The following is a 137,530-nucleotide window of genomic DNA, read 5'->3' as shown; positions in this document are numbered from 1 at the left end:
GTACTTAGTATGGTGATGTCATGGTTCTCTAGTTCCCATATACTTAGTACTTAGTATGGTGATGTCATGGTTCTCTAGTTCCCATAGATACTTAGTACTTAGTATGGTGATGTCATGGTTCTCTAGTTCCCATAGATACTTTAGTACTTAGTATGGTGATGTCATGGTTCTCTAGTTCCCATAGATACTTAGTACTTAGTATGGTGATGTCATGGTTCTCTAGTTCCCATAGATACTTAGTACTTAGTATGGTGATGTCATGGTTCTTTAGTTCCCATAGATACTTAGTACTTAGTATGGTGATGTCATGGTTCTCTAGTTCCCATAGATACTTAGTACTTAGTCTGGTGATGTCATGGCGCTCTGAGTTCACACATGCTCAGTGTGCTGCAATGATGTAATTGTGATAGAATATATAAGGACCAACAAGGACTGGAAGAGAGACATTCCATCTCCAGCCATCCTGGGGACTCTCCTGCCTCCTGCTTCTTCCACTGAGACCAAGGCCGTCTGAAAGTCCCCCAGAAAGCTAGCCCAGCCCCAGGCGAACGAGACAGAGTGTGAAGGAGATAATAAAGACTTTGGACTTTATTCCTGACTATTCTCGTGGTGATTATTCTGCTGAAAGCAAGGCCTGTTGGGAGGACCTCCAGAGAGCTAGGCCGGACCTTACACTGGGTCCCATCAAATACCATTCCGCTCTTGCACGCATGGTTCACTTGTACGTACCTGGCCCAGCTTCCCTCATGGGGAGGATTTTCTCCAGATCACACCCAATCTGAGCTACCAAAGAGACTTGGTTAAAGTCGGTCGTATCAGGGTCAACAGGACCCAGCAGCTGCGTTCCAGCCCCACAGGGATAATTTAAATCCCTCACACACAGCACCCTAACTCCCATCTCCGTGGCTTTTCACAAACTGCCTTGCTTGATTAAAAAGCTGAGTTCTCCTCATATCTACTTAGAATACATAACTTTTTTTTACAGGCTCTAATATCACCTCCTTCAAGAGGCCTACTTGGATCATCTCCCCTTCCCAACCAATAATTGCTTTTTTAAAAAAATTTTTTGGGTTTGTCAAACATTTGTTTTTTTCCTCTCACTGAAAAGAAAGAAAAAGGAAAAAGACAAAAAGATGGGAAGAGGGAGAAAGATTTGTTTTCATTTTAATTTCTTAATTTAGAGCATACAAAAAATATAGGTATTTTTCTTGGGTTTGTTCTGCTGGAAACTGCCTATTAATATTCATAAACAAGTGGTTCTCAAACTTTTTGGTCTCAGGACCCCTTTATCCGCTTAAAAATGATTAAAGAGCCCCTCTTGTCAAGAGCTCTTGTTTATGCGAAATGTAGTTATAAGTATTTACCTTATTAGGAATGAAAATATCTCAGTGTTATTATAAAACTAATTTTTACTCTATTGGTTGCCTGAAAGGGTCTTAGAGTCTTTCCAGAGTCATTAGACCACATTTTGAGAACGCCTTCCTCTGACCATTTGTCAGTTAGGGAATGATTCTTGTTTTCATAGATTTGAATCAATTTCTAATATATTTTAGAAAAAAGATTTTTATCAGAGAAACTCGCTGCAAATATAATTTCCCCCTAATTAGCTGATTCTCTTCTAATCTTGGACTGTTTGGGATTTCCTTGTAGAAAAATTTTGATTTTATGTAATCAAAATTGTCCATTTTATTTTCTGTGATCTTTGTTCCTTATTTGGTCATGAGCTCTTAGCTTTCCATAGACCCAAAAGGTAATTTCTTCCTTGTTCCTCTGATTTGTTTATGAAGTGACCCTTTAAAAGTAGGTCATATATTCATTTGTAGCTTGGCTTGACACAAGCGATATAGGTCTAAACCTAATTTTGCCATATTGCTTCCCTATTTTCCTAAAGCCCCACCCTTTTCCCCTTTTTAATTGAATAATGAGCCCTTTCTCCAGGAGCTTCAGTTTTTGAATTTATATCCAACCCCATTGTGACCCCATTTGGCAAAATGTGACCCCATTCTTGGCAAAACGTCTGGATGGTTGGCCATTTCCTTCTTCAGCTCATTTTACAGCTGAGGAAACCAAAGTAAACACAGTTAAATGACTTGCCCAGGGTCATACAACTATTAATTGTCTCAGGTAAGATTTAAACACAGAATATATATAATATATATATAATCTTCCTGTCTCCAAGCCTGGTACTCTATCCACTTCACCATCTAGAACCAATTTATTGAATAGTAGGCATGTAGTTTCTTATGCTTCTGTATGTTGTTTTACTTAATCTGTTCCACTGATAAATCTCTCAAGTTTTAGCCAATGCTAAATTGTTCTAAGAATTAATGCTCTCTAGTATTGTTTGAAATATGACCTCATTCCTTTTCATTTTTAAAACTTCCCTTGAGATTCTTGTATTTTACTTTTCCCTAGCTCTAGAAAGTAATCCTTTGCTGGTTTGATTGGAATGGTACTGCTTCAGGAAAGCAATGGAGGTTTTATTGCCATTTTTCTGATATTGACTAGGCCTAATCAAGAGCAATTAAAATTCCTTTTTTTTTTTCCTTAGTAGTATTTTATATTTCCAAATATATATAAAGGTAATTTGCAATATTCATTTTTGTAAGAATTTGTGTAACAAATTTTTTTTCTTCCCTCCGTTACCTCCCCTCTCCCCAATAGCAAGCAAACTGTTATAAATTATACATGTACAATCCTTTTAGACATTTCCATATTTGTCATGTTACAAAAGAAAAATCAGACCAAAGGGGGGGGGGGGAAACATGAGAAAGAAAAAGCAAAAAAGAAAACAAAAAAGGTAAAAATATTATATCTCAATCTATATGGTCTCCATAATTCTCTGGATGTGATTGACATTTTTTCATCCCAAGTCTATTGAAATTGTTGAGAAGAGTCAAGTCCATCACAGTCTATTATCACATAATCTTGCTGTTATTGTGTACAATGATCTCTTGGTTCTGCTCATTTCACTCAGCATCAGTTCATATAAGTTTTCAGGGCTCTCTGAAATCATCCTGCTGATCGATTTTTTTTTTTTATAATAGCTTTTTATTTACAAGATATATGCATGGGTAATTTTTCAGCACTGACAATTGCAAACTGCTGATCCTTACTTAGAGAACAATAATATTCATATACCATAATCTATTCAGCCATTCTCCAACTGATAGGCATCCATTCAGTTTCTAGCTCCTTGTCACTACAAAAAAAGGGCTGCCACAAACATTTTTGCACATGTGGGTCCTTTTCCCTCTTTTATTATCTTTTTTGGATGTAGAACCAACAGTAATTGTTGGAATCTTTACAAAGTGTTAAGACATTGGAGTTGATAGAGACAATAGTTATCTGGTTTGGCATGGTTCAGTGTGATTGATTTGATCTTAGAAAGAGATATTTTGGGCCAGAATTTAAAACAAGGTATTAAGTGGAAGTGATAGAACAATGCTTGTGTTCACACCTTTAGAGAGCTCATAAGTATCTAAGTACTCAATGGAGTTCACACGTTTGGGAGAGTTCAGGGTTAGGGTTTTGCACTCTGGGAGATAACCCAGAATCCCTTTCCCTCCAGAAGGCAGAGTTAACCTTTGGGAGATCACATATATAGGGAGCTCTTGGAGCTTGAGTTAGTTTTTTTCTTGTGGGACTGACTTGAGTTAGTTACTTGGAGTTACTAGAAACTCTGGGAGCTCAAGAGAGATTTACTTGGAGTTGGAGAGAGCTCTTGGAACCCACAAGCCCTATCATCGAGGCAAGAGATTCATTGCATCTTCTACCTTGGTGCTGGCTGGAGACTGAAGAAAGCAGAGGCAGAAGCCAAGGACAAAGCTGCAAGAGCTCAAGCAGAGAGATAGGGCTTGTGGGTTTTCTTCCAGAGTGTCCTGTGGCCCCCAGAGCTTCTTGCTTATATGCTGTGCACTGAGTACACACCCATCATTATATCACTGGGAAACCATTATTTGTTGTAGGATTAAATCAGTGCTAAACTAGATTTAACCATTGTTTCTATCAGTTCCACTTAGTACCTTGTTTCACATTCTGGCCCAAAATATCTCTTTCTAAGATCAAATCAACTCCAGTGGCTTAACAGTTTGTAAAGATTCCAACAAGTAACATTGGTGGAACAAAAGGTATGCAATGTTATAGTCTTTTGGGTATAGTTCCAAATGAGCAATGATTATTTTTGCCGTCTGTCTTTATTTTCTGTCTTCATCTATAGTTTATTTTTATTTTGGTCAACAGTTTTATAGTTGTACTAATTTAGTTCATGTATCTATCTTGGTACAATTGAAAGGTTCTATAGTTATTTTGAATAGATTTCTCTCTTTTTGGATGGATAACATTGGTATTATATGGAAATGGTGATCATTTGTATGTTTATTTTATGTCCTGCATCTTTGGTGAAATTATTCATTGTTTAAATTAATTTTAGTTGATTTTCTAAGTACATTATCATGTCACCTTCATTTCCACTTATGCTTATTCTCTATTCCTTTTTGTATTATTGTCATAGCCACCGTTTCTAGTTGACTTTTGGTTTTAATATTTCTATGTTTTATGATAGGGGTGTATTTTTTTTAAGTAGCAGAAATGGGATATTTTATTGCATCAAAAACTTCTTTTGCATGTATTGACATAATGATTTTTTTGTTGTTATTAATATAGCCAAATATGGTTATTGCTTTCTTAATGTTATTTGAGATTATTTCCTAATATTTTTACCAACCAATCCTGAATTTCTGGTAGAAATCCAAACAAGTTCTAATATATGATATTTTTAATTTATTGCTGTAGTCTCTGTTCAAATTTCATTTAATAGTTTTGCATCAATGTTCATTTGGGATGTCGATCTATCATTTTTGTTTATTTAGTTGTGATTCTCCCTTATTGGGTAATGACCAATATAGCATCAAAGAAGGATTTGATAGAATCTTTTCTTCTGTTATTTTTTGCAAACAACTTGTGTCTTATTGGAATTGTTTTTGAGTGTTTGATCGAATTCACTTATAAATCCATCTGATCCTGCGTCGTTGGCTTTTTTCTTTCAGTATTTATTTATAGCTCGTTCAATTTCTTTTTCTGAGATTGAGTTGTTTAAATTCTTTCTTGTTCTGCTAATATTGGTATTTAGTAGTTTTGTAAACATTTATTTATTCATTTTGATGTGGTTGGTGGCAGTGCAGAGAGTTGTGAGAACCCCTCTTTGGTTGGAGCACATTCAATGTAAAAGAATTCACAAATCCGAAATATTAGACTGGCAAAAGGAAGTTTATTGGCCCTGAGAAGTCAGCTTTTGCTAGGAGACTGATGTCTTCAATGGCAAGGTCCTGACAGAGAGATAAACGTCCTGGCAGAGAAATCCTGGCAGAGAGATAAAGAGCAGTTAATGCTGAAAAGAGAATGTCTTCACAGGGGTCCTGGCAGGCAGCTATGCCAGAGAGGTCCCTTGGCCTGGCCTGGTCCTGCTTTTAGGCCTCTGCAAAGAAATGAGTCCCAAAATTGCCCTTTAAATAGGAAATCTGAGACTGAAGTTTCAATTGAATGAAATTACTTCACTGTTGTCACTGCCCCCTTGCCTAGATTCCCAGTTGAATGAGATCACTTAAGCTAGAGCTAAGTAGGGAGGAGTCCTGGGCCGATCTTAATGAAACCACTTAACTGCACCAAGGGTGGGTCCCTGTCAGACAGTTTCAGGATTCCCCCATCAATTTCACTTATTAGGATTATTATTATTAATAGTTGCACAAAATATTTTCTAATATCTTTTATTTTTTTCATTTCGTGTAAATTCTTTTTCTTTCTTGATAATAATTTGATTTTTTTTTCTTCTTTTTAATCAAATTTGTAGTTTGGCTATTTCTTTGGAGTCTTTCAGGATTTCTATTTTGGTGCTCAAATTTAATTTAATTTAATGATTGGTGCTTTATCAAATTTTTGGCCACCCATTTTTTTCTAAGAAATCTCAGAATATAGCTCATATCTATGTATTCATATGAATAAAAGGGTCTCCAGATACTGTATAAGTACACAGGTTAATAGCATATATTGGTAAGAATGACCTTAATACCATCTCTCTCTCTCACACACACACACACAACACACACACACACCAAAAAAAACTATAACTTCAAAACGTCAACTCATCATCCAACTCATCTTCACTACTGTCTAACTGGTGACCACCCTAGCTCCAATGATCAATGGCTTTCTTCTGTCTCTTTTCCCAACCATCCACCCCTCCTGTAACTTTGACACATGATCTAATAGGTGCCCAATAAATGTTTCATTCATTCATTCATTGTCTCTAGTGATTTTCATCTTCCCTGCAGGGAGCCGTCACAGTATCAGGTGGGGTTTGACCTCCTCGAGGAAGGGAAGCCGCATTAGGGCTGATGTTAATGGGGACAACCTCCTGATATTCCCGTGGTGCAGAAAACATTTTCTTTGGAAGAAAAATGAACTTGGAGTTGCTAGAGATGGCAGCTAGATTCCAACGCTGTTTCTTTTTCTAGAAAGGGAGTCCCCAAGGCAAGATCTAGGAGCTCTCCTCTTACCTGGAAGGGGCAGGAATCATAATAACAGTAATAATTAGGGAACATTTATTTATCTCTTTAAAATTTGTAGTTGAGTTATTTTTTCATCTCTTCCAGTAACCCAAGGGTTAGAGCAAAGGACGTGATGTCTGAAAATTGTTCAGCCATTTTCAACTCTCTCTGGACCTCACTGGGATTTCGTTAGCAAAAATATTGAAATGGTTTGCTATTTTCTCTAGCTCATTTTACAGATGAGGAAGTTTGAGTTTGAAGTTTGAGGGAAGCTCAGTTATTTGTTTCGCTCAGAAATGTCTAAGGCAGAATTTGAACACAGCCCTGATTGGACTTCTCACACTCTTTCCTCTGTATTTAGCACACGGTTCTAATGTGCAATTAGTGGTCAGTCAAGTTACAGGGAGTAAAAGCTTTCCTGATTTTCTTTAAAGCTAGAGCTTTACCTCTGAGATTAACTCCAATTAATCAGGTCTATTTTGTTTGTGTTTAGGTGTTTTCACACAGTCTCCCTGATTAGAACATAAGAGACTAGAGGGCAGGGAATGATTTTTTATTTTTAATAGCAAGCTTGTTGATGTGAGGTAAGTAGAGGGAGGAATGGCTCCAAGAACCACTCTTGCTTACCTCAGTCGCCCTCTGGTATATTATCCTAAAGAGGAGAAAGAAAGAAATAGAAGAAAAAAGACTCCAAGGGTGTGTAGACTCATCTTTACGTAACCAGTGCAGAGAAGGGCATTCTGACCCAACCATTTCATCCCAGATTAATTCCCAGTGGCCCAAACCAATTTTTTCATTCCCAATAAACAGGACCAAATCACTCATCCCCAGTGAGGTTAGGGAAACGCTTCTACATGTCTACACTCTCCTCTGGGAGATGTGATTGTTCCCAAAGTGGGGAAAAGGGGACTCTAAAGCTGCTTGGGCTTAACCCGGTACCTTATTCAACTACTTACAGGGTCAAGATTGGTGCTCTCTGGTGGGTAGCAGTCACAGGTGGCGGCAGCTGGTACAGAGTATGGTCAAAAAGGTAGAAAAGCTGGATCCAGTCAGATTTCTGCCAAGTGCCAGCTGCACAACCAGGAGCCAACAGGATTCAAGTAACTTCCTAAAATTTATCTACTGAGCCATAGGATTCTGATCTGTGGAGGTAGAGAGGGTCCCTGCACTGCTCCAAATCACAGATCCTTCCCCTATGGGTCAAGAGTTTAATGACAAAGAAGAGGAATACCCATTTAAATGATTTCTCCAGAGAGAGGGGCCTCTGGAGGCAGCAAGGTGACTCAGTAATTAGAGCAAGGGCCTGGAATCAGGAAAATCTGAATTCAAATGTGACCTCAGATTCTCACTAGCTGGGTGACCCTTCATTGTGTGACCTTTGCCAAACCATTCCAGTACCTTTGCCAAGAAAACCCCATGAACAGTGTGATAAAGGTGGCGAGTATCGAACTCATAGCCAGTCAGTGCCCTCCAAGGCAGCCCAAAGGAGCTCAAAATGCCATTGGGAAATGTTTCACAAAATAAAAATACAATAAAAAAAATAGATAACGTTACATCTTAAAACTAAATCAACTTAAAGCCTTCAGGGAGCCTTGATGATTTAAGTGGCCCCAAACCTAATCCAACCTAGTTGAGGGAAGTCAAGGGCAGGAACTCAATAACAATCCTGGGAAGGGCTTCTCTTACCTTAGGATGGCCTTCTGACAAAGAAGGAACTATTACATTTGAGGTGAACAATATTAGAATTAGTTTGGGGCAGCTAGTTAATGCAGTGGATAGAGCACCAGCCCTGAAGTCAGGAGGACCTGAGTTCAAATCTGGCCTCAGACACTTAACATTTCCTAGCTGTGTGGCCCTGGACAATTTTTGCCAATTGGCTCAGCAAAAAACCAACCAAACAAAAAATACCATAAAATTAGTTTTCCTGTCATTATTTACTAGTTCTGTGACTTTCAACGAGTTATTTTACTTCTCAAAATCTCAATCCTAAATTTACCATCATATTTTTTGATCCTCTCCATCACTCCCATTTCTCTAATTTCTATTTCTATCAAAATTTCTATAGAAAAACCATTTCTATAAGATGTAGGTTGAAGACCTGAGCTTAAAAAGGCCGAGGTCTCCCACTGCACCCAGGGCCATAGAGAGCCGGAACTCTGGAGAAGTCTGCTTAAAACAAGGTGTTAACTCGGTGGAATTGATAAGACGATGGATCTCTAGTTCCCATAGATACTTAGTACTCGGCATGGTGATGTCATGGTTCTCTAGTTCACACACATTCAGTATGATGTAATGATATAATTGTAATAGGGCATTTAAACTGGGGACAGAGTCAGGCTTGGGGGAGACTGCTTGAGGCTGTGAGACTGTCTGACTGCTGGAGGAGACTGAGTCAGACCGAGACCGGGTCAGACTATGACAGACACACAGACTGTGTAATAAAGACTGTGGACTCTATTCTTGCCCATTCTCCTGGTTTCCATCCTGCTGAGATCACGGCCCTTCCAGAGGCCCCCAGAAAGCCAGCCCGGACATTACTCAGGGCCATCTCCGCTCGTCCTGCTCTATATCTCTGGCCACTGGCTCCCGATGGCTCTGGCAGGGAAAGGGAAGTAGGTGACCTTGCCTCTCTCCCTTCAATCCAATAGGTATCATGGCGTCACCTCCTCTTCCAAAACGAAGGACAAACAACCACCATGAAAAATGGAGGCAGCAAACACTTCTCCAGCTTAGACCTTTTAGCTAAATTCTGAGTTAACCTTTTAAAACTTTCATTTGCAAAGTTTTGAGACCTAGGGAGGTTGCTCCATTTACCTATTTTTATAGGAAAAAAAATGTCTTTGACAGCTTGGCGAGGTCTTTCTTCACAAGATGTACTGCGTTCATGAGTCTAAACAAGCTACCCCCATTCCCCCAAACAAAGACTCTTTGAAAATGTGTCCTAGAATATTAAACTAAGGTTAAAACTCCTGGGGGAAAATGCAATTAAAGTTAAAAAAAAATGACCCAGGTAATCTCAGATGTAGCATAATACTGGAATTTTATGCTGAATTTGTTTCTTTAATAAAGAGAGCCCAGCACCGTAACAGCTAACAATTAATAATAATGGTAGGCTTTCCATATGTCAGTGAACGGGAGAAAACATGACTGGGAGCTAATTTAGCATTCCAGAAAAAAGCAGGTGAAGGTTGAGCTCCAAACAACATCTGTCCTGATAATCCCCAGGTAGGTTTGTTGTTCCCTTGGTTACCAAAGAGGGAGGGAGCAGCCCACCCTCAGACACCATTGTGGTCACCTTGGGCAGCCCAGTTTTCTCAGGAGATAATTCGTGGGGGCAGAGCCGTGTGCGGAGGCCAAAGAACATTTAACTCCAAGTCAGGAGGCCAGGTTCCAGGGCGAGGTCTCCCACTGAGTAGAAGTATGAACTGGAATACTTCGGCCTGTTTCTTCTTGGGGAAAATGAATGAAGGTGAGACTAGATGACCATCCCATTCCTTTCCAGTTTTAAAAAAAAAATGTGCTTCAGTGTTTCTATTTCTGATATAAATCTGTAGGAAGATAGGGTTGTGGCAGCTGAGCCTTGCCCAGATCACAAGATTATCCCTTTAGATCTGGAAGAGATCTAGGATCACCCAGTCCAATGGTAGGCCAGAGGAGCACACGGCCCTACTGCTGCTCATTCTGTTCATACATCTTTTTTTTTTTTAATCAATAGTATTTTATTTTTCCAATCACGTGAGTTTTGATTTTTTTCTCCCTCCCTTCTTTACCCCCATCGCTCCAAGAAAAGAAGCAATCTGACATAGATTATACACGTACAATCCTTTTAAACGTATTTTCATATTAGTCATGTTGTTAAAAAAAAAAATCTGAATAAAAGGGAAAAAAACCTTGAGAAAGAAAATGCAAACAAACAAATGAAAAAAGTGAAAAAGCTCTGCTTTGCTCCTCATTCAGGCTCCACAGTTCTCCCTAGATGTGAATAGCATTCTCCTTCCCACGTCTATTGGAATCGTCTGGGATCCCTGCGTTGCGAGGAGATCCAAGTTTGTCATAGCCGATCAGCGCGCAGTCTGGTCACTGGGCACACTGTGGTTCTGACGCAATGTGAAACCCTAGAACTCGATTTGGGAGCCTCCTCTGGCCAGTCTGAATGACCCTGAACACTCCTCTGTTCTGCGGACGATCCAGTCAGTGACAATCACATTTCGGGGACTGCCCTCCATCCCCCGGAGATCTCTCCCTGGCCCCCCGAGCCGCAGAAGGAGCAGATTAATGATGGAAGCTTCTGTTTCTGTACTGGGTTCCCTTAGCACTCAGCCTGCTTTGTAATGGAGTCACGGTTACTTTCTTTTTGTGCCGAGGCAGCTGGGGGTCAGTGACTTGCCAGGGTCAGCGTTAAAGTGTTTGAGGCCAGATTAGAACTTGGGTCCTCCGGACTTCAGGGCTGGCCTCTGTCCCCTGCGCCCCCAGCTGCCCATCATTACATTAAATGACACTTTGCCCCTTGACTAGGGATGGGTTCAAAGCCTGCAGATTCTTCCGAGATGCCTCCGACGCCGGCCTGGGGCCCAGACTTTTGGGGCCCCCCTTCCCCACCTCCGTAGTTCTGCTCAGTTCCCTCAGCACCAGTGCACACAAGTCTTTCCAGGCTTTTCTGCAGTCAGCCCCCGTCATTTCCCCCAGAGCCTGATTATTTTCCCAGTTCCTTGCCGGGAGTCACAGGCCTTTCTGAGGCTCCCTTTGGGCAGCTTCTTCCAGCCTATTGTGGTAATTCTTGTATATAACAGGTCACATGGGGCAATCCCCCTTTGGGTCACTCAGCTTCAGGATCAGTCAAGCCCCACATTTAGCAAAGGGAAAGGGAAGCAGCCCCCGCCCCCCAGGGTTATGGCCCAGCTGGGGGAGACACGTACAGAGGCACGTGGGGGCTAGGGAGGGACAGCTGGGACACCCAAAAGGTGAACGTGAGAAATGGAAAACTGTCCCTGCTCAGGCTCCTGTGGCCCACAAACCTCTGTCTGTACTGTGTACTTACCTACCTGCCCACGTGTGTGCATCTGTGACGCGGGATCTACATTTGGAATAGGAACGGAGTGTGTGGACCCTGGAAGAAAAGAGATAAGGGCAAGAGAGAGGGGATGCGCAAAATGGAGGCAAGTCAAATCCATCTGATCAAGCCCCATTTTAATGGGTGCAATAGTACAGATATATATAGCAGTAGAAAAGAAGGCAGGGTTGTGCAAACACAGTACAGGGTGGGGGTCCTAGAAAAAGGGTTGGTATCCTGCCCAAGGATGAGCTGCTCAGATGTTTCAGGTGGCAGGAAGCTCTATGATGCAATTAGGGGATGCCTAGATATCTGCCTATTCAAAGTTAGGATGTGATTAGGAGATTCCTATTCAGGAAGTCTTTGGTATAATGTGATTAGAGATTCCAACCTATTCAAGGTTGGCCTTATGTGGCTGTAGATTAGTGCCGCTCCTACAGGTCCCCTTTTTCATTTATATTAAAAAATCAAATGTAGAATTTTTCATTTCTCGACCTGTGCCTGGTTAGGTTGTTCCTTATGGGGAAAAGCTCTCACTATAGGAAGGATGTACAGAAACGTCTCTTCCTGGCTTAGGTCGGCTAGTCCTTGAGGAATCTTACCCGTCATTGGCTAACCAGGTCTCAATGTTTGTCGAAAATTTCTATTGCTCATACAAGCATCAAGGGGGTCATCGCCAGTCTCAAGGCGGTGATAGTGTACATGAATGGGTTTGGCCAGCGCACTATCTACTTGGGATTTTACAAAGGAAATGATTTTCCGGAAGGCCCAGGGTCCAAAAGACAAAAGTAAAAGGCCAATTAAAGGCCCTTTGAACTTCTGAAGTACTAATTAATTCTAAAGCTTAAAAACTGACTCCCCAAAACTGAGTCTGCCAGGGCAATTTTGACAAAATAAAGGATTTTAAAGCTAAAGCATCCAAAATGAATCTGAACTAGTGAGATAGGGGGTGGGGCAGAAGTGCCTAAGGCAAAGTGAATAGGGGTTCCCATTATTTCAGGTATTTTGAAAAAATCTACCAGTTTTCCAAATATTCTATCTCTTCCTCCTTTTTTTTTTTTTTTCTCACAGAAAGGAATTATCAAATGACTATTCCCCATATAAATCCCAAGAGTGAATTAAAATCCCTATACATAACAGACTAGTACAGTGGCATTTCCTAAAAATCCCTCAAACATAACAGCAATAATTACGCAGTTTTAAAAATCCCATCCCAAATCTTAAATACAGAGGATAGATGATCCAGGCAAGGTTCAATCAGTCATCAACTATTCCCAAAGTCCTCATATAGTCAAACAGTACAGTAGATGCAGGGTCCAGTTCATGGTCTCATTTTAAAATCTACTGCTTCAGGTTGTGAAGTGATAGGAGGCTCTCATTCTATGCAGACTGTAGTCATGCTGACAATCAAAGCTGATAAGGTTCCAAAGCAAGCCAATATCTGTAATTTGATTTGAGTAATTTAGATCAGTCTCAGATGGAAAGACTCAGTTCACCAGATAAAATATGAGGAGGCCAAAATAAATTGTTTCCTATGTGAAGAGGTGAGTTTGCTTTACAGGTCAGGCAAACGGCTGCTGTCTTATAGACCCCTGTTAATTGTCCTCTCATCATGTAGAAATCTTAAAGAAACAAAACACAAATATCCAGTAACAGAGAGATGACCAGGCAAAATACTTAGTTGCCAAGCATTTATTGATAAATGATTACATATAACCAGACTGAAAATAGTAAGGTATGAATATGGAATTAATAGTTTTATTGACCATTGCTCTGATCATAGAGATCAGTTACAGGAGGAAAAAGTATAACATAACATAAGCAGTTAAAACTCAACCTTCAGCACATATAGGATAAAATAGTCTTAACCCAGTTTTATTCCAGTCAATCGTCCCAATAACCGTCAGAAGGTGAAGCTTTAAAATTCCCAAATAGCATTAACTAATTAATTATAAGTCCGAGAAATTTTACTTCCAATAACAAATTTCATTAATCAAATTTCTGATAAATCTTATCATAACCTTATAGTAATAACAGGAAGAAATTTTGTCTAAGTTCACAACCTAAAAACAATTATCATATCTAGGTAGATGTTACATAAGTGAACACTATACATACAAATCATTTTGCTTTTAAAATGCCCAATACATAGAAAAATATCCCAAATTGCATATTGTCCATAATAGAAACATTTCCCAAAAGGACAAAGAAAAATTTTCAGAGGCCCTTTAAATAACCTCTAGGATGACCTTAATACATTCAATTTAAACTTATACAGACTACCCAATTCCATTATAAGAATTCAAGAAGTTTCTTAAAAATAGTAATTAACTTTTAGAAATATTCTTACCAAAGTATGGATCACATTTATGACCATATTCCTCAACCAAGAAAACTTATGTATCAAGAAACAAATATTCAATCAAGTAACCTAAAAGTAAGCATGTTCCTTTAAATCAGTTTGCTGCACTGTGGGGAGAGAGGACTCTTACCCCACTCCTGTCCCCTAGGAAAAAACTTCTCAGGTTCTCCGCTCAGTGTCCTACATAGGGATCCTTTTCAAGATTTAGCCCATCAATTTTATTTACTTTCTTCCCAAATCTACCCATTTCCAGTTTTCTCTTTCTCCCTAGCTATATACCTGAACACTCAGACGCTCCTTTGGGCCAGGCTCTGTTTCAAGGGAAAAAAACTTTCCTGTCTGTTTAAAATATCTAAATTCCATTTACTTACAAAATTAGTACATCAGGTTAAAAGTTTTAAAATCACAAGCAGATTTTCAAATAACCAATTCCCCAATTCCTTTATCATTGTTCTTAAAACATAACAAATCTTTTTCATCAGCAAACAAGACTTTGTGCTTTTCTCTGCCTTCACAGAGAAGGCCTAGATATTCCATTTAAACTTCTTTTCTTTAAATGTTAGCACACTGCTCTTCTAGATTTTTTTTTTTTTAACTTTCCAAACTTTCAAATCCCCCTTTTATTTTTATTTTATTTATTTATTTTATTTTATTTATTTATTTATTTATTTTCTTAATTTCTTCCCTTCTCTCCCTTTTTCTCAGGCTACTGCAGTCAGCCAGAGAAACACACACACACACACACACACACACACACACACACACACACGAGAGAGAGAGATTTTTCAAACTTCTTGATAATTTCTAAGCCTGCAACACAGAGGCTGAATTCTTATCTTTTACAAACTTGCTAACTTTTAACACAGACACACACAGACACACACGGAGCTCCATCTTACTAAGCACAGTTGCAATGGTGTACTTAAAAATTTTTCAAACAAAGCAGACAAAGCACACAGAACATAGAACACAGTTACAACATTAAACACATAACACATACCCAAAGGATATTTTCCAGCGTCCCAGAAAATACCCGTTTCAGAACTTTATCCAGAACAGAACCAGAATAACCAGAACCAGAACTAAATGAGTACGCCAAAAGGCACTCAGACAGACTTACTCTCCCAAATGCCCAATCAATATCATTGTCCACTGTAGGCCTGACTGAAGCTGAAGAACCGCTTCCTTCAAGTCAGCGGAGCTAAGGCTCTCACTTGGGGAAGCTGAAGAAAAGCCATTGAAGCTTTGGGAGGAGGGTCATACAGAATCTTTTCATTGTTTTGGGAGGGCAGACATCTAAAAACTAAAAAAAAATTTTACAAATTCATTTTTTCTTAACCTTTACTCTACGCGTCCTTAATAAATCCTTGAAATCCTCAACAAATCTGTCATATACACTAATTTCTTCTCTCTCTTGGTATCGAAACCTCTTACCACAACCAGGTCTCCTGTTCCTGGGGCAGGGACCGTATGACCTTTATTCTCTATATTCTCCAAATTCTCCGGATCAGTAGTCTTCTTATTGAGAGGTTCGATCTAGCAATGGCTACTCCTTTCTCCAAATCTTCCGGCCCCACTGTTTGCCATTTGCCTGGCTCATGCAGGCAGAGTGTGTGGACCTGGAAGAAAAGAGATAAGGGCAAGAGAGAGGGGATGCGCAAAATGGAGGCAAGTCAAATCCATCTGATCAAGCCCCATTTTAATGGGTGCAATAGTACAGATATATATAGCAGTAGGAAAGAAGGCAGGGTTGTGCAAACACAGTACAGGGTGGGGGTCCTAGACAAAGGGTTGGTATCCCGCCCAAGGATGAGCTGCTCAGATGTTTCTGGTGGCAGGAAGCTCTATGATGGGATTAGGGGATGCCTAGATATCTGCCTATTCAAAGTTAGGATGTGATTAGGAGATTCCTATTCAGGAAGTCTTTGGTATAATGTGATTAGGAGATTCAACCTATTCAAGGTTGGCCTTATGTGGCTGTAGATTAGTGCCGGCTCCCCACAGGACTTCAGGGCTGGCCTCTGTCCCCTGCGCCCCCAGCTGCCCCATCATTACATTAAATGACACTTTGCCCCTTGACTAGGGATGGGTTCAAAGCCTGCAGATTCTTCTGAGATGCCTCCGACGCCGGCCTGGGGCCCAGACTTTTGGGGCCCCCTTTCCTCACCTCCGTAGTTCTGCTCAGTTCCCTCAGCACCAGTGCACACAAGTCTTTCCAGGCTTTTCTGCAGTCAGCCCCCGTCATTTCCCCCAGAGCCTGATTATTTTCCCAGTTCCTCGCAGGGAGTCACAGGCCTTTCTGAGGCTCCCTTTGGGCAGCTTCTTCCAGCCTATTATGGTAATTCTTGTATATAACTGGTCACATGGGGCAATCCCCCTTTGGGTCACTCGGCTTCAGGATCAGTCAAGCCCCACATTTAGCAAAGGGAAAGGGAAGCAGCCCCCGCCCCCCAGGGTTATGGCCCAGCTGGGGGAGACAGGTACAGAGGCACGTGGGGGCTAGGGAGGGACAGCTGGGACACCCAAAAGGTGAACGTGAGAAATGGAAAACTGTCCCTGCTCAGGCTCCTGTGGCCCACAAACCTCTGTCTGTACTATGTACTTACCTACCTGCCCACGTGTGTGCATCTGTGACAAGGGATCTACGTTTGGAATAGGAACGGGATGACTCGGAAGTAGCGTCAGAGGGAGGGCCTTAGCTGGGGAGGCAGAGAACAGGACCGGCCTCTTCTAAAAGGTGGCCACTGAGGGTCTGCAAGGAAGCTTGTTGTGCCAAAGTTCTCTTAATGTCCTGACCAGTTTCCCTAATTGTTCTGTTCAGTTACTCTGCCTCAGGTTAACCTTTCCCTATAAATGTCTGATAGGATAAAGGGCTTATATCCTGGACCTCAGGCTGTACTTATTCCCTCTTAATGTTTGATGGGATAAAGGTTTATCCATTTTAGACAGCATTGGAATATCAGTAACCTCCCTCCATTGTGTCATCCCTAGGTGCCTCCCCCCACTAGACCATCCCCACCCAGGCACCTCCCCCATTGGGCCATTGTTCTTGTTACCCTATAAAAGAGTCTTGTAGCTGACATTCGTTGGGGGATTCTTGGAGACGATGGTCTCATTCGGCCCTGGGACCAAACCATGGAGCCATTTGGTCCCAGGAAATCTCTCCCATTTAATAAATTATTAAATACTCTCTAATTTCTGTCTTGCTCAGTTTCTCCGGCATTACAGCTAAGGGAAGGGGGCCTGGAGGAGGGAAAGAGCGGCTTGGGGATGACTGACAGCGTGGCAGCCGGTACCTGGGGTGTGCCGGGTGACATGGAGAAAAGGGCGGAGGCTCTGTTCTGCTTTGTGGAGAATAGACAGGGAGGCGGGGAGGTGGCCGGCCACTGCAGCGGCTCGGGTAAGAGCGTCTGCACTAGGGAGTTAGCTGTGGGAACGGAGCAAGAGGGACAAGAAATGGCCTCCAGATCATCACACACACACACACACTATACTATGATACCCCGATCTGTCTTGTTGAGATTAAAAATTCATTCTTCAGAATTCATAGTTTCAGAAATAGTTACACTTTCAAATGATATTTTTGTAAGATCACACACACACACACACTCATCTGAAATTATTAAAAGTGGTAAGACTTTAAGGCACCTACTTCCACTCATTAACCTTGATGAGGTCATCAATGTTAGGTTTGATTAGCAGAGGAACTGATAAACGTGGTCCCTGAGGCAAACAGGCAGAAGACTCAGATGGAGATGGCTTTACTCCATGGTCCCACCTCTGGGGAGGTGGTCTCCGTCTAAGGTCAAACTCCTGAGACCCACCTGCTACAGAAATCCAAGTCATGTCCCCAAGGCATAAAACAACTTAGGGCCCGTGGCTTTGACAGGGCTGTCCCCTAACTTATCAGGGCATCTCACCTATGGTCAGGAAGGTGCTGGGAGCCCAGAGACAGTGTTAGAGAGTCCCCCCGCTGAGGAAGGAAAACCTGGGGTTCCGGCACGTCTCCGCAGCTGATGGGCCTCCATTCTGCCCTCCCTGCTGACAAGGCCACAGCTCCAGGCTCCAGAAAAGAATAAGGACTGAGTTAATCCCCTCCTTCATCTTAAATATGGTGTTCTTTGGCTGGAGCTTTGGAGCACTTCTGAGCTGCCCGAGCACAATCATGGGAAAGATTTAAAAGCCTCACTATCCACACAGGAAAAACCAAGTGGATGAAGACTGCTGATTGTCCGGGTGGACATCCCAGGAAGCTCACCCTTTAGTGGATGGATCTTGCACATTCCTTGGATAATCCCCTAGGCTCAAAATTGAGCCTCGGGAGGAAGATAGGTCCTTTGGGAAATGGTTAGTAATGATCCTAAGCTTCTCCCTGAAACAGGACTCATCTTTAAAAAAAAAATCAATCAAGAAAATATAAAAGCAGAAATGTTATAATGATCCCACGCTCAGTTTTTCATTGATCTAGATTTTTCTGGAAAGATCCAACCCTTTCATATCAGACTAAATAATTCTTTTCCTTTCACATTGCCATGGCAACAGGCAGCAGGGCTGAATTCTGGCTTCTGCCTCAGAAATTTAAAAACTAAGAGGAACAGAGATTGTTGCTGGAGCTCTGGGCATGAGCAGAGCTTTTCACTGTGGGCCGAAAAGAATTTCTAATAATAAAATCAGGTAAGATCATCACGGGAGCGCTTCGTAAGGATGGTTTGGGTTCTCCTGGAAGGTTTAATCTGTTATCATATACATATTTCAGACTAGGCTACCTCTGAGTCCTGGTCAGCCTCATGCTCTGTTGATAAGATTGATTTTACTGCTTAAAATCATTTTACTTTAGCCAATTTTTTATGGAACTTTTTATGTAAATTTTTAAAAAAATAAAATCAACTAAAAGCAAGTAAGGAAAACTGGAGTCAGAAGTGATATTAAATGATTGAAATGATGGTGATGATGATGAAATCATCATGAGAGGTAAGAATGAGCTCGGCAAATTTCTTCTCTTCCCCCTCCCCTCCATCTTCTGACCAGGAAGGGGTTGGCAGTGCCTCCAGCCTGGGGATGACCTCAGTGTATCCAGCCTGGCACTGACCCCAGAGTCATAGGTCAGTCTTGTTTGTTTTGTCCAGTTCATCTCATTAGAAACCAAACCCTTTGAAGACTAATTAACTAGAGGCCTCTAGTGGGTAGAGTATCAGGCAGGAAATCAGGATGACCTGAGTTCAAATCTCACCTCAGATACTTAACATTTCCTATCTGTGTGACCCTGGGCAAGTCACTTAACCCCAATTGCCTCAGGAAAAAGAAACAAAAAGACTGACGAACTCTTAGCACCTGTACAGGTGCTATTGTACACTATTAGGCACACAGTAGGTACTTTACAAAAACTCTAGCATACTTGATTGTTCCAAGTTCAAAGGTTTTTGTCCAGTAATTCCTTAGGATCTAGCAACTGAACATTTGGAACAAGTTGAATTACTGTAAATATTAATATTAAAATAGTTTCCAAGGACATGGAACTGAATATGTTACAAGAACTAGGTGGGCTTTGTGGGTAGGGCACAGTGCTTTGAGTCAGAAAACCTGAGTTCAAAACCAGCCTTGGCCATTTGCTAGCTGTGTGAGCCCTGTAATTATTTCATGTCTGTCTGCCTTAATTTCTGAATTGTAAAATGGAGATCTATGAGCAACTGTCTCCCAGGGTTGTCGGGAGAATCAAATGGGATATTTTTGAAGTGTTTAGCACGATGCGCGCAGCATAAGTGCTTAACAAAATCATTCCCTTCTTCCTTCCAGTTATTAATCAACAGTGCTGTTTGCTTCTATTCAAGGAACACTATTAATGCCGGGCTGCATCGTAGACCATTGGAGGGGGGAAAGGGAGAAAGCATTTTCTGCTTGAGAGAGACATGTGTAATCCAGCAGAATCCCCCCGTAGCTTTGGACACGTCTCCCGCACAAGATGATTGGAATCATTCTAGGATTCTTGAACACAGAACAATAGCACAAGGACAGGACACAGCTCAGGGTTTGTACAGTATGATAAACACTCATTAAGTGCCTACTATGTGAAAGACATTGCTAAGCTAAGCGCTAGGATATAAATAAGGAAACGGTCCTTCCTGCCCAAGGACTCAAGGAGCCTCCTGTCTCCTGGAGATACAAATCACAAGAAAAAACTGAAAAAGGAAAAAAACTGAAAAAAAGATTATGTGGTACAGGGACATGCTGATGGTGATGGACACGCAGAGCAGTGTGGCGAATGAAGAGATGACTGGGATTTTCAGCCCTCAATAAAGAAGAGGCTGTGGGAGGAGTTTTCTGTTCTATCCTCTAGCCTGGGAATAGCTGGTGGTACAATGGAGAGAGCCAGGGAGATCTGAATTCAAATTCAGTCTCAGACACTTTCTAACTCTGTGACTCTGGGCAAGTCATTTCCCCTGGTTTGCCTTAGTTTCCCCATATATATAATGAGCTGGAAAAGGAAATGGCGAAGTACTCCAGGAGCTCTCCCAAGACAGCCCTAAAATGGAGTCACAGAGAATTGAACAGAACTGAACAACTCACCCTCCCCTTCAAGAAAGTGCCCAAACAGGGGGCTTGGGATCAGTGCTGAAAGGCACAGGACTGGAGGGAAGACAGGATCTTCATCCTAGAAGCATTTCTGGGTTCTAAATTTCATTACCTCCTTAATCCATTTTCCACAGGAGGAAGGGGAGAAGGGTCCTTGACCTCGAAACATTTAAAAGAAAAGCATTAGATTAAAGAGAAAAGAATTTTCTGCAGCCAAGAAGTTTGATTCTGAACTGATCAAATCCCCTCCCTTTAGGAAAGTTTGGAAAGGGCTTTACACTGAAGAAATATTTATTTCTTAATATTATAAGTTGAAATGAGATGATTGAGCACAGTTCCAATGGTCTTGTGATGGAGAGAGCCATGTACCCCCAGAGAGAGGAGCTTGGGAACTGAGTGTGGATCACAACATAGCATTCTCACTCTTTTTGTTGTTATTCGCTTGCATTTTCTTTTTTTCTTTTTTTCCTTTTTGATCTGATTTTTCTTGTGCGGTAAGATAATTGTATAAACATGGATAGAAGATTTGCACATGTTTAACATATATTGGATTGTTTGCCATCTAGGGGAGGGAGTGGAGGGAAAAAATTTGCAACACAAGGTTTTGAAGGAGTGAATGTTTAAAATGATCTATCCACATTTTAAAAATAAAAGCTTTAATTAAAAAAAATGAACATTTAAAAATATATATATATTGTCACTTGATTTGAGGCTTTTAAGGCGCTCCACGGCTCCATCTCCTTCCTCTCCAGACTGTGCTCAGGACTTGCTCTCCCAGAAGCTCTGGACCTTGAGCCCTGGGACTCCCAGAAAGGACCATTCTCCTCTTCCTCTAGTGGGTGCCTGCCTCTTGCTAGACTCTCCAAGAAAGTCAGGAAGGCATCAGAGAGCCTCTGATCTCCTTGTTCCCCTCCAGACTGTGCTGCAAACTTTCTCTGCCAAGTCCTCTCTGCCCACCTTTGACATCTTTTCTTCATCATTAGAATGTAAGTTCCTTGAGGGCAGAAATTTTTCTTTTTTGTTTATATTTGAATTCTCGGTTTATAATACTGGGCCCAGCACATGATAAGAGCTTAATAACTTTGTAGTAGGTGCTTAATAAATATTTATTGAATGATTGTTGATCGACAGACCTGGCACCTGGGAAAGAAACTGGCAAACTGTCCCTTCCCTCAAGGAATTGGACAATCCTTTAACAATCCAAAACAGAAACACTTCAAGTGGAAAGGGGCTGTTGCTTCTTGAAGAAAGCAGAAAGCAGACATGAGAAGGAAAGGCCCTCCACGCGTGGATGGGCCAGGACAAAGGCCCAGACATTGGAAATGGCATGTCAAAGAGGGAAGGTCACTTTGGATCAAAAAGTACAGGAAGGAGAATCCTATAAAAGGAGCTCAGAAAAAAAAGGTTCTGGCCAGGTGGTGGAATAGAAAGCAAAGTTTTTATATTTGATTCTAAAACCAGTAGAAAATTATTTCTGCTTTTTGAGGAAGAGAGCGACCAAGTTGATTTGCCCCAGACACAAAGCTTGCTACAAGTCTCTCTGCCAATCTGTGCCCATCTCACTGACCAGAGACTCATAAAACAAGGCTCAAAAGTCAACTGGACATTGCTCTCATCCCACCCTGCTAGACAATGCCCTGGAGGGCTTTTCTCACTTGGGATTTCCTCCTGTAATATTTTTCTGCTTCAGATTCCCCACAGAACATCAGAAGAATCTGCCAAACCCCTTAATTCCTGTCACATTTGTCTGGCAACATGAAGACTCAGCAGTCGGAGCTGGTATCGCCTTCGTCACTGCAAAGCTTTTGAGCTTTTCTTCCACTTAATTTCCTCAGTGGTGATCAGGATTTCAGTCATGATTTTTGAAATCTCCTCACCCTTAATAAATGCCAGCTGGTGGACTGATGAGCAGATCCAAGGAAGAGGAGGAGGATTCTGTAGACTGGGGAGTCCCCCTGGGGGCACATTAATCTAATTTATTAGTATATCTAAGGCCCCCTTTTGTGTGCAGACTCTAAGCACAGGATGCATCCATTTCTGTAAGCAGGATGGGGGCTGAGCCATGAACTCATGAATTGTCCACAAGAAACTATGAAGAACCTAAGGAGAGAGAAAAGTACCCCCAAAGGGATCAGAGCCCCAAATCCTGCCGTCCAGCTCTGCCAGTGAGCACAGTGCCCATTGATGTTGATTGGTGGATAAAACAGATAGGAAGAGCTCTAGATTGCCCGAGATCGAGATTACATAACCTAGGATTTGCTGCTGAATAGGATTAGATTCTGAACATGCTGTCTCCTGACATCACAAATGTAAAAATGTCAGCTCTTTAAGGGAAGGGAAATTCACAATTTTGCTTATTGCATCCCCAGGTAGGGATATAATGAAATGTTATACCTTAGTGGGGAATTATATTACAGGGCTTCTAAAATTTTTTTTTTTCTTCCTCTTTTTCCTCTCTTCATTTCTTCCCCAAGAAACTTTTGCACAACTCTGGGTGTATAAAATAGAGATACAAATCAAATATTCACTGATAAGAAATCAGAATTTTGCAACCCTCAAATTCAATTGTACAGCTCCATGTGGGTCACAACCTATAGTTTAAGAAGTCTGTCATATGTATATAATTATATAACATTATAGAATATTCCAGTAGGGTTTTTTGCACATAATATCAATTTTTAATCTTTTCAGTCTTCTCCAATTCTTTGTGACCCATTTGGGGCTTTCTTGGCAAAGATCCTGAAGTGATTTGCCATTTCCATTTCTAGCTCATTTTACGGATAACTCAGGCAAACAGGATTAAGGGACTTGTTCAGGGTCACACAGCTAGTAAGTATCTTGACTCAAGCTCTAGCATTCTGTGCACTATGGGACACCTAACTGCCCTCACACCTACCACAAGTGCTTAATAAGAGTGGGTAATATATTGAGTGCCTCCTAAAGGAAAGTTAATGGATGTAATTCTATGATCCTCTACATGACTGAGGCTGTGAACACTAGCCCACAAAATGAAGGGATAAACCTCCATTAAATGGTCTTTATCAATCTTGAAATTTCTTTGCTTATAGCCAAGAAGCAGTGAAATTGGGACCTTACCAAAAAATAAAAAATCTTGTTAAAATTCAGTGAGAATTTCAGTAGTCAGTGAGTTCTGCATCTCTTAGACATTTAGACTGTGAGCCTTGGGACTCCTACTCAGAATCATGGCTTCAAACACATAAACTAAAAGGAAACAAAGGAAACCCATTATACATAAATGCAATTATCAGAATATATATATTTTTTAAATGGGCAGGTTTGGGTTTGGTTACCATACTCCCTGGTAGTTTTGTGAACCGTTCCCTGCAACAAAAGAACAATGCTTACGGTCAGACTTGTTCATCAGAGCCAACAATGCTGAGATCAAAAAATTTCCAAAAGTCTTTTAGAGCCAAGGTTGACTTTTTGCAGCCCTTCCATCCCTTCCCCAAGCAGGGTTGTTCTATTTACAATGGAACCATCAATCACCTTATCTATTTCAAGTTATCTTAAGAGTGAAAAGCATAGATAGAGGCAGACCCAACTCCCACAGGGGTTGAATTTTTAAGAACTTTTTAATTGGCTGGTGGGTTAGGGGCACAGGACTCAGTTTCCCACAAAACATTCTTTGGTTCCAGGGCAAGAGTCTATTTAAAACATAATGCCTCAGCTTTTTCATTTTTGCATTAATCAATTATGCTGTTTGTCCCCTCTTCTTTTTTGTTATACTGGATGGCTCTTGGTGGGAGGGAGAAGAGAGGAGTGTGGGGCGGGATGGGGGGAGATATGGTCATATTAAATACCTCAATAAAATTTATTTTAAAAAGAATGGTATCCTAATAGGGAAATATTTAGCATGACTGTATATGTATAATCTATAAGAAATGCCTGCTTTCTCAATGAACAAGATGAGGTGAGATCTTTCAAGGCAGTTGGGAAAATCGAGTAAGGCTTCATCTGCTTCAGAGTTGGAGTAGCCCTGAAGGACTTTAAGCATTAAGTCAAGGGCATACTTAAGTCCCCTTCCTGCTATACTCTCATGACATCAGCATCTCCCTATTTCAGTCAAATATGGGCAACTATGTACTTATTGGTCAAGTTCAATTTCTTGGGTAGTTCCCACATTTAGAATGTAAGATCCTCAGCCAATAAGGATGAGGGTCAGTGGTGGGAGGGGGTGTTTGCGTTAGGGATTAAAAGTGTTGACCCTCATGTATACTTATTGTGTATCTAATTTATATTTTAATATATTTAACATCTACTGGTCATCCTGTCATCTGGGGGAGGGGGTGGGGGGAAGGAGGGGAAAAATTGGAACAAGAGGTTTGGCAATTGTCATTGCTGTAAAGTTACCCATACATATAACCTGTAAATAAAAGGCTATTAAATAAAATATAAAAAAAATTTTTAAAAAGTAATTTTACACCAGAAAAAAAAAAAAAGTGTTGACCCTGCCCCCTACAGTGCCTCCTCCCTTCGATTGTCTGCTCGATTGGTGGGACACCGATTTCTCTGGAGAATAAACTTTGCTTTGCTTTTAGAGATCTCTCCAGCCTTTTTTTATTAAATGCTGTCTGAACCACACATCAAGGACATGGGAAAGAAGAGAGGGAAAGAATATGGAACACAAAAATGATAAAATACAAATGTTAAAACTTGCTTTTACATGTAATTAAGAAAAAATAAAATTAAAATTAAAAAATTCTTTAAAAATACTAATTATTGAATATTAAGTTTGGAGCTGAAAAGGGGTCAACGACTTTCACTCTCCCCAGAGAAGGAAATTGAAACCTGAAAAAGTAATTATTTGTCCAAGACCACACAGAACAGCTGAAATTCAAAACCAGGTCCACTCATCTTCCATCTTGTGCTGCTCTTTACTGTATCTATGGTGTTTGGGAGGGGTTCAGAATCTGGAACCCATGAGTCTTTGGGGCCTAATTCCTGATGATCCTCAATCTCAGGATCCCTGTGAAGTGGGTTGTGGTCCCTTTAAGAAACTTATTTCCTATTGATCTGTGATTCCTTTCAGATTCCCAGCCCCTCCTGGCTGAGGAATATCCTCCTCAGACAAGTTGTCTTTCCTGGATGCCAGAGCCTTTGTTTCACAAATCCTGCTCAAAAAGCATCCCTTTGAATTCTAATAGGAGATCCGGGCTTGTCCCAGCCCCCACTCTGACTTGCTTGGGCTGCCCAGCCCCCACTGGTTCTGATCTGCTCCGGGCGTCCCAACCCCCACCAAGACACCCAATATAATGAGCTTCCATCAACTAAAGTCTTTGCAGATGGACCTCGGCAGCTCCCTTTACTACCAGGACCTTCTGTCCGCTGAGAACTGCATTCTCAGTGCAAAACCCCATTTCCCATAGATCTGCCACTGCAGAAGTCAGCCTCTGGGTAAACTGATTTCTATCCAACAGTAAACTTCTATTTTGCTACTAATATTTGGGAACGAGTGAATTCTTTCACTCCTAAACTTGCGGCCCATTTAAAGGGGATTCTCGATAACTTTCCCATAGCCACTAACCTCTGGACCAGGGGTCCTCAAACTACACCCGGGACAGGTGCGGCAGCTGAGGACCATTATCCCCCTCACCTAGGGCTAGGAAGTTTCTTTATTTAAAGGCCCACAACAAAGGTTTTGTTTTTACTATAGTCCGGCCCTCCAACAGTCTGAGGGACAGTGAACTGGCCCCTATTTAAAAAGTATGAGGACCCCTGCTGAGACCACCAGGGATCGAGACCACTCTAACCTCATCCCTGGACTCTAGCTTCTGAGCAGAGAACCCCGAGTCTTAGTGAATCCTGGGCCCTCAGGGTCACTGGGTCCCTCTGGATCCTTAGCCTTGTGTGTCCGAGCCCTTCAGATTCTCCCAGAGCCTGGGCTCCCTCTTAGGCAGAACCTTCCTCAGATTGGAGTAAGAGTATCTCAGAGCTGGAGGCACGGGAGACCAGCCAGGACTGCCTCCTACCCTGTCTCCATCCTTTGTCCTGGGTGACCTTTAATGGGGCAGGGAGCAGCTCTGGAGAACTTTCCAGGAGGGCCTAGAACACCCACGGAGGCCAGAAGAGAGAGAAGAGGCAGGGGCTGTTATCCTTCATTCTCAAGGAGGGCCCAAGGAGCTCACTATGTCCCAGGACAGTGAGTTCACCTGGGGCTGCAAGAGTTCTGGTACAAGGCGTCCGCGTGAACATTTGGAGGGTTCTCTGAGTGTGGACGGGTCTCTTCTGAGCTCCTTCACAGAGCTTTGATCCCAGAGCACATCGCCTTCTCCAGGAGGGCATGCCAGGCCGGGAGGCTTTGTGCCGGGGTCTCCAACGTTGCACAATCAATCCCAAGGAAAGCAGGCGCTAAGGTAGAAAGAGCATCAAAGCAAACAAAAAAAGAAAAGAACGGACATTGCATTTGGAGACCCATGTTCCACCTGTCTGCCATTGACTCTTTTGTTAGAGACCTTGGCTTAAAAAGGCCGCCCCCATTGTCCTGATCCATATCTCGCCACCGGCCCCAGATGGCTCCCGAGGGGCCGGCGAGACAGGTGGCCTTGCCCAGCCAGCACTCGCTTCAGTCCGATTCCCCTCCGTTTCATGACGTCACCTTCCTGATATTTTGATCCTCTTCTAAGAACAAACAACAGGAAACAAACAACCTTAAGATTTACTTTTCCCGGATCTCAGCTTCACACTCTGTAAAATGGCTGGCTGGGGATGGAGAGATCCAAGGGCTTCAAGGTCTCTCAGGTCCAGATCTACAGCCCTAAATGTTCCCTGTGTGTTGAGCTTAAATCTCAGGGTCACTTTCTGTAACTGACTCCCGGCCAGCGGTTAGTGAGAAGGGGCTAATTCTGGGGCTCTACTTAAAACAAAGCTCTTCAGGCCACCTGTCTCAGGCCTTTTGCCTCCGGCCCTTGTGGCTGCGCTCTCTCAGCATCCTCATCACCTTCCTATTTGGGGGCTGGGCTCCTCCCTGTCTCTCCCAGCATGGGCTGCTCAGACTGAGTGCAGCAGGAAGGCTCTAAACACCCGCCTCCTCCTTGAAGCCTCCTTTTAACATCATATGATGAAGAGGGGACCCGAACTCTGGTTTTTTTTTTTTTTAATAGCCTTTTATTTACAGGATATATGCATGGGTAACTTTACAGCATTAACAATCGCCAAACCTCTTGTTCCAATTTTCACCTCTTACCCCCCACCCCTCCCTAAATGGCAGGATGACCAGTAGATATTAAATATATTAAAATATAACTTAGATACACAATAAGTATACATAAAACATTATTTTGCTGTACAAAAAGAATCAGACTCTGAATTATTGTACAATTAGCTTGTAAGAAATCAAAAATGCAGGTGGGCATAAATATAGGGATTAGAATTTAATGTAATGGTTTTAGTCATCTCCCAGAGTTCTTTCTCTGGGCGTAGCTGGTTCAGTTCATTACTGCTCCATTAGAAATGATTTGGTTGATCTCGTTGCTGAGGATGGCCTGATCCATCAGAACTGGTCATCATCTAGTATTGTTGTTGAAGTATAGAATGATCTCCTGGTCCTGCTCATTTCACTCAGCATCAGTTCGTGTAAGTCTCTCCAGGCCTTTCTGAAATCATCCTGTTGGACCCGAACTCTGAAAGGAGGAAATCTCCTCCAACTCTTCCTCAGTGAGGGACCCGCCCCAAGGGCCCCAGTTCCATCCTCGTTATCTGGGTGGGGTCGGCTCAGTCCTGAAACTCATTGAATTCAATTCAAATTCTAGCTCAAGCTGAAACCCAGGGAGGAGCCAACTTGGGACCCCACTCACGGGCCCCCTTCAGCTAAATCTCTCATTATAAAAGGGCCAAACTGAAGCCTCTCTTGGCAGAGGTTCCAAACGTTCCAGCTCCATGCTTGGTACGCCAAGGGCCTCACCTATTTCCCTAACCAGACTCTAAACCTCTCTGTCAGGATTTCTAACCTTACTCCCAATTCCCATAATAAACCCTTTTATCAATCTAGGTTTTCGGGTCCGTAAATTCCTTTACAGAGAACCTCCGGGCTGCCAGAAGGGAGCCCTCCAAACTCCCGACCCTTGTGCCGAATCCCAAGGGGGTGCAGGGGAACCCAACCTCTCCATTTGGTTCCCTGAACCTCCAACCTGCCACTAGAGCTTATCATTTAACTCCCTATCAGAAACCCTAATCTCATTTTGGTTCCCTAAATCTAAACCTCATCAGTGGGGTCTTGGAGGATTTGAAATCCCTTGAAATCATTATGCCTTTAGGCAATATTTGCTCAACCCCTCCTCTCCCCATCTGTTCAATTGTCCTGGAGCATGATTTAAATCCTGAGCATTTTATTTGGAATTCCTGAGGCATATGTGAAGCAAGGTGAGGGACTGACGTGAATTTGTGGGGAGGTCTCTGTGGAAAGCCCAGGGGCTCTGTCCTTGGCCCCCAACTCTTCCAAGGCCTTTTTAAAATTTTTTTTTTCTTTTTTTGTTTCATTATAGCTTTTTATTTACAAATTTATAATAATTTTTTAGCATTGTCCAAATCTTTTTTTCCAATTTTTCTCCTTCTTTCTCCTTCCACCTATGGCAATTAAATACATATTAAATATGTTAAGTATAATTAAATAATATATTAATTCTAACTTTATTTTGCTGTACAAAAGTCAGACTTTGAAATAGTTCAGTTAGCCTTGAAAAAAATCAAAAATCAGATGGCCAAAAAATAGAGTTAAATTCAATGTAATGGTTCTTAGTCATCTCCCAGAATTCTTTCACTGGGCGTAGCTGGTTCAGTTCATTGCTGCTCTATTGGAACTGATTTGGTTGATCTCGTTGCTGAGGATGGCCTGGTCCATCAGATCATATCGGATTGTTGTTGAAGTATATGATGATCTCCTGATCCTGCTCATTTCACTCAGCATCAGTTCCTGTAAGTCTCTCCAGGCCTTTCTGAAATCCTCCTGCTGGTCATTTCTTACTGAAATAATATTCCATAATATTCATATACCACAATTTATTCAGCCATTCTCCAACTGATGGGCGTCCACTCAGTTTCCATTTCTGGCCACTACAAACAGGGCTGCCACAATCAAGGCCTTTTAAAATCAGTGCGATAGCAGATAGAACATGGGCCCTGGAGTCAGAGAGACGCCATTGCTGCTGCAAGGGAAGCCGCACACAGCCGGCTCTGCCCCCAGTTTAAATCAGTTTAACCCAACAAATACATTACTCTGGGCAAGACTTTGGCAGCACAAACGGGCAGGAAGAAATAAAATGGGCCCAGCTACTGGGGAGATCTAATACCTCTCCACACCACTGAATGTTAGGTGTCCCTAAATCCTTAAAATAATAGAAACTTAAGTCAAGAGCAGGAAAGCACTAAGTAGGGACTGGGGGCAGGGACGGATTCAGCAGAGGGGATGACATTGGAGCCGTCCTGGGAGGGAAGCAAAGGACGCTGGGAGTAGGAGAGGGAATCCACCTTAGGAAAGGTGGGGGTGGGGATGGGAATCGCAAGCTAAGCATTAAGAGTTCCTTGGGATCTGAGCCTTAAAATGTCCAGGAGAATAAATAACCTGAGGGCTCAATTTACCTCTCCTATTATAAATGGCTCCAATTACCAAGTTGTTTATCAGTTACCCACTGGGGAAAATCCCTCCAGGTGGAAAATGACCTCAAAAGAGACACCTGGACAAAAGAACAGAGCTCTTCTTCAATGAGAATTCCCCCTGCCCTTTATCTTTGCCTTTTCCCTAGTCACTTCTGGCTTATTTATTAAAATAAGTAATTTTGTTTAGTTTTAACACCACAGTTCTTTCTGGATATACTCCACCCCCACCTCACCTTAGGGACTTCCCCCTCCTACCTCCACCTCCTGAGAAGACCATTAGCCAAATCCAACTACAAGGGGCTTGGACAGGACGATCCATTGGTTCTGGTACAGCTTGATCCGGCCTTGCAATTGCTGGGAATTCTGAATTCCGCATCCTCCCAGAGTCCTTTTCACTGGCGTTATGGACATCAGCACATGAATGTTCTCTTTCCTCACTAAAGGTGCTTTCTCTGACTTCTTCGTCGTTGCTTCATTACACTCTTAATTCATAATTTTATTATGTTTTATTTATCTTTTTTTGCTGAAGCAACTAAGTGACTTGCCCAGAGTCACACAGATAGGAAGTGTAAAGTGTCTGAGGTCAGATTTGAACTCAGGTCCTCCTGACTTCAGGGCTGGTGCTCTCTCCACTGCGCTCCCTAGCTGCCCCTTAATTCATAATTTGTTTAAGGTATTCCCCCACGGAGGGGCAGCCACTTCCCCCCAAAAAACTTGTTTATGACGCTCTGGGTATTAATTAGGCCTTTATTTCCACGTTCCCCTACTTAGATTCAGCACTAAGAATGGCTGCAGCAGCTTCCCTGTCTCCCACTTTCCTCCTTTTCTTCAGAGAGTTGGGAATTCAGCAGTTGGTCAATAGTTAACTCAACCTGTTAATTCAAACAGAGGCTATCTCAGCTCTCCAGGGTCTGCACAGAGAAGTTTGTTTATTAGAATTTTTAAGCATCCCAAGGGGCAACGAGGTGATACAGTGAACAGCTTCCTGGGGTTGGAGTCAGGGAGATCTGGATTACAGTCCAACTTCCGACATTTCCTAGCTGTGGGACTTTGGGCAAGTCACTAAAAACCTGTCTGCCTCAGTTTCTTCAATGCAAACTTAATGATAATAACAGCACCTCCCTCCCAAGAGTTGTTATGAGGACCAAAGTGATTACGTTTGTAAAGCCCTTGTCACAGTGCCTGGCACACACAGTAGGCACTCAAAAACGACTTATTCCCCTCGCTCCATTGAGCTCCTCTTGATTGATTGTTCTCCCTTCTATAAACATTGTACACTTGTGCAGCTTCTCTCTCCTCTGCTTATTTCACTTAGCCAGAATTCACAAGTCTTCCCATGATTCTCTGTATTCTTCACCCTCAGCATTTCTCCAGTGGAAGCCATATTCCATTCATTCCATCTGTATACAGATTTGCTGAGCCATTCCCCAATCAAATTATAGCTGCTGTTTCCTATTTTGTGCAAGTCCATATTTCAAAATTTGTTGGATATGGCAGCTTCCTAACTCTGACCTTCCTGGGATATGTGCTAACAATGGGTCCAAATTTGGAATCGCCTTTTTACCATAATCCCAATTTCCTCTCAGGAATGGCTGAACCTGTGAACAATGTATCTGGGAGCTCAAGCTTGATCCCAAACAATAAGCAGAGTTAGCATTTGTGGAGTGCATTAAAGTTTGTGAAACACTTTTCAAGTATTATCCAATCTAGCAACTTTAAAGAGGAGGGGCTATCAGGATCCCCATTTCACAGATGAGGAAACTGAGGCAGACAGATTAAATGACTTTTTCCCAGGTCGCACAACAAGTAAATGGCAGAGGCTGCATTTCATCTCGGGTCTTCTTATTCCAGATCCAATACTCTATCCACTTTGATACCTAGCTGTCCCTCAAGGGAGAGGAGATAATGAGACCTCATCTCTTGTGTCTTTGAGAAGGTGGGATCTACGGATGTGGAACATTGCATATGTAATCCATTTTTTTCAATGTGTTAGTTTTGATAAACATTTTTCCTGTTTTTAAGTTCTTTAATAGTCATAATATAGCACTTTACTTCGCAAATATCTCAAAACAACACTGGAAGGTAGGGGCTATTATGAGTCCCATTTTACAGATGAGGAAACTGAGGCAGACCCAGGGTCCACAGGTAGTAAATGGCTGTAGCTCTTCCTTAACCTAAATTTAACATAATCTATTTTTGCTACTGTTGAGGTTCAAAAGGGACCCCAAAGGTAGGGAGTCCCAGCCCAGTGTCACAAGGTGTCTCAAAAAATTTTGCAGGTTTGCAGCCTATCTCCAAGTCAAGGGGCAAAGTTTATTTGTAATTGTAACGTCCATTAAAGCTGGCTGAATTCCAAAAGGATTTAACTAGAATCAGGAGCAAGAAGATAAATTCACCAGTTCTCCAGGTCACTGATATGCTAATTTTATGGCCCAGAGGTAGAACTGAGGAGTGGTCTCCGGGAATTTGGTTATCACTGAGCAGCAGATTATGTAGGGGACATTTGTGGGACCATCCTAAGGTCCAGAAGACTTTAGAATCATTGATGGACAAGTTGGCAGAACAATAGCACTCTAAGGTCAGGGGGCTTTAGGATTATTGCTATATTTCCCCTAGAAGCTGTATCCTATTACCTCAAGATAAGAGATGGCTCTTGGGTAGGGGAAGAGAAGGGATACACTGGGAAAGATAAGTTTAAACAGAGAAAAGAATAATTCAGTTTTTAAAAAGAAAGTTGTTGTATGGATATGTATACATATATTTTATTTAACATATACTTTAACATATTTAACATGTATTGGTCAACCTGCCATCTGGGGGAGGGATGGGGGGAAGGAAGGGGAAAATCGGAACAAAAGGTTTGGTAATTGTCAATGCTGAAAAATTACTCAGGCATATATCGTGTAAATAAAAAAGCTATTAAAAAAAAAAAAAGGAAGAAGGAGGTTGTAATGAGACGATTCATTCCAGTTCCAATGATCTTGTGATGGAGAGAGCCATCTCCAACTAGAGAGAGGCCTGTGGGAACTGAGTGTGGTTCACATTGCATTCTCACTCTCTTTGTGGTTTGCTTGCATTTTATTTTCTTTCTCATTTTTTTTCCCTGTTTGATTTGACTTTTCTTGTGCAGCAAGATAATTGTATAAATATGTATGCATATATTCGATCTAACATATTTTACCGTGTTTAACGTATATCGGATTACTTGTTATCTAGGGGAGGAGGTGCAGAGAATGGGGGGAAAACTGGAACAGAAGGTTTTGCAAGGGCCAATGTTGCAGAATTATCCATGCGTATCTTTTGAAAATTAAATTAAAAAGCTTTACTAAAAAATGCAATAGGTAAAAAAATAAAAATAAAAAGAAGTTGTATTAATTCCCTGTCCAATGAGTTTCTTCTGCAAAATCAGCGAACTCACAAGTTTTCTTCTCTTTGCTGCAGTTTAGACCGAGGAGATAATTCATCTGGCTCAGAGAAAATACTTGGAAGCTGGACGAGCCTGAAACAATCAAAGAAAGTGTCTGGTTACTCCATGGCCTGTGTGAGTCTGAATGGTTTCCTCCGAAGCCCAGCTTTGGTTTAGGTTTTAGCAGGGGAATTTTAATTGTTTGATGATAATAACAAGAGCAGCTGTTTAGAAAGTGCTTTGGGATTTGTAAAAGACCTGACCCACAGGAGGTAATTTGGTCTTCCTTGTTGTCTGTCAGGTAGATGCCATTATTAATGAGATGGGGAAACTGAGGCAAGAAAGATGAACGGATTTTCCCCTATACTTACAGGTATATAAATAGGTGAAGTGGGGTAGATATGATTATTATCATTACCTGTATGGGCAGCTAGGGGGCTCCATAGAGCACAGGGTGCCCTCATGTCCCAGAGTTCAAATGTGATGTCAAGACGCTTATTAATTGTGAGACCCTGGTCATGTCACTTAACTATTTGCCTCAGTTTCCTCATCTGTCAAATGAGCTGGAGAAGGAAATGGCAAGCCCCTCCAGTATCTTTGCCAGGAAAACCTCAAATGAAGTCACAGAGGGTCAGATAACGACAAAATAATTTATAGACAAAGAAATTGAGATTCATTGACTTATTCACAGTCACACAACTAACTAGTGCCTGAGATGGGGTTTGAACTTAGTTCTCTTTGATGAGGTCCTGAATGGTGTGTTGCACAGACAGAAACTAAGAATTGCTCCCTGGTATTTATGTATCCCTTCATTTTGTCCGAAATTTTTATTCCCCTAAATAAGTCTACCTTTTTTTTTTTTAATTTTTTTATTATAGCTTTTTAGTTACAAGTTAAATGCATGGGTAATTTTACAGCATTGACAATTGCCAAACCTTTTTTTCCAAATTTTCCCCTTCTTTCCCCCACCCCCTCCCCCAGATGACAGATTGACCAATACATGTTAAATATGTTAAAGTATAAAGTAAATACAATGTAAGTATACATAAATCTACCTTTTGCCAAAGAGAAGGGCCATTGTGAAGGCTTCCCATGGCCGAAGCCCAGCTTTTGCTGCCTGCCATCATCTGCTGTCTACATCGCCCACATATATCATCGTGACTCCACATGAAGCACTCTGTGATTCTCAAAAGATTAAAGATCTAAACCTGACGGGGACTTTAGTGACCATCTAGACCAAGGTGGAAAAGAAGATCCAGACAGGCTAAGAGATTTCTGAAAGTCACACACAGAAATAATGATCACAGAATCTGAATTTGTGAACTCATGTCCTATGATTCCAGGATTGATAGTCTTTCCAATATACCCCACTGTCTCAGGTAACATTTCTACCGATTGGCACATTTTTCCATTCCTTTGTGAGCAGACATCTTGCTCAAAGGGAATGAAAATTTTTAATGAAAAAAATCAATTCATTTCTAGTCATTTTTATCTGTGATAATTTTTTTGGAACAGATGCCGGCAGCTGGGCTGCATCCCAGGGGATCCTATTCAAGGCAGCTTGGGAGCCTTTGAATCTCCTTGTAAAGAAAAGGGGAGCCAATATTTCATTCTAAGGAATCCTCAAGATCTTTTTCTCCATTTTCTAAATCTTACTTCCCTCCTGCTACCTTAGTCTCAAAAAGGATGATGAGGGACTTGGAAATACTAGTGGACATCATGATCATCCTTTCTGAGAATTTATTGTTCTTTTCTGACTCCAATTTTGCCCCTGCCCTTTAATTCTTTAATTTATTTTTCAGTCATTCATTCATCTATGTATTCATTCACTTATTTCTTTTATTTTTTATTATTTTTATTTTTTCCAGTTAGATATAAAAACATCTTTTTGTTATACATTCTTTTTTTATTTGATTTTTTACATATTTCCATATGTATCACATGGGAAAGAAAAATCAAAAGGGAAAAATCTGGAGGAAAAAATGAAAATAGTAGGTTTGGATCTATAATCTTTCTTCATTTACACATTAGCTTGTTTGTTTGCTTGATTGTTTAGCAGATGAGGGAACTAAGGTTCTGAGGAGTTAAGTGACTGGAATAATGTCAAACACTTCGTATGTGTCCAAGGCTGGATTTGAACTTGGCTATGCCTAAACCCAACATTCTGCTAGCATGCAATAAGCCGAAGTGTATAGGGACAGAGATGTTAATGACTGGACAAATTGGGAAACAAGCATTTGATGAAGTGCCCAGAGCACTGTGTTTATTATGTGTTAACACTGTGTTAAGTGTTCTACCAATATTATCCCATTTTTGATCTTGGAAGTACTATTATTATCCAGTTGAGGACACTGAGGTGGAGCGGAACTTAAGTGACTTGCTCCCGGACAGGTTTTTAAATGTTCTCTTCCTCCCAGGTCCTTACAACCACAAAGAACAGATAAGCAAAACCAGGTAAACCAGTCTCTGCAGTCTAAAAGGAGATACTCCATTATATGTACCACAAAAGAGGAGGGAAGGCTGAGAAATACAATTTAAGAGGGAGGGATTTCAGAATATTTCAAACAATTCACATTAAAACAAAAAGTTTTATTGACCACACTTATCTCCTCTCTCCCTGATATTGAACTGTGGCAAAAAGCGGGGTCCCTCATGTCTGGGGATGCCCTTCTTTATGCACCCCTCTGCTTCTCAAAATCCCAAATTTCCTTCAATTTTGAAGTCCTGGGTCACTTTCTCCTTAAGGCCTTTGCTGATACTCATAATTACTAGAGCTTTCCTTCCCCTCTTCATCTCCTGGTCCGCCCCCACCTCCCAAATCATTTTGCATTTTATTGATTTTGTGTATTTTGTAATGCACTTAGAGATGCACAAACTGTTTCCTTTTGGAGAATGTAAACTCCTTGCGGGTAGAGACAATTCCCATTTTTTTCTAGGTGGGCCCAGAGCCTAGCACAGTCTGGGGCACACAGGATGTGCTTAATAAATATTGATGGACTGATTTGTTATTATAATAACTCAATGTTTTTTTATAACCAGGAAAAACACTTTAGCAAAACCCAGTCTTCTGACAGGGTATCCCTCATTCCTAATCTGAGTCCCCCAGCAAGGGAGAGGCTGTGATCAGGCCTATTTGTTTTTGTTTTTAAGTAACTTTTTTTTTTTTTGGTCTGAGGAAAGCAGCTTCAGGGCCACCAGGACTGGCTCCATCCGGTTCTGATTAGCGCCCAGTGAATCTTCTTCAGCTGGATGAATGAATAAGAATAAGTGACAGAATACAGTGAGCTGCCTTTGGAAAAAGGACAGACAGTGATTAAGGCTCGCTTCCCAACGCTTTTTACAATTAAATGTTGCTTGAATCGATGGTAAGTGAAACAGAGGGTTGTCTCTGCAAAATTCATTTTCTGTCCCTGGGAGGTTTGTCTGAAACTGAGCTCCCCAGATAGTTAAATTTTAAGACATTCCACAATCTAATTAGCTTGATGTAACCATTAGTGAAATCAGGTAAATGATGAAGTGGGGGTTAATCAAACACACCATGGAAACAAGGTAATCATTTCAGGGCTTTGGTCCAGGAAGCCATCCTGTAAGAAACAAGTAGGGGAGAAAACAAAAAGGCAAAAATAACAACAACAAAACAGCAAAGCATGCTTTGGACCAAAAGCAAGCAACAAACAAGAAGCATTTTTTCGCTATAATCCTTCAATATCAGGTCTTGTCTGCAAGGATCCCTTGAGATAGAAAATAGACATTAAAACAGAATTTCAAATCCCCTTAATTGGATATTATCAGTGTAGGTGATTTTGCAGTCCCAGGACCTGGTTTCAAATCCAGCCTTCTAGGCTTACTACCTTTGTGACCTCTGGCAAGTCCCTGACCTTTCTTGGGGATAATTTCCTCCTATGTGACTCTCTCAGAGCTTTAAACCCATAATCCTTTTGGACTGAGGGCAAACAAACTGAGGCTTTTCTCCCCGTACCTGGCTCCTGATCGGGAAAAGAGAGTCGGGGATGGGGGCTTTTCCAGGTCTTTGCCCAAGCTTCTGTAAGTGTGATTGTGAAACTGACAGAGGTGAAACTGGCAAAGGTGAAACTGACAGAGGTGAAACTGATAGAGGTGAAACTGACACCTCCAAGCTTCTGCACTCCATTATTGCCATGGATTTAAAGAGAAATCTTTGTACCACATGTTGCAACAGGGACACAGAGCACATTTTCTCCTTTTCTTGAAATATCAGAATCATGAGAAAACCACATTGACATTGGAGCTTCTTCTCAGATTTTTCCCCTTCTTTCCTTCATGTCAAGCTGTCAACTGTCATTTATGCTGAGACTGGGCTTTCCTCCAAACATGTCCCCCCTCCTTCAAGCTGGAAACTTAGAACCTTCTGTAGAATGCCAGATAATTAATCTCTGATTTTTCTAATGCTGCCATACTCAACAAATCCAGTGATTTTTTTTTTTTTTTTTTTGCCTTCCTTACCCTTATCCTCTCTGTAGCTTCTGATCCCTGCTGACCACACTCCTTTCTGAATGTTCTCTTGGAGTGGCTAAATATTGCAGTCGATAGGAATTAGGAAGTCCTAAATTTAAATCCTCCCTCAGATATTTAGCCATTTGATCTTGAACTGATCACTTAATATTTCTGAGCCTCAGTTTCCCTTTTGTAATGTACAGTGAGAATGATAATAGCATCTAATTCAGAATTAACGTGAGAATCAAAAACCAAGGGATGATAATAATATCTAACTCAGAGTTATTGTAAGAATCAAATATATATAGTTATATATAAATGCTGGCTGTTTTGCGATTCTTCTTGTTATTCTTTTTTTCCTGGGACGCAGAATTTCTCAGTTCTTTCCCTGCCTGACTCTAACTCCTCCTCCCCTGCCTTATCTGACCCTTCTGGGAAGGTGCTCTCCTCTGTTTGGTCCTTAGTGTTCTGGTGGAGAGGTGGTGCCCTACATTACTCACTTGGGTATAGAGGAGTGTGTGAGAAATGATGGGGACTGTGTGACTGACCACAGCTCCTAACATCTCAATGACCTTTTGTAGATTGAGGTGATAACAGTATGGAGTTGGAACAGGAAAGAGGCATGAGTTTTGTATTTTGTTTTTTATCACTTTAAAATTTTTTTTTTAATTTTAAAATCTGCTCTGATTGGAGGAAGAACATGGCTTTTGGCATTGGATGGGGTTTGGGGAGGAAAGGCCTGAGGGTGCAATGTGGTCTAGCACCTGTGGATTGGTGCAAAAGGAGTAAAAGGACTCTGCTTGAGAGAAGTTTACATCCTAAAGGGATGTACAGAAATTTCCCACTTCTTTCTTCCGCTTTCTCCTCCAAACTCATTCCAAATACATCTACAAGCAACTCCTGCTTTTCAGGACTTAAAGTTTCATGAATCTGGTGACCACTTGGAGTTGGAAGGACTTCAGTTCAAAATTTGATCTCTGATTCAGTCTCTGTATAATTCTGGGAACCATTAACCTCCCTGAGTTCTGCTTCCTCATCTATAAAATGGGGCTGTATACATTTGTGAGTTATAGAAATGTCAGTTTCTTTGATGTTAACAGTCTAATTAACATCTTGTGGTCCTTTGTCTGCAACTTTTCCTTTCTGTGGGAGAGGAGAACTGCTCCCAGGTAAAGTGAGAGAAGAGACAGCAAAGCTATAACAGAAGAAAGAAAGGACAGGACAGAGGGAAAAGCAGGTGACTTTTGGACTCCTGTTTGTGATTTTGAAAATTTTGAAGTCAGTGAAAAGGGTGAATTTAGCAGCAGTGAAAAGGAAATTAAAGCAATAATTAGGAGTTGTTTTGCCCAACTGTATGCCAATAAATCTGACAATCTAAGTAAAATGGATGATTATTTGAAAAAATATATATAAATTGCCCAGGTAACAGGAGACAAAATATTTAAATAATCTCATTTTAGAAAAAGAAAAAGTCTTCAGAGCCAGATGGAGCTACAAGTTAATTCTACCAAACATCTATTCTCAATACTATAAAAACTATGTGGAAAGATAGATGAAGAAGGAATTCTATTAAATTCCTTTTATGACACAAATATTGTATTGATATCTAAATCAGAAAGAGCCAAAACAGAAAAAGAAAAGGAAAGAACAATTTCCCTAATGAATATTGATGCAAAATTTTTCAGTAAAATATTAACAGAGATTACAGCAATTTATGAGGAAGATAATACACTCTGATCAGGTGGAATTTAGGAATGCAGTGTAAGGAAAACTGTTAGCAATGTTTTTCATATCAATAACAAGATTAACAGAAAACATATGATCATCCCAATAGATACAGAAAAAAAAGCTTTTGACAAAATTCAGAGATCAAAGGACAAAACAAAAACAAGAATCCATTCTTCTTTAAAACACCAGAAAGCATAGAAATAAAAGGGGATTTCCTTAAAATGATGCATAATATCTAAAACAATCAGCAAGCGTTATCTGTAATATTTTCCCTATATGATCAGAGTTGAAGCAAGGATGCCCATTATCATCACTATTATTTAATTTCCTAGTACTAGGAAACCTTAACTTTAGTCCTAGAGGAAAAAGAAGTTGAAGGAATTAGAATAGGCAATGAGGAAACAAAACTGTCACACTATAGATGATATGATGGTGTACTTAGAGAATCGTAGGAAATCAACTAAAAACCAGTTTGAAATAATTAAGAACTGTAGCAAAGTTGTAGGATATAAAATAAACCCACACAAATCATCACCATTTCTCTATATTGCCAACAAAGTTCAGCAAGAAGAGATAGAGACATTGTATTTAAAATAATGTAAACAATATAAAATATTTGGGAGTCAACTTGCCAAGACAAACCAAGGAACTATATGAACACAATTATAAAACACTTTTCACAGAAATAGTCAGCTATAAATAATAGGAAAAATATCAATTGCTTATTGGTAGGCTGAGCTAATATAATAAAAATGACAAGTCTTCCTAATGAACTTACTTATTCAGTGCCATTGAAATCAAACTGTCAAAAAATTATTTAATAGACCTAGAAGAAAATAACAAAATTCATCTGGAAGAACAAAAGGTCAAGGATATTAATGAAAAAAATGCAACATATTTTAAAGCAGCAATTATCAAAACCATCTGGGGTTAGCTAAGAAATAGAGTGGTGGTGGATCAGTGGAATAGGTTAGGTATTCATTGATTATTGTAGTCTGCTATTTGATAAACCCAGACTTGAGCTTCTGGAATATGAATTCACTTTTTGAAAAAAAATTGCTGGAAAATAGTCTAGCAGAAACGAGACATAGACCAACATCTCATACTCTTTACCACACAAAATCAGATCAAAATGAGTACATGGTTTAGATGTAAAGGGAGGTATCATAAGCAAATTAGGAGTTGAAAAAATTGTTTACCTCTCAGATCTATGGAGAAGGGAAGAATTTATGACCAAACAGGAGATAGGGAACATTATAAAATCCAAAATGGTTAATTTTGATTATACTGAATTTAAAAAGTTTTTGCAGAAACAATGCAAACAAGAGTAGAAAAAACCCAGAAAGATGGGGAGAAATTTTTACAGCAATTGTTTCTGATAAAGGCTTCATTTCTCAAACATATAGAGAACCGAATCAAATGTATAGGAACAGAAGTTATTCCCCAGTTGATAGTCAAAGGATATGAACAGGAAGTTTTCAGATGAAGAAATTAGCGCTATCTGTAGTCATATAAAAATGCTCTAAATCCCTATTGATTAGAGAAATGCAAATGAAAGCAGCTCTGATTACCTCTTCCCAATCTGATTGGCTAATGTGACAGAAAAGGAAAATGATAAATGTTGGAAAAAATATGGGAAAATTGGGACACTAATACATTGTCTGAGAAGTTGTGAACTGATTCAACTACTCTGGAGAGAAATTCAGGACTATGCATAAAATAAAAAACTGCGCATGCCCTTTGATTCATCAATAACATTACTAGGTCTTTATCCAAAAAAAAAAAAAAAAAAGAAAAAGAAAAGAAAAAGAAAAAGAAAAAAGGACATGTACAAATATTTATAGCAGCTTTTTTTTGTGGTAGCAAAGGACTGGAAACTGAGTGGATGCCCATCAACTGGGGAATGGCTGAACAATCTGTGGCATATTAATGTAATGGAATACTATTGTTCTACAAGAAATGTTGACCACACAGATTTCAGAAAAGAACTTGGAAAGATGTATATGAACTGAAGTTAAGTGAAATGAGCAGAGCCAGAACATTGTGTACAATTACAGCAACATTATATGATGATCAACTATGATAGACTTAGCTCTTCTTAGCCATCAGTGACCCAAGACAATTCTAAAAGATTCATGATGAAAAATGCTATCTCTATCTGGAGAAAGAATTATGGAGTCTTGAATGCAGATTAAAGCATACTATTTTTACTTTTTTGCTGTGATTTTTTTTTTTTTTTTGAGGCTTTTCCTTTTTGTTTCTTCTTTTATAACACGCTTAATGTGGAAATGTGTTTACATGATTGTATATGTAAAAGCCATATTAGATGCTTATGAGTCTTAGGGAGAGAGGAATTGGAGGGAAAGAAGGAGGAAAAATTGAAATTCAAATCTTTATATATATATATATATATATACATTTATATGTATGTAATTTCTTTTTTTTTTATTATAGCTTTTTATTTACAAGTTATATGCATGGGTAATTTTTCAGCATTGACCCTTGTAAAAATTTCTGTTCCAATTTTTCCCCTCTTTCCCCTCCCTCCATGGCAGGTTGACCAATACATGTTAAATATGTTAAAGTATAAATTAAATACAATATAAGTATACATGCCCAAACAGTTATTTTGCTATACAATAAGAATTGGACTCTGAAATATTGTACAATTAGCCTGTGAAGGAAATCAAAAATGCAGGTGGACAAAAATAGAGGGATTGAGAATTCTATGTAATGGTTCACAGTCACCTCCCAGAGTTCTTTCGCTGGGTGTAGCTGGTTCAGTTCATTCCTGCTCTATTGGAGCTGATTTGGTTCATCTCATTACTGGAGATGTTCACGTCCTATATATGTAATTTCTAAATATATATATGAAAAAATAAAATAATATTAAAAAGAAAACTATTTTACATGTAATTGGAAAAGTAAAATACCATTTATAAAAATATAAATATTTGATGAATTGAAAAAAAAGTTTTGAGATTAATTGATCCTCTTTCTCCACTCCCAGTCAAAAAGGCTGCTCCTCCTCCATACGTTTTTCCCTCATGTGTCAAATGAGGGATTTAGACTTAGTGAGCCCTAACCTCCTTTCCAGTGTGATGATCATAGTTTCTAAAAAACTGAACATCACTTGGCATGATGATGTAATCCCCGCGGAGGCTGCTGGGTAATCTGAGCCCAGGTCTGAGCTATAGGAGGTCATAAGCCAATATGGTTTTAGCCAAATCCAGCACTCAGATGGCAAGTTCCCAGGAGGGGAGTGGGCGGGCACAGGGCTGCTTACGCAGGGGAGAAATGGAACAGGTCAAAACCAGCTGGATGATGAACAGCTTGGAGACATTCTCCAATGAGCAGCAGCAGCAGCAGCAGCAGTAGTTACCACCCCTCGTCCCAACCCCACCAGGCTTCTCCAGGGGGCCCTGGTGAGATGGAGCTTCAGAAACAGCTTCCTTCTCAGAGGAGAACGTCCAACTGTGGCTGGTCAGATCAGTAGGAGGCAGAACGCTCTGCTGCAGGTCTGACACAGAGTCCCCATGAACTTCCGGGGGCTTCTCTAATAGTGCGCACCCTGCGTTTCTTTTCTAATTCAGTTCTACCTTGTGTGCTGGACAGGCCTGTGCCAGGGTCTCCCGTGTCACACAATCAATTCTAAAGTTGTTAAGAGAACCAGGTTTCTGATCCCAAGAGATGCGTTAGTAGCTGGTACTTTTTGTATTTTTTCTTTCTTTAAAAAAAAAAAAATTCGATAGTATCTTTTTATTTTCAAAATACATGCAAAGATAGTTTTCAACATTCACTCTTGCAAAACCTTCTGTTTCAAAAATTTCTCCCCCCTCTTCTCCCTTCCCACTTCTCTAGACAGAAAGTAATCCAATACAGGTTAAACATGGACAATTCTTCTATACCTGTTTCCACAATTATTGTGCTGCACAAGAAAAGTCGGATCAAAAAGGGAAAAAATGAGAAAGAAAAAAAAGCAAGCCAAAGGCAACAACAAGGAGAAAATACTATGTTGTGATCCCCATTCAGTCCTCATAATCCTTTCACTGGGTGCAGATGGCTTTTTGATGGTACTTCTCTTCTCTTCTTTTCTTTTTTTTTGTTGTTGCACAATTGGGGTTAAGTGACTTGCCTAGGATCACACAGGAAGTGTTAAGTGTCAAAGGCTAGATTTGAACTCAGGTCCTCCTGACTCCAGTGCTGGTGCTCTATCCACTGACCACCTGACTGACTTTAATCATTTCCCTGTCAGATGGTCTGGCCTTTGCTGATTTCATCCATCATTCCAATGTCCCCTCTTATACATTGATTCTCTACCAGGGAATAGAATACCTGGCCTAGCATGAGGCAGACTGATTCAAATGTAGCCTCAGATACTTCCTAGCTGTACCACCATAGGCCAATCACTTAATGGCTTTCTGCCTCAGTTTCCTCGTCTGTAAAATGGAGATAATAACCCCGACCTTACTCAGTTGTTGTGAGGATCAAATAACATAATAATTGTCAAGCTCTTAGTACTATACAAATATTAGCTATTATTATTATTGTCCTTTTTTTTTTCTATTCTTCCCCCTTTTCTTCCTTATTTCCCCATTTAGCCTTTTAAATCTTCCATTCTTTTTCACCCTTGTGTGAACCCCAGTATCTTTTCTCAATCTGGTACTGGTGATACAAGAGGGTGTTTCTTCAAGCCAGTCTGTTATCCTGGAATCCCTGGCTGGGCCATAGGGAGGAGTTTCCCAGCAGGATGGCTAGCTAACCAGGTGAGAGGGGCTGTCGATGTGGGTTTGGGGAAGACTGACCCCTGACACTGACCCCTGACACTGGCCACCCCTGACACTGACCCCTGACACTGGCCATCAGTTGGATTCCCAGAAACGAAAAGGGCTAGAATTGCCCCGTGTTAGGGAAGAGAGAGGGTCTCGGTCCCAGTTCAGGCTCCTGCCTCCCTGACACATATTGCTCAGCCTGGTGGAATGGAATCTGTCTGGTTCTGTCTGCATGAATGAAGGAAGCCCTGCGATCTCTTGGTAACAAGGGCAGGCCGGGAGGACCTAGATTAATGGCAGCTACCGGTTTTTGAAGTTTACAAGACTGGCAAGAAGGTTTCTGTACTGTATCACATTTAAATTTTACCACATATTGTGGTTATTATTGTTCCTTTTTTTCCCCCCTGAGGCACTTGAGGTTAAGTGCCCAGGGTCACACAGCCAGAAAGTGTTAAGTGTTTGAGGTAACATTTGAACTTATGTCCTCCTGATTTCAGAGGGCTGGTGCTCTATCCACTGCACCATCTAGCTGCTTTGTTCCCCTTTTATAGATGACAAGACTGAGCCCAGAGAAATGGAGGCAGGATTTGAATCCAGGATCTCAAGTCCAGTACTCTCTTCCATCATTTCTAATCATTTCATGTAGCATCTGTCTCTCTCTATTTGCTTATTCATTCATTCAACCTATTTAGCTATTTATTTTAAATGTCTTATTTTTGTTTTCTGTTCCAAATGCTCCCACCTCTCATCCATTGAGGAAGCAAAAAAAAATATGCCCTCCACCCTATAAAGTTCATGTGATATCTAAAGCTGATATTGAGGGAAAACAAAAGAGAAACTTGGAGGAGAGGAATTCCCCTGGGGAAAAAAAAACATTTTGATTTAAATTATTTTTAAGTCACGAGGAAAATGTGTAAGACAAAGTTTTCGTTGAGGAGACTCTAGTTTTAAAAGATACAAATTTTTAATTATATTAAGGGCAGCCAGAGGGCACCACAGAGCAAGGAGATGGGAGACCAGAAGAGCTGAGTTCAAATGCAGTCTCAGACACTTAATAGCTCTTTCACCAATCTCTATGGCAGTTTCCTCATCTATAGTATGGGGACAATAAAAGCACGTCCCTCCCAGGGTTGTTGTGAGGCTCAAATGACGTAATCATTGTAAAATGCCTAGCCCAGAGCCCAGGACCGGCTTGTAAACATCGACTCTTATTATTATTGTTGTTGTTATTTTATTGCTCTTTTATTTCCAAAGCATTTCTTTAAAAAACTATGCAACAGAGTATTTTTACTCTACAGAGTAATAGAGCTTACTTATACCATCATATAATTATAGTAACTATCAATAAGTCTGGACAGACCAAAATGCATTTCTACCCCCAGGAGCACAAGATAAAGAACAGAAATCCAGTGCCTTCTTTGTTTGTGGGCATCCTCCTTTTTAATCTGGAGATGGGTGTATATGTTTCTGACCAGGAGGGACTGGGAATGCATTTATTCATTAGAAGGCTTTTTAGGAATTGCAGAAATTTAAATTTTTGATGAACTTGCCTTCCTTCTTCCTTCCCCACAGAAACCAAAGTGGGCTTTGAAGGATGGGAAAAGACAGGAAACATATCTCTCCTTGATACTGAGATCACAAGCTGTAAGTTTGGATGCCAATTCTGGCATATATATGTATAAAGAGAGAGAGAGAGAGAGAGAGAGAGAGAGAGAGAGAGAGAGAGAGAGAAGAGAGAGAGAAAAAGAGAGGAAAAAAAGGAGTGAGAGAGAAAGAGGAAGAAAGAGAGAAAAAAGAGAGAAAGAGAGAGAGCGAGAGAGAGACACCTCCACACATGCATATACACATTTGCTACTGTACTTACCTGAGCACAAGTTCTCTCCTGCAGTAGACTATTAGCCCCCCAGTCCAAGGGCAGGGCTCCCTGCCGCTGTATCTCCAGAGTGTGCAGTGAATGCCCTTCCAGCAACAGGAATCGAAGACTCGCTGCATAAGTAGTAAGAAGGTGCCATAGTGCACAGGACACCAAGACGAGTTTCCTGAGTTCAAATCCAGCCTCAGACACTGACTAGCTGGGTGACTCTGCACAGGTCACTTCATCCTCTGTGCCTCGGTTTCCTCACTGGTAAAATGAGCTGGAGAAGGAAATGGCCAATTGTCCAGTATCTTTGTCAAGAATACTCCAAATGGGCTCACGAAGCATCGGACACAAGTGAAAAACCACAGTCCGCCTGGGAAGGGCTCCAGGCCGGTTTGTCTGATGCTTAGTTTTCTAGCTGAGTTATTGGGGTACAAAGTTTCCTTTCATTCCACTAATTTGGGCTGTTAGTCAAAGGTGGCGCCCTGAGTGTTTGCTGGCCTGGAACGCCCCCTCCTCATCGGCACCTCTCAGTTTTCGGGCTTCCTTCAGGAATGAGCTAAAGCCAGAAGCCTTACCTGCCTTAACCTGAGTGTTTTCTTCCGAGACTGCCCTCCCCTTATCCTGTCTCTGTCTTGTTTGTACTGAAGTTGTCTCAACCTATTAAATTGGAAGCTCTGAGGGCAGGGATTGTCCTTTGCCTCTGTTTGTATCTCCAGAGTTTAGCACATGGGAGGTGCTTAATAAATGCTCATTCACTGACTAACATACAAAAGGAGAGGGGTTGGACAAAGTCTTTGGGGTTTCAACAGTGAATTCATTAACTAAGCATTTTATTACATGCTTATTAGGTGCCAGGGATGCAAAAATTAAATGCTTTCTGCCTTCAAAGGAGTTCAAGATCAATGAAGATCTCTTTCTATCCATCCATCCATCCATCATTCCTTCCATCCATCCATCCATCCATCTACCCATGTATCTATCCCCATGCATGTATATATATACATATGTTACATGTTATATATGTTATATTTGCATACATATGATATATAAGTATATAGACTGTAGGTTCTATGAAGACAAGGCCATTTACAAGGCAAATTTTTTTTTTTTGAATGATTGAGGGAAAAGTTAGGAAGAGGGGAATCTAGAAAGACCCCACGGAGGAGCTGGTTCTAGAACAGCACTGAAAGTAAACTGGGTTTGGACATCTCTAGGGCAAAGACTGGGCCCTATTTGTCCAAGGGTGGGAGGTGGCCTGACTTTTGAAATGACTAAATTAAGGCGACTCAGCGTGTGTAGACACCATCTCAACTGAAGCTTAAATCTCCTGGGAATGAGTTTGGGGAAAGAATTGCTCATATTTATAAAACGTTTAATGTTATTTGCAATTTGTCAGACACTTTCCTTAAAACAGCTTTTGAGTTCAGTACAAGAGTGTCCCTTTTACAGATGAGGAAACTGAGGCTCCTGTTCATCTCTGGCCTGTGATCAGGCAGCTGATATTCTTGGAGGGAATGGGCTTCCAAAGGTACAATATCGTACCCTGACAGCCAGCTAGGGGATGGTGGATAGTGCTGGGTCTGCAGTCGGGAAGTTTGAGTCCGAATCCGGCCTTAGCTGGAAATGCTTCCAAGCTGTGTAATCCTGGACTCGCCCAATCTCAGTTTCCTCATCTGTAAAAGGGGCGTAACAGCGGCTCCTGGTTCTCTAAGATTGTTGTGAGGATCAAATGGGATAGTTTGTAAGGAGCTTAGCGAGTGCACGATAGAAATTCTAGTTTCCTTCCTCTCCCTTCTATTACACCTGAATCTTGGTCAAGTCCCATTCAAATGGGACACGAGGCAACCCCTTCCCACGAATGTCCCATTTCCCAGCACTTGGGGCCTCGGGAGCACTCTCCTCCCCACAGTCCTTTGAGAGGTAGGTGGGGGAAGTCTGCCTCCCCCCATTCCACAGATGAGGAGACTGAGGATCGAAGTTGTGACCTCTCTGCCCAAGGTCGCACAGAAGTCCGTGAGCAGTGGGATGCAATCGGACGGAGCGGGGCGCTTCCCCTTCCCCCAGGAGTTGCCTGGGCTGGCTCGGGACAAGCTCGCTTCCTGATTGTCCCTTCTGGGAAGGTTAATTAGGGAAGGGGCACCAGAAGTGCCCGGGGGCGGCAGGGCTCGCCGCGGGCTGGCTCCGGCCCGGGGGAGGCTTTGCCGAAGAGCGCCCTCGGGCCACCGCAAGGGTTGCCCAAGCTCGGGGCGGCCGCCGCGGGCTGGGGTTGCACAAGCCCGGGCTTTCCTCCTCCTCCCCGCCCAGCCCGGGCCCTCCCAGGGAATTCCTGGGCCCCGAGCGCTCCACAAGCCCTTCCCGACCCGGGCTGAAGGTGAGGGTGGGAAGGGGCTTTCCTGGAGGGCTCCTGGCAGCATCCCCGCGGAAGGAGAGAGCGGGGCAGAGTACGGGGTACGTGCTGGGGCCGGGCTGGGGCCGGGCTGGGGCCGGGGGATAAGGGCTGACTCTAAGTCAGGATGTGGGGCTGGGGTCGGGGCAGGGGCAGGTCCTGGGCTGGGGTCGGGGCAGGGGCTGGGCCTAGGGAGGGATCTGGGGCTGAATCCCGGGCCGGCTCTGGAGTCAGGGGGCCGGGGCCAGGACCAGGGCCAGGGGCAGGGCAGGGGCTGGGACCCAGGACGGGCTGGGGCCGGGCAGGGCGGGACCGGGGCGGGCGGTCCTGGGCGGGGGGGGCAGGGGCCGGGCCAGGGAGGGGATCTGGGCTGAACCCGGGCCGGCTCCCGGAGTCAGGGGCCAGGACCAGGACCAGGGCCAGGGCGGGACCGGCAGGATCGGGCGGGGCGAACCCGGGCCGGCTCTGGAGTCAGGGGGCCGGGGCCAGGACCAGGACCAGGGCCAGGGGCTGGGGCTGGGACTGCGGCAGAATCTGGGCTGGGACCGGGGCTGGGCTGGTCCTGGGCTGGGAGCGGGGCAGGGGCTGGGCCTAGGGAGGGATCTGGGGCTGAATCCCGGGCCGGCTCTGGAGTCAGGGGGCCGGGGCCAGGACCAGGGCCAGGGGCAGGGGCTGGGGCTGGGACTGCGGCAGGATCTGGGCTGGGGCCGGGGCAGGGGCTGGGACCGGGGCTGGGCTGGTCCTGGGCTGGGAGCGGGGCTGGGGCCGGGGCGGGGGAGGGATCTCGGGGCTGAATCCCGGGCCGGCTCTGGAGTCAGGGGGCTGGGGCCGGGGCAGGGGCTGGGAGCGGGGCTGGGCCGGGCTGGGGCCGGGGCCAGAGCGAGGGCTGCAGCCCGGGCAGAGCCTGTCACATGCCGCAGCCTGGCGCGGCTCTCCCCCGCCCCCCGGTCTCGGGGCGGCCCCCCCCCCCTCCGCAGCGCGCGGTTGGCCGGCTCTGGGCTCTGCGGCGGCTGCGTGGGAGCCCGCAGATCCTCCCCGCGCGTCCGCCCGCGAGTCAGGCTGCGCTGGCCCGCGCCGCGGAAACCCGGAGCCGTAAGTGAGGGAGCCGGGCTCCCGCTGCTGTGGCAGCGAGGGTGGGGAGAGCGGGGGCTGCCGGGGGCGCGGAGGCTCGCCCCCTTCCAGAGGCGCTCCCCGCGCGGGCGGGGCCGGGGCCGGGGCCGGGGCCGGGCCGGGCTCCGGGGGAGGCTCTCCCCGGGGAGCAGGTGAGAGGGCGCGGGAGTACCCGAGCCCCGGGGAGGCGGCGGGGACGGGAGCGGGAGCCGGGAGCCCGCGCCTCCTCCCGGGAGCCGCTTCCCTGGGGGAAGGATCTGTTTCCCGATTTTTATGGTGTCCGAGGTCCGGTTCCAAGCTGCCTCATCCTCCGCAAAGGAGGAGCCGCTTGGGGAAATGATGGCAGATAAAGGCAGGAGATGTGCAGGGCAGAGACCCTTCCTTCCGGCCTCATTTTTACAGAGAGAGAAACTGAGGCCCAGAAAAGGGAAGGGGAATAAGTGCTTCTAAACAGCCTACTGTGTGCCAGAGCCCGAGCTGAGCCGTTCCCCAATATTGTCTCATTCGATCCTCATGAGGACCCAGTTCCCTGGAACGTGGGCCTTCCTGACTCCAGCCTGGCCCCCTTTCCGGGCCGGAGATGATGGGACTTGCCCCCAAATCGGCAGAGCAGGAATTAAAGTCCCTTCACAAGCATTTAGAGAGCACTTAGTGGGTATAAAGGCAACTTTCCAGTGCCGGGGAAGCGAAGACAAAAATGAACCGAGGGCTAGAGCAAGAAAAAGACAAAAGAACGGAGTTCCAATATTGCTTCAGACCCTTGCTGGCCTTGTGACCCCCGCCTTGAACTCTCTGTGTCTCAGTTTCCTCATCAGTAAAATGGGGATAACTGAAGCAGAGTTGCTGTGACAATCAAATTAATATGTAATGTGTTATTGATAATTTATGTAATAGAGTTTTACGTAAATACCAGCTACTTCTTTTAAAAATTTTTCTATTTATTTATTTTTACATTCCTTTTTGAAATATTTTGAGTTTTGAGTTCTCTCCCTACCTCTGGTCCCTCCCCATCGATTGAGAACAGATAGGATACAGTCAGATGGCTGATTTCGAGCAAAGCAAATTTCCGTATTTATCCGTTTTACTTTAATGAGTTTCTGTGCCATTGGGGAGACGCCGTGTTTGTAGGACATACGTATGTACACACACACGTGGAGAGTGTTTATGAGGCTCCTAGCAGAGGTACCAGGTGACTCTGGGTGGGGATGCAGTGATCTTGGAAGGTGAGATGGAAATCTCCTTGGGGCAGCAGGATCCCACATTCAGAAGGTCACCAATTTAATGGTGTTAACCATTTTGCAGTGGTGTTAACCAGGGCCCAGATGTGCAATGTCTTCTCCGAGGTCCTAAAGGAAGTCTGGCGCATAGTAGGGCCTTAATAAATGCTTACAGATTGGTTCATCTATAGAAAATGTCAGTCACACAAAGCAAGTCAGACCCATGAGTGGCAAAAGGACTTCTGGGGAGGCAAATGGCCCATCTGGCAGCTAGCTTTTTGGTGCAAATCTGACCATTTCATAGAACACTCATTTAGACATGATACAAGTTTTTGTTTGTTTTTTGGAGAACCCTGCACAAGGCCTTATTTTCTCCAGGGCAACTAAATGGAATTGTAGATTCGGTCTGTGATCTAAAACACGGTCAGTTTTGTTCCCTTGCTATAGGGTTTAGTGGGAAGAGCGAGGGTGTCAGGAAATAATTGATATTAAAAAAAAAACTCAGACTTCAATGAAATTCAGAAAAAGATAAAGCTCTTCTAAAGCAAATTCATCAATAAGCTACACTAGGGGGTTACGACACTGACTTTTTTTTAGGAAGTAGGTTGTAGAAGGGAGCAGCTTTGCTAGTGATGGACAAGCATCCTGGGGGCTCTAAGTTTGTGTTGGGGAGAAGGTGGGAAGGAGCTTGGTGCAGTGGAAAGAACACGGGCTTTGAGGGCAGGAAACTTGCTTTAAATTCTTTCTCCCTGACACTTGCCAGTTATGGGCCAAGGACCTCTCTGAGACTCGATTTCTGCCTCTGATAAATGGAATAATGCCTCCGGGAGCGTCTCTCTCCAGAGCTGTTCTGAGCCATTTTTTCCATGTGAGACATATTATACTACGCCCAGGGCAAATGAGAGCTATAGGGGGTGGGGGAGAGGGAACCAAGGACCTCTCAGACTCGATTTCTGCATCTGACAAATGGAATAACGCCTCCGGGAGCATCTCTCTGGAGCTGTCCTGAGCCATTTTTTCCATGTGAGACAAAGGCCATACTGTGCCCGGGGCGAGTAAGAGCCATTGGAGTTGGGAGGAGAAGGAAGGGTGATGACGAGATAAGGGCCCTGGTTACCTTAGAGGTTCATGGGAGCACAGGGAGGAAGGATGAGGAGGTAGAGAGGAGTCCCCCCCCCCCCCCCCACAATGGGCCCTGGTCTCAGGAAGCCTCGCCTGTACTCTGGGCCGCTGATCTAGCCCAGCAAGGTGAAGCTTTGGGAAGTCCCTTCCTCTCCCTCGGCAGGTTCCTCTTTGTGCCCTGAGGGGCCGGCGGGGGGTTATCGGAACCTCTGAGGCTCCTTCCAGACTTAGGGCTCTGATTCTATTATACTGAGGCAAGTCATGGGACTCATTCTGGATCCCGCAGCTAATAAGTGTCAGAGTATGATTCAAACCTGGGAAAGGAAATTCCAGTCTGCAAAGACCCTGGGACAAGGGGCTTCCCCCGAGGGCTCTGACTCAAGTCTAAAAAGAGTCTCAGGTGTTTGAGAGGCTCCACTGGGCAGCTGGCCACCAGCTCAAAAGCACAACAGCATAATCCAGTGAAATGACAAACAGAAGGAACTCCAGACCAGGGTCCGTAGCAGCTGTGGCCTCAGCCTTCAGGTCCGGTGAATGGGCTTGCTCTGTAGTGTGCTTTCTAGAGCCCCCACACTTGGGTGCTAAAATATACCGTCCGGACTAGCTCTCCGGAGGACCTCGGGACCGGCCCGGGTCCTTGGTCTTAGTGGAGGAGTGAAGAAGCAGGGACTCACAAGGATGGTCACAGATGGAGACCGTTTATTTCAAGTCCTCTTAGCCCCTAAGTACTTTAGTAGGATTATATTACCACAGCGCCCTGAGCATGTGCCAACTGTAGAACCATGTCATCACCACAGCGCCCTGAGCATGTGCCAACTGTAGAACCATGACATCACCACAGCGCCCTGAGCATGTGCCAACTGTAGAACCATGACATCACCACAGCACCCTGAGCATGTGCCAACTGTAGAACCATGACATCACCACAGCACCCTGAGCATGTGCCAACTGTAGAACCATGACATCACCACAGCGCCCTGAGCATGTGCCAACTGTAGAACCATGACATCACCACAGCGCCCTGAGCATGTGCCAACTGTAGAACCATGACATCACCACAGCGCCCTGAGCATGTGCCAACTGTAGAACCATGACATCACCACAGCGCCCTGAGCATGTGCCAACTATAAGCATCCTGCTATTGACATGTAAATGTCAATTTACAATTGTAAGGATTCTTCTTTAAGTAGAACACAGGTGACTGCTCAGGAAGCCGAGAGCCCTTAGGGGAGGGGGGAGCCGAGCCAGGCCTTGTTAGCAGGTTCCCTCTGGGTGAAGGGTCTTGTGCCTCACTCAGAGTCCCCCGCTCCCTGCCCGGCTCGTCCAGCTCCCTTATTCCTTCAGGCCCTGCCCGATTTCCCCACTGAGGGCAGTCAGTTTTTCCCGGGGCTCCTCACATCTCTGTTGATTTTGAACAGAGCACGGGTGGGGCAGTGGAGGGATGGGAGCAGGCTGCAGCACGGGCGCCACAGAGAAGGAATGATGTTGGTGCCAGTCCCAGGGGACTCTGGGGTCCCACTGAGGGTCTTTCCTGGCAGAGATTCTGGAGCCGCTGGCCCCGGGTCATAGCTGAGGAAACTGAGGCAGACAAAGTGCCTGAGGCTTCCCTGTTCTGGGTCCGATATTGCAGCCGCCGCTCCGGCCTGTCTCCTGTCTCTTCCCTGGCAGGTGCAAACCTCTCCGAGGACTGATGCTCTTGTTGTTATGTTGCTTGTTAGCCAGTGCCCAGCATGGGGAAGGTGCTTAAATGCTTCTTGCCTGATTGACAAAGGATGTTTTTAAAGAAATGTTTGATTGGTAAAAATGGGAGATCATACAAGGTGAAGAGGGGCTACCTCGGCGCGCAGGGAGATCCTTAATAAAATGCTACTTGATTGGCTGACGCGGACTGGGCCCCAGAGGGGAGGAGGAGCTGGGGAGTGCTCCCGGCTCATTGAGCACATTTAGGTAAAGGTGTGACTCCCCAGGCTGGGAGGCTTCCCGGGCTGCAATCTGCATCGTTGGAGGGAATACCTATGGCTGGAGTGGGTACACAAGTGAGTGGGTAGCAAATTGTGGCTTTATAAACAGGCTTCTGCACCGTTCAGATGCAGAGGCAGCTAAATTGGGCCATTTTTAATTTGGGGGAACAAAAGATGATCAATAACGGACATTTATCTAACTCTGTTATCCACAAATTCTAAATTTTGGGGGAGACAGTCATGCCTAGGGTCATAAAACAGTCTGATTTGAGTTCAGGTCCTCCTGACTGGAGCTAGTGTTAGCTGCCTCTTCTGCATCTCTTCATGTAGATCCTCCAGCTGAGGCTTCGCAGGGTGGGCTTTGCCCTCCCCCTTTTACAAAGGGGGAAACTGAGGTACAGTGGCTGGTCTGCAGCCCAGAGTGGGCAAGGCTAGAGCTCGGGGGTCTTACTGCAAGTCCGGGATGGCCCGAGACCCGGGTGCTAATGAGTTTCCCAGGGGAGCCTTTGTGGGGACTGGTTGGGGGTTATTTATTTAAGGCTCTTTCTCCTATTATTGCACCACGGGTCCAAGGTCTGAAATGTCTGGACTCAGAAATGAGTGGGAGGAGGTGAGAGGCCCTGGGAAAACTGGCTCCCGGCACTCCTACCCACAGGAGAGTCGTTCGAAGGACGACTTAATAATTTACAATGGGAAAGGGAAGAGCCAAGCGGGGCGGATGTTTTTGCTGGACAGTTTGCGTGTGTGATTCCCAGGAGGGAGGGAGTTTGGGAAATGGAATTAGGATGAGAAGGTTGCTTGGGAAAGAAGGAAAGGCACCAAAGTGGGGGGGGAGGCTTGGGGACCTTGGGGTTAGGCTTCGGGGCCCTGCTATCTCTGGAGATGTGATGGGCTGGATTGGGGCTCGGATGCTGAGGATCTTGTGTATTGGAGGGACACAAAAAGGGCCGAGTATTCCCATCCGAGAAACCTTGGTGTCCTGCCTGGCCCGCGAAGGCTGTTGCCTTCCCACTGCTCTTGTAACAAAGGACTGATTCATTTTTTAATGCTTTGTGAGCTGTAAGCTTCTTTTATTGGTTTGTTTTTAGCTTACCTGTTGCCTAAAAAAACACATAGGGAGGGGTGTTAGTCTTACCAATGTGCAAGGAGCCTCTGGTCATTTGAGGGACAACTGAGTAAGTGGGGCACAAAGCATGGGTTTGGGATCAAGCTGTTCCACAAAAAGTGCTGCTGAGAATATTGTTGTAGGGCCTTGGTGAGGGCCTTCATGTCTATATAGGGCCTTTCCTTTTGTCTTTGACCTCTTTGGGGTCCATGCCGTCTAGTGGGGTCAGTGGTTGAAAGAGTTGAGTTTTACTCACTTTCTGATTCCAGGTTGTCTTATAGAATGGTTAGACCAATCCATAGTTCCACCAACAATGTATGAGTAAGCCTGCTTTTTCTTAACCTTTCAAACATCGACTCCTATCTTTTTTCCAATGGGTTTGATTTGTTTCTCTAATTATTGATTTGGAGTGATATTTTGTATGTTTTTTTAAAAAACAGTTTATAATTATATAAATTTTAAGAGTTTATAATTATATATGTTTTTGAGAACTTTAAAAAAATACTCTAATTTTATTTGTTAATTGATTATTCTGAGTACTTATCTATCTTCTGGGAATTAGCTCTCAGTCTTACATATTGGAATAAATTCCTGATATCTTGAAAGCATAGACAAAATTAAGTGATGATTATTTTTAAGGATGGAGCTTGGACCCTGGGGTAGATAGGAAGACCTGAGTTCAATTTACTAGATGTGTTACTCTGAGCGAATCGCTTTCTCTCTGTCTGCTTCACTTTCCCCATCCCTAAAATGAGAATAATAATAATACTTATCTCCCAGCATTGTGATGAGGAATTAATGAGATATCTGTAAAAGTATTTAATGCAGCCCCCCCCCCCCATGCCTAGGAGACATTATATAAGTATTTATTCCCTGCCTCTTCCCCCAATGAGAAAATATTCTCTTACCCTTTTTTGAAGTGTTATACTGTGGGTGTGCTGAAATATCAGACTGTGAATGTGGAATATAGTATGCACTATCAGATGGGGTTGATTATGTTGGTGAGTTTTGCTTTATTTTATTTTATTTTTTAATTTAAAAAAAAACATTTGTTTTAACTGCAATAACTTGTTGGGTGTGGGCGATATATTAAAAACGAAGGTGTTGTAAAAATAAATGATAACAATTCGTGGGAAAAAACCCCCAAACTTCCCTGTTTAAAATTAACTTTCATTTGTTTATATTTAAATTTTTTGTATTTTTGTTTCCAGTCTATTTCCCTTTTTTTTGGGGGGGGCAATAATTAATCTTTAAAATTACTTCCCACTTCTTCAAATTTCTTACTTGATTAACTGCATCTTGTTCTGATCGAATCATGGCCGGCCAATTGCAATTAGTTCCTAACAGGTTCCTCTTTTCTGTGGGGAATGGAGGCTTTCACTATGACTGTTTGCTAGATTCATCGAACAGCAGAACTGAAGGGAGGCCCACTGAGGTTCCTTCTTTCTCCCCTGTACTCTCCTCCACCCACCTGCCCAAGGTGTTTTATTGATAAGGAAGCTGAGCTTAGGGACTGGTTTAATCTACACAACAACTCCCCTGGTCATACAGAAAGGCTGGTAGGACTCCGGCCTTCTGCTTCCCGGCCATCTTCCCCTTTGTCGTGAGTGGAAGCCAGAAAGCTCGATGCTCCCTTGTTACTTTCTATATGAAGGACACATTTTGTCAGAGAGATTTTTGGGGATCTAGATCGTCTCTAGTGCTGATATTTTGGGCGGGATGTGGTGGGAGATCCTAGTCTAAACCTGATTTCTGCCAGACGTCTTTCCATTTTCCTCAGCAACTTTCAGTGAGCAGGGAAGGAGCTTTTATCCCGGGAGCTGATTCCTCTCCTAACTTTTTGAATAAACCAAAAGCACTCCCTCCTTGACTTTTCCATTTGGATTCCTACTCAATACATCCCCAACTAATTTTCCATCTGTCTGTTACTCAGAACTGGTTCCCTCTTCCACTTCCTTATTTCTCTCAGTGACACATTCTTCCTAACATCCAGGCTGGAAACCTTGGATCCGTGTTTAATTCTTTCCTATGTTTATCTGCGTTTAAGCAATTCCCAAGTCCTGGTGATAAATGGAGAGAGAAAAGGCTCATGGAACCCAGCTCACTCACTTTATAAGTCAGGCAGCTGTGTTCAAGGGAGTTTCATTGTTTTCCCAAGATTACGGAAGCTCTGCCTCTGTTCCACCTTCATTCCTTTCCACATTTTTCTCTTTGCTTGGTTCCATTCTCACTTATTTCAAACTCCTGACTTCTTGCCTGGATTATTGCAGTATTTCCTCTCTCGGGTTATTTCCCCGACTTCTCTAATGTATCTTCCCCATTTGCAGATTCATCTTCCTAAACTACATTTCCATCTCCCCAAAAATCACCCCGATTCCTCCCGCCCTCCGACAAAGTCTAAACCCAGTGGCCTAAGTGCTCAGACTTGACCCCCATAAGCTCCCCTCCTCCACTCCAGGCCAGTGAGCTTGGGTTTGAAGGTCTTGGGTTTGAATTTTACGCCTTCCTTTCTGGATGATCTTAGGGCATCATTTAAGCTGCTGTTTAAAATAAGGGTTTGGCCTTTGATGTTCTGCACCTGCAGCTTAAATTGTCATCTTCCTCACTGTCCCCCCATAGGACTGACTGTGAGTCTTTGCTTCCATATTTCTTTCTCTCTGTATAATTGACCCTCATTTTAAGGTCAAATTCACCCCCCCCCCCAAATTGTAGCGTAATCTATGGTCACTGTCCTGTATAATCCATTTTAAGACTCGCAAAGCACATTTCTTTTTTTTTTTTCTTTGAAATTTTTTTTTAATTATAGCTTTTTATTTACAAAACATGCACGGGCCATTTTTTTGATACTGATCCTTGCAAAACCTCCTGTTCCAACTTTTCCCCTCCTTCCCCGCACCCCCTCCCCTTAATGGCAGGTAGTCCCATACATGTTCAATATGTGAAAATAGAACACATTTCCTTAATGTTAGAGGGTACCAGTCTTATTAATTGCATACTCAGCTCCTCTGATCCAAGTTGTGTATGTTCTTTATCAGCCCATGCTGCCTTTCTTCCTTTTTTCCCCCCTAAGGCAGTAGCCGTTAAATGCCTTGCCCAGGGTCACACAGCCAGAGCCAGGAAGTGTTAAGTGTCTGAGACTAGATTTGAACTTGGGTCCTTCTGACTTCAGGGCTGGTTCTCTATGACTCTGCCACTTGACAGAGCCAGAACCTGGCTCTCTTCTTTAGGACCCTGGCAGTGTGGTAAAGTAGATGGAGCGCAGGATTTGGTGTCAGTAAGAACAGAATTCAGATCTTACCTGAGAATGTTAATAATGACTCTGGGCAAAAGCACTTAGCACAATCCCTGGCATACAGTAGGTGCTATATAAATGCTGGTTATTATCATTACCCAACCAATGTGGGCTTCATGTAGAAAAATGAAAAATTTGCACTATTGATGTCTGTCAAATGTTCTTTCTAGCTCCAAACCTAGGATCCGATGATCCATTTAGAGTTAATAGTCTTCAGTGCTTTTACAGATGACTGAATGAGTGAATAAAGCATTTATTAAATGCTTACTGTGTACAAAGCATTTTGTTAAGTCTTGGAGATAACAAATAGAGAAGAGAAAGTCTCTATTTTCAAAGACCTCATATTCTAATAGGGAAATAAATAACTTTATTTAAAATAAATAATAATTATTTTTTAATTAAAAAAAATAATAATTATAAAATAAATAACATTATTAAGAAAACAAGACTTCAGGTGAGACCCGGGCATCAGAGAGGAAGGTAACTGCTAAACGAGAACAAAGGAGACAGTATTTGTTAAGTGCTTAGCATGCAGCCTGGCACACAGTAGGTGCTTTGATACTTGTTGCTTTTCGGCCTGACAGTGATCAGGAGGAGGACTGGGGAGAACTGGCCGGGCTTTATTCCTAGTTCCCTGTGGCGCTGTCCCTGCTTTCCCTCCTTCCCTTGGTAAAGAGCTTTTCTGCCCCCAATGACTTGGTTACTGAGACAATCTGGGCCTTGGAGGCAACTGGGGTTTCGAGATGTTCCATTAGAGGCCGGAATCTCCCGCTCCCGGGCTGCCTTTCCTCCTTGTCCTTCGATGTGCACTAATGATGGCTGATGAGGGGGTGAATTAGGCAGCCTCTGGGGCTGGCTCCCCTTGGCTCTCACCCTGGGAGGCGCCTGAGGCTCGCCTTGGAGGCTGCTGACTTCTTCCCTGTGCTCATGCAGGAGAAGGAGGGAGTGAGCGTGTGCACGTGTGCACTTGTGTGCTTGCCCACATGTGCATGTGTCCGTGTGCGCGTGTGTGCATGCGTGTGCTTGTGTGTGCACGTGTGTGCTTGCACACATGTGTATGTGTTAGTGTGTGCTTGTGTATGTGTGCATGTGTGTGCTGGTGTGTGCGCTTGTGTGCATGTGTGTGCTTGTGTGCACGTGTGTGCTTGCACACGCGTGTATGTGTTTGTGTGTGCGCTTATGTATGTGTGCATGTGCTTGTGTGTTTGTGTGTGCGTGTGCATGAGTGTGCTTGTGTGTATGCTTGTGTGTGTGCATGTGCTTGTGTGTGCATGTGCATGAGTGTGCTTGTGTGTGCACATGTGTGCGTGCACGCTTATGTATGTGTTCATGTGTGTGCTTGTGTGCGCGTGTGCATGAGTGTGCTTGTGTGTGCACATGTGTGCTTGTGCACGTGTGTGCATGTGTGTGATATCTAGATAGAATTGTCATAGACCTGGAGCCGTCACTAAATGGAAAAATCTTGATGAGAATGATGAAGATTCAGCATCTCCGAGACCACTGAGCGCATCCTCCAGGGGTTTTTACTCTGGGCTTCCCAGACTTCCAAAGGGCCCATGGACTCAGATGGGGACGAGTTACCTGGTAATTTCAGACGCTTGTTTCCCCCCCAGCACCCTTGGCATTTAGACACATTATTCCGAGGTGTCCAGAATCTTCCCGAGGGACCGGGACACAAACAGTCAAGAACCCCTCCCTCTCCCCTCGCCCGGCAGCCTCCCATGATTTCCCATTGCCCAGGACCTCTGGTCTGGAACGTTTTTTGTTCAGGGCGCCCTCGGTACCGTTTCTGGTGCCGGACATGGTCCCAGGAAGAAGTCGGCAGCTGAGTGAGGGTCCCGGTGGGCCCCGCACCCTCCCCAGCCTGGGACTTCCTCTGGCCTTCCTTCCCTCCCTGGACTCACTGCAGAGGCAGCAGGAGCTGCCCCCGTGACCTTGTGGGTGCCAGAGCTGGCAGCACGGGCACCTGCCGGGGGCAGGGGAGGCAAGAGTGTTTGGGCACCAGGAGGCCCAGACCCGCGCCTGGAGGGGACAGTGGAAAGCCTGGCCCTGGTCCTGGCCCCCTCCTCACTCTGTCCCTGAGCCCCTGCTCCCCAGAAACCTCCCCCGTGTCCCTTTGTCCTGTTGACCTGGCCCGGTTGCTTTTCTCAGCTGAGCCGGCAGCGCGATGACCCGGGCTCACGCTTCTTCCCTTTACTATTTATATCTGTGTCTGTAGTGCTTAGCACAGGGCACAGTACACAGCAAGTGTTTAATAAATGCTTTTCATTCATAAATTACCAGAGGGTCCCCAGAGGGCAAGACCTATGCCACTTTCCTGTGTTATCTCCCTTGCTTTGTAAGCTGTAGGGGCCTAATAAGTATTGTTCAACCTGGGAATATTTACATTTCTGCCTTTTCAAAGTTGGTTCATGCATCTAGGGAGCAAGAATATGGAAGCTGGGCAGGAACGAGGCTTCGAGGGCGGAGTTTCATTGGATCTTTATGATCCACCTGGATAAATGGCCCTTCCCTGCCCCCCTGCAGCTGTTTAGGAAATCACATGAATGAGAGATGTGCCCTAAGACTTTAACATGCAAGGTCAATCAGTCCACAAGCACTTATTAAGTGCTTTCTGTATACTGATGCTAACTTTTAATTCGGTTCCACCAGGATCATATTTTGTATCGACACCTTTTTTCTAACTTTAAATCCTCCCACGTGACCAAGAAAACCAGTGAAAGGGAGCAAGCGAGCCAGGAGGGTCCCCGCCTCTTTCCTGAGAAGAGAGGAAGGGGCTTCAGTGGCTGCCCCTTGAGACCCAGCATGGGCACTGCTGTGGGCGCCTCCTGTGTCCTTGTTGCTGTCTGTTCTGGGCTGTGACCTGTCTGCAGCCCTCTGTGCTCCTGCCCTCAATTCCCCAAAATCCTTAGAGGGGGCACCTCCAGGAGAGAGAATTGATGTGCTGGAGGACAGAAGCATTCTGGGGGATTCTGTGGCCCGAGGCTGGAGCACCAGAAGATGGTGGACAGGGCTCATTGGTCCAGTTGGGGGGGGGGAAGGCCGGGACCTCCCGGAGCATTCCCATGGAGGCCCCTCGGTGACACATCGTGACCCCACGAGGTCTCTGCTTGCCAGGAGCTTCCCTGGGATGGGGGGTGGGGGGGGGAGCCCAGCCGGCCAGTGGGCCAACATACGGTGATTCTGCCGAATAAACGCGGAGATCGCCCGCTTGCATTTCCCCTGGGACTCTATGCCTCAGAAGCCACAGGAAGCATGGATAGAAATTACTGGGAATGGGGAACGCTTTTGCGGGGGCGCTGGAGATGGGGCGGGGGACAGAGAGATAAAAAACTGAATGACTTCTTTTCTGTGTCCTTCCCTCCCTCCTTTCCCTTCCTTCCTTCCCTCCTTCCCTCCTCCCTTCCCTCCTTCCATAAAATGGGATGATAATAAGAGCCTTATCGAACCCTTGCAGGGTTGTTGTGAAAATCAAATGAGATGCTAAGTAATTATAAAGCTATTGAAAAACTAAAAGCTCATAGAATTTTATGCTTATCATTATAGGTATTATTATATTATTAGCTGCTGTATCATCAGGCTGATAATCATAAAAAAGATGCTGCTGACCCTCTCCCTATTTTTCCCCCCTGAGGCAATTGGGGTCAAGTGACTTACCCAGGGTCTCACAGCCAGGAAGTGTTAAGTGTCTGAGGCTAGATTTGAATTTGGGCCCTCCTGACTTCAGGGCTGGTGCTCCATCCACTGAGCCACCCGGCTGTTCCTCCTTCCTCTTCTTTATGGAGTTGGGGGGCTATGGGGAAAGGGGGGAGAGAATGCTGCATTTAACGTGAGAGATTTTTGACGTATTGGTTAGATTGAGAGATCTTGCTTTTTTCTTTAAAATCTTTTGTTTGTCCTAAGTGAGGAAGGGGACCTCCGCTTCGTCCAAGGCCTGGGAAAGGGTGAGCCCCTTGTCCACACTGGTGGTTATTGTGTGAACAGGTCTCTGCTGGACTCGGTGTTTAAGCCTCATTTACTGGAAAAGCCCCTAATTCTACCTTGGAAAAAAGCGCGACGTGTGAGCAAAAGTTAATAATTAAAGAGGAAAAAAATCTGGCCAAATGGGGAAGCAACTTTTTCGGTGGGGGGTTGGGGAGAAAGAAGAGCAGATCCTTTTTCAGGGAGACGCGGGATTGCATTCTCTCCGCCGGTCTTCGTTAGGCTGCTCAGCGTGCCCCTGGCCCACATTCGTTCCCATTGGAGTGAGCCCCGCGTTCGATAAGTAGTCGTCAAATCTGGGATTTCCTGCTTGCTGAGGGTCTCATGAACTTCTGGCAGCGGTTTTCTGAGCGACCGAGCAGCTTTCGGGAAGCTTGTACTGACACAGGACCCGAGCCCCCCGGGGCCCTGGGAGGATTTTCAGAAAAGTTCCTTCTCCCTGGGATTTTGGCCTTTCAGAAAGGCCGGGGTGGGGGGCAGCGGGCACCGGCCTCGGCAGGTTTGGGGACCTTTGCCAAGTCCTTGCTGTGAAGTCTGTGGCTGAAGGCGGGCAGCTGTAAGGGCGGGCCCTCCACCTGTCCCTGCCCTCTTCCTCAAAGTTATGGTCTGCTTGTGTTAAGGCAGACTTCCTAACCAAGCTAATAGCAGACAGAAGACGCAGAATCAGGCTTCGAGCACCGGATTTTGGGGCAGGTAACAAAGTTAAGTTTCTTTCTTTCTCTCTCTCTCTCTTTCTTTCTCTGTCTCTTTCCTAACTTCCTTCCTTTCTTCCTTCCTTCCTTCCTTCCTTTCTTTCTTTCTTTCTTTCTTTCTTTCTTTCTTTCTTTCTTTCTTTCTTTCTTTCTTTCTTTCTTTCTTTCTTTCTTTCTTTCTTCTTTCTTTCTTTCTTTTTCTTTTTTTTCTCTTTCTGTCTCTCTCTCTCTTTCTTTCTTTCTCTCTCTCTTTCTTTCCTTCTTTCCTTCCCTCCTCTTTTTCTTTCTCTCTCCTTTCCTTCCTTCCTCTCTTCCTCCTTCCCTCCCTACTTCTCTCCCCCCTCCTTCCTTCCTTCCTTTCTCTCTCTCTTTTTTCCTCCCTCTCTCTCTTTTACTTTCTTCTGGTTCATCCCAGGACACTTCCCTGACTGACATCAGCTTCATTTGTGTCTCCATGTATAACACAATGCCTTGCATTCAGCAGGCACTTATGAAATCATTCTTAATGGATTGATTATAGCATCCGAGGCTTCTTCTGGCAATATGGAAATACATACACATATGGGCATATGGATGTTTGTGTATTTTTAATAATCTGGCCTTGGAGCTGTCAGTCTTGTTTAGATAAATTGCTCTGAAACCTTTTGTTTTTGTCCTTGAAAGAGGGGAAGACAGGGAAAGAAGAAAGCTTTCTTTCTTTTCTTTCTCTTTCTCTCTCTCTCTCTCTCTCTCTCTCTCTCTCTCTCTCTCTCTCTCTCTTCCTTCCTTCCTTCCTTCCTTCCTTCCTTCCTTCCTTCCTTCCTCCCTCCCTCCCTCCCTCCCTTTCTTTCTTTCTTTCTTTCTTTCTTTCTTTCTTTCTCTTTCTTTCTTTCTTTCTTTCTTTCTTTCTTTCTTTCTTTCTTTTTCTTTCTTTCTTTCTTTCTTTCTTTCTTTCTTTCTTTCTTTCTTTCTTTCTTTCTTTCTTTCTTTCTTTCTTTCTTCCTTTCTTTTCTTTCTTTTTTGTCTGTGAGGCAAACAGGGTGAAGTGACTTGTCTAGGGTCCTAGGCTAGGAAGTGTCTGAGGCCAGATTTGACCTCAGGGAGATGAGTCTTTTTGACTTCTGGCCCAGTGCCCTGTGCCCTGTGGTGGCTTTTAGCTTCCCAGAAATAAGCGCCTACTATATCCTAAACACTCTGCTAAGCATTTCACAAATATTATCTTATTTGATCCTCACAATAGCCTTGTTATCCCTATTTTACAGTTGAGGAAACTGAGGGAAACAGAGGTTATGGGAGACAAGGCTGAAATTGAGTGGAAATTGGAATTTTGGCATTACGGATACCTTGATTTCAGCTCTGTCGGGTCCCTCTGAGCATGACCTGTGAATTTCGTGTGATTTGCTTTTTTTAAAGCTCATTTTAAGGGAGCCGTAGGTAGGTCACAAAGCAGGTAGAGAGAAATTGTGCTTAGCGGAAGCACAGCCAAGGTTGGATAAACGGTTTCTCACCCAAAGGGGACACAGTATGTTGTGGATCAGAAGAGCGAGACTGGGACAGTCACTGAAGTAGGCTGCCAGGCAGAAAAAGGTCCAGGGGGTTTGCACGCTCCCTGAGTCAAGAAAACTCGTGACATCTGGGGCTGTATTTGGAAAGTTGGGGGCCCAGTCCTGGGGAGGGGACCTTTGGCCCCCATCAGCCGGAGGCTCGGGTTCCATTCAAAGCATCACCTTGAGGAGAGCAGGGAGTTCTGTCCATCACTGGGGCAGGGAACCAAAGAAAGGTTTATCCTGAAGAGGAAACGTGGGCTAGAGGTTAGCCCTGCTCAGCGTGGCTCCAGAGGGCAGAACTCTTTGCAGCCCTTATAAATTCCCGATTTATTATCGGAACCTTGCCGCCCCTTTCCCTGGAGCGGGCTGGCTGCAGGCCGGGGTGCTGGGCCCCCTCCTCCTGGAGGTCCTCGGGCAGAATCGGGACGCCCGCTTGTCCTTTCCCTCCTACCAGTCGGTGATTTCTCGGTCCTGCCTCTGAAAATCAGGGCACCCCCCCATGCCCGCTTTTGGGCTCGGCACCTGTGCTAAATCAGGACGCCTTTACCAGGAGCCTGGCTGCGGCGGCTGAGCCTTGATTCATTATCCCCGGCGACTTGTGCGAGGCGAGAAGGAGAAGTTAGTCACGTCCCGGGGAGTGGCAGAAATCTGGCAAAGCTTTCCGAGCTCGGGTCAGCCGTGAGTGTGATAGAGCAGCCCGGGCTGGCAGCTGCTGGGGGTGGGGGGAGGCTGCCAGCTGCCAGTGGGGGGGGGGTGGAAGCTTCCCCTCCAGAAAGGGATGTGGCGACACCCGCTTCTCACTCCCCGGGGAGCTGCCGAGCTCCGGCTTTCCTTGGGGGTGTCAGTTAGAGGGATGTCGTCTCTACGTCTCTGTCTCTCTCATTTATTCATTCACTTATTTATTTTTAACACACTTTGCTGGATGAATCATGTTGGGAGAGAAAAATCAGCAAAAGGAAAAACCCTGGGGGGAGAGAAAAAAACAGAAAAAAGAAACGAGCAGAGCGTGCGCTGACTTCCCTTCGGTCTCCTTGGTTCTCTCTGGATGCGGATGGCCTTTTCTGTCCAGAGTTCTGGACTTGGAGAGCAGCCGGGCCCACATTCTGCCTCCGCTACTTTCTCCTTGCATATTTTGGGCCTTGTCTCTGGACCTCAGTCACCTCCTCTGTAAAAGGACGTCACCGATGTCTCCTCCACCCGCTCCCACCCATGGCGACCACTTCACAATATTCCTCTATTTTTAGTAAGTTGTCATTAACGACATATTCGTGTATCTGTTACCTGGGATTTCATTGGCTTGGGGAGCTCCTGGATCAGGACACTTCCCAGCAATCCTGGGCCCTCCCTGAGGTGCATTGTCTAAGGGAATGCTTAAGGCCAGTGTGAATCCAAGGCGGCATCTGAACCCAGGTTCTTAGGCCGGCTCTTCAACCTTTCGTCTCTCACATCCCTATTTACTTATGAGTATACATGTCGGTCCGCTAAGCAGAGCTGAGCTCCTTGAGGGCGAGGTCTGTTCTGTTTTTAGGTTTATATCTAATAACAGCTAGTATTCGTAAAGTCTTTTAAGGTTTGCAAGAAATGGTTTACAAATAATATCTCATTTGATCTTCATAACAACCCTGTGAGAGAGGGGTTATTATTCTTCCATTTTACAGTCGGGGAAACGGAGGCTGGTAGCTGTTAAGAATTTTTTGGCATATAGTAGGTGCTTAATAAATGCTTATTGAGTTCAATTGAATTTCATTCCACCAATAATGATCATCATATTATGGTTACAGTCGTTTAAATGGAAAGAGCACTAAAAAAGATAGGAAACATTTGAGTAATTCTGAGAACCAATATCGGTCCTGACAGCAAGGAGCCAGTCTGCCCATGTTTCTGCAGATTTCTCCTCTTCATCACTTCTTTTTTTTAATTTATAATTTTTGTTTTCAGTTTCAAATTCTCTCCCTCCTTCCAACCCTTCCCCACCCATTGAGAAGCCAAGAAACTCTTCATCATTTGTAATCATACAATAATATTCTGTTATATTCGTGTACTGCTGTTCCACAATTTAATATTTGAGCACTTTGGGAGACTTTTGTAGCATGTTAGGTGAAGACTATTTAACGTTGTACTGAGATCTCTTCGAAACGAGGGCTCGGGGGCTGTTTCCCAGGGGTCAGCAGTTTCATAAATCTGGGCTCATCATATTTTAGAAGTGAGGTGGCTGACATGGCAGCTGGAGAGCAGTCTCAGAGTCAGGGAGGTTCGGACGGAGTCTGGCTTCTGATACATGGCCTTCTGATACGGGTCTCATTTCATATTGAAAAGGGTCTTAGAACTCTAAGATTATAAATTACAGAGTGTGTGCATCGATGGAGACTTTCTTCTCTGAGTTCCCTGGACCAAAGAAACCAGAAGTTTAGTCTCACAAAGATTGTGCTCATTTCTGAGCACTCCGTCAAGTCAGCTGGTATTTATTAAGCTCCTACTGTTTGTCATAGGTTAGCTGGTCAGTTAGCATTTATTGAGCCCCTACCACATATTGGTAAATCAGCTGGCCAGTTGGCATGTTAGAAGTCTGCTGTATGCCAGTAAGTCAGTCAGCTGACACTTATTAAGAGCTTGCTGTGTGCCAGTAAATCAGTCAGTTAGTATTTATTAAGAGCCTGCTGTGTGCCGGTAAAGCAGTCGGCTAGTATTTCTTTTCTTTTTTTTTTTTTCTTATAGCTTTTTATTTACTAGATATATGCCTGGGTAATTTTTCAGCATTGACAATTGCAAAACCTTCTGTTCCAGTTTTCCTCCTCCTTCCCCCCCCCAAGATGGCAGGTTGACTAATACATGTTAAATATGTTAAAGTATATGTTAAATACAATAAATGTTTACATGTCCATATAGTTATTTTGAGCTAGCATTTATTAAACGCCTGCTGTGTGCATATAAGTCAATGAATCAGCTAGCATTTATTAAGAGCCTGCTGTGTGCCAGCAAATCAGTTAGGTAGCATTTATTAACAGCCTGCTGTGTGCTATAAGTCAATGAATCAGCATTTATTAAGAGCATACTATGTGCCACATACTGTGCTCAAGGCTGGAAATACAAAGTAAGGCAAAATAACCAAGCCCTGCTCTCCAGTCTGGGAGGAAATAACATGTAAAAAAAAAAAAGATACAGATAGGGTAAATTGAGGACAATCTCAGACTGAAAGCAGTAAAATGAAGGACTAAAAGGCTTTTTTTGGAAGGGAGGAACTTAGTTGAGACCAAAAGGAAGCCAGGAAGTGGAGTAAGGTATAAAAAGATGGGAAAGATAGGAAGGAGCCAGATTATGGAAGGCTTTGAATGGCAGAGGATTTTTTTATCAGATCCTGGAGGTGCCAGGAAACCATTGGAGTTTATAGAATGAGGGGTGACATGACCAGCCGAGGACTTTGGGAAAATTGATTGGGGGACTGTGGAGGAGGGTTTGGAGCAGGGAGAGACTTGCGGCAGACACACTCACCTGTGGGCTCTTGTAATAGTCCAGGTGTGGGGATGGGGCAGGTGTTAGAGACATTACGAAGGAGGGATTTGGTGACAGATTAGGTGTGGAGGTGAGAGAGTAAGAAGCTTCCCAAAACAGAAGAAAAACAAAAGCTGCTGCACTCCAGGAGTTAGCATTTTACTGGGCATCCGGCTACCACATTGGAGTTGAACCTGGACCTATGGCTCCAAACCCCCCACTGTGCTTTCTCCTGTCCCCGTGCTGCCTCTCTCTTCAGAGTATTTTCAAAATTGGCTCTGTATCTGCACCGGGAGATTGTAAACGGCCATATTAAAACCGCAGTAGTCTTTGATTTCCAGCACTGTATTTGTTTTTTCTCTGCAGAAATCAGTTATAAAACTGCTGGAAGAAGTCCTAAAATTGGCTGGGATTCCCGATAGCTTTTTAAAGTCAGGTTCCCTTTGGATCTTCTCGATTTCTCACAAGGGGCTAGGTGGGCTTCTGCTGTAAAATCTCGCACAGCACCGTGCAGCCACTTAACGAGTGGGGTGGGGAGGAAGGGAAAAATTGGAGCAAAAGGTTTTGCATTGTCAATGCTGAAAAATTACCCATGCAGATATCTTGTAAATAAATAGCTATAATAAAAAAAAATGAGTGGTGGGGGGACTGTCTATGTTCAAGGATTCTACGGGGATAAAATTGGTAAACATGTCATTCTTTGACTTTGGAGAAGAGGATACTTTTCACTTTCCTTTCCCGTTATTTTCTGGGTCACTCTCTGCTGGGAGTCTGTTGTCAGTGCTACGGCGTGCTACCGGATGACCAATTCCTGGGCCTAGGCCTTCAGTGTGTCCATCCTGAACAGACGTTGTGGGTGGACGGTGGAGAGACCCAGAAATGAATGGGAGGAGAGCGGGCTTGGTTACCTTTGGGTATCGTTCAATTCTCCCTGGAATAAAACCTCTCTCTTGAGCTCCAGAAGCCTTCTGGTGATCTATATGACCGTGGATCATGGCCACCCACCATAATGAGCATCAGTAGGCTCAGCATGTTACCAAAGAAAACCGGAATGAGAAAGATCAGGAGTTCTGTGATCTCGTGATGGGGATCTAGTGGTACAGATTTCCATCTCCGTGCTTACTCAGCTTGGAGGGCCCTTGCCCCTATTCTCTTCCTCTTAGGAGTCCACTCAGAATACTGCCCACGTCACTCACTTCTCTTCATAGTCTAAGTACCTGCTGACTCTCTGTTGCTGTTGCCACAAGGACTAGAGCATCTTTATGTTTGATCCGAAACCATTGGGAGTAGTGGAAAAAGATCTTGATTCTAATCTTGCCTCTGATGTTACTGATCTTGGGGAAGTTATTCTAATTCTCTTCACCTCAGTTTTCCAATCTGTAAAATGAGAGAACAGAAAGAGGATTCCTAAGGTTCCTTCCTCCTACTTCTAGGTGGTTAGGGTATCTACTGCCAAAGCAAATGCCCATCTCGGGGAATTAGAGATCTATTTCAAACATACCACTGAGTCAGGAAATTCTTAGAAATATAATATGTCTTAGAGAAGCACCTGGTTTAGCAGAAAGATGAGTCAGGAAGGTCTAGATCTGAATCCTGCCTTAGATTCAATTGACTTGACTTGGATGGGCTGACTGGGTTGACCCCTAGACAAGTCAGTTAACGGCTCCAGCCTTGGTTTCCTCATTTGTAAAATGGAGGTGATCACAGCCCCCCTCACAAGCTTGAGAAGTCCCAGTGAAATCAATGTTTATAAAGCCTTTCTGCACTTAATGGCTGCATAAATATTAGCTCTGATTGTGATTATGAGTCCTTGGGGGCCGTGCTCCCCAGCGCCATTTGCTAGCCAGGTTCAAGCGTGATAACCCATCAGCAAGTATTTATTATTATGTAATGCTATATAATAACAAGTAATAATAGGAATATAGTAACACATGTACTATGTCTGTAGTATATATATTGCTATAGATATGTGGTAATAAGTAAGTAATACTTATTACTTATTATGGCCCAGGCAGTCTGATGGTATGGGAGAAAAGAGAATTTGCTTACGAATCTGTGGAATTGAGCCTGAAAAATAAGTGATTTGTGAGGAGATTACTTCCTCAGATTTGAGATTAAGCCAGTATCGGTAAATATCTATCAGTCAGTCAATAAACACTTATTAAGTGACTGCTGGGGAGAGCCATGATACTATCTCAACCCAGTCTGGGTGATTAGGCTTATCTTTATTCCATTCTAAACCTCTGGATATTTCTGTCAGAGGGCCAGCCTTGATTTCTTTTTTTTTTGGTGAAGCAATAGGGGTTAAATTACTTGCCCAAGGTCATACAGCCGGTCAGTGTTAAGTCTGAGGCAGCATTTTAACTCAGGTCCTCCTGACTCCAGCACGGTGCTCTATCCACTGTGCCATCCGGCTGCCCCCTAGTCTTGTTTTTGTTGATATGTTTTTTTATGATAATTTGAGGTTCATTTAAATAAACAAACTTTGATTTTTCTTTTTCTCATCCCATTCCTCTCAAAAAAAAAAAAAAAGAAAAGAAAAGAAAAACAAACTGTTGTAGTATATTTATGTACATATGGACACATATATCTCTGTCTGATTTAGAGAAATAAATTCTGGAACTGGCCATGCTCAAAAAAAGGGTCTGTTGTGTCTCCTCCTGCACCCAAGTCCGTCCTTTCTCTGCCATGTGTCTCCTCCTGCACCCAAGCCGGTCCCCTCTCTGTTGTGTCTCCTCCTGCACCCAGGCCCATCCCTTCCCCATCAGGAGTCATGTCTGTTCATTTCTCGGGTTTCTGATTGGTCACTGCATTGATCCAAGTTCTTGACCCTTCTCAGGTTGGCCTGAGAGGGCAGAGCAAAGGTAGATCGGGGGCCCTGGGGCAGTTGCAGGGAGGAAGCTCAGGCTCAGGGTCACTTCCTACTCCTGAGTGCATTGCTTGGTGGGGATGAGCTCCCCGGCCCTGGAGACCTTGGAGCTAAGACTAGAGAGGAGGCTTTACAAGGGACCTCCCCAGGATGGCTCCGAGGGCTTTCCTGATTCTCTGCTCTCTGGGAGCAAAGCGAGGAGAACGCAGTGAAAAGGGCACCGGCTCTAAGGATCAGATGTTACCTGGTTCATTGGGCATGTTTAAGGATCACAGAAGGGCCTTTTTAGAGGCTTCTTGTACAACCACCTATTTTACAGGGAAGGAAAGGGGCCGGAGACTGGCTAATTTGCCCAAGATCGGTGCTTGACACGGAGTAAACAATGATTATAAAAAACATCCTTGTTGCATATTAACAAATCCTTGTTACTGGAGTAACTGGCAGTCTGGATTTGAACCCAGGACTTCTGCCTCCTCTCTTCACCCCTGCAGGCTCCATGTTCCCCTCAGGGAATTGCGGGGCTGGCCGGCATGGCCTGCCCGAGGCCCCTGTGCTGGAGCAGCTGGACGCTGATTTTGTTTCCCCAGCCCTGCCCTCCTCACCTTTCCTCCCAGGTGTGTTTGTGCTGTTGAGATTTGGACTTTGGCTCGTTGATGGGACGCCAAGGTTAGGAGGCATCGAAAGGGGTTTTTCTTTAACTAGACCCGTTCTTTGGTTCCTGCCCCAGCTGGAGACCTGGGTGGTCTCTGGGGCTTCGGCCTTAAAAGCAGGAGCTGTGGACTTTAAGGCTGGAGAGAGCCCCAAGAGCTCCTGGACCTTCCTCAGCTCTCCACTCGGGGTCTGGAGACTGACGCGTAAACCAGAGCTCACAAATGCCAAAAATGGAGCTGCAAAAGTGGAAGGGACCCTGGGGGCCGGCTCAGCCAGCCCGCTCATTTTACAGAAGAGGAAACCGAGGTCTGTGCTTGAAGTAATTTGTCCAAAGAAACAAGGACAGAGCCCAGCTCTTCTGGAACCACTCACCACTGTACCACACTGCCTTGTTTATTTATTTATTTATTTATCCATTTATTTAATATTTTATTTTTTCCCAGTTGCATGGACCACACTGTCTTAATGGCAGATTTCTATCATTATGTCACTAACTGGCACAATCAGCCAGCATTTTTCCATGCCCAGTGTATTCTAGGTGCTGGTAAACAAACAGAAGGGAACCCGGGGCTGTTGTGGTGATTATTCAGTCATTTTCAGCCGTGTCTGACTCTGCATGACCCTGTGAGGGGTTTTCTTGGTAGAGATAGTGGAGGGGTTCGCTGTTTCCTTCTCCAGCTCATTTTACAGGTGGGGAAACCGAGGCAGCAGGGTGAAGTGACTTGCTCAGGGTCACACAACTAGTACATACTGAAGTTGGATTTGGCTTCGGGTCCGGTACTTTATGGGCTGTGCTACCTGCCACCCAAGGCTTTCCCTGACTTTTAGCACATTACATTTGGGATGTTGAAAGGGAGTCTTGAGACTTTGGACCGACGCTGCCCCTTCAGAATTATCAAGAATCCCTTAATTGCCCAATCCAGTGGCTGTTCCATCCTTTGCTACTGTTGATCCCCCCTTTTGGGTGTTCCGGTTTCTCTGGACCTTCCCACTTGCTCTTGGTGCTTTTCCTGCCTGACTGGCCTCAGTCTCCTTGGTGGAACCTTCTTCCGGTCACTGTCCCTCAGGGCCCACTTCCAGACCGGTTTATTCTCTCTCTGGAGGCCTTCACCCCCTCCGCTGGGTGACCCCGAACACAGAGGTTTGGCTCCAGAACCCAGAAGTCCCGAGTTCAGATCCCCTCCTAGACACTTACTAGTGGTGGGGCTCCCACGAGTCACCTTTTCTGAGTCCCATTTTCTTCACCTGGAGAGAAGTTGGGCTGGGAAATGAGGGGCTCAGCCGTGCTTGGGCTGCCTCCCCCTTGGAGCTGTGGCCCTGCCATCCGCCCACCAGGAACCGCAGCCTCAGGGAGGTGGGCTTGTGGGCCTTTGCTGGTCTTTCCCAAGGCCGCCATCCTTCCCACGAGCGAGCGCTTCTGCGCCTGGATTGTGCCTGGAAGGCTTCAGAAAGTCCTCAGAGACGCCCACGTCTGTCCGGATTCTCACCAGAAACTCGGCTCTGTTGTCCTGTCCGGCTGCTTTGAATTCCAAATGTATCTGGCAAAGTGCAGGAATCAGGAAATGCGGCCCTTGCTCACCCCCGAGCCTCAGTTTCCTGATCCGTAACATGAGGGGCTGCATCAGCTGGCCATGGGGGCTTTCCAGCTCTGACGGTCTGCACATCTGGATGCAGAAGAGAGAATCAATAACAGTTACTGGGTTCCTTGGCCGGAGAGCCCTTTGTGGGCCAGGTCAACCCAGCCCTAGTGAGGCAGCAGAGGTGCTAGACATTCAAAGGGAGTGGACTTACAATCAGGAAAATCCGGGTTCAAATCCTACTGCGTGGCCCTGGGCAAGCCCCTTGGGGTCTGCGGGTCCTTTCTGGTGTCCTGGCTCATACTTGGATGTACAATCTTTGGATTTTTTAAAAATATAATACCTTTTTATTTTTCAAAATATATGCAAAGATAGTTTTCACCATTCACCCTGGCAAAGTCTTGTGTTCCATTTTTTCTTTCTCCCTCCCCTAGATCAATTTAGGTTAAACACATGCAATTATTCAAAACACATTTCCACAGTTATCATGGTGCATAAAAAATCCCATCAAAAAGGAGGAGAAAATGAGAAAAAAATGAGCAAACAAACAACAGCCACAAAAAGGTGAAAATACTGTGTTGTGATCCACACTCCCTGGTGCAGATGCTCTCGTTATCACAAGGTCATTGGAACTGGTCTGAATCATCTCATTGTTGAAGAGCCGCGTCCATCAGAACTGATCATCATATAGTATTGTTGTTGCCGTGTACAGTGATCTCCTGGTCCTGCTCACTTCACTTCCATCAGTTCCTCTAAGTCTTCCCAGGCCTCTCTGAAATCATCCTGCCGGTCATTTCTTACAGAACAGTAATATTCCATAGCCTTCCTGTACCACAGTTTATTCGGCTGTTCTCCAGCGGAGGGGCCTTGGATGTGCAATCTTGAGGCCTGACGGCCAAGGGGCCGAGCTGCTGGGAAGCAGACAGTGCCCTGCACCTCCCTCTTCCCAGCCCAGGGGCTGATTCTGCACTTGCTTTGTTTTGTCCTGGGCACTGACTAGGCGCGGAATCCATGCTGGGTGGAACGATGATCAGGAATCAAAGATTTAGAGCCGATGCCTCATTTTACCAAGAAGGGAATTGAGACTGAAGGAGAATAAATGGTCAATGCTGCACAATGATAAGTGGCAGGGGCTGAATTTGAACCCAGAACCCTGACTCTAGATTCAGAATCAAATTAATCTTAATCTACAGGATCACTTTATTTCAAGTGAGATGATTTACTCAAAATGCTTTTGCAAATCCAGATTTTAAAACGCTTTCTCGATGCTGGCTGTTTTTGTTTTAGTCAGTGTAATCAAAATGGCTCTTCATCATTCTTCTACTTCCCCTCTGAAAAAAAAAATAAAAAGGATAGGATGGGCGTGTTCGTTAAAAAAAAAAAAAATTACTTGATCTTTATTTTCAGTTCCAGATTTTCTCCCTCCCCCAGCCACCAGGAAGGGAGGATGGGTATATTCTAATAGCAAGTTGAATTTCCTGTTCTTGGTTACCAAGGCAACAGCAGCTGCTTGGAGCCTGCTCTTTCCTTTATGTTGAATTTACCATTTTCTGCATTTCATTTATTCGTTCTCCTCAAGCTCCTACTGTGTGCGGGACACTGGGCTGATGCCCCGGCTTCCTGATTTCACACAAATCCTGTTAGAGCATTTTAAGGAGATTAACAGAAGCCGGCAGCCATAGGAAACCGTTGGGCTTTGGTTTCCTTTGCAGCATCCCGGAGAGTGGAGCAACAACAGCACCAGCAGCCTTGGGTTGGGGGGGGGTGTCCCCCTGGGCTCCGGGCCCTTCCAAGCTGCCGGGACCGCTGGGGCCGTTGGGAGGGAACTCTGACGGAGGGGATCCTAGGCCTTGGATGCAAGGCCGGGCCTGGAGCCTTCTCCCCAAAGAGTCCTGGAGCAGCTTTTATTTCTAAAGCCTCGGGTAAGCACGTGGCCTCTGCAGCGGCGGCTCCCAGGCTGGCTGCCTCTGTAGGGCACTGCCCTGGGCTGCAGTGGGCGTCCGTGTCACCCAGCTGGGGCTCGGTTTCCCCGTCTGTAAAGTGGCCGGTCTCCAAGGTTGGTCCCGGGGTTAGGTTGTCTGCTTCCCCGTCGGGCCCCGGCGCTCGCTCACCCGTCCCTTCGACCCCCTCCATCACCTGCTTCCCACCTGTTCTCCTCCCCAGGTTGGTTTCCAGGCCACGCTCCGCTCAGGCTTTTTCTGTTAAAATAACAAATCAATAAGGAAGTTACACGCACTGGAAGGGCCCAGAGTGGGAGCAGAGTCCTTGTCCCTTCCCGGCCTGCTCTCTCCCTTCTCATCTCAGCACCCGGCTCCCTCGCCCGGCCTCCCTCGTCCTTCTGCCGGAGCCGGGCACAAGGCAGAGCCGGGCATTCAGACCAGGGCAGCCTGGGTTGCAGAAAGCCCCAGGATCTAGATAGGAGAAAGTCCATTCAGGCAAATGGGGGTCCAGTCCTGACTCGCAGCTGAGGGCTGAGGGAGATCCTCATTATCCAGGAAGGGAAAAGACCCCCCCAAACTGGAGAATAAGGAATGCAAAGCTGGGCTAGCACTGCACCTGGCACCTAGTAGGGCTGCATAAAATTGGTGATTATGAGGAGGAGGAATGTAAAACGGGATTAGCACTGCACCTGGCACATAGTAGGGCTGCATAAAATTGGTGATTATGAGAAGGAATGTAAAACGGGATTAGCACGGTGCCTGGCACATAGTAGGGCTTTTATGAAAAGGAGGAATCCAAAGCTGGGCTAGCACTGCGCCTGGCACATAGTAGGGCTTTTATGAAGAGGAGGAATCCAAAGCTGGGCTAGCACTGCGCCTGGCACATAGTAGGGCTTTTATGAAGAGGAGGAATCCAAAGCTGGGCTAGCACTGCGCCTGGCACATAGTAGGGCTACATTGAGTTGTTAATGATGATGATGAAGGAGGAAGAAGAGGACTGCAAAGCTGAGCTAGCATTGCACCTGTGGGGGGAGGTACTGGGGGGGGTGCTGCCAGCGCAGGGGGCCCAGCCGTGAGGTTCCGAAGGACTCACGTGTCTCTTCTGTCTTTCAGATTCCCATTGATCAGGACAAAGTGCTGAAGATGTTTCCCGAGGAGAAGAAAACGGTAAGTCACTTCTCCCATGAAATAGCCATGAAGGCCTTTTGTGGATCTCACAGGCAGCCAGGGAAGAACTCCGGGGTGGGCGGGGTGAGCGTCCGAGCTTCTGGGTACAAACCCACGTCTGGGAATCTGGGAGCAGAACTGGGTGCGGGGCCTTACTCCCCACGCCCCCCAAGGCAGATCACCCTTCTAGCTTCCTCTTCATCTATAAAATAAGCTAGATGGGCTTGGGGCGCCCTCCCAGCTCTTGCTTCTCAGGATAGCCCCTGCACTTCTCTCTGGACCTCAATTTTCTCATCTGTGAAATGGGTACCCAGCTTCTCCGAGGGTCCTTGCCGCCGTCAGCCCATGACTCCTTACATTTTTAAGGCTCTTTCAGGAGGCACACAATAGGGTAGTGTTTCCATTTCACAGATGAGGGAACTGAGGCCCAGAGAAATTCAGTGAGCTGGGACCTTAGACACAGAGCAGGCAGGGAGCTCCAGGGTGGGGTCAGTCCTTGCTCCTCCTTTGATTGATGAGGTCTGGGATGCTGTAGGTGACGAGAAGCAGGATTTGCACTCATGTCCAACTGCTCTAGAACCTGCGGCTTTGAAGGGGTAATTTCCCCTCCCTGGGTCTCCTCTGCCAAGGGGGGGAGGCTGAGCTTGGGCTTCTCCTAAGCCTTTTTGGGAGGCTCTTTCTCTCTGTGGGTGTGGGGGGGGACCAGCTTTTATATCAGACAGAATTAGCAAAGTGCGTTGCATTGTCCCCATTTTACAGATGAGGAAGCAGTAACGTGACTTCCCCCCTAGGAGGTTTCTGAGGCGGGACCTGGAATCGGGAGGTCCTGAATTTGGTTCTCGAGTTCTAGGTCCCGTCCCCCTCAGAGGCTGCTCCCAGCTCTCCAGCCTTCTGTGCTGGCCCACTGGGGTCACCGGCCCACTGAGGTCACCGGCCCACTGGGGTCACCGGCCCACTGAGGTCACCGGCCCACTGGGGTCACCGGCCCACTGGGGTCACCGGCCCACTGGGGTCACTGGCCCACTGGGGTCACCGGTCCCGGGGCTTCCCGTAACGGAGTTCCTGCCACCCTGGCAGAACTGCCGGAAGGCCTGAAAGCCTTTCAGAGTCACTTCTGCAAATTCGCCGGGTGCCCATGCGGGTGAGGGCTGGGGAGAAGCCGCAAAGGGGGGGTTGCCTCGCCACCAGGGAGGTTTTTGCCCAAGCAGGAGAGGGGCTTTCTCCCCTCCCTGCCCAGAGGGGGCCTCTGTGCCCGCTTAGAGCTGTTCCGCTCTCTCCCAGTCTCCCCCATTCGGGCCAGAGTTGAGCCCACCCCTCATTTTGGTCTTTCCCTTGCCAGGGAGCAAGACCCCCGTGCCCGGGCAGTGCCAGGCTGGGAGTTTGTCCCTTTCATTCCTTGTTGGAGGCTGGGGGCGGGGAGCACCTGTGCCCGCCTTGGTGAGGCAGCTTTATTGCCTTAATAAATCCAGGGAGCGAGTGAGAGGATGGGCCGGAGCCCCCGTCCCTCTCCCCCAGCCCCCCCCGGAGCTCCTGGTTCCCAGGAGAGGGTGTGGGGGCTGGCGGATCCTCCCCTTAATGGGCCTTGGCCGAGGGCCTCCGCCAGATGAGAAGCATTCAGCCTCAGCCGCGCGTGAAGCTTTAATTTACAATTAAAATATTATGGGCACATATTTTAATAAAGATGATTCATGGAGCCAGACTGAGGCCCATTCTCTGTGCTGGGGATGGGGACAAGAAGCAGGGGGGGGGGCGGGGATCGTGGCTCCTCAGGGAGGCTTTGGGGAGAAGGGGTGTCATTTATAATCCGGGGTCCAAAAGGCCCTTTCCTGTTTGGCTTGGGGAGCTGGGAGCCGCCAGCGGTGGGGGGCTTCAGTCGGGGGCCACTCAGTTGTTTCTCCGGGACCATTGCTTTTATATCGTGATTTTTTCCAATGCTTTAGTTATTGTTATTCTTGTTATTACCTGGATTTCCTTTGTAAGGAGCCTCCCTCTTCCGTGTTGATGATAATAACTAATTTTTTTGACTTTGTTTCATTTTTATTAAATTTATTATTTATTAAATTTTGTAATTTCTTTTATTTTCAAAACACAGGCAGGATAATTTGTCCCCATTGTCCCTCACAAAACCTTGTGTTCTAAACTTCCTCCCCCCTTTTCCCCACCCCCTCCCCTCGATGGCAAGTATCCAATATTGTTAAACATGTTGAAAATATAGATAATAAGTAACGTTTCTAAAGCACCTATCATGTGCCGGCGCTGCTAAGAGTTTTATGGTCATTATCTCATCTGATCCTCAGGGTAACCCCGAGAGGCAGGTGCTACTTTCACCCTCATTTTGCAGATGAGGAAACTGAGGCAGTCACACAACCAGGAAGTATCTGAGTCTGGATTTGAACTCGGGGTTTCCCAGCCTGCACAGGCCACTGGGCCACCAAAGGGCCGATCTGTAGCTGAAGAGGCGAGAACATCCCGGGCGGGGGCGGGTGGGAGAGGACCGCTGGCCTTCAGCTTTCTCCCCTCATCTATAATGGAGTGCGCGTTGATAAATTAATTACCCCAAGGATAAGCTGGTTTCCCCATTGGGACCAAGCAGGGCATGTGCTCACTAACACTTTAGTCTAAATTCAGCTGGATCCTTTCCGTGTGAGGGGAGTGGGGGAAGACAGGCTGGGGGGGGGGGGCCGGGGGAGCCGGGGAAGCGGCTGCCCCACCAGGGAGAGCAGGCAGCGGGCAAGGCTGGCGAGAACCCGCGAAGGCCGGTGCTCCTGGGAAATTTCTGCTCCAGTTTCCTGAGTGCCCCGACAGTCTCGAATTTGAGCAGAAGAGGAGGGGACGGAAAGGGAGCTTTGAGGAATTTGAGGGGCATCCTGTGGAAGCAGAACTAGCCTGGGTGCATGTTGCAGGAAGGCAGGTTTGGCTCAGTTTAAGGAAAAACGCCCGTGTTTTGGCTTTTCCAGTTAGCCAGGACAGGTAGTGAGTCCCTTGTCCCTGGGGGTCTCCAAGCAAAGAAGTCGGGGAGGGGGTGGGGCAGGGCCCCTGACCTTGCTGTGCAGTGGGGGGGCCGGTTAGGTGGGAGGGGCCGCCGCCCCAGAACCTCTGAGTAACGAGCCGGCCCAGCCTCCCAGACTTCCCTCGCCCTGCACCTGATGCCTCGTGACACTCCAAAGGCCTATGAGTGGAGTTTGCCTCCTTCCCACAGCCCCTCCCGTCCCCCTCCTCGCAGATCGTGTTTCCCATTTGAGAGTTTGTTTCTTCAGCAGATAAACCTGAGTGGGAAAACAAAGGCCGCGTTTCCCAGGCAGGGCCAGGCTTGGAAGAACATCGGGCGCACCCGGGGGGTTTCCATGGGGGGGCATGTGGAGCTTTTGAAGTTAGGAGCTTAAAAAGGGTCAACAAAATGCCGGTGAATATGTGCTCTCCATGCCCAGAACCGGTCCCCGGCCGGCCATCCTGCCCAGATGTCACATTCGGGCCCTGTCACTCCACAGCATCACTTCCCATTTGTGGGGGAGAAGCTCCTTCCGTTTACGCTGTTCTCGCTAACTCATCTTTCCTGCCCTTGCACCATCCGTGTAAGTCTCGGGCACGGCCATACTCCCTGTTATCTGTTCCCCTGTTATCCACTCCCCCGTTATCCGCTCCCCAGTTATCCGTTCCCGGTTATCCGCTCCCCGGTTATCCACTCCCCGGTTATCCGCTCCCCGGTTATCCACTCCCCGGTTATCCGCTCCCCGGTTATCTGCTCCCCAGTTATCCGTTCCCTGGTTATCCTCTCCCCGGTTATCTGCTCCCCAGTTATCCGTTCCCCGGTTATCCGCTCCCCGGTTATCTGCTCCCCAGTTATCTGTTCCCCTGTTTCCCTCCCCGTTATCGCTCCCCACTCCCCGTTATCGCTCCCAGTTATCCCCGGTTATCCGCTCCCCGTTATCTCCCCGTTATCCGTCCCCGGTTATCCCTCCCGGTTATCTCCCTTATCGCTCCCCGTTATCCCCCCCGGTTATCTGCTCCCCAGTTATCGTTCCCCGGTTATCGCTCCTCCGCTCCCCGGTTATCTGCTCCCCAGTTATCCGTTCCCCGGTTATCCGCTCCCCAGTTATCCGTTCCCCGGTTATCCGCTCCCTGGTTATCTGCTCCCCGGTTATCCGCTCCCCGGTTATCTGCTCCCTAGTTATCCACCCCCCGGTTATCCGCTCCCCAGTTATCTGTTCCCCGGTTATCCGCTCCCCAGTTATCCACTCCCTGGTTATCCATTCCCATTATCCGCTCCCCGGTTATCCACCCCCCGGTTATCTGCTCCCCAGTTATCCGCTCCCTGGTTATCTGCTCCCCAGTTATCCACTGCCTGGTTATCTGTTCCCCGGTTCATGGACGGCTGCTTTCTGTCCGGTTCTACTGCCGCGAATCTCAGCGGCCTCAGACAGAACACTGGGGGCCTTCCATCGTTCTCCAGACATGGCAGATGCAGCTGGAGCACAGGCAGCCGCCGGTTCTCCCTCCCTCTCTCCTTCTTCCCTTCCTCTTTCTCCCTCGTTGTTGTATCTTGTTCATTTCTCCAAGGGCACCCTTCATCCCTCTTCTCACCCAGTCCTTCATTCCTTCAGCCAGCATTTATTAGGCTCTTGCTAATTTCCGGGAATACAAAAAGAGGCAAAAGAGGGTTCCTACTTGGAGAAGCTTCCTTAGCTCTAATGCATTTTGGGATACTCCCTCCCACTCTCCGTGCCCTTCTCGATTGTTTTTGGAAGGTGAGGTTCACCTCCATTCTTTGGGACGCACGATCATAAAATAGCCTGGAAGCAGCTTGTTATGTAAAAAGGGGGGCCATGTTTGGGGAGAAACTTGGGGTCCCTCAAAGTAAGGGGCAGCTTCCCCACAACAACACCGCCGGTCCCCTCCCCGCTCGACCCCAGTTGCTGCATCTGCCAGGTCAGATTGGTCCGGAAGCACTTGGTAAGCTGTGCCAGCTGCTGGGCGAGCCATGATTTATTGGGGAGACTCTGCTCACACACAGGTAGTTTTCCCAGCTGTATTTGGGGGACAGACCCGGTCAGTGGAGTTGATGGACAAAGAAAGCTTGCTCTGTTTGTTTGCGTGTCTCTCCCATTTGGAGGTAAGCTCCTCAAGGTCAAGGACTGGCTTTCACCTCCTTTTGTTTTTAACCCTGGCACATAGTAGGTGCTTAATGTTTATTGAATTATTAATTTGAGCTGAGTCTGGAAGGGTTTCCAATAGACCAGGTAGGGTGGAAGAGCCCCTACCGTGGAAATCACACAAGCCTGAAGCATTTCATTCCATTAGACGGCCCTTTAAGCTGCCCTTTTTGTGTGAACTTCCTTCTTAATAACTATTTCTAAGCACCTAAAAAATGAATCTTAATTATATAAGAAAAGTCATTAAACAGCTCGTACTTTTTGCCCCATAGATTTCCTTAATGAATGTATTCCCCAGGGAAGAAAGCGACCGAAAGAAAGGCTCCATCTGTAATGAAATATTCAACATGGTGGACGTTCTGCTTGTAGAAAAATACAAAACCTAAGCTGCAAAAAACCTGTGTCTCGGGATGTGTTTGGACCCATGGAGAGAGGGAGGAAGGAAAGGGGAACCGGAACCCAAAACTGCCGAGGGGAGAAGCTGGCCAGGAATAGTGGGGGGATAGGATGGGCACAAATAACTCCTGCACAATAAGAGGGGCACTTAGTAGGTGTTTGACTTGCTTGTTGGACACAAGGGGAGGGATCCCATTGGTACAACAGAAAGGGCACTAGATTTGGGAAGAGAGGTCATGGATTTGAATCCTTGCTCCTTTCCATCTGTGTCACCTTGGTAAGCACCTCTCTCCAGGACCTAGTTTCTTTTCTTTTCTTTTTTATGTCTTTTTTTATTAAAACTTTTTATTTTCAAAATATATGCATGAATAATTTTTCAACAGTAACCCTCGCAAACCTTGTGTTCCAATTTTCTCCCCTCTTCCCCTGCCCCCTGCCCTAGATGGCAAGTAATCCAATATAAGTTAAACATAGTAGAAATATATGTTAGATACAACATACACACACATATTTCTACAATTCTCTTGCTGCACAAGAAAAATCAAATTAAACCAGAAAAAAATGAGAAAGAAAATAAAATGCAAGCGAACAACACTAGAAAGAGTGAAAATGCTATGTCGTGGAACCACACTCAGTTCCCACAATCCTCCCTCTGGGTGGAGATGGCTCTCTTCATCACAAGATCAATGGAAATGGTTTGAATCATCGCAGGACCTAGTTTCTTCATCTGCAAAATGAAGCGATTGGCCACGATGCATTCTGGGATCCTTCCTCCTCTTCTCTAGGAGACTTGGATTCTTCTTTCTATCTTTAGAACCCAGCCTAGCGACTGGCATATAGTAAGTAACTAATGTTTGCTAATTAGGGATTGACTTCTATGGGTATTGTTATGTTTTCAGAAAGGACCAGGGCAGATGTAGAGTTGTGGGAAGACAGTTGGTCTCAGGATCAGGAAGACCTGGGTTCAAGTCACATAAGGAGTGTTGGTCACAGAGTCAACAAACATTTATTGAGTGCTTACTGTGTGCCAGGCCACGAGGTGCTTTAGGCACCCGGCCAGCTTTAAATTTCAGAGCAGGGGCCTGGATAAAGGGACTTTCCTCACTCGGAGCTCCTCACAGCGAAGAAAACCCCAGGGCCCCTAGAGAAAAAGAGAAAAATGAAGAATTCTGAGAACGTGGGAGAACCTGCATCAAGTGATGGAGAAGGAAGAAAACACCAGTGTCGGCCTTTGGGCAAACATCTAACACTGTTGAGCTGAATAACTGACCTTGGTCCTGGAAAGCTGATAAGGAAGAAGGTGGAGGTGGGAGTCTGGGGATTTGGAGCGCGGTATACACAAGGGGACCGAGACACTGGATTTCTTGGCTTCTTTTAAGTGTTTTCTTTTGTTAGAGGGAACCAGGCAGGAGAGGCAGATGGGGGCGTCCAGGGGAGACATAACACAGCCATGGAATCAGAGGCGGGGAACAGCTTTTAACAATGACGACTCTTGCTAATCGCCATGATAGGGTTGGTTATGTTTGGGTTACTTGCTGAGGGTTTGCTCTTTGGCCCACGGGCATTTCCTGGGTTTCTCTGGTCGGTAGCTTGGGCTTCAGCTGCCCAGTCTCCCTCCACTTCCCTTATTTTAAACGTGCCTCTGAGTCTCCTTCCCTAAATTCGGCTGGCCAGCAGGAACTCGCTGCCGAGTCTCTCTCAGCCGGTGGTTTCGGTTCCTGATTCAGGCAAGATGCCCACCTGTGGGACGGGCCCAAAGGAAGAGCCGAAATAAGACTCAGTGGGGAGGATGAGAGGAGCCGGGCCTGGGGAGTCCGTGAGGGAAAGGCCGCGGCCTTGTCATGGGGGGATGGACCAGAGTGAAAATGCTCTTGTAATAAAGGGGGGGGGGGAAGGCAGCGTGCTCTGAGGGAGGGAGGATGGAACAGGCTCCTTTTTGTCTGAGTCTGCATTAGTCACTTGTCTGGTCCAGGAGAGTGATTCTCCCGTCTCCCTCACTAAAAGTTATCATGACTCTGTGCTCATGATGGTGTCAAATGGGAGTCTCCCCCCACAAAGGAAACCAGGAACAGCTCCCTGGCGTGCACAGAGCAGCTTCAGGTCTGCAGGTGCCTTATGGGTGGTGAGACTTGGGTATTGTGATTATCTCCATTTGTACAGATGAGGAAACTGAGGGTGAGCTTGTGAGCTTAGTGTGACTTGCATAGGGACACACAGCTAGTAAATCTGAACCCATTTCCTTCTGGCTGCAAGTCCGGCCCTTGAGCCGCGTCTCCTGAGGGAGCCTGGATGGGATTCCAGGAGGGCTCTGCCCAGGATGCTGATATGGGGGTGGGGGAGCAGTGCAGGTGGGGGACTCCACCTGTAAGCTCCCATCGTTGGGCTGCCCTTGGCCCAGGTGGAAGCTCCCCGAGGGCCTGTTTGAAGAACACTGAGGCAGAGCCCTCTCCCCCGCAGAGCTCTCTCCGTTACATTCCTAGTTCGTCAGAAATAAGGGGGTGGGAAGGGTTGGGACAGGCTTGGGTTTGAATCTTAGTCTCTGTCTCCAGCTCCCTGTGGGTGACTTACCGAGGGGAGCTCTGAGCACAAGCTTCGCCATCCGCAGAACAAGGAAACCTGGTCTGTGCCCCCGAGCTGCTTTGAGCTCCCTCTGAGGCTGTGAGGGGGCTGTGACCCTCCCCACAGGAACGCCAAGTGGATGAGGGTCGCCCGGGACAGGGCGTCAGCCAGACAAGCCAGAGCTGTTCTTCGTGGGCCCGGGGCAGGCAGGCACTCCCCGAGATTTTTACTGGAGAGATTACAGCTGGAAAGTGCTCTTAAGGAAGCCGAGTGAGAAGGGTCTGTGTCGGGGGGTGACTGCAGAGAAGGGACAGGAGATCAGAGGGGCTGCAGATGTGGAAAATGCGGCAAGGGTTTGGATAGAGGGGGGGCGCAGGCGGAGTGCAGGAGGGCCCTGCCGGTGGGGGCTGGGAGACTGGGATGGAGGCGCCTTCCACAGTAACGGGAAAGAGGGGGAGCGTGGAGGGAAGGGAAATGCTGAGACTGTGGGGGACATTCAGTCCGGATGTCGTCGGGGGCCATGTCTCGGGGGGCCCAGATGATGGGCGAGCCCTGTGTTCGAGGGAGTAGCCACACGGACAAGGTCATTATTGAAGCGTCCGCCTGCAGAGGAGACGAGACTAAAGTCTGGCAGAGGTCTGAATGGGGAAAGTCAGAAATAGTGTGGAGAATGAATGATTTCAGACTTCCATTACCTGAGAGAACGCAAGCTCCTCAAGGGCCCCAGCTCCCAGCTCAGTGCCTGTCGCGCAGTAGGTCCTCAAGTGAATGCTGATTCACTGTTCCGTCTCCTTTGAGCCTGCCGGCTCTGGCCCCAGTGAGGCAGGTGATGGAGATACGTTGCCTCTGTTTGATACATGAGAGAATTGGACCTTGGAGAAGGGGGAGCCCCCCCTGCTGGCTAATCGGCACCAGCTGGCCTCCCGGTGACAGCAGAGGGGACCCCATTTCTAGCCTTCCCCCCTTCCCCTGCTTCCATGCTGTCTCTGGGAGGGAAAGGGTTAATTCAAAGCAGCCCAGGGTTTCTTTCAGCCTTGATTTCTCATTAGGACCAAGAAGTCATTAAAATGTTTAATAAGATTATTAAACTGATTGAGTGCGGCGGCCGCTCCGACCATTTCCCCGGGAAATCCACGTGATCCTGCAGGCAGGGGATGGCGCAGGGAGGAGGCCTGGGCCCAGGGAGTGAGTCAGCTTTCTTTCCAAAGCTGACAGCGAGACTCCCCAAAGATGGATGGATCTCATTAAGAAGCCCCTGGTAAACATGGCCCTGTCAGAGCTGGTCGGCGCCCTCAGGTTCCACTGAGTCCCCGTGGCTTTGGGGTAAAAGGAAACTTCTCTGTTTGCCCCTTAAAGTCTCTGTGGAGGTCAGATAATAAACATTTATTAAGCGCCCATTGTGTGTCGGGTGCAGAGCTAGATATGGGGAGACAGAGAGAGACGGACACGGACACAGGGCCAGAGAGAGATTGAGAGACACACACAGAGAAAATGAAACAGAGACAGAAACACAGAGCCAGAGATTGAGACAAAGCCAGAGAGAGATGGAGGGAGAGAGAGAAAGACACAGAGAGAGACAAGAGAGACACACACACACACACACAGAGACAGAGGCAGAGACAGAGGCAGAGACACAGATAGAGACACAGAGACAGAGATTGAGAGAAACAGAGACAGAGAGAATTCAGGCCTGCCTAGTCAGCTGTCCATCTCCCAGCCACACTGCCTCTGACTTGCATTATCTTTGTGGACAAGTTTGCAAAAGCTTTATAAAAGAGATAACCTGGATTATCAGGCTCCTTGAAGGGCCCAGAAGTTGAATAGTATCTTAGACTCAGTTTTCTGGAGTTTTCCCAGGAAATGGGAGCAGGTGCCTCTGGGGAGGAGCTAGATTTGGGTACAAAAGCCTCAAAGGACCCATAGCTCAGCTCCTACCAGCTCATTTTATAATTGAGGAAACTGAGGCACGGTTTATCCTTCCAGCCCCAAGTGGATACTTGAATTCAAATCTGGTCTCCGGTACTTTGAATAAAGTGGGTTGAGCCAGTGAAAGACCTAAAGGAAGGTGGAAGACAGGAGAAGAACCGGGAATTGTCGGGGACCCTGGACCGTAGGCTGCGAAGCTCAGAGCGGTCGTAGGGCCGAGTCCTGAGGAAGGTCAGGGGGGCTGAGTCCCTTGGTGCCGGTGCCATGGAGGTCCCAGGGACTTTTCCTTCCAGGCCTCGGTGCGTTTGTACCTGCTCCCCAAGTGATTTTCAGGTTCGGTTGGGAAAGCTGGCCATTAACTCCAAGGAGCCTGCTCTGAGGAGGGCCAGGATGGTCTCTTGCCAAGGACTCAGCTGGAGCAGAGCCTGCAGCCCGGCGGCCTGGCCGTGTTACCCTTCTCTTGCTGCTGACGGACACTGCTCTGCTGTCAGTGCTGAGGGGGCAGAGTCATGCTCCGTGAACAGACGGGGAGGACAGTGGGAAAGTTATCACCCAGGCCCAGAAGCCCTGGAGAAGCGGGAGCAGGGAAGGGCGGCTGGGTGTCCGCTCGGGAAAATGAGAAATGCTCTGAGTGCTCCCTAAAAAAAGCTCTGGCACCGCAATGATGTCCTTCTCTTAGCTCCATACCCTTCCCTTGTAACAAACACGGCCTGAGCTGGGCAACTTGATACCAGTCTGGGATGCTCCATCCTTTGTGTATAGGTGAGACCCGAAGGCCGCCGACACCCCCTTTGACCTTCCAATTTTGTGATTCTGGGAAGTAAGTGTAGTCAAAAAAAAAGAAATACTCGGGCCCCGGCTGTGTGTGCCTCATTCTGCACCTGTTGTCCCCTACGTCCTGGCCCAGAGGCTGCCATTGCTCCTCTGAAGTTATCATCAACGACTATATTATGTTCTTTTAATGTTATTGGGGCCCTCCTGGCTCTTCTTACTTCTCTGTGTGTCCTTAGTTCACATAATTCTTCACAAGTTTTCTCTGATTTTTCATAGTCATCATTTCTTAGATATAATCCTGCTCATTGCATAAAAACAAGTTTCTCAGAGACATGATGGAGACTGGGAGGTGGATAGTGGGGAACTAGCATATTTTACTTTAAATTAAATTTTTTTTGTTAATTTTAAATTATAAGAACTTTTTTTTTTCTCTTCCATCATCACACTGGGGGAGAGGGAGAGAAAGAAAAGCAAAACCCTTGTCATCAGTCTGCAGCCAACCAATCAAGCCATCAAAAGCAGCCAAGCAAAACTAATTTCATCTTCTCTGTATGTCAAAAAGTGGGTCTCATTCTGCCTAATTGCTAACATTTATGAAGGACCTACTGTGTGCCATTGGACCAAACCTTTTACAATGTTTTCATGTTGTCTGAATGTCAAAAAGTGGTCTCATTCTGCCTCATTGCTAACATTTATGTAGGACCTACTATGTGCCATTGGACTAAACATTTTACGATTGTGATCTCAGTCGATCCTCACAACAGCCTTGGAAGGTAGATCCTGTTATTATCCCCCATTTTCCAAAAGAGGAAACTGAGGCAGGCAGAGGTTAATTGATTTCTCCAAGGAAGCAGCTATTGCAACTGTGACAGCGTATTTATGTAACTTGTAGGTAATAAAAACGATTCCTTTCCCCATCCCCTTCTCTTTTCAGTTTCTTTTTTGAAAATGGAGACTTTCTCTTTCATCTTGACACAGCAGAGGAAATTAAGCTTCCTTTTCTCGCTTTCTGCCTGTTTCTCATAAATGGAGTGATAGGGATGGGGCAGAGAAGAGCAGGAGATTTTTTGGTTTAAGCTCAATAACTGGTTGTCGGTGCCTTTGTGGGACAAATGGAATTATTTAAAAGCTAATTTGTAGTTATTCTGTGAATAAACTATTTCCTAATATGAGTCCCACTGAGACAAAATGACTTAGAAAAAACCCTAGATTACAGTAAGAACTCACACTACTGCTTTTTAGCATGATTTTTAAGAACGGCGTTACATTTTCTGGTTTGCCCTCCAAACTTTCCACCCCAGAATCCCCTCACTTTTCAGGTCCTTTTTGACTCATCCATCATTTTACTCTTGTGACTTTACAGTGTCTGAAAATCTTTTTCACAATGGTCACGGGGTGATTAATATTGCTTCGAAAAGGAAAAAAATATACATGTAAGTTGATACTAATTACATTATAAATTCTTATTTAACAGAGCAGGGTGCCTCTGGCTGGGGGGCCCCCACAAATCTCTCAGGCTCTGGAAGGTACCGAGCTGCCTCCCAGAGGGAATCCCCATAGCCATGAAGAACAAGGCCTCCTCTCCTGCCTTGGTCTCCCTCCTTAGATCGTAAGCTTCCTGGGGGCACAGATGACTTTCTTTATATTATCTCCCCCCAGAGCCTGGCCCTTGGTACGGGATTATGCCCACCCCTGTGCCAGCTTGGTGATGAGAGCCTCCCCCCCGACCTTTTGCTCTTGGCCTGACTCATTCGGGCAGGTTCCCTCTTCCTCCATGTCTCACAAGTGACTAATTTCACCCCGTAACCAGGGCTGGGCCTGGGTATTTCACAAGCTGGTGAAAGAAGGGAAAGACCCGTTATTTTTTTCTTGCCCAAGTGGAATTGTGGAATTATAGAATTGCTGCAGAGGGGGAGGAGGGGCCTCCAATACTGTACCTCTGGGAGTGCTGCCTGCGATTTCATTAGCTTATTGTGTGTGATGTCACGTGTTGGCTTGTGGCCCACCAAAACCCGCAGATTTTTTTTTTTTTTTGGAGAGCTGTAGCCTACCCAAGGCCTTTTACTTCCATTCTCATTCCATTGATTTGCTGAACCCAAACGCAGGACATGACATTCTCCTTAATGTTCGTGAATTGAGGTTGAGTGAGCCCATGTTCCATCCCCTCCTCCTCCCTTGGCAAACAGCCCAGGAGGGTCCTGATGGGAATCGCTGCTGGAAAGGATGAGGGGCTCGGTTGAGCCCCATCATCTCAGTCATTGTCAGCCTTCCTGTCATGTAGACAAGAAGGGGATCTGGCTCTTGGCCCCGAGTCCCCTGTGGGCCAAGACCGTCCCCAAGACTCTCATCTTGTCAGATAGAACCCGGTCTGAGAATGGTTTCTGTTTTCATGGGATGGTTTCTGATGGCCTACTATGTGCAGGCCCTGCTAGATGTTGGGAAGAGGAAGACAAAAACTTACCTCCCTGCTTCCAGTATCTCTCCACTATCCTACCCATCCTCCCTTCCCCTGCTCAAGTGATTTTCCTAAAGAGCAGGACACTCTCCTACCCTGTAAGCTCAAGTGGCTCCCTATTACCTCCAGAATAAAATGTTATTTCCCTTTTTATTTCATTCCTTTAAAAATGTTTATTTTGGTATTTTTTTTAGCACCCATGATTACTAGCATGTTATTAAATTATATAATTTAAAAGTAAAGAATCACATATTGATGTGTATTTGGATAAAAATATAAGTACAGATGGAAACTAATCCCTGAGAAGGGATCAAACCAGAGTAAGATTATCCATTTAAAGAAAAGATGGATCTGGAAACTTGGTGGGGTCTGTTGGGAAGGGAGAGGGCTTCCCTGTCACCATTCCAGATTTCAGCTTTCTCTTGTCATAGGGTCATTATGATTGAATCCAATTCAGCAAACATTTATTAAGCACCTACTATGTGTCAGGAACTGTGCTACTTGATGGTGATGATGATGATTACTGATAATGATGCAGCTAACAATGATAACAGTAAACAACAACAAGGACAATAATGGATCAGTTCTTGTCCTCAAGGAACATCTATTTTATTGTGGGGAGAGAAGAGAAATACTCTCTTAAAATTATTTCTTATGTGTAATGAACCCGGCTCGATTATCTGAATGTTTGTCAAAATGAATCAATCTGGAGGAGAAATCCTAAATATTTCCAAACTAATATCTCAGTATCGCCTTCTTCTCAAACGATTCCTTTTTGGGCAATCTGACTCTGGGAATTTTCCCAGGCGTGTTGAGGGTTGATGATTCACATCTTCCTTCTCTTTCTAGACAGTTAGAACGTTACCTCCTCATCTTGTTTGCTCAAGAGATGATTTTCTAGGCTTTCAAGGCCCCCTTTGACTCTAAAACAAATCCCTTGGCTTGTTATGTCTTCCCAGGAGTTCGTGAGTGTCTGGGTCCGGGATCCTCGCATTCAGAAGGAGGACTTCTGGCACTCCTATATTGACTATGAGATCTGCATCCACGTGAGTAAATGATTCACCCTGTGGCCCAGGGGAAAGGCAAGGGGGCTCATTGGTGTTTGATGAGGGAGCCATGGCTGACTGGGAAAATAATGGAAAATGTGACTTTGGACAAGTTCATTTTCATTACCACTTAATCTCAGCTACGACCATCAAGATTTATTTATTGCGCAGCTTTTAAAGTTGGTTCCCCAAATTAGTTTAGAAACCAAGTTCAGTTTTGGAGTAATAATGATTGTGATGATTGTGATGGTGATGGTGATAAACAATAAGAAATGATACCATTAACTATGATGATAATAATCAACAACATCATTGATGATGATAATAACAAGTGTAGCTGGATCTGAGAATGGATGGAAGTAAACCAAAAAACGTGGAAAGCCTTTCTTGAACCCCTACATGACGGATAATTAAATGTCTAAGGATAAATTAATTTTGCATTTATTAAACACCTACTGCATACCAGGCTCTGTGCTAAGCCAGGATGCAAAGCCAGACAAGACAATTAATTTTGCTTAGGGCAAAGCACAGGTGAGCTTAAAGGTGCTAGTTGCCTGACGGAGTGACTTTTAGCAACCATTAGGTCACACTGCGTTTCCTTGATGTTCTGGTAGGTGTAGAACTCTCCATTCCTAGATAGGATGAAGTTTGAAATTCCTCGTTAAATCTTTATTTCATTTTTGTTTTTCCTTTCTTTGGTGGGGGAACATTACTAAATAAATTTCACAATTACAGGCGTATGATTCCCCCCAAGAGATGCAGAATATGTCACAGTTGTAACTAGAAAACAGGGAGTAAATAATTGACTGGAATCGATTTGCCTTCGTTCAGAGCCTGGGTCATTTTCCTTATAAGGGAACCCGCGCCCTTGCCCTCCAACCCAACAACAGAAACGGAGAGTAGCTAGTTTGTCACTGGACTTGGAATGAGACCAGAGTGTGAGCTCAGAGGGGAAATCGTAATTTCCCCTGGTTTTCCCCATTTCCTAACGGCCGGCCTTTAAGACTGAGATCAGGGGGCCGGTCTGGGATCCTGTGTGTATTTGGATCTGGGATTTCATCGGTCAGTTGTTAAGCATTTATTAAGCACCTACTATTTTCCAAGCTCCGTGCTAAGCCAGGATGCAAAGATAAGCAAGACAAGCCGTGGCTGCAGGGAGTTTCCCAGGCTAATGAGAAAGGTGACATGCAAATACTCTGTGCCAACCAGATAAGGGGTAGCCGGAGACGGCCCTGACCTTAGGGACCCTAGCAAGGCTTCCTGTTGGAGGTTGGGTTTGAAGGAAGCCGGGGAAGGCAGGCAGTGGAGGAGAGGAGGAGAACATTGATTTCATGCACAGGGAGCAGCCGGGGCACGATGGAGCATCGCTTGAGGAGCAGCAAGGAGGGAACTCCTGGTGTGGAAGCTCCCTTTTCTGTCAGTGCAGCGTCTTGCCTCTGGTCCTTCCAACTTACTTTCATCTCTAACCGGAAAAGTCCCTTCAGAAAAGCAACAAAGTCACTCAAAACTAGGGCGTGCCCCAGCACCCAGAGCCCCAGACCTGGAGTCAGGGAGACCCAGATTCAGGCGCAGCCTCAGACCCTCCCTGGCCGTGCGACCCTGATCAACTCACTTCACTGTTAGCCTCAGTTTCCTCATCTGTAAAAAATGGGTTGGAAAAGAAAACGGCAAACTCCCCCCGCGCCTCTGCCAAGAAACCCCAGATGGGAGCGGGAGGCTCCCCCGTGCCTGAAATGACTGAGCAGCCACAGAAATACCCATGAAGTGCCAGGCTCTAACCCATCTCACAGCAGCCCTGGGAGGTAGCCGCTAGTCACTGCGCTCATTTTATCTTTGGAAAAATGGAGGCCGACAGAAAGTCTGACCCAGGATCCCGTAGCTAGTGAGTGTCTGAGGCAGGATTTGAATTCGGGTGTTCCCGACAGCAAGTCCCGTGCTCTGTGCCCCATCCAGCTGACCCGCCTGCAGGAACCCTGGCCCATTGCCCCCGCCTGGGTGCCTTCTTCCTCTGAACCGCCTCAGCTCTGTCCCTCCCCTGGGGGTACTTTGCCACTCTTTATCTCTGTGGCGGCCCAGAGTCAGAGGGGCAGGAGCTGGCAGAGTCCTCAGAGGCCACAGATGAAGAAACTGAGGTTCAGATAGAATGGTTTGCTGGGGGTCACAAAGCTAACAAGTAGAAAAGTTCAGGATTTGAACTTGAGACTTCTGACTCCTTCTCCCATCCTACAGACCACACTCCCCTCCTCACAGGCTTCTGACTTCCAGCACCTTCCAAGCCTGAAAACTCTGTCTCAACTTGCAAAGTCTGATGAGGGTCCTCTCCCTGCCTATGCAGATAGCGGCCCTTCTGCTCCTCAGGGGGTGATCCCAGGGGTGACGGGGGTCCCCTGGTGATCTCGGTCAGCCCGGCCTCAGCCCACACCCATTTGTGGAGCTTTCCAGCTTGGCACAACCTGCCCGGGCTGGCCTTCTGACGGCCGGGATCCCCGCTGCTCCGTCCTGTACTGGAGGGGCGCTAGGGGAGGTGCTGGGGCTGGGGCTGGGCCTGCAATGGGCCTCTGACTGAGGAACCAGGACCACCCGGCATGATCCTTGAGGAGCGGGCTGGGGGCGCCTGCTGCTGCTTTGGCACCGGGAGCTCCTCTTTCCATGGAGGCTACAGAGCCACCGGACCTTTGGGGTTGGTCCTGGGCGAGGAGGACCTAGGCTGACCCGGCTGTGGGAAGGGCCGGTGGCTCCTTGGCCAAGGCCCTATTGGCCCTTGCGAAGGATTGTTGATCACAAGACTCTAGAGGATGGGAAGTGCTTTGCAGGGTTCTAGAGTGGGAAAACTCACTTTATAGTCACTTTGTCTCTGTTTCCTCATCTGCAAAATGACTGGGAGCAGGAAATGGCAGCCACTCCAGTGTCTTTGCCAAGAAAACCCCAAATGGGATCACTAAGAGCCGGACACCACTGGAATGATTGACTAACAAGAGAGTAAGGAAAGAACTGGATTCTAGAGAAAGGGGGAAAATCTTTTCAGAGTTCTGGGGTAAGGGAAAGTGCTTTACAGGGTTCTAGACTAAGGGGGAGAATCTCTGCAGGGTTCTAGAGTAAGGGAAGCACTTTATAGAGTAAGGGGAAAACACTTCTCAGGGTTCTAGAGTGGGGAAGCCTTTCTCTATATCCCCAGCATTTAGCACAGTGTCTGGCACACAATAAGCGCTTAATAAATGCAGGTTTCCTTTCTCCTCCCTTTCCCAATCCTCCTAAGTTTTGGGGCCCTCCCTCCATGTTATGCCTTTAACTTGTCCTGCCTAAATCTTGTGTGACCAGAGCTGGTGCCCCCCAGGTTATAAGCTCTTGGAGGGCAGGGACAGCTTCTTGCCTGGCATCCTTGTGCCTGGCGCCCAGTAGGTGCTTAGTAAGTGCTAGTGGACTTGAGAATGCTTCTCACCATTGACCTCATGTGTGTCTGCGTCTCACCTTAAGAGCGTGAGTCGTGTCGAACCCGAACTGACAGGTTTCCATCTCGTTTCTCCAGACCAACAGCATGTGTTTCACCATGAAGACGTCCTGCGTCAGGAGGCGGTTTCGGGAGTTTGTGTGGCTCAGACAGCGGCTTCAGAGCAACGCGCTGCTCATGTGAGTGTCTCCGTGGGGGAGCCGGGCCACGCGCCTGAAAGCTCCTCCCCGAGTTCGGTCCCATCTGTCACCGGACCTAGGCCATGGTGTGGGGGCCGCCTCGGAGCCTTAGGCCGCGGCGTGGGGGCCGCCTCGGAGCCTTAGGCCGCGGCGTGGGGGCAGCCTCGGACCCGTTCCCCCCATGACTGGCTGGGCAATGGTCTTCTCCTCTCCCTGGACAAGAGCCTCTGAATTGTTCCCTCGCCTCTACTCTTTCCCTCTTGATTCCCTCTGTCGATTATCTCCTATTTTTCCTGTAGCTTGCTTTGTGTCTCTCCCTGTCATCCTATGAACCCCTTAAAGGCAGGGAAGGACTATCTTCTTGTATCCCCCAATAAGTGTCTGGGGCTGGATTTGAACTCTGCACTAGCTCCCAGCTGGCTCCCAGGAGGCCTTGAGCAGGTGAGCACCGGCCAGTCTTGCTCATTCTCCTGCTCTCCACCAGGGCCTCTGCAGAATTCATCTTGGTCAGCACAGTCCTCAGCAGGTCGCTCCCCTGCCTGTGGTCAGCAGCTCTGCATTCAAAGCCCCTCCCGGCCCGGTTTCAGCCGACTTATTTCACATTTTTGACGATTCTGGGCAGGCGAGCCCACTAGATGTTCCCAGAATTCCACAGGCCTTTGCTCAGGTTCATCCTCCCTGCCTGGAGCGCCCCCCCGCCCCCCTCTCCCCTTTGCCCCTTTGAGAGCCTCCGGTTCCCTCAGAAGCCGACCTGGTCCCACCTCCAAAGGGAAGCTTTCCCGGCCTTCCCACGCCCCACATCCTGTTATTCTCACCCTTGGTTTAAATTTGCTCATCAGTACATCCTTGTGTCTCTCTCCTCCCCTAACGGGAGACAGGGACTGTTTCACTTGTCTGTACAATCTCTAGCTCTCAGCATAACGCCTGGCACATAGTAGGCCTTCGGGAAATGCTAGCTGGACTGTTGAATGCATTCAGTGTTTCCCCCCAAATAATAACCCGAGCCACAAGGGGACTTTTTCCTTTCATTGCTGCCCAGGTCGGTGAGTCTGAAGAGGCTCCCCTGGCAATGGACAATCCTTTCTTTTTCCTCCAGTCCGGTTCTTATGTTCCACAGGATGGTGAGAAGCTGGGATCCCCTTCCCCACCCCTTGTATCCCCTCGCTGTGTGTTGGAAACAGTTTGGTCGCAAGGTCACTTGGTTTGTGTTTACTAAGTATCCCTCCCCCCCCTTCTCTGTTATTAGACAACTTCCCGAACTTCCTTCTAAAAACCTGTTTTTCAACATCAACAATCGCCAGCACGTTGACCAGCGGCGTCAAGGCCTGGAGGAATTTCTGAGAAAGTAAGTGCCCGCCTTTGCCTTGAGATCTGGGGGGGGGGGGGGGGGGGCCTTGGCAACTCTTCAGGCCCGGGACTGGTGGGGGCAGCCGTGGGTCCCACTTTGTCATACAGTAGGTCGGTCCTCAGTCAGCACTTCTTACCAGGGCAAGCCAGCCTTCTCCCTCACAGCGCAGGAGCACTGTCCCTCCCAGCTCGGGAGCACTGTCCCTCCCAGCTCGGGAGCACTCCCCCTCACAGCGTCCCCCTCACAGCTCAGGAGCACTGTCCCTCCCAGCTCGGGAGCACTGTCCCTCCCAGCTCGGGAGCACTGTCCCTCCCAGCGTCCCCCTCCCAGCTCGGGAGCACTGTCCCTCCCAGCTCGGGAGCACTCCCCCTCCCAGCGTCCCCCTCCCAGCTCGGGAGCACTGTCCCTCCCAGCTCGGGAGCACTCCCCCTCACAGCGTCCCCCTCCCAGCTCGGGAGCACTGTCCCTCCCAGCGTCCCCCTCCCAGCTCGGGAGCACTGTCCCTCCCAGCTCGGGAGCACTGTCCCTCCCAGCTCGGGAGCACTCCCCCTCCCAGCGTCCCCCTCCCAGCTCGGGAGCACTGTCCCTCCCAGCTTAGGAACACGCCGCTTTCTCCAGGGGGTTTCACCAACAAATCTCCCAAAGTCTCCAGGGGAGTGAGCCAGAAGTTGGGGACGCGGAGACTCGGAACCCGAGTGCACTGGTTTTTCACAGATGAGGAAACTGAGGGCTAAGCCCCGGACCCAAAGGCGGGATTCTCACCGGCGCCTCCAAGCCGCCCGCCCAGCTTTGACAAGCCTCTGGCTTTGCTCCTGTAGCCTCAGAGCCACCTGTGCGCTGGTGCATTGTGGGAGATCCGCGAATACATTTGCATTTATTGAGATTATCCTTAATTTCCCTAAATTATTCAATAATCCCCATCGCCCCTTGGGACTGTCACCATCATCACCATCACCGCCCTTTATCATTATCACTATTATCCTCATTATTATTGAGATGCATTGCGCGATGGCGCCGTTTTGGGGGCGGGCCATTCGGACGGAGGACGCGCTTCCGCGGCTCCCCCCGGGGGGCAGGGCCCGGGGACCAGCCCCGGGTCGGGTTCCGCCTCCGCTCAGGGTCTGGGTCTGAGATCCCTCCCAGCTCCATCCCGAGCCTGAAGAGCCGCCCAGCCATGTGCTGTATTGGAGCGCCACCTCGTGGCGGCCCGGGGGGACGGCACCTTGGGCCGCTGGGTTTTGTTTTTTCCTTTCGGAGGCTTCGTCATGGAAAAGAGCCCAGAGTCGGGGTCACGTGCTTCCGCAGGCCCCGCCCCTGCGGCGGGAAGGGCGCCTTGGCTGGGCCCTGCCTTCCCTGGGCGCGGGGGAGGGGAGGGGCGGCGGCCCCCGTTAGCTGGGCCTGAGCCCCCGGGCTCCCCGGCCCAGAGCCGGGCTCCCCGGCCACGGGACGGTCCGGGCCTTTCTAAAGGGCGGGGGCGGGGCCGCTGATGGCGCTCAGGCCCTAGCCCAGGACGCGGGGAAACGGCGGGGAGAGATCAGGCAGGTCTCCTCGCTCTCTCAGGGTCCCCTCTTCCCGACAGAGAGGAGATCTAGGGAGGCCTTGGCCGGCCCCTCCCCCACCTCGTGACGTGCCTCATAACACAGCCCCTCCCCCAGTTACTTTGTCTCCGTATTGTCCCTATGCTGTAGTCGCTTGTTTCCCTCCCCATCCCCTCATCCCCCATCGGAACCTGGGGGCTTCAAAGGCCTTTTTCTCCTGCTGGGCCCGAGCCGCCTCCCACCACCCGCTTTCCCCGGCGGGGCTGGGCGAGGGGCCTGGAGCTGGGGGTTGGAGGTCAGGGGTCAACAGGCGGCTTTGGGTTCCGGGCCGAGGATTTGCTCAAATGAAGGAATCGCGTTCGTTTCTTTCTTTTTCTGAGGCAGTTGGGGCTGAGTGACCTGCCCAGGAAGCTGAAGTGTCTGAGGTCGGATTGGAACCCTTGGCCCCGGGGCTCTCTCCAGGGCGCCGCCGGCGGCCCGGGGGAACAGGCTTCTGCAGGAGCGGGGAAAGCCAGTCTCCCCCCAGCCTCAATGAAAGCACAAATCTCAGCTCTTTTTTTTAACTTAACAACCTCCTGTTTTGCGCCCTGAGCTGGGGATGCCGGGATAAAAGGGGTCTCTCCCGACCCCGGGGAGCTCCCAGTCGACGCTGGAGAAAGCCGAGAAGGGCCTGGAGCTGGGGCAGCCCGCGCGCAGCCCCGTTCCTGGCGGGGCGGGGCGGGGCCCGAGGAAGGGCCAGACAGGTTGTTCCCTGCGGGAATGTCAGCTCTGCGGTGTCTCCGAGTGCGCACGGCAGGTCCCCAAGCTGCATCCGCGCGAAGGGCACCACGTTTCCCCCAGAGGGTCCGTGTTCGAGGGGCCCCCGGGGGAAGCTCGTTCTTCATTTTTCCTTTCTCGTCACCTTTGAAGTGCCGGCCACCGGCCAGGTGGAGGAACGGTCACAGTGGTCGTAGCAGGAGACTTGTGCAGACGGGCGTTGTCTGTGACTCCCAGACTGCCCGCGGTTCCGCGCGCTTCTTGTCATTGCGGCTCACCGCAGCCCTGGTCAGGAAATAAAGCCATGTCCATTTCACAGACGGGGAAACTGAAATTCACCCCTGAAATTGAAGTGACTTCGCTCCCGTCCCACAGCCACGCAGGGTCAGAATCCCTAATGTGGCTCCCTCTGAGCTCCGCAGTCGCCTTCCCAGACTGGTCTCCAGAGAGCGCTGTGGAAGGTACAAAGCGCTGTCACCACAGCCGCCTCCTAATGAAAGCTTAGAGCGGGGGCCCTCAAACTACGGCCCGCGGGCCAGATGCGGCTGCTGAGGACGATGATCCCCCTCCCCCACAGCTAGGAAGTTTCTTCATTTAAAGGCCCCCACAACAAAGTTTTTGTTTTTACTCTAGTCCGGCCTCCCACAGTCTGAGGGACCGGGAACGGGCCCCTATTTAAAAAGTCTGAGGAGCCCTGGCTTAGAGTATCAGAATTTTGATTAAATTATTAATTTCACACATCATTATTAAATCGTGATGTTGACGTTATTTGAAAATGTATTGTAATCATTCTGGGAGAATAAAAAGGGCACCGCCTCGATTTGAATCCCACCCCTGACACTTCCTGGTTGGGGAAGCCACCTTTCGAGCCTCGGTTTGCTTTTCTGTAAAGTGGGGACAATTATGACCATTAAGCAGATAACTCGAAGGACTTTTAACATGCTATGGAAACAGCAGTAAATGATGTGGTCGTGAGGAGGTCGGGAGAGCAAAGTTGAGGCGAAAAGATTGTGAAGAATCCCCATGAGGCATTCTCCCTGACCTTATTAACGCGTAAAGATCTCGGGCAAAATCCGATTATGATTTTGTGCCATACTTTGGGGGGGTGATTTTTATAGATAGAAGGAGGGGGGAGAAAGCAGGAGAGCTGTTTTAATAAATGGTTGGGGAGAAGTTTTGCTTGAAGGGAAAGAGCAAGGAGAAGTAAGGAGAGATCATAAATATTTAAAGGAAAAAAACAGGAGATTTGAGGGAACAATTTCAGAATGGATTAAGGAAGTTTGGTCTTAGAGAGCATGCTGGCTTGAGTTCCCATCAGTGGTTGTCATTATTGACATTTCTCCAGTATGATTAGTTATTGGTTCATATGTTTTTTAAGTAAAAATTGTGTCCCACATATGTAATTTGCATAGGATGGTATTTTTTTCTTTCAGTGATTAAGTGTAAATTTTTTTCTCTATTGTTTGTATGATAAGAAAGTTAGAGAATGAGGGGGGGGATTCTTTGGAAGAAGTCTGCTCCTGGAGCTTTAGGTAACTAGCTATTTTTTTTCTTTATAGTAATAATACTAGTTTGATGCCTTTATATTTATGAATATTATAGTGTTTCCCTTAGTTATGTAGGTGAATGAGATCATACATTTGAAGCTGGTAGTACCTCACTTGTTGAATCCAGGCCTGCTCCCCTCATAAATGTTGGCAGCCATGTTCAGTTCACCTGCTTGATTCAAAAGGCCCTGAGCAAACATCTTCCCCTTTCTTATTGAAGCCTGTGTTCAATAGAGGGCACCAGAACACAGATCATGGCTGTCTTCAGTGATTGTAACCAAGTTTGCTTTCTTTCATGTAAATGGACAATCAATTTTAGGGTGTTTTTTAGACAGCCTAAATCCCACGGTTAACCTTCCTCCCTGTCCAAAAAGGCATCTGTTATTAGGCCACGTTCCAAGATACACTGGAAATTATGAGTCAACGTGAGAACAGATGGGTGCAGCCCAGTGGTGTTTTCCATTAGAATTGTGTGTCTATGATGCACCTAATAAAATCACAGTGAGGAAAAGCAGATTTTTGACTGTCCGGTATAAGAGGGAAATGTGCTATGTCTCTGTACAACTTCAACTTGGGAAGCAAAAGGAACGACTTTAATTTTTAGTATGTCTTCTGTTTTTACATCCCCTGCATTTCCCAGTGTCCCTAACTCTCCCCAAGAGCCCTTCTAAAGGAAGATTTTATGATTCCTGTTACAAATCACTTCCTGGATGAACTAAACCAAGAGTTACTTTTTGTTCCTTCTTTCTGTAAAAGCCCTGACTCTTGGTATTAAATTGTAAATGTATCTTTTTAAGGCCATTTTGTTTAGAACAGCCATTGTTTATTTAAAATCCCTATTGCACTGGAGAATTTGTTTGAGACTTTAGACTTTTATATTATATTTTAAGGGTCCCCATTAAATGTTAAGTGTTTTAAAACCACATCTGAGAGTCTCTAGTGCCATTCATCATTTTTTTTTTTTTTTCCTGAGGCAATTGGGGTTAAGTGACTTGCCCCCAGCTAGGAAGTGGTAAGTGTCTGAGATCAAATTTGAACTCCGGTCCTCCTGACTTCAGAGCTGGTGCTCTATCCACTGCGCCACCTAGCTGCCCCTTATGGGTCATTTCTTATGGGAAAACCTGGCTCATCTTCATTGGCTGTTGGTCTTCTCCTCCTCCTCCAATGATCAGTGCTTACATTTCTGTTTATAGGTCATAGACTCTTCCACCCAGGACACTGACTGTAGGCTGCCTGAAGGCAAGCAGTTTTTTTTTTTTTTTGTATACTCAGCATATGGCAACTGTGCTGCTCCCTGCTCCAAGAATATGAAGAACATGGGTTGCTTGAAAGCAGAATTTTAAAAAATGGTTTTATAGCTTGAGAGCTGGAAGGGCTAATCTGTTCATTTTATAGATGAGGAAACTGAGGCAAAGAGAAGAAGGTCTCACAGGTGGCATTGGCCCCTCTGATTTCCAGAAGGAGGACTCTGTCCAGGGGGATCATTTTGTTTGCATATCCCCAGCACAAAGTGCGGTGCACGGTAGGTTCTTTGAATTGGATCCAGAGTGGTTTATGGCAACAATAAAATGGCAGGAGGAGCTCCATAGAAGGGAGCATCTGAAGGGCAGTCTCAGCTCGTTCAGACTGAGGGAAGCAGCTCAGGGAAGAGCAAATTACACATCACTATAGTGATGGGCCTGCTGGACCACTGCCGAATGCCCATTTCCTTTTCCTTAATAACTCCTCTGCAGGATGATTTTTTTTCCCTGCTCCCACAAAAAAAGAAACCTGTCTGGGTCTTTTATTTATTTTATTTTAAATTTAAAAATGATACTTTCCAGCACTCCAGGACTGGTAGAGGGTGTTCTCCAAAACCAGCTTAGTGCCCAGAAGATGGAGCGCTTTAGGTGGTCCGGGATGCAGCTGTTTCCAAAAAGCGCCTCCAGGAGGGTTTTTAGCATCCTTCTAGCATCCTCCCAGCATCCTCCCAGCATCCTTCCAGCATCCTTCCAGCATCCTTCCTCCCTCTGCGCAGGACCAGGCCCAGCCAGACCAGGTTGGGCCTTGGAGGCTGTTGCTAGAGCCTTCAAGCGCCTCCCCTGTCTGCCCTCCAGGTGGCGCCATTAAGCAGTAAAGAAAACTGGACTAATGAGTCCAATGTAAAGTAAAATTGGAAATTGAATTATAGCCGGAGAAAAGGGCCGGTAGCCTTGAGGTTCTGCTCGGGCCGGGCTCTTACCACGGCCATTGGCTGCTCCCATGTGTTAGCTCCCTCGCAAGTTAATAACGGCGCTGGAGCAGTTCAAGGCTTGGACGAATTGCTTTAGACATGAAATAAAGCCAAAATGAATTTGTGTCCGATATCATTGACATTAGTGCTCATTACTTCTGTGGTGTAATGCCTCAAACCATCGGAAATCAATTTTAAAGATTGCCCATTATTTTATAAAGAAAATAAAATACATTTCCAACAGCAACAAAGCAGTAAGTACAATCTCAGGAAGAGTTACTTATCCCCGGGCTGGCGGGCAGGAAGGGGCTGGAGGTAAGGGGCAGGAAGCCCAGGGTGAAACTAGACCTTTTCCCCATCCATAATCCTAACCCCCCCCCCCCTCCCGGCTCAGCACAGAAAAGTTTATGGGGATGGGCGGGGTCCTTGCTGAGCTCCTCCTCATGGGAAATATTGAATGTATGAGATCCATTTGCAAATGTAGAGAGCAGACTTTCTAAGTGGAATCAGACTGGGGATAGTGGCTGGTATTGGGAGCTGTGTGCCCCCCCTTTTTTCATGACATCAGCACATCTGGCTTTTTTTTTTTTCTGGTGGTGGTGGCGGCGGTGTAAGTGGGTGAGAAGGCATGACAAGGAGGAATGGGTTCAGACCTCTGGCTAGGAAATGAAACATTTAAAAAACATCAACCATTTAGTCTCCTATGGGTGGTGGGAAATTTGTGCTGTTTCGAAATTCTTGTCAGACTAGACTAGGAAAGGAATCTGGGAGGCTTTTGTTTGTGGGGGAACTCTGGAGGAGAGCCTGAGTTTTTTGGTTTGATGGCTCTGTTTTGCTAAGTATGTTCACATAAATATCAATGTATATACCATGTCCTTCAAAGATACAAGCATCTGGTATAGTGTAAAAATCCGTGTGCTCATGGGTACACATATACCCAAACTGTAGTCATGTACTGGGTCCGGGGATGGTGATAGACACATCAACACACATGCACATGCATGTTCACACGTGTGGACACATGCCCATCTGAAGTCTCTGCAGGTCATCCCAGTCTCTACACTCAGACATGTTCCCACAAGTATTTATGCATATCCACGCCATTTATAGACATGCAGACAAATAATTCACATCTGTGTATAAATTATTGAATGAAACACATGTAAATACGCACATCAACACACAAACATACATGCAGACATGTGCAAATAATTCCTCACAGAATGGAGAGGCTCAAAGCTCCGCTTTTATTAAAAGAAAATATATTTACACATATACATATGTCTAGACATATCAGCTAACATTTATATAGTGCTTCCTATGTGCCAGGCACTGTGCTAAACACTTAACAATTATTCTCTCATTTGATCCAAGCTATCTCATTTTGAGTTACATACAGTCAGTTCTATCTATGTGATCATATGCATGAGCCTAATAAATGGAGTCTTTCCATTATATTGATAAGCTTAGGTTTTTAAGGAGACAAAAATAAAGCTATATACCCAGTGTTCCTCTAGCCAAGTCTCCAAAAAGAGGGAAAAGAAAGTCAGATCCTTTTTGTTTGATGGGGGGAAAAGACCTGGCTGTAAAGTTCTCTGATTCCCCGAGACCGTCTTTGGCTTTTGGACAGCTTTCGTTCCGGCCACTTAATTTGGTGTTGCTGGCTCCTGGGTTATGTCAGTTACAGGAAATTCACCTATCATTGAACAATGCATCAAAGATCAAACCCATACCTTCCCGGGCTCGTGTAAAAGGCCAGTGTTTGGGTTTCCACGAGTCGTTGCCGACCCTTGGCTTGTCAAATCAGGGGAAGTGTGTTTCCCAGAGTCCCACTTTACGATACATCTCTGATTACTCGTTGGCTTCTGTTTAGTATGCATGTCGTAATCTTGCCAAGACATAATTTTGATGCAAGAGTTAGAATCTTTGGATAAATCTCTCTGGAATGGAGGAGGTTAATTCTTGATGGACATCCCAGGTGCTTCAAATTCCAGCCATATGTTTGATGAAAAGAAATAATCCTTTAGTTAGGTTGCCCATTCTGACAACCCCGATGCAGGTAAAGATAGGAGAGAAATGTTAAATTCAAATTTCGGATTAGTAAAAAAAAAAAAATCTCAAGCCAGACTTCATATATCTACGTGGAAATGTATACATTTATAACTTACGTGTTAAAGCCGATTTCTAAAACATGTCTAAATATAAGGCATCCCATTATTCATGTGTGCTTGTTTTAAACGAAAGGGTCCTTGAGAAACTTGACATTTCAGTACAGTCTATCCAGTAAAGATCACTGAGCTTAGTGGCTAGCTATTTAAAAACTTCTTTAAAGGAGAATAAATTTCTACGATTATCTAAGCAAAATATTTCTGTAATTGCTCCACACAGTCATGGCAGATGGGTAAATTGCAGAAATGTCCTTGGAGTTATTCTTATAACAGATGTCTTTCTCTATTAGCTTCATGTTTTTACTCACCTAAAATTCCAAATAATTTAATAAAAGTTAACATATGCTATCATCACCTTAATAGGTATCCACTTTAATTCTAGGTCTAGCTGATGTGTTCTTCCTCATGATCTTTTTAAAAATGTTTTTCTTCTTCAGGCCAAACAATCGTCCAATTTTACGTGTGTCTCTATTTTTAAACAGGATCCTACAAAATGCCCTTTTGCTCTCAGACAGCCGGCTTCACCTCTTCTTACAGAGTCACTTAAGTTCTGAAGACATCGAGGCCTGTGTTTCTGGACAGACAAAATATTCCGTTACTGAAGCAATTCATAAGTTTGCTTCCTCAAACAGACGTTTCCCCAAAGAAGATGAGGAGGGAGAGAAAAAAGACAATTCTATAGAATATGGATCAGAAAGGTATTAGTTACATTCGTTTTTCCTATATTATATGTGCATGTGTATTTACATTCCATATATTTGTGTACAGACACATACACACTTCACTTTTTTGTTGATGTAATACTAAGATAATGAAAAAATTAATTGACTGAGATTTTATTGAGCTGTGACAGCTCATCATAGAAGTCTTCACACACACCTCCACACTGAATTAATGAATGCAGTAGAAATTCAATTATCTGCATTCTGATTATGTGAATTTCATTTAGTCAGACTTGAATTATTCGCGTTTAAATTATCTAGCTAAAAAAATATCCAACTGCACTCCAAATGGCTAATTAAAAGTCCAAATTTCCTGTCTCTCTTTGTGACTGGAGATAATTAAAGTTCTCCTCTGTTACTCAGCCTTTGAGTGTGTTGTGAAAACCAATTTCCTCTTTTTATTATTTTTTTCCTCTCTCTCCTTTTTTTTTTTTTTTTTTTTTTTTTTTTTGCAGTTCATCCTCCGGGCTTGGTCACAGTTGTGAAGACAGCAGTCCACATGGATGTAAAACAAGCCCAGATCTTCAAGAATACTGAAAAATAATTTTTATGTTACTATCTTAGTAATAGGAAATCATGCCCATGTCATAAGGACAGGGTTGGTTCACAATAGCTCCCTACATAAAGCACTTCTGTCTGGATGACATGATTGGTGATGTGTGTTCTCAAAGCTGTTGCCTCCCCCCCCCCCTTTTTTTTTTTTTTAAAGTTCATTAATAGTTCCCAGTTCAGGGTTTTATGTTGTCTTATTTTCGTCCAGGCAGAGGGGAAGGAAAACTCTCCTGGCTGTGACTCAGTAAAATGGCTAATACTGAATTTTGGGGATAAACAATGATTGATAAATGAGCTCCTGCTTCAGTAGGAAATGCTTTATATTAATATATAGGTGTGAATTTACATTTGTGTGTGCTGTGTAAAACCTTTGGTTCTGAGTATTTAAAAAATCCACTTGGATTAAAACCAGGATATTGCATTTCCCCTACATTGATGTGTCACTTTAAACAGACTTTTGAAATCTCTTATAGGATTTTGCAGGCTGTATTCTAGCAAGGGCCATACCCATAGCATGGATTAAGGAAATGTGCTGATATTACGTGGCTCCGTCCCCTATGCAGGAAAAAACTTGGGATGTTAGTGTGTGTGTGGCTGACTCAGTACTAGCTAGGGCTGCTCAGCTTTCCAGCCTGCTATTTATTGTGCACACAGATGGAACACACAGCTTAGGAACACAGACCAGTATTCTCATACTTTTTATTCGAGTGTTCATTCAAATAAATAGGGCAACTAACGTCTCTTCAGACTTAGCAAAACATCTTTCCAAGCAAGAATCGGCCTAAGCCTCAGATGTGGAGACTCTAGCTTTTGTCATATATTTGACAGAGACAGATTCATTTATTTCTTTCAGAATTTGTCATTTCTTCACTTGAAATTTCTCAGTATTTTTAGGTGGTTATGAATTTCTTTATTAAATGGAAAGACCGTCTTAAAAACCAAACTCAAGGTCATGTTTACAAAAAAAGTATTCTGCTTGTTTTAGGAAATAAAATTGTGTGATTATGCATTAAAAAAATTTCTATCCATTTCCTTACCTTCTTTAAGGCTACACTTGAGAAATGTTACAGGCTGGTGAAATGTATCCTTATATAACTTTCTGTTGACATAGCACTTTAATAAGATAATTATCCAAATTTCTTCCTTGTCCAGTGGCACAAAGTAATGAGTTTCCATTCTGAGAAACCGGCAGGAAGATATTTACAAAGAAACGGAGGTGACTTGTTGCTCCTCCTAGCTTCTTCTCCTCCTGAAGGCTGGTGGAAGATGCTTGTAAAAGGCAGTTAATTTAAGGAGTATTTTTATCATTCCATTATTAATAAACTCCTAATGGAGGTCAAAGGATTGTACTGAAATAACAACACAAAACAAAAAACGCAAGACAAGAATTATTCTCTTAATTTGGCTGTCTTGCTTTCTTGTTTGCTCTAAACATTTATTAGATTTTGTTTAGAATCTTGATTTAGTATGTGAGGCCTGTTACTGCATCATGGGAGAGCCATTAATTGAAAACAGGGGGAAAAAAACCCCAAGATTTAAGAGCTTTTCTAATCACCCTGGTAACAGGGATAAGGGTAAGGGAAGGAGGGGGTAGGTTGCCATGTAGTATTAGATTTATTTATTTATTTTTCTTAGCGATACATATTTGAATTTACAATCACTATTTCGCTTTTGGAATATTTTTAGAAAAGATGTGATCGGCCATAAATTTTAATGTTATTTTTAGATCTTGTAACATAAATATCAAAATGTCTTCCTTATAATTTGTTCCATAAGATTCAGTGGATTTTTGTTTCTAAATTAAACGTGAAGAAATCTCGTCTGGCTTGTTTGGTTTATTTCTGAGGGGAAAAAAAATCACTCATTTTTTTTCACTGAGATTTTAATTTTTATTGTTTTTTTCAAATTACCTAAAGAATGTTGGCAAATTAAATAAATTTAGCTTTTCTGTTTTTTTTTTAAACAGTTAAAGTTTGGGGAAATTATTTTTGGTTTGGTTGTTTTGATTTCTAAACACAGGTCGACTAAATAAGTTATTTCCTGCCAGTCTCATGATCGCCAGTTCTGTTGAACTTAACCTCTTCCCCAATCTCTCCCCTTCCCCCGCCCCATTTCCCTGCTTTGTTCAAATCTTCCTTGGCATTCTTACTTACCTGGACTGATTCCATATAAACCTTTCCATGGAGGCAAAAACATTTAAGAGTTACTTATGGAGAATAAGGCCCATTCAGTGATTCTTATTTTAAAAAAATTTTTATTTAAAAATATATAAAAAAAGCAAATGTCAAATACTTGAAAATATTTTATGGTTTGCTAGGAATTAGTGGTTATTAACTTGGATATTTTGGATTTTTTTTTTTAAGGTAATATTTCCCTACCTCTCCCCACACTTCTTTTTAATTGGTTTATGTGACACTTGAAGATTTCCACCATAAAATTCAAAGACCTGTTACGCTCTGCAAAAGTCCTGCATTTTAAAAATGGTATGTTTTTTTAAAATTGCCACAAAAGAAAAATGCTCCAAGGAAGTAGCTTAGTATTTTTAAGCTCCCGAGCAATGTCCACCGAGAAAGATCTTGCTGGTGTTGCAGTTTTTTCCAAGACTAATTCACATTTTATTACATAATTAAATACAAACATACATTGGGAAAGGAGAGGCAGATTTCCTTAGCAGTTCTTATAAATATAAAAGAAGAAGTTAGTCCTAATTCTGGAAATCTAGTCAATCATTTTAGTTTTCTTTTGAAATAATCTTTAGCTCCCTAAAGATGCACCATCATCTAGACGCAAGGAGGTTTCCAGCCTTTTAAGCCAAAATGGTTTGCGAGATAGGCCTTAATGTATTTAAAACAAAAATTAAGACCCTCTCCTAGCTTACTCCCCCCACCCCCCTCGCCCCTTGCTCCTTATTCCTTCTAACTGACCAGCCTTAAAATCTAAAGTTACGTCGTTGCCACATTTTGAACACGATGCAGCCTTTTCACCCGGGTCCTGGATGGAAATATTTTTTTTCCAGGAAAAAAAAAATGTTGTTTGCTGGGTTTATTGTCTAGAGGGCCCGGGATAAAGTTTTTGGTTGAAAAACAAAAACCACGTCGCCTGGAATTAAGGTTTTTAACGACAACTAGACAAAGCACCGCCGTCCCTCCAATGACCCTGCCCCCCCAAGTCACAAATTTCATAAGAAATGATTACAGTGTGTACGATGGAGGTGAGAATTTGAAAAATATGTAAATAAGGTAACCCACGCTGCTTTAAAAAAAAAAAAAAAAAAAAAAAGCCCGTGTTTTCCATTCTGGGTCCCTCCTGCGTAAGAGCCCCAAGGCACCATTGTCCCCTGCAGTCAGACCCTACTATTGATCTTCCTTTTCTCGCAGGAAACTTTCCTCCCTCATTGTCCTGACAAGTGCACTCACTGGACAGAATTGATTCGAAAGCTTAAGCCTGGCTCGTCCACGACCCTGTGCTCTCTCTGCAAAATCCCTGAGCCTTCTGGACCGTGGCCTACGTCGGAAAAAGGAAGGAAGCGCGGGCCGCGGCCCCGTCCCCGGGCATCTACTCTCGTGTGTCTGGCAGCTCCCCTCCTCCCGCCCGGGCCCCCCTCGCCAACGCCCCTGCTCGGCAGCATCTCCAGCAGCGCTTCTGGCCAGCTTCTTACCTCCGGGCCTTCTTTATAGCTCCCCCCCACCCACTTGCGGTAGCTTTCCCGAAGCTGCGAACGCACACTGACTGGGCGGGGGGTCTGTCTCAGAGGCCCGCGTACACGCTCACGCGCTCTCGGCGTGTTTCTCTCTGCCCCGCACACGCGCGTTCCTCCCCTCCTCCCCAGCCTTGGCTTGCAGTGTGCACAGGCTCCGGCAGGCTCGGGCTGCTGGGACTGCTTGTCAGGTAACCAGGCAGCCGGCCTCGGTCCGGTAACCCATGGCAACCGCCCTGGTAACCCATAGCAACCGCGACAAAAAAGGGAGGGGGAGGAGGAGGGGGAACGACCACGTCCACCAAGAGGCAGCAATGTACTGCGCAGGCTGGGAATGCGGGCCCGAGCCCCGGCGGCATAAGAGCCCAGGCCTGGCGAGCCCCTCTCGCCAGGACGGGAGAAGGGCTGGTCGCTGCAGGACCGGGGGAAGGGGGTGCTGGCGGATGTGGCTGGGCAGCCTTCCCTCTCTCGGTCCCACCCGGGGGTGGAGAGCAGTGGTTGAGGGCTTTAATGGTCCCCCGCCCACTCCTGTGCGGTCTCTTCCGGGCACATCCGGGAGAGGGAGGAGCCCCCACCTGTCCCCACCTTTGGTGGTGGAAGGGACTTATTTATTCGGTATAAAGGCGGTGTCTGCGCCCGGCTGGCTGTGGTGTCTGTGCCGCTGTGCGTGTGTCGGCGCGCCTGCGCGTTTTGGTGCCCGCACCTACGTCTGCATCCGCAGCCGTGCACGGCTGTGCCTTCCCAGCGAGCCGCTTCCATGTTCGCAGAGCTGTCTGTGCGCGCGCCCGCGCGCCCGCCGGGTGTGTGGATGGGCGTGCACGCGCGTGTGCACGCGCTTTTGTCTGTCTGGAGCTGGGTGTACGCGCGCACGCGTGCGTCCGTCTGAGCCTAGGGCGACAATGGCACGCCTTTGTGTGTGCGTGCGCGTGCCGGGCACGGCGGGGCCGGGGCCGGGAGGTGGGGCCCCGACCGTCCCAGCCCTCGGTGTGTGCGTGAAGGGGAGGGGGGGGGCCCTGTTCCTGCTTCCGCGGAAGCTCTTTGTTCTGCGGACCCCTGGCGGAGCGAGGCGGGCCCCTCCGGAGCGAGCGCCCTGGTGGCGAGGGCTGGGTCCGGGAGCCCAGGCCTCCCGCGGCCGCCCCACCGGCGCAGGCCGCCTCCCGCCCTCCGCCTGTGTCGGTTACCCGCGGGAGGGGCCGCGAAGGCCGGGGCCCCGCCCGCAGATCCTGAAAGACCGTGGCTGCGGGCTGCGTCTCGTTCGCGATCATTAGGCTTCCCGGAGGGAGCCGGGCCGCAGTAGGCTCTGCGTGGGCGCCCTCCGCCCGGCCGGGAAACCTTCCCCGGAGGCCCTTTTGTACTTGGCTACAATGTAGCCTTGGGCCCGGGAGCCGCGGGGGGGCGGGGGCGGGGCGCTGCTGCGCTGCTGCGCCTCGGAACCTCCTTCCCCGGTGCGGAGCAGCGGCTCAGCCCTAACTGTGGAACGCTGCGGGAGCCGGGGCTGGAACCGGGTGCGGCGGCCATTGCTAGGAGCGGCCCCTTCCCTCCTCGCACACAGCTCCCCACGGGCCGCCCCAACTCCCTTTAACCCAGCTGCCAAACGACCTTCCCAAAAGATAGGTCTGACCATGGATTCTGTCAGCTCCCGTGGATCCCTGGTGTCCCTGGGATCAAATGTCCTTTCATCGCTCTCTCATCTGCCTCTAACGTGTTTTTTGGGTAAATGTTTATAACGTACGTATTAGTGCAATAGCAAAAGCGTATAATTTAAAATAACATCGGAGCAGCAGGTACACAACTTTCCCCCACGGGAGCGTGTGGCGGAGACAGACTGGGCAGCACTGCGCCATCCCACCTTTCTGCACCTAGAAAGTATACAATGTATAGCCAGGTGGCGTTTTTTGGTGGGGGGTCAGGACCTGTGATTTTATTAATAGCGGAGTGAGGGAACTTCCCATATTGATGAATATGGCATCAGCTCTAAAAGTTTTAGGAAATGATCTGAGGTTTGAAAGGTCAAGTGATAGCCAAGGTCACCTCTGCCTAAAAGAGGGGCATAAGGGGGGAAGGACTTGAACCTAGGTCTTCCTGACTCCCAGACTGCAAGGCAGGGACACACACACACACACACACTATTACTGATATAATCATAAATAATGTACAACCAACTAAAACTTCATGTCTAGTCCCACCCCTTTTATTTTTCAGATGAAGAAACTGAGGAAGGCCAGAGAGAAGTGATTTGTTAACATTTAAAAGGCAAATAAGGAGCAGAGACAGGATTGAAATGCTCTGATTTTACCGCTTCTCCACTTTGCTACGATGGGCAAAGGTCACTTGACTTCCATGAACTCAGTTTTCTCATCTGCAAAATGGGTTCAATGATACTCTCACTATTCACCTTTCAGATTATTCATAGAATATAGTATGTCTATACCTATATCTCTGTATATACACTTCATATGTAACGCATGTAGCATATGATGTGACTATGGGGATATGTATATATGTACACATGCATGTATATGTTTGAGTGTGGTCTCTGACATATATTGTGATCACCGGTGTGTCATTTAATATTTCATTGGCCCCAGTGGCTAATCTGGGGAACTGTGTGGTCCAGTGGAAAGGGCAATAAACTTAAGAGTCAAGACCTGAGTTGGGTGACCCTGACCAAATCAGTCAACCTCTGCTTGTCTCAGTTTCCTCCTCTGTAAAAGTATAAAAGCCTTGTAAGCTTTTATAACTATTAATATTACTAGCTAATATTTATATTATTGACAGATACTTGTTGGTTGATTGATTAATACGTGCTCCAAAGGTCCCTTGCAGTTCTCAGTTTCTGATCTTTCTAATGCCCGATGTAGGGACTTACATGGTGGAAGGGTTTGCCAACTGGGAGGATTTTTTTTAGTCCCAGCAGCTCCCAAAAATAGCTAGACCCGCAGCCACCCACATCCCTTTCAGACACAAAGGCACAGAGAGCATGTACAAATCATGTTTTTGTAAATTGCCCCATCCCACCAAGTCCAGTGGGAGCTCGTTACTTAATGAAGTTTTTATTGGAATGCTTTTGTAAAATGAAACATCCTCTTGTAAAATGAATCATCTCCTCTTTATTTATCTTGTGGGGGAAGCCAGGTTTTTTATACATCAGGTTTGTTTGTAGTGAGGTAGACCAGAATACTCTTAATACCCAGTCCATGTCTTCTCCCAACTGTCCCCCTCTCCTCAGAGAGAGAAGGAGCTGCCAAGGGTGGGCCCTTGCCCGCCAGGGGTACCTTTCCATGCAGCCAAAGCCTCCTCGGTGTCTGTACTGTTTACCACCGGTTCTGGTTGCTTTAATTTATTTTAAACAAAAGCAATTACCGAAAAGTGCAAGTTTAGCCTGTGACATTTAACATTTTGCCGTCGCCGGCAGCCTCCGCGTCAACGGGGCCCAGAGGCCTCGTGTCACCCAGCAGTGTACGACACAATCTGGGCCTCGGCTGCACAATGACTCGAGAAGGATTTATGTAATTAATTGACCAGTCTTAACCTGTTATCATGATGTAAGGAGTTTAGAACTCATTAATTTGGGCTCTGACAGGTTTCATATTCCAGCTGGTAAATATGGATTGAGCCCCTGAGTCTGGTAGCATCTGGAATTTCCATGATCAAACCCTTAGTGAGGCTGCAGTCCAGCAGCCCCTTTGTAATCAGCTGCCCTGCGCTGCTCTGCTGGCTGGAAGGCAGGGAGGGGGCCCACTGGGGTGGGTGGGGGGCCACGTAAAGGAGGAAGGTACCTTCCGGCACCAGGAGAAGGAACTTTTGCTCTCCTGGCTGAGGTTTCTGTGGCGCATCAGTGTTGCAGGTGAATGAAAACATTGTCATCATACAATCATAAGGGGATGGGAGCACCTTGGGAGAAGGCGGAAGGAAGGAAAGATTGGTCTTGTGGCCAAAATGGCACTGAAGGATTATTTGGATTCTGAATTTCTGAGGGATGGGGATGAGTTGGAGAGAGAGACAGAGACAGAGAAGGAAGAGAAGGGAGAGAGAAAGAGATTGAAGGAAAGAAGGAAGGTGGAGGAGACAGAAACAGAGACTGACAGAAGGGAGAGAGAGACAGAGTATATCTAAGAGCCTTATCAGGGGAAAATGTGATTTCTTGTAATGCCATGTCCATAAATGAATAATTCATAATAGTGAAAGAGAAACTGGGCTCTTCTCAAGCACATTGGCCATCTCCTGGTCAGACCACACAAATCCTAGTAGTCACAGAATGAATACTTCACCTGTAATCCAATCCACCTAATATTCCTTGTTGCATAATACTTAATGAATTAAAGAAAAAATCATCAGTGGCTAGCTGTTTTGTGATGCCCTGAAAGCTGACCGAGCTGCAGGACAGTTCCAGGGAAAGAATGTGGAGCTGGAGCTTCTTGGGTAAACTACTTAACCTCTGGAGGCCTCAGTTTCTTATCTGCAAAAGGGGGAGACTGGACTAGATAGCTCCTTTCAGCTGTAAACCGGTGATCCCGCACCTCTTGGCCTCCCCCAGTATTTTTACTTTGATAATCTGTAAATTGCTGGGTTCCTCCAGGTTCCAGAAATGAACCCAAATGCTTGATTTGTATTTCTCAAGAACAGTCTTTTTCCTCTGATAAGATTAACCCAACAACTTCTCCGTAGGGATCATTCATATGTGAAGATAAGCAGAGTCCTCCATTTAAAACATTTTGCCTCTTTTCCCTGGTAAAAAAAAATAGTCTGTAGTAACAAGTGCATTAATCCAAAGGATTCAGCTTTTAAAGAGAAACAAGATCTGGGTTGTAGTTAACCAATATGTTGTTAATTCACCCATAGTTCTCCAATATGATTTATTGCCGAATTTATTGCTAAAATATGCTTTTAAGGTAAACGTCATGCTTTGAAACAGACAAAGGAAAATAGACTCCAGCCTTTTACAACAAACCCAGACATGGTTAGTGACAATTTGTCTCCAGCAAAAAGACTCTCAAACCTCAGCCAGTGAATGTCCGACTTATTTTGAACATGATTGGAATAAATAAAATAATGAACGACTCTGGATGTTGCTGCCTTCAGATCTGATCTAAGAGGGGTTGAGCCGAGGTTGGAATGAGTGGGCCAGATATTTCTTTGTGGCTACTTGCTTGATGAATCCCTTGCTTTAGGTCAAGTTAAATTAATGTATCGAGATAAACTCTAGCCATTCACTTTAATTTATTCACGTTGTCCTCCACACTGAAAGCAGGAGGAGAGTGAGGGTTGTTATTAGTGGAATCCTTAGGAACCGGGAAGATAAACAATATACATCACAGAGGTCAGCAGGGGAGGCGCTCTATAATCTTCAGATAACTAGAGTAAACCATCGCAAGGACTGGGAATGGTGTCTATAAACACACTTCAACTAAGTACAGATTGGCTAATCTTTCACCCAGCTCTAGTTTTTTAAAGCCATGGTATGTAATTTGAAAAATTCTAAAAGTGTCCAATTGCTTACTCTGAGTAAAAGGGGGGCTTACCTGGGTTATAAATAAACTGCAGCATCATGGTGCAGCTGGAAGAGCCGGATCTAGGCCCAGCTGGACAGCTTAGGGTGAATGGGTCCAAACTGTGTCTGTTTCCTCATTTGTAAAACTAGATTATTCTGTGACCACCTGATGTCATAGCCATCCGACATTTCAGTTGTCTTCCTTTGGGGTTTTCTTGGCAGAGATACTGGAATGGTTTGCTGTTGCCCGTTTTACAGATAAGGAAACCGAGGCAAAGAGGGTTAAGTGACATGCCCAGGGTCACACAGCTAGTAAATGTCTGAGACCAGGTTTGAATCCAGATTTCCTGACAGGGTCATCAAATTAATAAAGCTTTCCACCAACCTTAATGTGTTTTGAAAATCTGAAATTTGAAAATCTTGTTACCAAAGTCCATTCCTGCTCTACCATTCTTTGATTTTAATATAGGCAAATGGTTCTCCATGGAAGGTGATGGTTGTCTATTATAATTCTTGAGGCAAACTTGAAGGACTCAGGGGTGCATGGTTACTGTTGAGGGCCTCAGCCTCCAGGAACTTCTTCGTCTGAGGTCAGAGCTCAGAAATCCAGTTCTACTAAGTCTAAGGCCAACAAGAGTGGAGATCCGAAGGCTTTGGTGGATGGGCAGTCAGGTTAGAGTGTCTTCCTGACCCTGGGCTCTCTGGGCTGGGACTAGGTGATTGTGAGAGTTCTGAGGGTGGCCAGGTTGTCAGTAAGCATTCCTATTCTTTCTGTTACTCATCTTCCTCCTCTTCCTCCTCTCCCCCATCCTTTTCTTCCTCCTCCTCCTCCTCTATCCTGAATTTCCCCAGCTGAATGGAAAAGCCAGCTAGCTCCCCACTTGGAGGGCTGAGAATACCGGGTGATCTCCCCATTTTTGCCCATTTTGATGCCTCATCTCCTCCTGCTGCTTAGTCACACACACACACACGGTCCCGGAGCGCCCAGATGTCTCCCCTGGGAGAGCCTTGGCTCCCGCTTCAGTGCATCCAGTAGGAGCTTCCTTACGGGGGACTTAGAGCCTCCCTAGTATTCTGGTGCTTTCAGCCAATGGTTTTTTCTCTCATTTAATCGCGGACCCCAACGTTTCAAGCTCCTCGGTAAGTGCACCCCTCCCAAGGCCCGCGGCCCCTCTGACTTAGCGGCAGTCCTTGGGAATAAACCCCATCACTGTCGCCAGACCCGGGACCCGTTTCAGGCGTCCCCGGCTGCCAGGCGGCTGCAGTTCAGCGGAGAGACAGCAGATGGGGGCAGCGGCACCCACCTGCGGCAGCTCGGAATGACGAACCAGCGGGTGGCAGTAGAGAGGAGAAAACAGGCGCCTGCGGCGTGGGAAGGGCAGGGTCTGCAGCAGCCGGCCCTGGGTCCTTGGGGCTTTGTGGGGACTGGTCCAAACAAGGCGCTTCCCTGGGACCGGGGGCGGCCGTAGCTGGGGGATGCTGTCTGGCTTCGCCCCCCCCCCCCCCCCCCCCCCCAGGATGCATGGGGAAGAGGACTGACTCCGGTGAGAGGATCCAAATTCAAATCCTCCTGTGGGCGTTTGTAGGTTGTGGGACCTCGGGAAATTTAATCTCTGGTTCCCTTTTAGCCCCCATGACCTCGGGGAGCGCCCACAATGCCGCCTTCCTTGGCCACACACATTCCCTGATGGCGAACGTTTCCCGAGCCAGGGAGAGGCATCCCCGCGTACTTGTCATTTGCTTTGCGCTGTTCAGTTGCGTTATTTGCTTGGAAGCGGTTGAGCCTCTGGTTATTCCGGCACAAGAAGCCCCAGGGTGGCTTGTGTGGATGCTGACTCCCTGAGGCCGCTTTCGGGGAGCCGTGACTGAAGAGGGCTCGGGTTACAGGAGAGAGTCATAATCTCAACAAACTCCGGGTATTAAATGGTTTTAAATATTCGATCATATCTGGGTGAAAAATAAAAGAAGAAAAGAGAGAGAGCAGGAGCTAGAAAAAGGGCTTAGTAGTTTTGGTTGGTGGCTTATTTGGAGGAGACTGAAACCATCACTTATTACTAATGGCCAGGTTCTTGTAACTACAGGGACAAGAGTAGAAAAGCCATCTAGTTTATCTCCTATCCTCAGACTGAACCAGAACTAATTATCCGATCCACCTAATTATCCCCTCGCCATGAGACTCAAACTTATTTTTAAAGACTAAGAGAAAGAGATCCTAAATATCCCCAACTTTCAAAATGCTTCCCAATGTTACACAATTTCTTGCTTTGGGAAAAATCTTCCTTATATTTAAGGCTTCATTTTCCATTTTGGGAAAATGAAGGGTTGGGCTACATGGCTTTGAGGGTTCCATCTTAAAAATTCTTCCTCTGAGTTCTTTCTCTAGTCCAAATCCCCGCTGCTATAATTCAATCAATTTTTTTTGACAAAAAAGACAACCAAACACCAATTTAAATTTTAAACATTATTTTTTATTAATATAAAACATTAATTTTAACATTTTAAAATGTTGATTTTTGATCTATATTTTTAAATTGACCATAGTCCCTTTATTACAGAGATCTTAGTCAATCTGTGCCTTTTCATTCTTTTTAAGTGTCTTTCATGGCCTCCAAGATCCTCTGTAGTGGATCTTCCTAATATCCTAATGCAGGGTAATAAATAAATAAACAAATAAGCTATAATTTATAATTTTTATAGAGTTTTAAGGTTTGTAGAGCACTTTACATATGCTATCACCTGGATAATGACCCTAGGAGGTGGGTGCTATTACTATTCCCCTTTACAGTTAAGAAAACCAAGGCACACAGAAATGATTCTTGTCCAAGGAGGGATTTGTCCATTGCTACACAGCTAGGCAATGTTTGAATCTGGATTTGAACTCAGATCTCCCTGACTCTAAACTTGATTGTATCTATTGTGGTGCCGCTTTTGTTTTTATTCAGTTGTTTTCAGTTGTGTCCAATTCTTTTTGTCCCCATTTGGGATTTTCTTGGCAAAGATACCATTTCCTTCTCCACCTCATTTTTGAAGTGAGCAATGAGGCAAACACAGTGAAGTGACTTGCCTAGGATCACTCAGCTACTAAGTGTCTAAAACAGACTTGAATTCAGGAAGATGAGTCTGACTTCAAACCCAGAGCTTTATTCAGTATGGTACCACCTAGTAACCCATTGTAGCACCATCTGGCTGCCATCGATGCCTTATTGTCCGACATCATCGGAAACAATGCAGGATTTAGTTTTCCATGGCCCTTTGGGTCATTTGCAATTTTGATTTTTTTGAAATTTGTGGTGCTCCACAATCTTCCTGAAATGGAAATATTCAAAATGTTGGTCTTTAAAAAGGTGGGTGGTAGTGAGCCACTTCTGCCTAACTTCCCATATGAGTCCCAGTCCATTCTCTTCTTGTGCAAATTTAGGTTTGATTCATTTATCAATTTAATTGAAAACAAGAGTTAGCTTGTACTTTAGTTTTTCCTTCTCTGGGATTACTCTTCCCAATTCTCATATTAATAGTCAGTTAGAAGGCTTTCCAAGTTTTTTCTTTTTTAATTACTACTTTCTCATTCAGAAATAACCCCTTCTAGGTTATTCAGCCAGATTTTATGAAGGATATTGCTGATAGAGGAGATTGCCCAAATCCTCTGGGGACATGGTTCTCATCTCAGTCAACTAGAAGACATTACAAGGAGAATCTAATCTTAGGTGAGATTTCTCAGCAGGCCACCATTCATTGTTTACTGCCTGGGTGGAGGAGAAAGCTTTTGGCCAGATTGCCCAGGCAAGCTATTCTGGTTAAAATGGGTCTCTCTTTGTTTATGAATGACTTGATCAGAGTCAGGTAACTAGCATCTCATTAGAATAGACCTACCTCTCATCATAATATTCCTTCTCTCATGAACCGTTAACCAATCAGAATTGATTCCTAGATATTGGGACCGCCCACTCTTCCAAGGGTATATAAGCCTTCATGAGGGGTCTTTGGTTTGTGAGAGAAAGCCATTGTGACTGTCATTTTTATTAATTTACTAGCCATAACTAAGAAAATGATTAATTACCCAGAGATAATATCTCTCAGTATCTCATATGTCGCAAACCTAAAATTCTCCATGAATATCTTGGGTGGCACAGCCCTAAATTTAAATGAGACAATGCCTATTAAGCACTTTAGAAACCTTAAAGCATTATATAAATCTGAGTTATTGGTACTATTAATGATGATAATAATAACAATAACAACAACTTGTTATTATCATGGTATCTTAAATGGGTCTGACCAGTGTTTAGGAAAGCAAACAGCTAATTTCTTGGTCTCTTTTGAATGAATCCCCAGTGTCTGTTTGGATGATTGTAGTCCAATATGACTTCTAGAGCCTTTTAAATTATTAACAAGGACTTGCGCTTATTGAACACCCATAGTGCCCTGGGCCTGGGTGAGGCTATGGAGGAATGAAGGACATCACAAAGCAGCTGAGAGTGCAGTTTACAGGAGATAATTTTTCCCCTTCACAGCAAAGAAAAAAAAAAAAAAAGAAAGGAAAGTGAAAGAAAAAAAAAGAATAAGAAAAATGAAAAAATCACTCTAAAAACCAACGAGATCCTGACTGACATAGTTAATTGGAGAAATAGAGATGTGATTTTTAAAAGAAATCTAATCCAAAGCCTCTGAGAAAGCAGGAAATCTTTTTTTTTTTCATTTTTTAAAACAAAGTTTAGAAGATGGGTCCTCCAGATAGATGTAGGAGCTGCAAATCATATAACTAAGAAAGCATATGGTCATTTCTCTGCAGGGGTAAAAACCATGTGATCTCATGTGGAAGAGGCAGCAGTGGCATCCACTGTGGCCCAGTTGTGGAAGCTTTGGCAGAAAGATGAAATGGTTTAATTTTTCCTTAAATTAAATTTCATTTTTTTAATTAACAAAAATCTTCCCTGCCCCCAACTTCTTCCTGTATTGGAAAAAAATAGAAAAAAAAAAAAAAGAAACACAACCCTAGTAACCAATAAAGTCAAGTAAAACTTATTTCCATATTGGTCACATCTAAAGCATAACATCTCCTTCTGCATCTTGAGTCCATCACCTTTGTCAGGAGGTGGGTAACATGTAGAAGAATTGAGAGCATTTTTTTTCTATTTACATAGCAGTGCTTGAGATGCTATATCCAGTGTAATGAAAGTTTTAAAAAATGGGATATTCCAGGGATTTTATTTTTAAAAATATATGATCTCTTTTGTTAAATATTTCCAATGACTTGTAAAATCTTAACATTTATTTTAAAATTTGAGTTTTCAATTTTCTCCTTTCCATTTTATTTTCTTTTAAAAATATTTTCTTTATTTCTGTTTTTCCCCCATCATATTTACCAATATAGCGTCATCCCTTTGTGCTAAATTGTTCCTTGTCCTAGGCAAAGAAAAACAAAACAACAGCATCTGTTCGCTCAAGCAATATTCACTATTTATAACCTCCCACCTCTTAACTAATAAAAATAATTTTAAAAATTTGTGTAGTACTTTAAGGTTTGCAAGATTCTTTGCTTATATTATCTCCTTTGGACTTTACACTAACCCTGTGAAATGGGTGCTATTATTGCCCCCATTTTTAGGCAGCTAGACAGTACAGTGGTTAGTGTTCTGGATTTGGAATTAGTAAGACCTGAATTTCAATAGTTGTCTCAGGCATTTACAACTCTGTGTAGCTCTGGGAAAATCCTTTAATCTCTGTCTGCCTCAGTTTCCTAAATGTGAAATAGGAATAATAGACTCTCCCACTTAAGATTTTTGTAAGGATAAGAAGAGATACTATTTGTAAGACTCTCTGAAACTGTTAAAGCACTCCCTTATTATTAATTATTACTTTACAGATTAAGAAACTGAGACTAAGAGATATTCCGTGACTTTCTTCGCCAGACTGAACGGGCTGTTCCAGACAGCCAAGCCCATTGCTCCACCCCCTGTGCTTGTATTTCATCTTTTCTCTGGCATTAATGGAGTCATTGTCGCGAATCTGAGCACAGCTACTTTTTAACCTTCTCCTTGTTTACATTATTGCCATTCTTGCTCATCTTGTTCCCCTGGTTTCCTTTTCTTCATTCTGGGCCACTGTATACGCGTGTCTGGTGTGTATGTGTGTGGGTGGCTTTGTCTAGTTTCCTGTTCTAAAACATTGTGAGGTCTTCTCGCTCCTGAACAGGTAAAACCTATGTTGTAGCAACGGCCAGAGTTCCTCCACAGCTGATTAAACTTTGGAATAAGATGCTATCTGGTGTGGCTGTTTCTCTGTGTGTACTTTGCATGCATAATAAAGAAAATATTTAGATCATTAGATCTGCACAAATGAGATCTTAGTTTAACTCCCTAATTTTAGGCCCAGCAAAGTTAAGGAAATTGAGAATTGGATGGGCAGTGGTGATTTAGATTGTTGCTTGCGCTTACTATGACATCCCTCCCCACTTCAGGCACAACCAGGTTCAGGGTATTACTGGGCATGATTTATTTATATAAAACAATAGCTCAGAGCCCCCATGAATGTATCTACTTATCCCAGACCAAATTGGGTAGTACATTAATTAAAAGCAAAGGGCACTTAATTAAACACAAGAGCAAATTAAATAACAAAAAAAGACATCCATATGTACAGAGCTACATTCTCCCACAAATTTCTATGCTACTAGATCAAAAGGCAATTGTCCAGTTATAATATTCAACAGAAATACTGGAAAACTTATACCATTAGGGTATAATAAACACTGCTCACTGTTGCTTCCCTCCATCTCCAGAATTGTTTCTCTGCAGAGCTGCTTCTCTCATCTATTCCTGGGTTAAGCTGCTGCTCTATCCATTTCTTCATCCTTAATGAAAGTATTTATTAATTTTTTCTGAGGGGTTGTTTCAGTTTTTTTATTAGTCAGATACGTAACTGTACCCAGCCAGCAAAGAGACCCAGAGGTCAGATTCTTTATTGTCTTCAAAAAATTCTTTGCTTTTCCAAGTCCTTATTATCTTTCCCTTCCACAGTTTCTCCCTCTCCCTCTCAAGGATCAATAAAGAAGGAAACCTAGAACTCTGATAACAAATATACACAGCCCTGCAACACAGGTTCTCATATTGGCCCTGTCCAAAAATGTTGCTCTCAATCTACATTTTAAATCCCTCACCTCTGTTAGAAGGATGTGCTAGTGTATTTCATCTGTAGTCCTTCGGATTCATGGTTATTGTATTATTGCATTGATCACAGTTCTAAGATCTTTCAGAGTTGTTTTTCATTATAACATTGTCATGGTATACCTTGTTCTACTTCTACCTAGTTCAGTCTTCATCAGTTCATAAAGATCTTTCAGATTTCCTCTGAAATCTTCCCTTTTGTATTTTCTTTTTTTTTTTATTATAGCTTTTTATTTACAAGACATATACATGGGTAATTTTTCAGCATTGACAATGGCAAAATCTTTTGTTCTAATTTTTCCCCTCCTTCCCCCTCACCCCTTCCCCCAGATGGCAGGTTAACCAATCAATATATGTTAAATATTTTAAAATATATGTTAAATACAATATATGTATACATGCCCAAACAGTTATTTTGCTATACAAAAAGAATCTTTCATAATTTCTTATGGCTAAATTATATTTCATTATGTTCATAAATCATTCCCCAATAGGCAGGTACCTCTTTAGTTTCTAGTTTTTGGTTACTACAAAAGAGCTGCTTTAAATACTATTGTACATAAAGATACTTTTATTTCTGCTAAGTTGTTTCTCTGCAGAGCTGCCTCTATCATCTGCTCCTGGGTTAAGCTGCTGCTCTATCCATTTCTTCATCCTTAATGAAAGTATTTATTAATTTTTTCTGAGGAGCTGTTTCAGTTTTTTTATTAGTCAGATATGTAACCGTACCCAGCCAGCAAAGAGACCCAGAGGTCAGATTCTTTATTGTCTTCAAAAAATTCTCTGCTTTTCCAAGTCCTTATTATCTCTCCCTTCCACAGTTTCTCCCTCTCCCGCTCAATGATCAATACAGAAGGAAACCTAGAACTCAGATAACAAATATACACAAATACACAAATAAACTTTTTCTTTGATTTTGTTGGGGTTAAGACCTACTGGCAGAACAGCTGGGTCAGAAGATACACAGTTTAGTAAATTATGGGGCATGATTCCAGTGCTTTCCAGAATGACTGCACCAATTCAAAGGTGACTAACACTGTACTAATGTGCCTATTTAATAGTCATTTTCTTCTTTGTCATCTTTGCCAATCTGATTGGGATGAGGGAGAACCTCAGAATTGCTTTAATTTACATTTCTTTAATTAGCAGTTTGGAACTTTTTTTCCCATAAGATTGTTGTTGATAGCTTGGATTCATTCCTTTGAAAATTGCCTGCTCACATCCTTAGGTCAAAATTCTTGCTTTCTGACACCCTCTCTCCCCTTCAGGCTTATTTGCTATTTAGGTTGGGGTGAATGAATTCCTTTCAATTCCCAGCATGCCTTGTTGCTTACCAGGGCCATGAAAATTACCCAGGAGCTTCACTTAGCAACACTGGGGTCTCAGGGTGAGGCAGGCAAGCTTTCTTACACTTAAAAAAAGATTTGCTTTAATGAGAGTGAGTTCCTATTGTCTATTTGAAGATTGGAAAGAGAATTTTGTTTAAGGATCCTCTAAATGTCACTATTAATGGATGTACAAAACATGGCGGCCCGTGTTTTCCGGAGGTATTTATTTCACCGTGGAAAAAGCTTATCAAAGAATCCACTTAGACCGTGGTTCCATTAAAGACATGGTTTTGTAAAGGAGAATGACCCATTTTGTCCTTATGTGGGTTCCCTTCTCTACTATTCATTTTTTCACAGTCTTCCTGGCAATTTCTTCAAATATGTTTCCTGCTTATTTGGATGGCAACATAGCCCATCGGTCTGAGGCAATTTGGGTTGGAAAATCAACTCCATCCTCTAGCCTTTCCCTACCCTCAGTGCCAGTGATGTCACCTCTGGACAATCAGGAGCTGTGATGTAGTCAGAGTTGTAGCCACAGTGCCCAGGGCTCAATAGGAAGCCCCCAAAATCATTTAGAACACTTAGATAAATATGCATCTATTTCTAGTATGAGGTGTGTGTGTGTGTGTATATATATATAAATATATAACATGTATATATACACATATGTATGTATGTATATGTATATATATATATATATATATATATATATATATATATTTTCCCCCCTGAGGCAATTGGGGTAAAGTGACGTGCCCAGGGCCACACAGCCAGGATGAACATGTTAAGTGTCAGAGACCAGATTTGAACTGAGGTCCTCTTGACTTCGGGGCTGGTGCTCTATCCACTGCGCCACTTAGTGGCCGCAAGATGTATATTCTTAGTCCATCTCAATGACCCAACAGCTATCTGGAGAATGGCAGATGTGTAATCTATATCTTTAGCCCCAATTAATTTTTTTGTGCTTTTCAGATTATCACCTCCCTGTAGGGTATTTTTACTTTAAATTCAATATTCCCCCAAACGTAACTAATTATCCCTGTCTCCCCTCCACCTTGTCCTCCTCAGATTGTGAGCTCCTTGAGGTCAGGGATTGTGTTTTATTTTTCTTTGTATAACCAGTGCTTAGCACCAGTGTCCGGGATACAGTGGGTGCCTAATAAATGCTGATTAACAAACTATCCTATTCTGCTGATAGCGCCACCACCCTCTCAGATACACAGTAGTCCCCTTAAAGTCATCCTTGATTTTCCCCTCTCTTCTGATCCTCTTCCTTGGCAATGAGTACCTAATTGAGTCTGACTTCATCACATCATTCCATCCGTTGTTTCAGATTTCTATCATCTTCTACTGAACCCGGGCAACAGCCTCCTAATTTATCTTCACAGTTTTGGTTGTCTCCTCTTTCCAAACTAACCTTCATACAGTTGTAAAAATAATTTTTCTAAATCCTAGGTCTGAACATACCACTTCCCTACTCAACAGCTCTCAGGGGCTCCCTATTACCTAAGGGATAGAATGTAAATTCTTTATCTTGGAACATAAGAGTCATTTACAATCTGTCTCCTCTTTATTTTTCTAGTCTTACACCACGTTATCTCCCTTCCTGTGCACTTCATTGGAACTACACTGGTTCCCGAACTAAATACGCCCCTGTGATTTTGCCTAACCTGTCCACCGCACCAGTAATATGTTCCAACCTCATTTTTGCCCCTCAAAATCTTTGTCTTGTTTCAGGACTCAGCTGGGACTCCACTTCCGTTAATATTGGCCCCATTCCTGGCCCTCTTCTCATCTTCTCTAGCCCAATGTTCTTTCTCTCCTCAAATTACCTTCTGTCTATTTATCTGTGGATAGATTTGTCCCATCAATTGAATGTAAGCTTTGCGAGGGCAGGGGCTTTTTGTTTTTGTTTGTCCCTAAAAAGTACCTGGCATAAAATGTGTGTCAAATAAATGGTTATAAAAAGAAGCTAGCATTTATATAGCTCCTACTATGTGACATTTAGTATATATATATGTTATTTCATTTGAAGTTCTCAGAACAACCCTGGAGGTAGGTGTTATTATAAGCCTCATTTTATAGATGAGGAAACTGAATCAGAGACCAAGTGACTTGGCCAGGGTCATCCAGCCAGGAAATGTCTGAATCTTTATTTGAATTCGGGTCTTCCTCGCTCCAGGTTCATCGTTCTATCTATTGCAATACCCAGCTGCCTCTTATTGAATTGAGTGGCATATTAAAAACTCCAGGGCTAATAGTGATACTGCTATTTAGCCAATAGTTTTTAGTCCACACCTGCTGCCATTTTGATCTCTCTCCAATTGGAGGGATCCCCACCTTGCCAGGCTCGTTCTAGATTCTTCCCCTTTGGACACTCCCTGTCCCAGTTAAACCACTAAAACACCTTTCCATTTACTCCCATGTGTCCCTCATTTGCCTATTGCCTCTCCCTGTAGAACATAAACCTTTTTGTAGGCAGGAGAGCTGATTTTGCCTTTCTTTGTATGCTGAGCACGTGGCCTGGCACACAATAAGTACTCCATAATTGCTTGTTGACTGACTAGCTGACAACTCTGAGGCCTGTAATGTCTTCTCATCTCTGTTTCTTAGAATCCAGAGCTTTTTACACAAACCTCTTCAGGTCTGCCTGCTACTGGGGGCATTTTCTGATACCCCATCCACACCCTGTTAGTATTCAGCCTTCCTTAAATTAATTTGTATTGATTTGATTTATGTACACTGAGAATTTCCTGTCAGAATGGAAACTTCTTGCATTTGAAGAACTGAGAACAGTGCCTGGCAAACAGATGGGGCTTAATAAATGCTTCTTGATTGGTTAAGAATAGTGATTTTTATTTTCCCCTCTTTCCACAAGCTCTTATACACAATGGGCACTCAACCAATGTTGCTCTGGATCTCTGAGGCAGCAGAGCTCAGAGCGATTTGCCCATGGTCCCCAGCTAGGAAGAACCAGATGGCGCATTTGAAGCCGGCGCTCTCCGATTCAACAGCCCGCACCCTCTTCCCATGTCAAGAGCCTGCTACAACCTTAGCACTGGGCAAAAGTCCCTGGCAAAACTGTGGAAATAAGTTAGGAGGCTGTTGCCCTGGTTCGGTGGGAGATGATAGAAGTCTGAAACAACTGATGGGATGAGTCGGAATGAATCAGGAACTCAGTGCCAAGGATTCTTCCCTCCAGTCCCAGCTTCAGAAGGAGGGATCCCATGAAAAGGTCCCAGGGAGGAAGAGTCTGCGTTCCCTTGGCTTGCCACAAGCCCATGGGAGGGACTCTGCTTGGGCCCTGGGATCCTCCAAGTGCCCCTGAGATGGCATCTTGTCTCCCCTCTCTCTACTGCCCACCTTCCCAGAAGAAAGCAGCTTCCCAGAAAGCACCAGCTTCCCACCCAGCAGGCTTCGGGGCTCCCTGTATGGCCCTTCCTCCCGCCACAGATGCCACATGAGGGAGTAGAGCAGCTGAAGGTGTGAGTGGTGACTCATGATGCTGTCCCGGTATAGGCAGGAATCTGCACGCATTTGCATAGAGACAATTGTAGATCTGGGGCTCTGCTTTCCTGCTCTGTTCCCCATTCCCTTTGATGTGGGCTGCATCCCTGATACAAATACAGATCATGAAATCCTGGTCTCTGCCAGCCAGAGAGACTGATGGGGAAGGGAGGAGGGAGGAGGGAGGACGGATTCTGTGGAGCTTGTTGCTTTCTTCAGACAAAGAAATGAAAAGGAGGCCGGAATTGGGGTGGGGGCTCATCTTTGGAGTAAACAGGGCAGACAGGATTTCCTTTTGGAGACTCCTAGCAGTTTTCCCCTTGTTAATTCCAGTAGGAACTAGCCTTTGTGGTGGAGTTTGAGCATTTGGAGAGTATCTGCAAAGCTGTCATGGCAGAATGCATCTGGGGTCAGCTTGTGACCTGGATGAGTTTCATGGATGGATCCTGCACTAAGTGATGCTCTAATCGAATGCAAAGAAGGCTAATGGGTGGCTAAAAGGGAGGGGTATACAAAGTAACCAGCTCCATTTAGACCTATAGTTGCTTGAGAATCAGTAAGTGTCTCTATCTCTTAGAATCCCAAACCTTCCCCTGTCTGTAGGGAGTCATCTCCTTTAGGAGTCATTTACTGATCTTTCCTTCCATCCCCTTTATTAATACCTACTCCCATTTGAAATTACTTCGGATAGAGCATCAGCCCTGAAGTTAGAAGGACCTGAGTTTAAATCTGGCCTCAGACACAACATTTCCTGGCTGTGTGACCCTGGGCAAGTCACTTAACCTCAATTGTCTCAGCAAAAAAAGAAAAAAAAAAAGAAATTACTTTGGATGACTTTGTATATTCAAAGTAATTTATATGAATCTGTGTCCATGGCGTCATCACCCCCATAGCTAACAAAAGGCGAGCTCCTTTAAAGTCAGGGGGTGTTTTGTTTTTATCTTTGTAACCCCAGCACCTCACACAGTGTGGGGCACATGATAGACTCCTGTTGAATTGAACCGACCATCGTCAATGTATGGTATCATTTATTAACCTAAAGTGATCACTCAGGCTCATGACAATGGGAGCATATAGTAGGCTCTATTTTTATTGTCAGCATTTCGTTTTGTGAATCCTTGACCTTTCATTGTATTAGCCACAATAAATGCCACTCCTGTTCACGGGAACAGTTTCCCAAACCAGCTCAGTTTGTGCTGACAGCTTGTATAAAAAAAGGACAAATATTTGTTTTTTATTTCATGTAAATCCGTGCATGCTGTCAAAAGGGACAAGCGCAGAAAGATGTGAAGATTTCTTTTCCTGAGCTCACCAGGGGACCGTTAATCAATATCACAGAAGAAGACATTTGAACATAAAACTGAAGATGTGGAAAATGGAGACCTCGCTGGGTCAAATGGACATTATGGATTTTGTTTTCATTCTTAACTGGGAGCCAAAAATGGCTTTGCAATTTTTATCCCCCTGAATGCCTTAAATCATGTAGTCATTACAATATAGACACATTAGGTAGGTCTAAAAAATTGTATTCTTGGTAGGTGTGCTGGAAAGCCTCCTGGGTGTATTAGGAAATTTATAAACATATTGTCTAGGTTGTGGGTAAGGTGAGCACGGCTAAAATAGAGTCACTTAATGGGATGGAGTAGAAATGCTTTTAGTTAAAAACAAAAATGTTTTAAAAAACAGTATTTTATTTTAAAAAACTTTCTTGAATGCCTCTTATTTTTTTTCATCATGATCATTACCAATGTTTTCCTCCCTTACGTTGAACCATCATTTACAACAGAGAAAAAACTATGAAACTGGCTGCAAAACCAAATATGTTTGATAGTACATGTCCGGCTCTCCACTCACAACCTACCACGCCTAGGGGTGCATTGAATTACTTCTTTTTGGGTTGTGATTAATTTAAGTCTGGCTGTATTTCACTGCTGTTTTCACCTACATTGTTACAGTCATCATGCTATTGTTCTTTTGGTTGTTCTTATTTTGTTATGTATCAATTCAAAAAACCATCCCATGTCAACTTGAATTCTTCATCTGTGTCCTTTCTTACATCGTGATGACAGACCTTTACATTCATTTGTTGTTAATTAGTTTAATCATTCTCTCTAATTATTGATACTCATTTTTCCCCTTTGTTTTTGCTGCCATGAATCTATGAATCGTCTTCTGAATAATTTGGTATTTGGGCTGTCCCCCACAGAGATGGAAAGCTGGGAAGTGGGAACTTTGGTTGTAGATAGACTAAACTATAAGGTGGGTAGGAAATGTTTTTCTGTGCTATCTTACTTGCTTGGCTTCCTGCTGAATGGTATTTGAGGAAACAACTCTGGTCCCAACCTCTGATTAAGTTCCTGTTCTCCGATGCCCATTGGGCAGGAATGGCTGGAAAGTTGGCAACCCTGATCTTCCCATCTCCCATGATTCCTCCCTCCTATAAAGAACCAGTCACTACAATGTTGACATCTGCCTCCTCCAATAGATTCTGTGTCTTGGGATAAGAATTTTTATAAGGCCTCACAGAGCTCTGGTTGCTGTCTCTTTCCAGGGAGAGATTTCCTTCCCAGCATCTCAGGAGCGAACTGTCAAAAGGAGGGAGCCGGTGACATCCCATCTCATTGTCTCTGCATCAATCCCTCATGTCCAGATTTCCAATGAGAGTTTCTTTTTGCTGGTCGCCAGTTCTGCTTTATGTCATTCTAGAATATCTTCAGTGCTGAAAAGTTATAAACAATTAATTGCTTTCCAGGGCCTGGTATACTGGCTGTTCAGGTGAATGAAGAGCTCAGCAGAATTAAATTTCCCTTCGTTGAAAATGAGCCCATCTTAGGCTCTGGTCTATGGTAGGCAATTAATATTCAGATGTTCCTGGAGTTGATGAGAGGTGGGGAGCACCTCCTATCAGATACAGCCTCCATTTTGAATGCACATTTTAGATCTGGGGAATTAGATTTATCAGGGACCCTAAATACCTGTGGGTGTCTTATGAGTTTTACAAAAGTTTCAGTTAAGAAAGCCCCAACATTTTTAAAGAATGCTTTCAAAGAAATGTTCTCTAGCCATTTCTTCAGAAGGTAGGATGGGGCAATGGAAAGAGAGCAAGATTTGGAGACAGAGGACGTGGCTTTCTGTCTTAGTTCTGCCACTTACTGATGAAACTGGTCTCTCTGACTCCAGTAGAACCTTCCTTCTGTGATGATTTCTAGCCACTCTTTGCTTGTATGTCTCTATTGTCTCCTAGTAAAGAGGGTGGGTGCTCTATTTTTGCCTTTCTAGTTCCAGTTTTTAACACAGTGTCTGTGTTATCAATTGCAGGAAGTGCTTAATAAATGCTTGCTGAATGACTGACTTACTACCTGTGTGACTCTGGACAATCCCTACACTTCTCTGAGCCTCAGTTTCCTTATGGGTAAAATGAGATGTTTGGATGGTTCGATCTCTCAGTTCCTCTATAACTCTAACTCAGTGTCTCTCTCAGAGGGGCTTGGTCAGGGCGGTTCCCTGATCATTTTCTTGAGCTTTTGTAGAGAAGAAGATGTAATTCAATCTGGAATCTTAGATTGGCCATGGATAGCTTGTTAAGAGGACAAAAGACCTTTCCTGACTGGATTATGCTAAGAACTGGTTGGTTCTGGTTCTTAGGGATCTGTCTGGAAGAACCACCCTGCTTACTGACCTACAAAAGTCAGCAGACAGACCTGCTTAAGTCAAGTCAACAAGCATTTATTAATGCCCTTACTATACGCCAGATGCTGGGAATACAAAAGCAAGCAGAAAGATGCTTGAAGGTAGAGAGTGAATCAGGAGCTCAGCCAGGTTGACCTGGGCTTCCTCCTCAAATGGAGGGTCTGCTAGGAGCTATTCAATCAAAGCAAGAGGTCAAAGGCCAGAAGATACTTCGGCCTCTTTCACTGGCTCTGTGAGTCTATTCATTTTTAAATTTAAAATGATTTAAATGAATCTTAATACTCAATTCTTTTAGGTACATTTTGAATGTTTATTACAAATAATAGGAGACTCGGGTCAGTTAAGACACACCAAGAGACGTGCAAGACCCCCAACAACAACAAAATCTGTGCCTCAAGAAAATAGTTATTATGTCAAATGGGTTCAGTCATTTATCTTTGTCTGGTAAGATTGGGGCTGAACGAGAAGGGATTAGGGGTGTAAAATGGGGGCTCATATGTTTGTAAGCCAGGCCATAGAACAACAAATAGATTTGAGGAGAATGATAGCTTTTAAACAGGTAAGATTTTAGACTAAACACAGGGCACTGGTTGGTTTTGACTCAAGCCTCTATGTAGATTGAAGTCCTGGAGCCAATATGGCATCGCAGGAAGCAACTTGGACGTGTCAGGAGGGCTTGGGATCCAGTTCTCTGTCCGAAAAAAGTGAGCAAGTGCCTGAGCCTTTCTGAGCCCCCACTTTCCACATTTATAAAGTGGAATAGGAACAGCTCTTACCTCCCCACATTGTGGAGAGGCTCAGGAGAGGGTGTGCCCCAAACGGTTTGGCGACCCCAAGAGCGCTACAGAAATGTCTTTGTTCTTATTCTACACATATGTATTCTTTCTGAAACATGAACATATTTTTTTCCGTATTTTTAGGTTGCATATTTTTGAAGGTTTTGTCCAGGAGATAAGTAATTATGCTCTCCCAGAAGCGCTCGGAAACACCATCCATCTTCAGGATGAAAGAGATGCTGCCATATTTGTATTTCGAGAAGGTTCATGATTTATCTTTGTCCAATAGGGCAGATGGTGACAATGAAGGAATTAAGAGGGCCGAAGAAATGAAGGACTTTTTCATTTCTAGGACGTCTGCATTTGTTCCTATTGATTTATTGAATATCTATGACTGTCAAGAGTTTAAAAAGAAAATCTGATGCTCTAGATAGAATGGGGTGAACTGCTCGGCGTCTATCTCATGAAAGGGAAAGGTCCCAGAAAGATCCCAGAATGGAAGGCAGAAAAGTGTCCATAGCAATGGGAACCATCGAGAAAGGGCTCATGAAAGAGTGAACAAGAAGGAACAAGTCTTTGTCAAGTGTTTTGCAACTATTATTTCACTCTTCATTACAACCCTGGGAGGTTGGTGCTATTATAATCTCCATTTTACAGTTGAGGAAACTGAGGCAGACAATTGAAGTCTCTTTCCCAGGGTCATAAAACTTTAGACTCTTTTCCTGATCATCCTCATTGTGACTATCCTGCTGAGACCAAGGCCCATCCGGAGGACCTCCAGAAAGCTAGTACTTTATGCAGTGGATCCCCTAGTTTGAGATGAGAACCTGCATGTGATAAAATTGAATTGTTCTGGAAGAAATGCTAATTCAAGTCAGGAGGACGTGAGTTCAAATCCAGCCTCAGACACTTAATATTTCCTAGCTGTGTGACCCTGGGCAAATCACTTAACCCCAATTGCTTCAACAAAAAACAAAACAAATCAAAACAAAAAACGGATAACTCTGAGGAATTCAGGGAAGCATGGGGAGAGATGATAAAAACTGTTGTCCAACGGAATAACTGGTATCAAGAGAAAAAGTACCCCCATTGGTTACAATGGTATTAACCTAAAAACAACAAAATGCTAAGTCTTGAGCAAAATTGGTAAAATAAAACTAAAGTCTGTGTAAATATATGACCAAGCTGGCCCCTGGGGAAGAAGTGAGAAGATGAATTTGCTTCCTCCCTTGGAGGTGGGGGCCTATGGGTGTGAAATGTTATATATGTTATCAGATTTTGCTTAAGACTTGTTTTTCTTTTTTTGGCTAATATTTGTTTCCAGGGAAGGCTTGCTGGGGAGAGCAGAGGGAAGGTAGGAAGGACCTATTCAGAAATGAATGTGAAGGAGACTGAGAGGTGGCGGATTATATAGACCAGTCTCATTGGACTTGGAGTCATGAAGAACTGAGTTCAAATATCCTTTCAGACCCTGACTAGCTGTGCGTCCTTGAGGAAATCATTTAACCTTTCTCAGGCTTAGCCTCCTCCTTTGTAGTTCAGTTGCATCTAACTCTTTGTGATCCATTTTGGGTTTTTTTTTTGTCAAAGAGACTGTAGTGATTCAATATTTCCTTCTCCAGGTCATTTTATAGATGAAGAAACTGAGGTGACATGAACCTAAATAACAGTCCTTGTCTTCCAGGCTTGTGGGGAGGATGGAATGAGGTAACCCATATAAAAAGCTTTGCAAACTTTGGATGTGCCAAAAAAAACACTTTAGAATGGCACTAAGACTTTTGGGACACCCTGAATAAATATTTGTTATATTTAAAAGCAAAAGACATAACTAGAGCTTTTTAAAAAAAAGAATATGGGGGCAGCTGGGTGGTGCAGTGGTTAGAGTACCAGCCATGAAGTCAGGAGGACTTGAGTTCAAATTTGACCTCAGATACTTAACACTACCTGGCTGTGTGACTCTGGGCAAGTCACTTAACCCTAATTGCCTCAGGGAAAGAAAAAGAATATGGAGTGAAGAGAGATGACTGGCTATGTTGGAGAACTTTTCACAGCATCTACCTTCATCACTACCATCGGGGACTTGGAGGGCTTGTGAGTGTGTCTCCCTCTGTGCTTTTCTGTATTGGAAATTAAAAAGCTAGGCCTCCCAGGGCAGCTCGTCGGAGCTCAGTTTATTTTGCAAAGATATATTTCAAACACTCTCTTACATGGTTATTATGACATATGTAGGTCAGAAGCAGACTAACCCCGATAGTCGTGCCATAATGCTCCGTATTTAGCATTAGAAGAGAAGGGAAGGAAATAATCAATATTCACCATCAGGGGCATGTTCTACAAAGATATAGTCTATGTACTTGGGTGGAAAATCAGACCTCTGTAAGATCCGTCAGCCTGGCATTAATTTTACATTATGAATAATGTGGCTACCGATGAATCTTTAATATTTAAAAAATGATGAAATTGTGTGATGTGCTCTACAAAAGCAAATTTGATGAAATGGGAGACTAGACTGCTCAGTGAGGATGCTGATGTGTCATGAATAAAAAAAACATTTAAACAGTGCTCTCTAAAATGGTTCCTGAATGGACATGGTAGCTTGGTTACTGGGGAGAAGTTTCAATCCTAGATAAATTCAGGTGACAAAGTCTTTTTCCCTCTACCTTTTTCCATGTTATTATTTTTATCCTGAACTTCAACACAAAATAAAACATATTTTCATATATGTATATATATATTTATGTGTATATGTAAATACATACATATATATACATAAATATATGTATATATGTATATATAGTGTGTGTGTTTGTGTATTTACATAGAATAGAAAGAGAGAGGGTTGCACATGAGACAGCATATCTTATTAGATAGCCACAAAGTCTTGAAAACCTGTAAAGGGCCGGAACTCTGGAGAAGTCCACTTGAAATAAGGATATTATAACAAGGTGTTAGGTCAGTAGAATTGATGAGATGATGGTTCTCTAGTTTCCATATACTTAGTACTTAGCGTGGTGATGTAAAGGTTCTCTAATTCCCATGTATACTTAGTACTTAGCATGGTGATGTCATGGTTCTCTAGTTCACACATAATCAGGATGCTGTAATGATGTCATTATAATAGGGTATTTAAGGTCTGAGAGAACTGGGGACACAGTCAGTCTGTCAGTCAGAATGAACAGACTGTGAAGGAGACAATAAAGACTTTAGACTCTATTCCTAACCATGCTCGTGGTGACTATCCTGCTGAGACCAAGGCCCGTCCGGAGGACCTCCAGAGAGCTGGCCCAGACATTAGAAAAATCTGTGAGAAATTGTTATCACATCAAAGTTGGTTGTTTCCAAGGTACCATGCATGCTTCGGCAGCTGGAGCACCGGGATTCAAATCCTACCTTTGACAATAGCTGTATGGTCTGAATTTTAGATCCCTCTTCTATAAATGAGTGAACTACATGGAGTTTCCCTCCAGCTCTAGAGCTTTGAAATGAGTTACTCCATATTTCCTGAAACCAATATGGTGCCTGATAGTAGCTCTTAATGGAAACCAGCTTGAAACTGCTTAATAAGCATACCAACTAATGTTTCATTTATAAGAGAAGTCAGTGTTAGAGAAAGATTCCCAGGCCAACTGATGACTAGAGAGATCATTATACATTTTCCCTCCATGAAACAATTCAGGAATAATTGGTTCCACCGTCTCTAATTTTCATCAAAAGTAAGAAAACTCGATTGAGAACTTTGCTTATAAAATACTTTTAATGAAGAAATTTTAATCAGTCCTTGTTGAACTGGAGATAAAAAAATAGTTTGTTTCCTCAGATTTGAGAATTAACATGTATCTGATTGTTAATATTTGATTCTTGCTTAATTATTTATGATATCAAGGAATGAATCTGTCAAGTAAATAATGAAATGCGTATATGCCGCATATGTAATTAGGTTAGGTGCATAAATCCAAAGTGTTCACTTTATAGTTGTCACCGCAAAATTTATTAATAATGAGAAATGCTAAGTGAAGAAAATTCTTAACACAGTCGACTCATTAGTGTAGGTTACAGCATTTGTTGGTAAAGAAAGTTCAGCAGCATTTTCTTAGTTGGGCTTTAATCATTTTAATATATTTAGCAAAAGAGGGGACTTTTCATTTCTTCCAACTTAGGGATCTGGGATGAGGAGGAAAGAAGAAACAAAAGTGTGGAGTGCTCACTACCTCCTTGCAATAAGGAAAAAAAAAACAAATAGGTTAACAGAGGTGCAGATTGCAGGTTTCCTGGGTCCAAATTGGATTTTAAGATCTGGGGAGAAGAAAAGGATTTGATTCATATTTTTACAAAGAAAGCTACTTTTAGGATTTAAAGGGCAGCTTTCATAATTCGCTTTCTTGTTGGGCTTGCTAGGGCAAAACTGATTGGAGCTCTCCAGGATCTTCGGATGTTCTAGATCTGGAGCTCAGGGACCAGCTAGCCCAGTCCTTTCAGTTTACATGTGAGGGAGCTCTGATTGACAAAGAGCTGAGCACTATTTTGCCAGTTCTGGGTTGAGGAGTACTAGGGGATGGAGGAGATAGAAGCTTCTGTCTTTCTCCCCTGCTTCGAGTTCTGGGTGTCAGTGGTGGGGTTTGGATTTAATCCTACGATCCAGCAGGTAATTGTGTAATGTTGTCTCTGTAAAGGGAGAGAGATGTTCATTGGGTGGCCATCTTTGAGATCAAGAAGGGGTTCCACCCTTGTAGTTGTTAGGGATGCTTGACAGGAGCCTGGTTGGTGCCTCCTTTGTTACTCCGAATGGCTACAAGTTGGACCATGGTTGTTTTTCACTGGAAACAGTCAAGTTTAAAGTGTCACTTAATTACTACAAATAGACTTGACTTTGTTGTGAATCTCTCCTCTGGTTGCTTCACAAGGATAGAATGAGAATGAAGCCCGCGACTCTATGTAGCAACTGAAGCTTGGGTGGGGGGGCCAATTGAAGGTATTACTACAAAATTATATTATTTTTTATATTATTATCCTAATATTCAGATATTCTTGGTCAGGCGTTGTTTTAGCTGCAAATGTTAATTTGTGCTTTTTTGGGGAGCAATCCAGAGCAGTTATTTAATTGATTTAATGAGATAATATATGCAAAATGCTTCACAAACCTTAAATACTGGATAAATTCTATTTATTATTACAATCAAGTATGTTAGGAGCCCTGGGAAGTTAAATGACTTATACACAATACAACTGCTAGGTTTCAAAGGCTGGTCTTGAAGTCAGGCTTTTGGTCTGCTCTACCACTTCTCAAAAGTGTCTGTCGTTGGAGAGTCTCATCACAAAAAGGAGCCCAAATAGGATTTTGGTGATTTATTTTTCTCAAATATAAATTTTCTTTTTTTTTTATAGGAAAGGAATAAAACCTAGCAAATATGCATATGTTACTCTGCAGACATCAGAAAAGGAGAACTATATATAAAAAGGTGAATTCTTCTGAATTATATCCGGGTCTTCTGGCTCTGAGGTCAGCTGTCTCTCTCCACTAAGCAATCCTCCCTCTCAGTAGAATACAAGGTGTCCCAAAAGGAGTGTAGTTCTACACTAAACTACTAAATTATTAAAACTACTTAGTGTAATTTTAAATTAAAGCTGTTTAAGTGACGAAATCTTAAAATTTCACTAAGACTCTGAGAAACTCTGGGAAACATTAGCATTTTGTTAAGTCCTAAAGTTCTAAATAAATGTCAGCCATTCATTTATACCTCAGTTTAGTCATATGTAAAATAAAAAGATAATAGCACCTTCTCCCACAGTTGTGAAGATCAAATTAAATAACATGCTTGCATACTATGAAACCTTATATAAATGCTAGCTATTTCCTAGTATTGTCTCATACTTTATATCCCCCACATATCAATCACGGAGTCTTGCACAAAATAGAGATAATTGTTAGCCATTATTATTATTATTATCGTGATTATTGTGATTATTATGATTATTACTATACTGGACTTGAAATAGGTATGAAATAGCTACATCTAGAGAGTGAAAATCCTCACTAAAGAGTGAATACCTGGAGCAGTTAGGTGGTAGATACAGTACCAACCTTGAAGTCAGGAGAATCTGAGTTCAAATTTGACCTCAAGACACTTAACACATCCTGGCTGTGTGACCCTGGGTGAGTCACTTAACCCCAATTGCCTCAGCAAAAAAAAAAAAAAATAAATAAATAAATAAAATAAAAGAGAGAGTGAAGACCCACAGATTAACTTTGGAGGATCATTTGAGTTTTAGGTATCCTACAAAGAGAAATAAGTTTGGTTGGAAGAAGTGACTTAGTTACTATGAATATAAGTATCCATGTTATCATGTTTTAAAGGACATGTGGAAATTTGGGAAGAAAATGTTAAAAATGAGTGTGGATGGTAGTTTGTCTTTGTGAAACCCCCAAGCCAAAGCACATGTTCTTTGAAACTTCAATGACTTCATAGATGAAAACGTTCTGTTCAGTCTGAAGATCCGACATGATCAGCGTGGAACAGATCACCAATTTGTCTGCACCTTGGAATCACCTCCTGGCCACATGCCCTGCCTGTTGCCTGCACAAAGTCTCCACCTCCCAACTGGGCCTAAGACTCCCATTTCTGATGGGTGGATCTGCTCCT

At 44.9% G+C, this 137,530-nt stretch overlaps 1 protein-coding gene across 5 annotated transcripts; it reads left to right on the top strand.

The window, feature by feature from the left end:
• The first annotated feature begins 48,466 nt into the window (after positions 1 to 48,466).
• Positions 48,467 to 109,508, top strand: SNX10 (sorting nexin 10). 5 transcript variants are annotated; one of them, XM_031940544.1, is made up of 7 exons: positions 48,467 to 48,827; positions 76,411 to 76,464; positions 90,684 to 90,770; positions 94,297 to 94,397; positions 95,644 to 95,742; positions 104,449 to 104,664; positions 108,618 to 109,508. In XM_031940544.1, the coding sequence occupies exons 2-7, from the start codon at positions 76,441 to 76,443 to the stop codon at positions 108,667 to 108,669; spliced, it is 579 nt and encodes a 192-aa protein (XP_031796404.1). In that variant the 5' UTR covers positions 48,467 to 48,827; positions 76,411 to 76,440; the 3' UTR covers positions 108,670 to 109,508. The 5 variants fall into 5 exon arrangements, with proteins under 5 accessions (XP_031796404.1, XP_031796401.1, XP_031796403.1 ...); XM_031940541.1 differs by lacking the exon at positions 108,618 to 109,508 and adding an exon at positions 105,144 to 107,062 and having other exon boundaries at positions 48,484 to 48,827; XM_031940543.1 differs by lacking the exons at positions 48,467 to 48,827; positions 108,618 to 109,508 and adding exons at positions 49,756 to 49,857; positions 105,144 to 107,062.
• Positions 109,509 to 137,530: the final 28,022 nt, after the last annotated feature.

Source organism: Sarcophilus harrisii, chromosome 5 (assembly GCF_902635505.1).
Source record: "Sarcophilus harrisii chromosome 5, mSarHar1.11, whole genome shotgun sequence".
NCBI lineage: Eukaryota > Metazoa > Chordata > Mammalia > Dasyuromorphia > Dasyuridae > Sarcophilus > Sarcophilus harrisii.
Note: the sequence above shows the minus strand (reverse complement) of the source record. Positions and strands in the feature narration are given on the sequence as shown.

What these genes read in the sequence shown, in the direction of transcription:
- SNX10 (XM_031940541.1), top strand. Translation starts at nt 76,441, where the DNA reads ATGTTTCCCGAGGAGAAGAAAACG. An exon ending in CTGGAGGAATTTCTGAGAAA is followed by an intron (nt 95,743 to 104,448) that starts GTAAGTGCCCGC and finishes ATTTTTAAACAG; the next exon opens with GATCCTACAAAATGCCCTTT. An exon ending in ATAGAATATGGATCAGAAAG is followed by an intron (nt 104,665 to 105,143) that starts GTATTAGTTACA and finishes TTTTTTTTGCAG; the next exon opens with TTCATCCTCCGGGCTTGGTC.